The following is a 109,673-nucleotide window of genomic DNA, read 5'->3' on the forward strand; positions in this document are numbered from 1 at the left end:
GGGAACAGTGGCACCCAATTAAAACCTGGAGTGGAGGTGTCAGATGCAGGTTTGGTACCCAGTGTCCAGCCCTGCTCCTCCTCCACTCTGCTGTGTCCATGGGGACACAACTCAGGGCTGCCCATCCTGGTCCATTTCCTCTGGGATTGCCCTCTGGGGGCCCCTGCAGCCCCCCAGGAGCCCCAGACCTCTGAAACCACGAGCCCACCCCACATCCCAACAGCACAAATGAGGGAAGGGACCAACACAGCCACACACAGATTTGCCTCAAAGATGCAATTTTATGGAACACACAGCACCCCAAAGCCATGGAGCAAAACCCCAAACGGTGCCCTCTCCTTGTGCCAGGCTGGATGTTTGGCACTGCGAGCTCAGTCTGGCTTTTTTCCTGCTTAAACTGAGCAGGAGACCTTTGAGTGGAAACTGAGGCTCTTTGTAGCTGCTCCAGGGAGAGCCTGGGATGCTCAGATCCCCCTGGCTAATTTTTTGGAACTTCTTTTGGTTTGGAAATCGTGCTGAAAAGCCAGAAATATTTATCCCAGCTGATTTGCTGGCTCTGCTTTTGATTCAAGGAGAAGGGCAGGATGAGAAAAGTCAGGTTGAGTTGCCCTTCACAAGCCATTCCTGCAGGATATTCCCGTGGCAGCTCGAGCAGTTTGGGATGTTTGGCTGCAGAGAGGCTCATGAGATGTCTCCCTGTCACACAGGGATGGAACTTGAGTCTGACACTGCAGAGTAGGATGCTGATCCTATAAATGCAGCACCCAAAGGCAACCTGTAACCATACAGAGCACAAAATAATGCTGGGGGTTCCCTTACTCCCCCCTCTATTTTTTTCCTCTACTTTTCAGGACATATTCAAGTGTTTGGGGTGTGCTTCTGGGGAGGTCACCTACTGGGCAGACTGATGTAATTAAGGGGAATTTAAGGAGTGACAGCGACTGTTGTTATTTTTAATTAAGAGGCTGCTTTTCCAGCACAGTAACATTAATGGAGCAGGGGAGAGGTGCAATGCACAGGCAGGCAGACTCGTTCCCAAGCTGTAAATCAAACTCCAAACTGACTTACAGCTTGGCCCTGCTCTGTTGCAGTCTCTGAGGATTTGGGCTGCACCCCTGGATGTTGGAGCCGCTGCCGCCTGGAGGGATTTCCCTCTGGAAAAGTCCCGTGGAGTCCCCTGGCACCCCGGCTGCCGCCCGGAGCTTGTGCCCAGCGGGGCGGGGACCGAGGAGAGCGGGGCCGGCCGGGCAGCATCCCCATCCCGCGGCGCCCCGGGCAGGAGCATCCCCGGCCGGGAGGGCTGAGCCTCGCTGTCCCCAGCAAGGGCGGATGGAGAAGGATGCACTGGCTCAGTTTGGGTGCCGGGGGGTGTCGGGGTGAGCAGGAGGGAACTGCTTCTTGTAGAGCAAGCTGCTGTACTGCAGCTCCGGCGTCACCAGCCGCCGGCACGTCCGCTCCAGCTCCTGCTCCAAGCCCTGCTTGAGGTTGTAGCCCAGGATCCTGGCCCCGCCGTGCTGCAGCGGCCGCAGGGAGGAGTCCTTGATGTCCTTGGGGCCCACGCTGCCCGTGCCCTGCAGGCAGGTCCGAGCCAGCTCCGCCCGCCGCTCCCGCAGCGCCCGCAGCTCTCGCCGCAGCCGCGCCCCGCCGATGTCCCGCTCGATCCGCGCCCAAAAAGTCCTGTTAAAATGGCTGTAGATCTCCCAGTCCAGCCTGTTCCAGGCCTTCAGCTTCTCCACGGCCGACTCCGGCAGGGAGGATTTGGTGCTGCTGTCCCTGGAGTTGAGCGGGAAGGAGACGACGCTGTCCAGGTCCCAGCACAGCATCTCCTTCAGCAGCACCATGGACTCGTCGAAGTACTCGGAGATGAGCAGAAAGTCGAAGGACGCCTCGATGGCTCTTAGCATGAGCTGCACCCGCTCAGGGGACACATCTCCGTCGGGGTTGAAGCCGAAATCGAAGGTCATGAGGTTCCTGGCGTAGTGGCGGTCGCCGCGGGTGGGGTCGTAGTAGCGGTGGGGCTGGCGCAGGAACTCCTCCAGGCTGCGCACACGCGAGAAGGCTGATGCTCCCTTGTAGTACACGAAGGAGGACTCCATCAGCTGCACAGGGTTCCTCAGGATGGAGAAGTACACGGCAGAGCTGGGCACCACTTTCTGCACCTGCGGAGGAGAAAAAGGAGAGTTTGAAGGTGGGGTAGGAAGAAGGGACCCACTCGTCCATAATGCTGGTGAGCAGAGGCACCTGCTGGGGTTAGAGGTGAGAGGTGCTGGGGAGGATTTCCGTAGCAATTATGTCGAGACAGACTGGACTGGCATCATCACCAGCGTTTTATTAAAAACGTTTTGTGCCTTCATTCAGTGAACTTCTCTCAGGTAACTCTGACTCCTCATAGGCAGCTCCACACAGTCACTGACTCCTTCTCTCCTCTCTGCAAGTTTCCTTCTTCCTTCTGCATGACTGGCTAACCCAAACCTGTCCCTTACCCGGCTGCCTGACCCTGTCTGTCCCTTACACAACCACATGTCCCTTCCTCAGCCAGCAGACTCCATCCCAAACTCCAGCAGACTCTGGATCTCCAACTACATCTACAATTTACTAGCTAGCCCACTCTTTTATAACCCCCATCCTCAATGGGCAGGCAAGGCTGTCTCCACTCCTCGGTAATCAGTAGAGCCATAATTCACTGGGAAATTTGCCTTCTGCACTATTCTTACAAACTATTCTCCTATACTTACAAATTATTTCACTACAGATTTCAGGGTGCAGTTCATGAAAGGAGCTGTGGGGAGCTCCAGAAGAGTCACACAGGGAGAGCAGTGAGCAAAGCTCCCCACAATGGGCTACCACAGCTGCATGGCCAGGCTGGGATGGGGATACTGCCCATCCCCTTTCCTTTCCCCATGTCCATCTGTCCTCAGGTGACATCCAGAGGGGTGGATGCTGGGCTCTGCTGCCCCGAGCTGATGCACTTTGGATGTTCTCCTCTTGCAGCTGGTCCCCTCTGGGCCTGTCCAAGGAGCAGGACATGTCCCAGGGCCCACCAGACAAGAAAGAGATGGGAGCTGCTGAATGCTACAGATGCCATCTCCCACTTTGCCATGGCTCACAGCACAGGGCTTCATCAAACCTGCTCACAGAAGCTCTCAGGAGATGCCAACAACATGCCAGGTACCCGTGGGCAATCCTGGCTCTCTTTAGATCATCCCTGCAGAGTTTATGTGCTCAGGTGTGAGAAGATAAATTGAAAGGATAGTATAGAAGATAATCTCTCCTGATAAATTACAGCTGTACTGGTTAGGAGTGGAAACAATCTTGTGTGCCCAATGAGGAGGGGTATTATAAAAGAGTGGGTGAGCTAGCTGAGAGTGAGTGGTGGTTGGAATCTGGGATTCAGAGTGTGCTGTAGTTTGGGATGGAGTGTGCTGGTTGAGGAAGGGATATGCAGTTGTGCAAGGGACAGACAAGGTAAGAAGATGCTGTGTGAGGGACAGGTTGGGGTTAGCGAGTCATGCAGAAGGAAGAAGGAAACTTGCAGAGAGGAGAGAAGGAATCAGTGACTGTGTGGAGCTGCCTGTAAGAAAAGGAGTCAGAGTTACCTGAGAGAAGGCATGAGAAGTTTTCTAATAAAGGACGGGTGATGATGCCAGTCCAGTCAGTCCCAACATAATTCCAACAGACCGGCGCCCTCCTTGTGCCCCTGCTGCCCTCTCCCCCCTGCCCGCCCGTACCTCCGGCTGCAGGAACCGCATGTGGTGGCAGAGGATGTTGAAGCGGCGGGGGCTGTGTGGGGAGAAGCCCTGCACAAACCTGGCCAGGAAATGGTATGGGTAATAGAGCTGGAAGCCCCCGCCCCGGGGGAAGGCAAAGGTGAGGTTGTGAGTCTCCCCAAAGCGGAACAGGATGTTCATGACAGTGCTGCTGGCACTCTTGTGGACTTTGAGGAAAACAATGTCAGTCTTGGGCTTGCACGTCTTCCCTTGAGAGGTGACCCCTCTGGCCTGCTGACCTTCTCCAGCTGTTACCTCCTTGACCTTAAAGGCTTCTGTCCAGCTCGGGAAAAATCCTGTCTCCAGGTGTGCTTTGTAAGAATCCTCTGCCGGCAGAGGTTGAGCTGAGTTTGGGATGGGCTGTATAAATGAGGAGCCCCACCCAGGGTGGGGAGAACTCACAGCCAGAGGTTGAGTCTGGCTCTGTCCCTCCACCTGCACCATTCCAGCTGGGGACATTCCCCTCTGCTCCTCCGTGCTCAGCCTGTTTGCAAAGATGAACTTGCTGCTGACGGCTTCTGCCAAAACTGCAGCGACCCTCCTGGGACGGCTTGGAGAAGGACTTTCCGTGGCTGCTTTTCCCAGGCCAGGAAGCTGGGATTTCAGCTCTGGGGGTGACAGATGGCCTTCCACTTTCTCCCTGCTGTCCTCAGGCCGCTGCACCCAGCGCTCCTCTCGGCCCCTTTCCAGAGGGCTCTCCTGGCTGAAGTACAGATGCATCCTGAAAACATCCTCAGGTGAAGCAGGGGCTGGCTCAGCTTCCCTCTGTCCCTGAGGGGAGTCCTGCTCCCACAGCAGGGCAGGGCTGAGCCCGTGGCCCATGGTCTGCTGCAGGTCACGCTCCAGCTCACACCGGCAGCTCCTGTGACAGAGGGGACACAATGCTCAGCTGTGGGGGGGACAGTGCAGAGGTAGCTCCAGTGAACCCCCCCAAAGTCACCCTAAAACACGTTTCCCTCCTTTCTTGGGGTGGGTGGCATTGCTAATGGGTGTAGGGGCTTCACTGCTGCCCTGAGGGGCGAGGGTGGGTGCGAGAACTTGGGCTTGATGCTCTTGTAAAGGATCACCTTTAGAGCCTCAGTGGTTCTGTGGACAAGGACAGGTCAGCAGTGATGTGACAGTGTCTCTGTCTTGCTGGAGCATGACAGGATGGTGGGAGGGGCAGAGCAAGAGGAGGCAAGGAGAGAGAAGAGCTGGTGGTCTGGAGAAGCTGCAGGAATGATTGCAGATAACCCCAGACTGGGCTCAAGGGCTGTAGGGTTTTGTGGGGGGTCAGGACAGAGCCCAAAGCAGCCTCATCTGACCCTGGGCTGGGCTCAGCTCTGGCCAGGGCATAGGGGTGAGTGTGGGACCCCCAGAGGGTTCCCTCACCTGGATTTTCCTGACTAAGGAAAACTCTGCTGGGTGGTTTTCAGGAGGGCAGTTCTGAGCCCACCTCAGTGGCCAGCAAAAGGCTGGAGAACCAGGTGCAGGTTTATAATTCTGCTCAGGACCTACCCAGGAGGCTGCAGCTTCTCCACAACCTGAAGTGTGACCAGGAGGAGGACGAGGAGGCTGAAGGAGATCCAGAGCCGACCTGGCTGGCACCTGTAGATTGCACTCAGCTTCCTGCAAGGAAACAGAAATTTGTCACCGTTCATGGGGAGAAAAAGCCAAGCCCGGTGATGAGTGTGAGGCAGGTGGGAAAGGCACCCTTTTATTTTTTATCTTTATTTAAGGTAAGGTCACGTTTTCAGGGGCGGAAATGATGCAGAGGCAGCGATAACCAAGGAACCTCCAAGGCTGTGCCCCAGCAGTGCAGCCTCATGGAAATTTCCAGATGGGCCACGGATACTGTGCTGAAAAGCAAACAGTGATAACCACAGAGTCCCTTGGCTGCTCAGGGAGCAGCCTGAGCTCCCCCCAGGCAGCAGGAACAGGGCACTGCCTGCCCAAGAAGCATCAGGATCCTGCCTTTAGCAACATGGACAATAAAACTCTTTATAAAATTTTTTTTTTTTTTTTGTTCCCTGCCCTCCCACTCTGTGCTGTTGGACTGCCATCTGTACAGGCTCCAGCTGTGCTTGCAGATGTGATACCACTATGGGGGCTCCAGCAGTGCCTGGATTTTAGCTATGCCTACAACAGCAGCGTGATTTCTGCAGGCCATCAGAACTGTGCTGTCAGGATTTGGGTTGTGCATGGTGATGTTAAGGCCATGGAAATGCTGCCACAGGGATCCTTCTGTTTGTAGGGCTTGCTGCAAACCCTGGTGGAGCTTGGTTGTAGCTCTAATCTTCAGAAGAATGGTGGAAGGGGCTGAATTTCCTGGAAATAAGGATTTGCTTGTATTTTATTTTTTCACAAAAGGTTGTCCAGTCCCAGCAGATGTGACACTTGGAGTCATTAGTGGTGGCCTTGGCAGTGTTGGGGGAAAGATTGCCCTCAATGATCTTGGAGGGCTTTTGAAACCTGAATGATTCCATTATTCTGCTGGTTTTTCCCCATTTTTGCACAACAGGAGATGATTGTACTGAGGATCTGGTTAAACCCTCCAGGACTGGGCTCTGCTGTGGGTGGCTGCTCTCCCCTCTCAGGGAGGGAGGGCCACAGGCAGCAAGGATCTAAATGGGAGGAATTAATGAAAGCAGAAATTTGGGCAGAGCCTGCTTGGAAGCTGCATTCCAACAGCCAACCTGGGTTCATTGACATTCCTGGCTTCCTGTAGTGTCAGCTGTGGACCAAGACAGTGGGACTGGGACTCACAGACCTGCTTGTCCCAGAGCTTCTTCATCTCCATGGATCTTTATCTCCTGCTCTGGGCAGTCCTGTGACACTTGGGAGCAGAACTGGTGAGGCAGCAATGACACAAACGTGGGCTGTCCAAAGGGGTCGTGTGCATCCCACTGGCACGGGCCAGGGATTCAGGTTTGCTGTTGAGAAACTGGGTTTGTTCAAGGAAAATCATCATCTGTCATGATTAAGTAAGAGTTTGATAATGACAGCACAGCTTGCTGTCACTCCTGGACACAGATTCTGCCCAGCAATGTCCCTTCACTGAGCTGAGACTCTCAGCAGGACTCCCAGGAGGGGAATTTAAATCCTGGGAGAATTTTAGTGTCTGAAGTACTCAGGACTGGAAAGGCTGAGAGGTCTTAGGCTGTGGCAGTGCTCCTGAGGATTCAGAAGGTGTTATTACTGCCCGAAATGACTGCCCACCAGCCTCACAGCACCCCCAGTCCCAATGGAGGAATCCACACTCTGCCACTTGAGGAGCAAACTGCCAAGCTGGGATGAGACAGGAGGTGGCAAATGCACCTGTGAGTCACAGCCTGGCTGTGCCAGTAGCACAGGGGGACCCTGGTGAGGTCAGAGATAAACAGATGTGACAAATAACAGAGCAGAAAATGCCAAGAGGTGCTAAAGAGGGAGGGCTGAAGCAGAGACCAGAGGCTGCCCCAGAGCTGGTGTGAGGAAAGGTTTGTTGAAATAACTCCATGTGGAAGATCAGAGACACCACAGAGGGAGAAGGGAGCGAGGGAGGAGCTGCTCCAGAATGAAGCGATTCCTCTGGATCTGCTTGGAGACTCCATCCAGCTCTCCCATCCCTCCAGGCAAGGCTGGTCATCCTTTTGTCTGGCTGACCATGGTGAGACAGGCAGCAGGAATGGAATGAAGAGCTGCACCACTGTGCTGTTCAGTCATACACACAAACTTTGGGGGATCTGCAGGAGCACACGGCAATGAAGGAGAATGATGGAACACTTCTCCCCAGGCAGAGATGGGGGCAGCACCCTCTGCCACCCCATATCTGTATTTGGTGCAGGTATAATTCTGGGTTTGCTTCCACAGAGAAGTAAACTTTCAGCCTGTGAGAATCTGTGAAAGATCCAGGTCCTTTGGCTCTTTTGAGGTGGCTGTTGTGTTGGTGGAACACCCAGCTGAGGACACACAACCCGTGTGGTGCTGGCCAGGCTGGCACAAAGCCAGAGCCTTTCCTTCCCTCCTCCAGGCTGGCTCTCATGGGAGACGTGAACATCAAGGACCGTGTGCTGAGAAAGTGGCAGCACCCAAATTTGCACTGAAGATGCCAAGAAGTTGCATTGAAGGCAGCAAACCATCCATTAAATGGCACGTGGTGCATGAGCAGCCCTTGCCTTGGAGGCTGGAGCAGGTTGGCAAAACGTAACTGCACAAAAAAAGCTTGGAAAGGTTCGGGTGCCTCCGTGGGTAACCCCTGCACAGCCTCCTCTCCATTTACACACTGGGATGGGATCAGGGATGGGTGTCTGGGGGCAGAGTTCAACACCTGAGACCCCAGCACCAGGAAGGTGTCCAGACTGCACTTGGAGCCCTGCAGGGCGGATTGGGCTGCAAGAGCCCAACTCCTGCAGAGTCTTTGGAGTTGCCTCCATCTGCAGGCAGGCTACAGCTGAAGAGACCCCTCGGACCAGAGCCTGGGTGCTGTCACCTCCAGGAGTGACAAACAGGGTGCAGAGCTGGATGCAGCACCCCAAAGATGCCAAGGGCTCAGTGGAAGAGCCAGAGCAGCTGGATCCCCCTGTGCTGGCTCAAGGAATTTAATCCAGGCCTGAACTGATGGTCAAATCTTTGCAAGGGATGGTGCTCCAGCTGTCTCAGTGCCAGCCCCAGCAGGAGAGAGGATGCCACTTGTTCTCAGCAGGACTGCAGATTTCCCCTCTGTTATTCCCCCCTGCTCCAAGCAGAGCTTCCCTCTGACCCGTGCCCCTTCCCTGTCCAACACAGGAACAAAATTCCCAGCCAGGACGGGTCTGTGGCTGGAAGTTTCAGGCTCCCAGCAGCTGTGGGTGCTGTGAAATGTGCAAAGACTGAGCAGGTGAGTGGCAGAAAAAGATTTTACTGTTTGGTTGTGCCCAGGTATTCTCTAGGCAGTGAGTGAAGTTGCCCAAGGAATTAATGTACACAATACACCAGCCACAGACTGCTCCCCCTGCCCAGTCACTGGAGCCTTTTTTGTGGCAGTAAATGAGAAATCGGGCAAAATGGTCAGCAGGATGCTTGGGTAGCACAGCAAGGGCACAGTGGCACTGCCTGTGTTGGTGCCCACCCTACACTTGAAGGCTGGGTTGGGAATAACCCTGAGCCCTCTCACCCTGCAGCTCTCCCCAGCCAAAGGACTCTGCTGCAGCCAAGCCTTGCCCTTCCCTCATTCCTCCTGTCCAAACAGAGGCTGTGGAAGAGGACACCTCACCCTCGGGGTTGCCATGTGAAAAACCTGCACGGAGACATTTCTGCTCCACATCTGGTGATCCTCACCTGGGATGCTGCAGGAGGGACGAGCATCCCATTGTCCTGCCAAGGTCTGTGCCGTTCTCCTTCCCTTGTGGCAGCAGCCTCACAAAAGGTGCTGTTTTCCAGCTGTCCTTGGAGTGTCACCAGAAGGGAAAATCTCCATCACCCCAGACTGCCCTGCACTGATGTGGAGCAAAAACATCTGCCCTGCCCTTTCCCATCACCACTTCAGCTATTTCCCAACACAGAGGGATCAGCAAGGACATCAGGACATCACCTCTGGGTAGGATGGAAAGACAACTTAACTTAAGGAAATAGTATTTTACTTAAATAAATAGGTAAAAACATTCCACTTACGTGATCAAATACCTTCTGAATTTCAGCATGGTGAGCTGGAGCCTTGGCTGGTGGTTATCATCCACCCGGGAGACTGCAGAGCAAACACCTGGAGCCTGGAGTGTGTGCTATGGCCAGAGGCCCCTCCCCGGGGGGGCCAGAGGGACAGAAATCCTTCAGACCTTCCCACCGGAGCCCTGTGCCTGCCCCAGGGAGTGCCCTGAGAGGGCGAGTGGCACCGTCACCCCTGCCACGTCACACGGAGCGTTGGGCAGGCTGTCCACCCGTGCCAGTGTCCCTGCCTCACTCCTTGGTTTCACCCATGGCTGCTGGTGTTCCACTTGGAGCCTTTCTTTCCCTTCCTCACGTCCTGGTTTTGCCTCTTGACAAAGCTGAGGGCAGAGATGGATGTGACTGCTGAGCTCTTGGTGATGCCCACGTCTCCCCCTGCATGGCAGGGACCTTGTCCCCTCCAGCACACCATGGCTCCATCCGTGCTGGGCTGGGGGTGGCAGTGCCCACTCCCTCCTCTGCTGGCTTGGGGGGCCAGTCTGAGCACGGCATTGATGTGATGAGTGGTGAATGTGACGAGGGGAAGCCAAGTCCTCAACCCCCCGTGCTGGGACCGTGCTGTGCCAGGATGGCCAGCAGCAGGACAGGCCAGCCAGGAAGGCAGCTGGCTTCCAGGACCAAGGGGAAACTGGTCACTGGGTCTGCTTCTTGCTGCCTGCTGGGCAATGTAAGCCAGCTCAAAGGAGGACAGGGAGGCCGCCCTCCACAACGTGTCCTGTGGCCACATCCTTCCCCTTCCAGGCTCATCCCAGCATCCTGCACGGCATCAGCCGTGCTGGTGTGACCAGGGGCTGTGTGCTTCTCCTGTTTGGGCACAGACTCTGGGGTGGTGTGGAGGTGGAGAGGGTGGCAGGGACACGGGACACAAGGGCCAGTGTCACACACAGTCTGCAGGACCTCCATGTGCCTCCTGGCCCTGGAGGAGAGGACCCTGGCCACGTGTGCTTTCCCCGAACCCACAGGGCTCAGGAAGTGCATAAAGGGTGAACGAGTCACTTCCAGCCCGGACCTTGGCTCTCTGGAGGGACAGGAGGGCTCAGCTCCCTCCTTTCTGGTGCCAGCAGGGAGGCAGCTGTTCCCCTCACCCTGGCACAGGCAGGCACTGCCTCTCCCCGTCCACCTCATCAAAACCACAAGTTTGCTGTGGGGCTCCCTGTTCTCCACCCATCCTGGGCTGCCTGAGAGCCGTGCAGGAGCTTGCAGGGATCAAATCCTCTCTGCTGCAGGGGCTGAGGGTCAGGGCTTCTCCCCTCTGTGGATAAACCTGCTTGGGGTGGATGGCTGAGGGGTCTGTGAGCATCCCCCATGCAGGATCTCCAGTGGAAATCCTATTGCTGCAGGGCATGGGGCACCTTTTTTTTGGGAGCATCCAGAGGCTCATCAGCATGGGGGTGTCCAGACAGGCTTGATCTTCCTCCTCTTTGGTTGTTTCCTCTTGCTTGAGGGTCACTGGTGGGATTTGCCACTGCTCAGCTCACTTGTTTCTGTAAGGACAAACCTATTAGTCCATGGTGACCCCATGGAGGTCTAGTTTCTATATGTAATTAAGATATCCTCTATTTTTGTCTGCAGCCTCTCCTTGGGCACAACTTGAGGCACCTGTGGAGGAAAAACTCAAAAGGCAAAGTTGTCTGTTCCTGCAGGACTGTGGTGATGGGAAGCATGGCATGTGCTCTCCACTCCTTGTGTGCTTCCTGTGCCAGAGCTGCACCTGAGGGACCTCAGCAGCTCCTTGGGATCCTTCTGCTGCCTCATCCTACAGAGCCTGTGCTGGACTGTGAGCTGGGCAGGACCAGGCTGAGGGCTCTGGTGGGGATGTCATTCCTCTGACACTACACCTGGTGGTCTCTTCCCTCCCACAGAGGGTGGGGTGGGGTTCAGGGCACAGCCAGGTAAATGCATGTTCTGCAATGGTGTCTCTTGAGAAGCAAAGCAGCCCTTGTAGGAAGAACTGGGTCCCTCCTCACTGCTGACCTCAGCAAAAGGCAGCTGAGGGGCCCCAAAGACTCCAGTCCCTTCCTGTGCAAGATGATGAGCAAGGACATGGCCTCCAGACCCTCAGGAGCTGCCCCTCTCATGCAATGGCTTTCCTGCTTGGCCTGTCCATGGCCCAGAGGAGCTGCTGCTGGGTTTTTCCCTGGATTTCTGAACAAGCTGCACCTGGAGAGGAGCCATCTCTGGGGCATTGTACCTGGGGTGGAGGAGAAGTGGAACACATGGGAAGGTGCCTCTCTGGTGAAGAGGAGAGGAGAGCTGGGAATTGATTGTCCCTCCAGTGAGGAGGAGAGCAGACGTGTGACCTGGATTTCCAGCCCTGGGCTGGAGCCATGGGTGTTGTGAGGGAGAGCCCTGGGAGCCTTGCTGTAACCCCAGCCAGCCCTCTGCCTCCCTTCATCCTCACCTCATTCCTTTCCCTGCTGGATGTGGAGCACTCCAGCATGAGAGAGCTGTGTGTGGGCATTTGTTTGGGCTTGCTGAAGGCTGATCCTGTTTGCCATCAACAACACTCCCTGCTGAGCCCCAAGGGGTGAACCTGCAGGTGGGTGGCACAACAGGGCTCCTGGCAAAGGTGACAGCCAGCAAGGACCTTCCAGGCAGGAGCAGGGCGGCTTTGCTCTCCTGAGAGAGCTTGGATGGCAGGAAAGAGCTGCAGAAATAAGGAAAAAAGCCACAGTTGCTCTGTGGGACAATTCCTTGGCTAAGGAGGAGTCTGACATCCTTGTGTGTGTTGGCAAAGGGAGGCAGCTGCAGCCTGGAGGGTGCAGCAGCCAGGGAGGGGTCTGGGTTAGGAGCAGAGTCTGGGATCCTGGGGAAGATGAGACTGCTGCAGGGCTTTGCCAACTGGGGCAATATCTGGGAATTTCCTGGGTCTGGAGTGGCCTGCAGAGGTTTCCTTAGCAGAGGGTGGAGAGTGATGGAGTGATGGAAATGGCTCCTTGCTTCTGAAAGTCAAAGCAGAACATCTGCAAAACAAATAAAAACCCCAGAAAGAAAGAGCAATTAGCTGGAGCAGGTAAACTGGAGCGATACAGAAAAGACATATTCAGGGTTAAAATTCTCCTGGGAAGGTCCAGGAGCCAAAGTGCTACTCATGAGCTCATGTTAGAGAGGTCTGGAAGATGTCTTGGCCGTGCTGTGATGGTGGGACAGACTCCAAAGAACCCTGGCTGGCAGGAGGGAGTGCGGAGCCATCCCCCAGGGTGGCACCAGGGTGGCACTGGCTGCATCCACAGCCCGAAGTCTCCTGGCTCCACACCTGTCCCTTTGCCTCCTGCAGGTAGCCAGAGTCTGAGGACGTGGAAAGAGGTTGTTGCCACTGGGATAAGACAGGGAGTTAATGCCTGATGTGGGGCTGGGATCCATTCCTCCCTGTGGATGACCACAAGGACACTGTTCACATTGCTTAGGGATGTTTTCTCCCCATATTTAATTTTTTAAAAAAAATTTATGTAGTGTTTGTGTGTTTGCACGTGCACTTTGCTTAAACAAAGATTTGTCTCCATCATTTTCTGCACGTGGTCATTTTGTCATTTGTACCCTGGCAGCCTGGAGCTTGCTGGTTCTTAGAGGGGGATGAAAAGATGAGGATTGTGTGTGCCTTCCCAGCAGGAGTCAGCTGGCAGTCCCAGATGCAGGGACAGACTGGGGAAGCTGATTTCTGACACACTCCAGTTTCCTGGATCTGCAGTTATTCCCGGAAAACTCCCAATGCAGAGAAACTTGAGAGAGGGACAAGCTGTCCCCTCGCTGCCAGCAAAGCCTTTGTGCAGCTTTTCTGTTTGCTTTTCAGAGCAGGTTCCAGACAGACCTGTTCCTGGACTGCCCCCTGATAATTTCTGGATGGCTCTCTGGGATATCCAGCACTCTGCCTTATCAGCAATGTGCAAGTTTGCTCTCCCAGTCGTTCTCCAATCTATCAGCCCGTGGGGCTCCCCTTCCACTGCTGGGCAGTGATCTTTAGTTAATTTTACACTTAGCAGAGAGAGCAGGGCATGCCCATTTCCCATTAGCTCCAACAACTGAAGTGAACCTGGCCATGCCCATTGATACCAGCTCTCTGAAAGGATGCTCAGGGAGAAAACGCATCCAGCTGGGAATTTGGGAGCTAAGTGTGGTGGGAGCTGAGTGCAGGACCAGTGCTGTGGCTGCTGGGCTGTGTGGGACCTCACTGGCCTGGGGACTTTGTCCCAGAGACAAGGCAGAGCCTGTGCCAGCACCAGAGAGCTCCTCTTGGCTGGGAAGGCTGAGGATCAGCTGGGTAAGTGTGGCTTTAGGCAAGGAGTGCATTGCTGCTCTGGCTGTATGGTTTTGGCTGGAGCTGGGACTTTGGCCCTAATCGTACTTTTATTTGTTCTTTAATCTCAATCACCTTATCAGGAGCCTTTGAACGACCAAACACATCTCTGCTCACCTGGAGAACAGGCCTTGCTGTTTCTTTTCAGTTGGTTTTGTTTGCTTGCCAGAGACCTCCAGGAGATTATGTGATCCCTCACAAACCTGGGCTTTGCCTTGAAGCCTCTGGAGGCTGCAGCACTGGGGTGCTGAAAGATATCTATATTTTAGGGCGGCTGACATTGGACCAGATCCCTCAGGGCTTTGTAGGATCCAGGATCTGAACCATTCCTGAGACAATCCATGTTGTCTGCACCAAAGACATCAGGTTACACATTACTGGGAGGACTTGCTGGTCTGTCTGCAGAGGAAGAAACAAAGGTGGGCATCCCACCACTTCTGCTTCAGCAGAAATGGGACAAGCCTCCCCTTGTCATTATGTTTTGTCCAGTTTTGGGCTGTTCAGAACAAGAGAGACCTGGAGCACCCAAAATGGGTCCAATGGAAGATGACAAAAATGCTGAAGGACCTGGAGCATCTCCGTGCCCAGGAAAGGCTGAGGGAGCTGGGGCTGTTCAGCCTCGAGAGGAGCCCCAGCTGAGAGGAGCCCTCAGCCCTGGGTGTCCCTGTCTGTCCCTGGGTGTCCCTGTCTGACCCTGGGTGTCCCTGTCTGTGTGTCCCTCTGTCCCTGGGTGTCCCTGGGACTGAGCCCAGGAAGCTCCACCTGGACATGAGGCAGAACTTTCCTGAGCCCTGAACAGATCCCAGAGAGGCTGTGGAGTCTCCCTCACTGGAGATATTCCAGAGCTGGCTGGACACAATCTGTGCCGTGGGCTCTGGGATGGAGCAGGGAGGTGGCACCAGGTGACCACTGTGGTCCCTTCCAGCCTCACCCACTCTGGGAATCTGTGGGGCAGCTCCCATGGGTGAATTTCATGCAGTTTAGTTTGCTCCTGTTGCCTCCTGTCCTGCCACAGGGCACTGTTGAGAACAACCTGGTTTCCTGCCATCATTCCCTCCCATCAGATGTTTATACACATCTACAAAGTCCCTCCAAGACTACTCTGCTCTGGGATGAGCTGCTCCTCACACGAAGGATGCTTCAGACCCTCCCCACCTTCACAGCCTTGCACGGGACTGGCTCCAGTCCCTGCACATCTCTTGTCCTGGGGAGCTCAGAGCTGGACCCAGCAGGGCAGGTGTGGCCTCACAGGTGCTGAGCAGAGTGGGGAAGGAGCCAGGGAAGCTGGGCTTGACCTAGGGATGGCCAAGGATGTCTTTAGGACTCTCCATGGCCGGTGGGAACCATGTGCTGCGTCTGACCCTGAGGAGTGGGAAGTGCTGGGTCTGGCCCCAGCTTTGCCTCAGTTTGGTGCCCAGAGAAAAATAGTGGAAATGGTTTCCAGGTGAAGCCTGGAGATAAAAGCTGTATTTATCGAGGGAAACTGGGTGGAGCAGGTGTTTACAGAGCAAATGCCTTTTGAAACGTATCAGCAGGCAAACAGGGTGGGGACTCTGATGGCTGATGCCACCTCCTATATATGGAAAGCTTGACAGGATGTCCAGATAAATGTGATGCCTCACCTGGCGGAAAAAAACAACAAAACAGTGAAATCTAGGAGAGATTTTATGGTTTCTAGGAAAGTTCCATATCTCTATGTGTGTACTGAACAGTCTGCAAGACAGTGAGGGCTGGAGTGTGTCCAGGGATGGAAATGGAGCTGGGGAAGGGCTGGAGCAGCAGGAGAGGCTGAGGGAGCTGGGAAAGGGGCTCAGCCTGGAGAAAAGGAGGCTCAGGGGGAACCTTCTGGCTCTGCACAACTCCCTGACAGGAGGGGACAGCCAGGTGGGGGTCAGGCTCTGCTCTTAAGGAAAAAGGCACAGGATGAGAGGAAACAGCTTCAAGTTGTGCTAGGGGAGGTTCAGGTTGGATATGAGGGAAAAATTCTTCACAGAAAAGGTTGTGTAGCACTGGCACAGCCTGCCAGAGGCAGTGGTGGAGTTCCCATCCCTGGAGGGATTGAAAAGCCCTGTGGATGTGGCACCTGGGGATATGGGTTAAGAGTGGCCTTGGCAGTGCTGGGGGAATGGGTGGACTCGATCCTAGAGGGTTTTTCCAACCTTAATGATTCCTTGATTCTATGTGTGAGTTACCCCAGCCTCATCTCACACTGAGGGTGTTCCTGGGCCATGGAGGGAAGCTGAGGGTCCTCACCTGAAGAGGTGCTGCCCTGCAGGGTCTCCAAGGGGAGCATCCCTTGCACACCTGCCCTGCTGACCGAGAGGGCTTTGCAGGGTCATGCCACAAAGTTTGCTCTCCTCTCTCTGAGTCCCATCTCTGCACAAGTGAGTGAGTCCCTGTTCAGTCAGAGGAAGGACACTGGAGCCTCCTCCTCATCTACCAAGAGCCTTAGAACTCTCCTGAGGTTGTGTCAGATCTGGGAATTTGTCCATGGAGTCCCATCAACAAGTGGAATGAGTAGTGCTGGTGTATGTGAAGGACACAGAGATGGAACAGCACCCACCAGGGAAAGGAAAAAAAACCAGTGCCTGGAAAACCACTACCCAGAGATCTGGGAGTTTTGGTGGGATGGAAGACCTGTGTACATCAAAGGAAAAATGGAAAACATCAGGACAAACCAGCAGGGCATAAGCAATCCAGGATATTCCTGGAATGTGTTGATGAAAACGTCCTTCTCCAAGGAACAGAGAGATGCTGTGCTGGATCTTGTTCTCACCAACAAAGAGGAGCTGATTGGGAATGTGAAGCTCCAGGGCAGCCTGGGTGCCATGACCATGAAAGATTCAAAATCCTTAGGGCAGTGTCTTGGTTTGAAAGAGGTGTCTGCTAAGAAAGGCAGAAGCCTCTTTTTTTTTTTTTTGACATGGAGAATGGAAACCCCCTCCCTCCACATTATTATAATTTTGAAATTGAGGAGCTCTCAGGCAAAGATATGGGAATAGGAATAACAGTTCTTTACCAGGAAAAATTAAAATAGAAATACAGTATTACAGAGAACAAACCCAAAGCACTGCCAGAGTCAGAATCCAACCTGACACCCCATCAGTCACTCAGGGTGTTGGTGCAGTCCCATTCAGTGGTGGCTGCATCCTCCTGCAGTGACAGATGTGGTTCTGGTGGAGCAGGGCTCCTGGAGAAGGTGCAGATTTCCTCCAAAGCTCCAGTCATGATGAGGAAGGGTCTGGTTTTCCTCTGGGATCCAGTGGGAAAAGGCTGCTCTGATGTTCCAAATCTCAGATTTTATCGAGGTAGAAATGCTTGGCTCCTCCCCCTGGGTGGAGCATCTCCCAATGGGATGATGGAATTTTATCAGTCATGCTCTGGGATCAATGGCCATTAACAGGAGAGATCTCCTGGAGGAAGGATGGGTTGGGGAAAAGATAAAGAACACTGCAACACCTGGTTTAACAGCTGGTGACAGAATACACAGCCCTGGTCGCATCCTGCATTGCAACCCAAGACAGGCAGCAAGGAGGGCACTGAGCGAGCTTCCAGCCCTGGGCTTCAGGAGAGCAGATTTTGGTCTCTCCAGGGAGTTGCTTGTTAAAGAACCACGGGATAATGTCCTGCTGGTAAGAGGGGCCCAAGGAAGCTGGTTGATATTCAAGGATCATCTCCTTCAAGCTCAGAAGCAATAAATCCCAAAAAAGAAGAATCTCAGAATCCCAGAATGGTTTGGGTGGGAAGGGACCTTAAAGCTCATCTTGTTTTGCCTCCTGACGTGGACAGGGACACTTTTCATGAGACCAGCTTGCTCCCAGGCAGAAAATCCTGGAGGTCTCTGTGGATGAACAAGGAGGTGCTGGATTTCAAACACAATGAGGAAGCCTAAAGAGGGAGGAAGCAAAGACAAATAGCTGGGGAGGAATACAGAGAAGGTACAGTTTCTTTTATCTCTCAGTGCTAGTCTTATCTATTTGTAAGGATAAATCTGTCATTCCTCTCAGAACAGACTCCTCCTTTCAAGCACAGCAAGGCAGTGCCCATGACCACACCACACACTTCCAGGTAAGGAAGGAATTAAAACTCAAACCATTATTGCTTGTCCCTGCAGGGGTCATCAAAGCAGTGTGGAAATCCAGGTATCTGCCCAGGGAACAGGCACAATAAAGTATTTCCTGCTCAGAGTTACTTTTTGTAGGAAAAAAAACAACCCTGAGATTTGTGTTTTCTATCCTCAGATGCAGTGGAGGAAACTTGACATGTTTTAAGGGCAAGAAAATTAATCTCTGGGCCTCGGAAACCTGTGAAAGGGATAAAGTTCATAGCCAGCCTCTCTTTACACCTTTGCTTTTCCAGGTCTTTTGTGGCCTGGCTCCTTCATCACCACCACCTTCATCCCAAGAAGGAAAGAATTTTAAGTCAAATCCCCACAGATCTGAGATGTGCTTCATGGTCTGGTCCCTGGAGCTCTCACAAATGAGTGTGTGACACTTTTGACTATGAATGAAAAGCTGATGCTCTGTTCCTACAACTGCTCCATTGCACACACAACAAACCCAAAAAGGTAAGGGTGGCCAATCCTTTCTCCAGCAGCACTGGATTTGAAGCTCTCCCACAAGGGGAGTCGGTCCTTTGTTGACCTGCTGATGGATCAATTAATGAATTTGTTTAATTACTTGTTAATTTTTGAGGCTTTCTCATGCAATGGTGCTGCTTTAGGGGAGTCCATGGCTCAAGGTGTCAGTGGGGAGTGTTTGCTCAAGCAGGAGCTGCAGGTCAGGCTCCTGCTGAGGCTCCCAGGCTCCCTGCTTGGTTCTCCTGGCATCAAGGAGATAAATTACATTATAAACCACATTCCCATTGATAAACCCTTCCCTGTTGATAAACCACATTCCCATCCCTTCCTGCCTTCAGGACAACGTTGACACAGAGGGGATCCAGGGCTTGGACATTGGCCAAGTCACTGTCATCTTTTCCAAGACCAACCGAGCCCCACTGTATGATATTGTTAATGGTTAATTAAACCATTAGCCATACGGTTAATTAATTAACTATAAACCATTGTTTATGGCTGATTACCGTATCCAGCTCCAGTAATTGACCTAACTGGGGTGTGAGTGCCCAGTGAGCCAGTGTGGCTCAGCTGGGCAGTGATGGGGTGGCCCCGTGGCCACAAGCTCCCACGGTGGAGGTGCCACAATGCCCCACTGTGGTCCTGCCATGGGCTGGGGGGGCTGGTGGCACTGCTGGGGGGGCTGCAGAGCCAGCTCTGGCCATTGTGTTTGAGCAAGGGCTGTGCAAACAGCACTACGTGCTGGGCCAAGGCTGCCGCTGCCATTTCTTGTTGGCAGCAGAAGGTCGGAGGTTCAGAGGGACAGATTTGGGTCCAGAGTCTATGTGTGAGGAGAGCTGTGACTCTCTGTGACTCACACTGGGGCACAGACAGGGGTGGCCTCTGGGGCAGGGTGGGTGCACCCTGGAGGGCTCTAGGGCAGGAGGGGAGGAGCAGGTTGAGGGGGATGTTGTGAAGAAGAGGAGCACAATCCGTTCATTCCCTTCCTGCATGCTTGCCCGCACACTCTGCCCCTGCGCCAGCTCTGTGACTGCCTCCATTCCTTCCCCCTGCCCTGTCTCCTCTAATGTCCCTTCTCATCTGGCTCTTTGGCCTCTTTCCATGTGGTCTGAGGGCACCTTTGTCCCACAGGAACCAAGGAGCTGAAGAAGGTGGGGATGGAGTCCCTGATTTGTGGATTGAGGGGGATGGGGTGCACTGGGGCTGTGTGTGAAGGTACATCCCCCACCCTGCACCCCACGGTTGCATAAGTGGTCCAAATACCAGTTCTTTGCAGATATTCAAACATCTCCTTCTCCAAAAATGCTGTTAAGGCTGTGGCAGCAGCAGCAAGGCTGGGCTGGGAGTGTTTGCTGAGCAAGCAGCTGCTGATTGCACAGATGGGACTCAGTAGGCTCCAGGCTGAACTTTGTTCCAGGAATCACCTATTACAACTTGTGCTCCCCTCACCTCTGCCGCCTTGGCTTTGGATTCTTTTCTCTGCCATGGGCCAGGGATCATTTATCCCGGAATCACAGAATGGTTTGTATTGGAAGAGACCTTAAAGCTCATCCTGTTCACCCCCTGCCATGGGCAGGAGCACCTTGCACTATCCCAGGGTGCTCCAAGCCCCATCCAACCTTGGACACTTCCAGGGATGGGGCAGCCACAGCTTCCCTGGGATAAGTTCTATTTCTATCTTTGCTGCCTTATGGGTCTTCCTCAGAGTTGTCTTCTGTATCTTCTGCAATATTTGACCCAGGACTGCTCAGAAGGGCTTCTGTCCCACCAGACATGGAATTGGGTAAAGTTGATGCATTTTTTGGTGCCTGTCCCTGGGATGCTGTAAGGAGGCAAGAGCTGGTATTTAGGAAAACATCTAATTCCCTGCAAAACTAGGCTGGGGGAGTGCAGATGGCACAGATGTGGATCAAAGCAAGAGGTGTGTGCAGACACGGGGGGAATGTTGCCACCACTGGCACCAGTCATGAGACATCTTGCCCCTGTCAGATCCATGCTGAAGATACTCACCCAGCAAAGCTTGGCTGGGAAGCAGGGAAGAATGGGATACAAACTATTGCAAACAAGCAGCTGGGACACCACATCCCAAAAGAAGCTGTCTCCTCTTCCCATTGGTCCATCCCATCTTTGAAAAGGCAATTTCTGAGTAAGGAGAATGCAGGTCTAGGCTGGGGAAAAGTGAGGAGATAACTCTGAACTAAGTAAGGGATGAGTTAAAGAAAAAAGAAAGAAAAGGGAATAGTTCCTCAAACTGAGAACCCAAACTGGGAATCCTGCAGTGTGTTAGAGCTCCAAGTGCAGCCTTGGGTCCAGTTGTATGTGCTGTTCCTGGGACAGGGCTTGTGCCCAAGAGCTGGAGTTCCCTTCCTGCCTCAGCCAAGAAGTTTGCAGATGCAGGAAAATGACTTAAGCAGACCCAGCACCCCACTGAAATCCTTTAGGAGATGATGATGATGTCCAAGGTTTGGGTTGGGATACTGTTCCCTGGTTTGTCCCCTCAAGCCAAGACCTTGAGTGCTGCCAGAAGCTGGAACAGGAGCTGGAACAGGAGCTGGAACAGGAGCTGGCCACAGCCCCAAACCCCAGGTGCCCCAGCTGGAGACAATGTCCCTGCCACAGGACTCTGGCCATGGCACATCCTCTGTGCTCCCCAGTGCTCTTTCTGCTTACACCTCTTTTATTTTTGCTTGGTCACCTGTGACCAGGAGAAACTGCACCGTGGCTGCTGGACAATTGAGCAGCCTGTACTTTGGTATTTGTGAGCACAGCAGAGGTAACCCTGAACTGCTCCAGGTGCCCAGGTCTCTGCTTGAAACCAGGACAGCTCAACTTGCAGTGAATCCTTTAATTCAGCTTGGATTGCTGAAGGTGGGAATAACCTCTGAGCCACCTCCTGTGCCCTTTAACATGAGATACTCCATGCTACCTGTATTGTAATTACCTTCTGAAGGTGTCAATACCCTGGAATGAGAGAGGCAGCTCAGATTTATCTTTTAGCCAGCACAACCTGCTCCCTTCTTTTGTCTTCTCTTGTTTAGTAAATCCTCTGTCACAGCCAGAGCCTGTAAGAATTGCTAATGGAAATATTATGCTAATGAGGAAAAAGCTGATAGCTCATTTGGTGTAAAGCTCTCCCCTGGGAAGCTGTTTGCTGCTGGGCTCTGAAAATCTGTGCTGACATCCCTCGTGGTAGACAAGGAAGGAGGCACAGGTTGGTGGCTCTAACTTCCCTGGAGCCTGCTGTCATTACACAACTCTGATGACCTTGACTAAAGGCCCAGTCTTTTTAAGGGGATTTCCCACCTCAGGGAGTGCGCAAAAGGAACAAAAATCTTGTTTGTAACAGGATCTCTACAAAGCTTTTCCTGCTGTTTGTTCATTCTCCATGGCATGTTTATGAGGATGGTGTCGATGTCAGCACGGGGCTGTGGGACTCCTGGGAGAGCCAGGGCTCAGGAGAAACGTTTGGTTTGATGGAAAAATCCTCCTGCTGCATACAAGAAACCATTGCCCAGGATAAAGTGGGGTGGAAATGGATTGAGGTATGGGATCAAAGCCCTACAAAGAGAGTCGTGTTTCCCATTCCTCGGTCTAACCAGGGGAGAGCTTTGTGTTCTGGTCTGCATGCCAGAGTACCCCAAGGGCTGATTGCTCCCTGAGGAATGGGGACCCCAGCGTGACCCTTGTCCCCCACAGTCTCCATTCAAAATTATCAGGATGGGCCCTGGATAACAGCTGGGCTCAGCCCAGAGTCCAGATCTCCTGGGATCTGTTGGTGACAAGGAAGGTCTGAGGCTGGGATCAGATCTGGGGACAGTAGCAGGGTTGGAGACATCCTGGGGACCACCAGGTAGGTCCCAGGTCTGGCAGAGGAGTCTGGCTGTGGGTTGGGGTCAGGACCAGGAGGGCCATGGCCAGGCAGGGGCAGAGCTGTGGTGGAGCTGGGGACCAGAGCTCAGCATTGCTCAGGCAGGGAATGATGGGCTGAGCATGAGCAGACCCCTGGAAGATTTCAGTGGAGGGCCCCAGCGAGATGAGGAACGATGGGGTTGTAGGAGCAGGTGATGTCTCTTGGTAAGGGATGTCTCTTGCACAGCTGAGCAGTGTTTCTCCAAGGCTTGTTCCCTCTCTCTGCCCTGGCACTCTGCGGCTGTGCTGTCCATCCAGGCTGCACCTGGCAGAGGTGTGGCAGGACCTGCAGTGGGTGACAGCAGCAGGATGTTGGTGGTCAGAGGGGTGGCGGTGCAGGTGGAAGGGGGGAACAACAGATGTCAGATCGGGTCCTGCAAGGCTGAGACCCTCAGTCCCTGGCAGTGAACAGACTCTCCAAAAGGAGTTCATTTTCCTTTCCCACTGCAACTACAAGGGAGTTGCAGTGCAGTGAAGTAATTTCTCCCCATACCTTGCCTAGAACATAATCGATCTTTACTGATTAATCACCACAACATTGGTCATTGCTGCCCAGAGAGGTTCTGGACTCCCCCTCCCTGGAAGTGCCCAAGGCAAGGCTGGACAGGGCTTGGAGCACCCTGGGATACTGGAGGAGGTCCCTGTCAATGGCAGGAGGGCTGGAATAGATGAGCCTTGAGCTCCCTTCCAGCCCCAACCATTCTGGGATTTTATGATTACACCTACACAGTGCAGCCATGTCCCTCCACCTTATGCAACTTTTAACAAAGCTTCTGAAGCAAGAATTTTTCTGGTTCCTTCCTTATTCTTGCAACAGTTTTCAGGAGCTGTTAGAGCCATGCCACACTGTTTCTGGGCTTTGCCATCACATTCCCCAGTGCCACAGCACCCACATGAGCAGAAGGTGGGGACAAGGACCCAGTGGATGATGCTGGGGGCTCTGGGGGGACATTGCTGCATCTCAGTGTCCACCCCAGCCCAGAGCTGCCTCACTGGGACCAGCCCCAGCCAGACCTGTGTCCTTGAAGCCCCCCATCTCTGCCTATGTTTTCTGCTCCTTTATCCCTGCAGCTGGAAATGCAACGAGGATTAAAATGCCACAGCCCTCAGGAGGGGGTTTGAAATCTGCTCAGCTGGGTCTTTTTGCTCCCCCCTCTCTTCTCCTCCCAGAGCTCTTAACAGTCCCAAAACTTTTATTATTTTCCACATTGCAAAACAGTAATTACTGGAAAGGACGAGGTTGTTCGAGAGCCAGGGTCCAGCGGTGCCTCAAGGCTGTGCCAGCCCCGGGTGGCTCGGGAGTGAGCACGGGAGGAGCCATTCCCCTGGGATTTTATCTTGATGAAAACATCTTGACCAGCAGGAAACAAATTCCTCTGTCACTCCGGAGTGAGAGGAGGCACTAGAAGGTCAAGCCTGCCCGTGGGCTCCTCAGCAATCCCTGGGCAGGGCAGGTGTTTCTCTGGTGGTCACCAGGGCTGGGCTGGCAGGGAGGAGATGCCCTCCCAGGTTCTGGGGCCAATATTTGCTCACAGGTGTCATGCTCAGCTCTTGACCTCTAAAGGGTGAGATGTTTGCACAGCTCGTGACAGATGTGTCTTGGAAAATCTCAAGAGCAGAAGGGAAATTAATTTAACTAGAGTTCAAAGGGTCTCCAATAAAGACTAAGCCTTGCTGTTATTCTAAAGTGTTATTTCCATTAATTCCTTTTTAATGCTGCCTTAAAATTACAGAGTGGAAGGGAATGTTGGCCAACAGATTTTTTGGTGGTTTCAAAACAACCACTATTAATCAGCAGGGAATTATATTGGCTGTAAGAGTGTTTAAATGGGAGGGTGCCTTCAAGCAGGACACATGTAGCAGCATGTAGTTGTGGTGACAGATTAAAAATTAGCTATTGTGAAGCTTCCCGCATGGACAGGGGCTTGGAATTAATGATTACCATAAATTAACTAACTGGAAAGGGGTTGAACAGGCAGTGGTAGAGTTCAGCTTGACCCACTGGTGAGCTGACCCTTTCCCCATTCTTTTCATGCCCAAATCTCATTTCTGGCCAGAGCAGCCCTCCAGCAGCTCCAATGCTTGGGCACAGCAGTGGGTGGCTGTGCCAGCCCACCTGGGCTACCTGGGGACTGTGGAGGACAAGAAGAGGTTCAGTCCCTGCTCTCTGGGTGAGATCTAGCAGAGAGAGCTGCTCCAGCAGATGGACAGTGCTCCAGCCCCAGGCCTGGTACTGCTGGCACTGCCCTGGGAAGCTGGTTCCCATGTTCCTTGGTGTCTCCCCTTGCCTTTTCCTTTGTGTCCTTTTGGCTGCTGGCCTTTGCTGCCTGCTCCCCCTGTAGCTCCATGCCCACAGCAAACGCAATTGCAAAGTGACCCTTGGTCTAGCAAGATTCCCAGCATCACTCTGCAGCAGGCTCAGAGCTGCTCCCCCGGCTGCATCTGCCAGGACCTGCTTCAGTGATGTCCCCCTGCTCCCTTATGGTGGTGGAGTAGCAGTGGCTCACCCACAGGTTCACCCTGTGCTCCTCCACTCTTCCTCCCCTCTCACTACAGGGTCTTCTTGACCATCTCTGCCACAGTCGTGCCTCTGTCTCCATCCCAGTGTCCCGGGCTCTGCCACTGCAGGAGAGCATCCCTGGATGTGTGCATGGTATTCCACCAGAGCCACAGCTCCCTCCTTCTGGAAATAAGCCACTTTTTCTCCTGTTCTCAGCCAGCCACATCTCTGGGATGGTCCAGCATCTCGTTGTGGGGACGTGTCCCCGTGGAAACCGCCTGGCATGTGCCAGGGAGCTGGGCACAGCCACTTTGTGGACACAAGGGTTGTGCAATTGCCTCATGTGTGCCCTGGCGTGTGGCACCTGGGGTCCTGCAGGACAGGAGCAGAGGGTGCTGTGGCCACACAGGGCAGCTGGCACTCCTGCCATTTCTTTCTCACACAGCAGTATTTACCTGTCTGTTCCCACAGATCTTTGGAAAATACACAGGAGGAAGGGCTGAGTGTTATCAGGCTCCTGCCGCTCTCTTTGCAAGGGTGTCTTCAGCAGGAATTCACCACCTTCCCTTCCAAAATCCTTTCAGGAATATCACAGCTCCTGGTGTTGCACAGAGTTGCTGGTAATCCTGTTAACCTTTGGGTTAATTAAGCAAACAGAGATCCTTCATTAGGAGGAATGGCACTAATTGCATGTCTGAGAGGGTGAGTTTTGCATGGGCTGCTGACTGGTGGAGCAGAAAGAAGCCACTGCTGACTTCAGCAAGGGGGCTGGGGAGTTGATGGGGGCCTGCTTGGGATAGGAGGTCAGGAAAATCTGTTTCTTCAGCACTGCTGGGCCAGCTGGTGTTTGCTGGAGAGGGGGATGTGCACAGGGAGGATATGGGGCAGTGGCTGCAGAGCTGCCATGCAAGGCACAGAGGGTCGAGCTGCTGGCACCTGGCTGTTGAGCTGCCATTAGTTTCCAACCTAAAAATGCAAATCTGTCGTGGTATGACCTGGTAAGCAGCTCTGGACAAGAGGCTTCAGTCTGCAGCTGGGCTTAGCACTCCAAGCTGGGAAGAGCAGCTTAAAATGGACAGAGAGCTCTTTGTTTGCTGTGTGCGGTTTAGAAATTAGGCAATACTTAGAAGCAATACTTAGAAGCAAATATTGGTTCAAACAACATCAACTCCAACTCTCCAGTGGCCAGTTTGGCTCATCCCAGGTAGAAAACAGCATTTTGCAACACAGTCAAAACCTGACACGGAATATTTCTCCTAACCGGCGGGGAAACAGGTTTGTGGCATTTCCTGAAAAATAAACTAAGCACAATGACTCTGCAGTTGGAGCATGGCCCCAAAATTGACCCACAGGTCCAAACACGGCCTGCAAGCTTGTTTCTGGAAAGCCAGCCACAGCTCTCCAGGTATCTGTCAGGCCTTGGGAGCCACGGGGAATGCCAAGCTGGTCCCAGTCCATCATCAGCCAAGGCTGTGCTCCCAGAGCTGGCACTCCCACAGTGCTGCAAGCCCCATGCTGACCTGGGCTCCAGAGCACCAGTGACTCCCTCTTCCAGGAGAGGCTTGGCATCAGGCAAGAAGGCTGGGATTTCCCCCAGGTTCTTACACAGGTGAGGTAAACCAATTCTGCAGAATCCCCCTGACTTCTCCCTGCCCTTCCTGTGTACCTGAACATTGCGTCCCAGAATGGTTTGGGTTTTAAATGACTGATAAAGACCATCCCCTTCCACCCACTGCCACGGGTAGGGACACCTCTCACTACACCAGTTTGCTCCAAGCCCCTTCCAACTTGGCCTTGAACACTTCAGGGATCCAGGGGCAGCCACAGCTTCTCTGGGCACCTGTGCCAGGGCCTGACCACCCTCACAGGGCAGAATTTCCTTCCCAAAATCCCATCTAACCCTGCCCTCTGGCAGTGGGAAGCCATTCTACCTTGCCTTGTCACTTCATGCCTTTGTCCTAAGTCTCTCTCCAGTTTTCTTAGAGTCCCTTAAGGCACTGGAAGGAGCTCTAAGGTCTCCCCAGAGCCTTCTCTAGTCCTGCTGCTCACACTGCTTTGGATGTGGTCCAGCAGACACTTGGTTGCCATTGCACAGTGCCAGCTCATGTCCAATTTATCACCCATCAGTTCCCCAAATCCTCCTCCACAGGGATGCTCCCCATCCATTCACGACCCAGGGTCACCAACTCCCATCTCTTGAGACAGGCAGCAGTCTCAGCTGGTGTGAGTGCCACTCTCAGCTTCTGGCCCACCCTGGCTATTGACAGAAGATGATCTGGGAAAATGTGTTCCCATCAGGCTGCTCTTCCTGCCTCCACCTGCGGGCCCAGGACAGGACAAGAACTTGAGCCCAGCTTTGGTGGTTGACTGTGCTGACATCCTTGTCATGGAGACGCTCCAGCCTTCTCCAAGCCACTGGGAATTCCTATTTCTAGAGGTAAACAAGTTAACTCTGGAGAGCTGACACTCCTGGTGGGTGTATATTTTGCCCTCTTCCTTCAGCCCACACCACTTGGAGGCTCAATAGAGTCCCCTTTGTTTTTTTCTTCCATTTTCAAGAAGGTGATGCCAAGCTCACTCAAGGTGAGCTGGGTTTTCATCACAGCTGCTGACCCCTGGGAACACCAACATTAGCTCCAAAGGCTTCCACAGCTGCCTAGGAGCACCTCTATGGAAATAACTGCTCCAAAGAGTTGGGTGAGATACCTGTGATGGTGTGGTGCCTTGATCTCAGCTTCCCCTATTTCCCTCTTTTATTTGGTGTTTTGCACAGGCCCACACACAACCAGAGCTCAGTTCAGCTGCACTGGCTCCAGGATGAGCTGAGCCGTGGGCAGCAGCCAGCCCTGTGGTAAAGCCAAGCCTTTCCCACACAGCCATGCCAGCTCTAACTTTATCCCAGCTGCAACAAACTGGGACAAACCTTTCTTAGGACACAACCAGAACTCCAGCTCAGCCTCATCTCAACCACAAACCGCAAGGCACACACACATGGCCTTGCAGTAATGAAGGAGATGTGGAAATAAACAGTATTATTTTACCTTCTCTTTCACTTGGCATTGTTCTTTCCCCAGGGTTCAGCTGTGTTTATGCATCACCAATGACCCGTGGTTGGGCAGAGGGTGTGTTAATTTGTATTTCTTCATCGTTCATGTAATTTTTAGCAGCAGCATCCTCTTTTGGAAAACACAACGGCCGGGATGTGCAGTGTTGCAATGCAACGGACTTGGGATGTGTGACAATAATTCAGGTCGTTCCATGAAGGTCTGCACTACAGAAAGGTTGATGTTTCTGGATAAATGGGAGAAAGTCTGAGGGGCACTGACTTGGCTCTGGCCTTTCTGGTAAAGCTGCTCCTGCTCTCATGAGCCAGAGCATGGAGCTCTTGCCTTGAAAGGCAGCAAGAATTTCCAGTGTTACTAAAAATTGGCCTTTGCTGTTCAATCTCAGCTTAGTCAGCCAGACACAGGCATTTGGGAATGAGACCAACCATGCACCCAGGCAGCAGGGTATGGGTCTGACCAGAACCTGCAGAGGGAGGTGTGTGTACTTAGTGAGAGGCAGGATTCACCATGTGACTAAACGTGCATCTTCCAACTCAAAATTTGACAAAACAGGTGTCTGATGGATGTTCAGGGCAGAAAATTGACTGCATCATGCAGTTCATCCCTTCTGGACTCCAAAAAGAATGGCATTTTGCTTCTGGAAGCCACCCAGGACACTTTTCCTTCCAAGGCTTCCCATGGTGGGCTGTACTCCTCAGAAAGAACCACCTTGGAGACCAGTTGGGATCAAGGTCTGAGCCCTCAGCCCGGGTGGCCCAGAGGACACAGCCCTGGCCTGCTGAGCTTCTACCATGGGGTACATCCAAGGAAAGCTGTGTGCTGGAACAGTTTCTTCTCTGCAGACCTGGCCACAGGAGTCAAAGCTGTCAAAGGAGCATCCACAGGAAGGATGCACGCCAGGAGGAGAGTGGAATCCATCATGGAGGAAGGCAGGATTTGCTACCACCAAAAGGAGGTGTAGAAGCACCTCTGCATGTGGCTGGTGATGTTCCAGGTGACTTGTGGCTGGTGATGCAGGAGGTTGCTGGAGTACAAGAGGTATTGCAATCCAAGCCTCTTCCTTCTCCCCTGGATTTGCCCTGATGCCATCTGGGAGAGCAAGGGAAAGAGATGTGAAGTGAGCACCACCCATGCCATCAGCACATCACAGCCATCCCCTTGGCAGGTCGAGAAGACATTGAGATGCCAGGATAATGAGAGAAGGGAGAGAGGAGCAGTGAGTTGTCCATGGAAAAAAGGTCTGGGAACCACGTACAGAAGGCAAAGATAGTTTGGGCTCTTCCAGCAACTGCTCTTCTGTTGAGTGGATCTTTTATGTTTTCCAAGCTCTCTTCTGCATCTTTCTCCTTCATCTGTCATGTGGTAGAAGTATCTTTATCTGGGTAGCACTGTAACTATTTGTGAAGTCAATACGTCCAAGCATTTCCACCAATATTTATGTGCTCAGGTGTCTTTGTTGTTTCAGCTGCAACTACAGTTTCTCAATATGTCTGCTAGAAGAGGGACTTTGGAATAAATCAGCAAAAGGCTTTGGAAGAACCACATGGGACAGTCCCCTGCAAGCCCTTGTGCCTCTTCTTCCCATGGATGGGGATGTTGCTAAGGCTGCATGAGTGATGCAGGGATCAGTGAGACCTGCAGAAAACTGAGGGTGGCTTTCTATTTATCTTGGTGGGAAAAGATCTTGGAAGGCCACAGTTTGGCTGAATAAATATGGATGGGAGATCTTTCAAAAGGAGAGGCTTGAGGTGGGAGAAAGTCAGTCCTCCTCCAGCTGCAGTGTGTTTGGAAACACTGAACAGGAGAAATTCTGCTCTTCTGGGAAAGCAGGGGATGAAGGGATGAGAAATAGGAACCAGCCATGCTGAAGGAAGTGCTAGGGATGGCACTCCAGGAGTGCCTCTCACTCAGTCACAGGCAGGGTGGGCTCCTGGTGTCAGGGTGGAGGTGATCATTGCCCGAGGGCCTCCACCCTCTCCGGGTCACTCTGTAGAGCCAAATCCTTGGCCTGGCACTGGGCTCCCACCTGTACTGACCACCACCACCTGCAGGTCACTTTGCCCTGAGCCTGCTGGGAGAAGGGACAAGAGCCAACCCAGGTGCTTCCAGTCAACCTCCAGCTGTGTAGAGTGAAGGCTGTAGGAGAGGAAGGACCTGTGCAGGGGATCCAGGATCCTCCAGGAGAGATTCGTGCTCTTGAAAGCAAACCTGGGAGCTGGACCTCTTGGCTGGGCTTCCACCAGCAAACCTGTAGCTTCTGTGGGGTGAACATGGTGAGTGGACCAGCCCTAGCAGTGGTCTAGGGATGCTGTTTGGGCTCAAGGGCTGGCTGATGTGGTCCAGGGAATTCTCAGTTTGTATGCATGTGCCAAAGGCTGAAGCTGGTCCTGTACCTGGCAGCAAAGGTGAGGACATGAAGGCTGGGACAGCATCACAAAGGCTGCCCTTCATAAACCAAGCCATGACCACCGACCCCAGGGAGACAGGCCAGGAGTGAAACAATTAGATGGAGAAGCTTTGCAAGGGAAGTGGGAGGAGGCTGACTGCTCATCTCAGCATTTCTTCCCAGCATCATCCCCAAAATTCACCCAAAGTGCAGGGTGGTGCTTCCTTCTGTCTGCAGGGCGCTTATGGAGCTGTCTGGTCACTGCTGTTGGCTTTTTTGGCCGGATCGTGTGTAAGAATCATTTACTGCCTTTGAAGCCCTCTGCCATTGCCCGGAGCCCGCAAGGGAGCGGGCAGGCACTCGGTGCTGCGAGCCAAGGAGCGAGGGGCGCCTCGGCAACACTTACTGGCAAACACCCAAAGCTCGGCTCTGGATCCAGCAGGGACTTTCTGAGATTAGTTCTGGGCAAGGCAGGGGGTGGGCAGCACAAAGAAAATCATCCCTCCTGCGGTGTTTCAGCCCGCAGGGGAATTCAAATGTCACAACTTGGGAATTTTCCATCTGAAGCCCCTTGTAAAATGCAAAGCGCTTTGTCCCGTTCTCGCTCCTGCCTGCGGAAGGGTTCAGTGCCAAAGTGAAAGGCTTCCTAAAAATGGGCTGATCCAGGGAGGGGGGGCGATTTTGGAGCTATTGAGAAACAAGGAAGGACAAACAGCGTTAGGTCATTGCTTCTGCAAACACAGCCAAGGCTGTTCCTCTATAAAAGGGGCCGAAAGCGGTCCCAGAGCATCACAGACTTGGAGGGGACGGTCTGTGACCAAAGGCTGCTGCACCCCTCCCCCGGCACCCGACCCCTGCTCAAGCATGAAACTCGCACTCTTCACTGCGCTGTCCTTCGGGATAGTGGGTAAGTGTCTGCTGACAGCAGCCTTTGGGGAAGGAAGCCAAAACCTCCGTGGACCCCAGGCTTGCCCCAGGCAAGGCTGCTCTGGGGCTGCGGCGCACGCCGGACCCAGGCAGCTGTTTCGGAAAAGCCGGGACAAGAAGCGGTGCTGGCTTTGGCAGCCGTGGATCTGTCAAGGAGGAGAGGACGGTGTTCTGAGTGTTACCGACGGCAGCCCGTGGGATGCAGGGAGGGTGGCAGCTCCCACGCTTGCCCATGGCCACCTTGCAAGGAGGAGGGATGCTCCGCTCCCAGCGCCACCGAGGAGAATGCCTGGGACAGGCTCCGCACTCCTGCTGTCACGGGGTGAAGGGGACAGTCGTCCCCCAGCCAGCTGGGAGAGGAGCACGGGCTCAGCCAGGGGGGAGAAATCATTGCAAGACCTGCCTGCCAAGCTTGTACATGTCTTCGGTTAAACCTGAGGGCAGTGACAATAAAATAGAGCTTAAATATAGAAAGATGCGGCGTGTTTCCCACTCTGCCCCTGCGCTGCTCTGTCCTGCTGCTGCAGCCGCACTTTGCTCAGGCTCCTGCCTATTTTATACCAAATTTGTGCTGCTTGGAGGGATTCTTTCCTCTTTCTCTGCTCACAGCTCTGGCAGGCAATGGGCAGGTAGCCATGGCAAGGAGACTGCTGGCTGCACCTGGCCTGGGGACTGCTACCAGGACAGGGACATAGGGATCTCCTTCCTGGAGTAGGCAACAGGTCTCCTCTGATCCCCCCTAAGGTGTGGTGGTGATTAATGTCCTCTGGGAAGAAGTACTCCCTGTGCCTCTGGCATGAGGAAGTCCTTTCAGCACCTCTGCTGAATATTAGCATGCAAAAGACGTTTTTTCAATAGTTCTTCTTCTGCTGCACAGAAAGAGACAAGAGGTCACCCAAAAGGTCTGTGACAGTGGCCGGGGCACTCAGGCTGCCATTACCTTCCCAGTGTCACCTGTGCTACTGGGTTGACTCCCTCCACGGGTCCCCACCCAGCCTCTGCCCCAGGCAGGATGCTTGCCAGCATTAGGTTAAGGTGACCATGGCTTTGTGCAGACAACACTTGAAAAATGTACGATGAACTTGAAAAACATATGAAAAAAGAGGTGGTGGCCAGAGGAACTGAGGCTAAAGATTCTCCCTGTGGCCAAATTCAGCACCTCCAGTGGGAGGCTCAGAAGAGAGACTATTTCTGAGATGAAAGAGAAGATGGAAACAACACAGGTTAATCTGGAGGTGTTTGGATGAAATGTGCCATCAGTGGTTTGGAGGGAGCGAGGGGTGCAAGTGGCCTCTTGGTCTGCACAGCCCTGCCTGGAAGGGACAGAGGGAAGGTGAAATGTCAGCACAGGCTGCTTTTACTGGCTCGGGGACTCATGGAAGGACTGTGGTGGTGCTATGGCTTCTCTCGTGGGGTGCAGTGGAGCAGGTGAGACATAGAGACAGTTCAATGTATCAGAGCATTCAGGTGCCAAGGAGGTGAGAGTGCAGTGCACTGCACCCAGCCTGGCCAGGTCAGAGCTGCTCCCCCTCTGGGGTTATTGGCACAGGCACTGCTTCAGTGCTCCAACTGTTCTCTCTGTTTTTGCAAAGTTCAAGCAAAGGCTTGAACTTGATTTCTATTGAAGTGTGTGGATTTGTTCTCCTAATCCTGTGGATGTTGCTGTGAGTCCAGGCTGCTTGAATCACAATAGTCCAGGGACAGGAATGGTTATCCCAGGTGTTCCTGATGGTGCACACATCAGGCAAGAAAGAAAGACAGACAGACAGACAGACAGGCCCTTCCTGCATGGCTTGGGAGATCCTGCACATGGCCATCACCCAAGGCTGTGACCACAGGGAAGCAGTGACCTTGTGCTCACAGGGAACCATTGACCCTGTGCTCACAATGCCTTTCTACCTCTCTGAGACTGTTTATTTCTGGTTCTTTCTACAGCTCTGTGTTTTGCTGCTCCCCAAAAGCCAAGTGTCAGGTGGTGCACAATATCCTCAGCAGAAGAGAAAAAATGCAACAGCCTGAGGGACCACATGCAACAGGAGAACTTTGCTTTCAGCTGCCTGCAGAAAGCATCATACCTCGACTGCATTAAAGCCATTTCGGTGAGTGGGCAGGGAATTCCTCTGCTGGAATGTTTCAGCAGCCTGTTACATCTGGAGATAGTTTCCTTTCAGTCCCTGGTTGCTACCTGTGATTCCCCTGCTATACACAAGGATCCAGGAGAGACTCTGGGAAGTATTTTTCCTGCTCTTTGTTAATTGATGAAATCTCTTTGTTGCTCAGAACAGCGAAGCAGATGCCATTAGCTTGGATGGAGGTCAAGTTTTTGAGGCAGGCCTTGCTCCCTACAAGCTGAAGCCCGTTGCTGCTGAGGTCTATGAACACAGTGAAGGTACATTTCCATGCAATATTTTTATGCCAAGTGATGGGAACAAACTGAGAGTGCAAAGGCCATCCTTTCCATGCAGAGTTCCTACATATTTTGGTTGGGGGTCCAAGATATTGTCCATGGTTTTAAAGTCCCAGAGTAGAAGGTGTGGGGGACAGTTCACCAAAATCTGAATTATCACCCATGGTCACAGGATCCAGTGCCCCATTTCTTGTCATTTGCTGCAGTGAAGGAAGGTCTCTGATCCCATGAGCAGAAATCATGGCATGAAACATGGCACAAAAATTGTGCTGGTCCCAGAGATCTGCTTTCAGTGACCTTGAACTCTGTGGGGGAAACATGGAGCTGGGAGGCACAGATAAGTTCTGTGATTTCCTGTGCAGTCATCAAGAAAAAAAAAATTATTGGAGAGGCAACAGCGTTACTAGTGGTTGGGAAGAACATCCAGTTGAGATCACTGAGGCAAGAAATGCAGGCAATCCCCAGGAAAAAAGGAGAAGCATAAAAAGGGCTCTGCAACAATCCCTTCTGATCAGAGTGAGATCCATGGCTCCATCCCTATTCACTCATTGCACCATCCTTCATCTCTCCCATCTATTTCCTGGGAGCCAAACAGATGCTATTTCCTTGCCACATCCAAAATTCCCAATCTTTTTTTGACCTCTTCCCTGGAGTTCAGCCTCTTTGTACACAATATTCAGATCAAAGCAACACTGCAGAGTCATTCCCAACGTGGTAGATAAGAAAAAGATCTTAAACCTAAAAAGGTCTTCCAAAACTCATTGTATCCATACAATTGTATCCATACAATACATTATCCAAGACATTCTATCCATATGCAGCATGTGACAGACTGGGTGAAATTCTAAAGACTAAATATGGAGTTTCAGTCTCACAAGGTATCCATGGGCAATGGCATTTGAGAAGAGACTTGCCACTGGAGCCTTGCAATAGGATTAGTTGAAGTTCCTTACAAAACTATGGCACCTTGAATGTGATGGCATTTTCAGGTCACTTACTGTAAGTTGTAGGGTGCAGCATTAGTTCAATACGGGCAGCACTAGCTCAATGAAAAGAGAACCCCAAGAAAATGAGAAAACCACAAGTGTTCAACCAAATTCATTGATTGTCTGAAAGTGCAGCACTTTATTCCCTGAAACTGGAGATTTAGCAGGATTTGAAATGTCCCTAAGTCCTCTTTTCTCATTGCTCTGTTCCTTTTTCCTGCACTGCAGGCTCCACCACCAGCTACTACGCCGTGGCTGTTGTAAAGAAAGGAACAGGCTTCTCAATAGATGAGTTGCAGGGCAAGACCTCCTGCCACACGGGGCTGGGCAGGTCTGCTGGCTGGGTCATCCCCATTGGGACACTCATCCACCGTGGGGACATCGAGTGGGACGGCAAGGACTCGGGCTCCATCGAGCAAGGTGAGGTGGGACAGTGACATTGGCAGGGCTGGTGGCACGGTCAAAGGGGTGTTTCCCAATCTTCTGTGGAGGTAGCTGGCAGGGCACTGATATTTGTTGTGGATCCCCTGCCTTCCCAGTCTTCCTAAAAGTGAATTTTGGACCAACTATTGCTTCCTTCTCATCCGCAGCCGTGGCCAATTTCTTCTCTGCCAGTTGTGTTCCCGGTGTCACCAATGAACCCAAACTCTACCGGCAGTGCAAGGGGGATGCCAAGACCAAGATGTCCCGCACAGGACCTTATTCTGGATATTCTGGAGCTTTTCAGTGAGTAAAAGTTATTTTTCCTTTGGGGAAACATCCTAGCCCCGACACATGCAAGTTTTTGTCATACCAAGGAGGGCTGTGTTGGAATCAAGGGTCCTGAGGAGACTGAATTACTTCTCTGCCATTACAATTTCTCTCCTCCCAGCATAACTTTTTTGGGGAAGACCATTGCTCTATGGCTGCAGTTTATGCCAAAAATAATTTGTTGAAATGGGAGACAGGGAGTCACAATGTCTGTTTTCCTAACTTCTCTTCTGTTCCTCCCACCTGCAGCTGTCTGAAAGATGGGAAAGGAGATGTGGCTTTTGTGAAACACACAACTGTTCAAGGTACACCTGCAAGATCCCTCATTTCTCCTCTTCCTGGTCCCACCTCACACTGCCAATCCATCCTGAAATTTGTCTACACTGTGCAGCTTTCATTCCTGTCCAGGTCCAAATGCTTCTTTCATCTCTTGAAAAAAGTTTTGCACATTTTGAACTGACTCATCCTTGTTATTGAGAAATGGGATTATGGTGGATCCCCTTTTTCTTCTCTGAGGTTCTCCTTTGTAGTTGGAAAACCTCCTTGGTGCCATATCTCAGAGCCAGCTGTGATGTGAGCAATTGAGCAGGTCACCCATCCCTCTGGAAGGGATTTTAGAGGGAATTCAGTCCACAGCAAGAGCTCACTATGATGCCCTGAAAGGCTCCCTAGAACAGAGGCTGGACAGAGTTAAAGGAATAAAGCAGGGATTTATTAAAATGCCTTCAAAGGATTCACCTTGGGCAGTGAAAGAGCCCAGCCAAGGCTACAGCCAAGATGGACCCTGGGTCAGGAGTTTTCACATTTTTACAAGTTTTGCTCCATTTCCATATTGGGGTTCATTGTCCAATTCCAGCTCCAGATTCTGCAGTCCCATCCTCCCAGATTCTCTCCTCAATTCCCTGCTCTTTGCACTTTTTGGGCCTGAGGCTGTAGCGGTATCCTTGGTTTTTGGGCTGGAAAAGGATTGTTTTGTGTGACTGAGCTGTGAGGAGAACTTGTAACACTTTATAAGTTCAGAGTTATTTACTAATGCAGTACAGAATCTGGAAAATATGAAAGCTAAACCTTAAGGCATCATTCCCTCCTTTAGAGGCTTGACAAGGCCTCTACCTTGTTGAGTTTCTGGTCTAAATATCTACTAATAATAGGTATTTATTAGTTATTTTATTTATTTATTTATTTATTTATTTATTTATTTATTTATTTATTTATTTATTTATTACTCTGTGGAGACCAAGGATGGCCTGGCACACCCAGGACCTGCAGTGAGCTCAGTAGAGGGTCACCAAGGTGGTCATGGGGCAGGAATAACTGTCCTGCAAGGAAGTGCTCTGTGGGATGGGCTTGATCAGCCTGAGGACCAGACACAAGGGGAATTTTGTTCCCCTTGAGGACAGTGAGGAAGTGTGGGACAGGTTGTCCAGGACAGCTGTGCACTCTCCATCCTTGAAGGGTTTCAAGATCTACCTGGAACATCCTGTTCCATTCCTGCAGGGAACACCCTGCCTTGACCAGGGATCTTCAAAAGTCCCTTCACACTTGAATTCTCCTGTAACTTTGTGATATCAGTCCTGGGCTTTTCTTCAGCCTTGACATTAGTCACCTACTGGCCCTCACAGACCACGTGCAGCTCCTGACCTGCTCAACCCATTTGTATGGGATTTGTGAACCTGTTTGTATCCCTTTGTGTATAAACACTGTTGGGTTAGTTAGGGCAGAGGCTGAGGTGATCTCTCTTCCAAGGGCATTGCCTTCCTATGCCCAAGATAACCCCACTGCAAGGGGCATGCCTGCAACCCGGCTTCTGCAAAGAATTCCCCCTGGAGCTTCAGCAGAAATTAATGAATTACAATTCATTTATTTAATTCTGTCTATTTTCATGGTCTTGCATCTCATGGTTGCTCCCTCCCTTCAGAAAATGCCCCAGCTGAGAAGGATGAGTACGAGCTCCTGTGTCTGGATGGCACCCGCCAGCCCGTGGACAACTACAAGGCTTGTCACTGGGCCAGGGTTCCTGCTCATGCTGTTGTGGCTCGAGATGACAGCAAGGTCAATGACATCTGGAACTTCCTCTCCAAAGCACAGGTATCACCAAGCCCTCCTGTCCTTCCTCTAATATCCCCTCTCCTCTGGTTTTGGTTGCTGTCTCCAGCTTTCCAAGTGCTTTGGTGTGGTTATTCACTGACTGGTTTTCCCCTGTGGCAGGAAAAATATGGTGTGGGCACAACCAGCAGCTTACACCTCTTTGGGCCACCTGGCAAGAAGGACCCAGGCCTCAAAGACCTGCTTTTCAAAGACTCTGCAGTACAGCTGAAGCAAATCCCCTCACTGATGGATTCTCAGCTCTACCTGGGCTATGAGTATTACAGTGCTGTCCAGAGCCTCCAGAAAGGTAGGCAGGACATCAAACACCACTGTCATGTCAGCATGGGCTGTGTGGAAGACTTGGCATTGGCAAACACAGCCAGGCAAAAGGAACATGGCTTTTTACAGGCACAGACTGTATCATCTGCAAAATATTTCCTGTGAAATCACAGAACCTTCACAAACTTCACTTGCATCAACAAAGAAATTCGTTGTAACCAAACCCAAAGCACCACACTGACAAATATGGAAAATCTGCACAGACTCCACAGCAGTTATTCAGCTGGTGGTAGAGATTGGGCATGGTCAAAACTGCTGCTTGGAAAAGCCATTTCTGGGATGTAAAAAGAAGGAACATGCCAGGACACCAGGTTCAGACACTTGAGGGAAACAATGTCCTTGATTTCCATTGAGACTCATCGGGCATTTTCTGATAGCTTTCTGAGAGTCAAACACCCCACAAATGATCTCTGAAATCACTTAGAATTACTTCAGTACAATTGAAAGTACTTAACTTCTGTTAAGTGGCATTTATGAAAGGGGGTGAATGGACTTCACATAACATCAAAGCAGGTAATTCAAGCACTGTTTTACAGAAACATAACTAGGTTGTAACTTTCGAGCTCAGTCTGGTCTTAGCCTCATGGCTGTCTGGGCTGTGAGGAGTGCAGAAATGTGGGACAAATTACAGGCAGCAATTCCAAGTACTGTTATCACAGGGGTGTTTAGTGGTTGTGCTGTTTTAGTAGCAGAAATCTGCCTGAATGGCTCGTGTTATGCAGCAATTCACCTTTCTGACCTGTCAGTTGATTTTTGAGCCTACTTCAGCTCCAGAACCACCTTTTCTATTCTTGCCAGCTCAGGGCTTAATTAACAAGAACTCCTTGCCCTGAGCAACAACAGGTTGGTGTGTACAGGTGGTTTGTGGCTGAGTCCCTGGCAGCCAGGACGTGTCTCTGCAGAGCTCATTCCTGTTTTCCCTGTGCTCCCTTTGCAGATAGCCTGACCCCCAACCGCAGAGTCAGCAAGATCCAGTGGTGTGCCATTGGCAGGGATGAGAAGAAGAAATGTGATGTCTGGAGTGTGATGAGCAATGGAGATGTGGAGTGTGTTGTGGCAGAGGACACCAAGGAATGCATCACAAAGATCATGGTACAGCTTTTTTCCCCTTTTCTTCTCCCTGTGAACTTCTCAGGTGCTTCTTTTGCTATCTGAGCTCTGCAAAGCACTGGCCTGGGGACGTGCAGCGTTTCATTTCTGCACCTTTCCCTTGCAGAAAGGTGAAGCAGATGCCATCAGCTTAGATGGAGGCTTTGTCTACACTGCTGGCATGTGTGGCTTGGTGCCAGTGATGGCAGAGAGCTATGAGGGTAAGCACAGCTCTGTCTCAGGGTCCAGGTGGTGGGGAATGGGCTGGTGCCAAAGTGCCCGTTTCATTCTGGAATTCTACAAAGCAGCTGCAGTGCTGCTTCCTGCAGAAATCACAGAATATCCTGGGTTGGAAAAGACCCACCAGGATCATCAGCCCAATTCATGGCCCTGAACAGAAACCCCAGCAATCCCACCCTGTGCCTGGGAGCATTGTCCAAATGCTCCTGGAACTCTGGCAACCCTGGGGCTGTGCCCATTCCCTGGGGAGCCTGCTCAGTGCCCCAGCACCCTCTGGGGAAAGAAGCTTCTCCTGATATCCAAACTAATACACGGTGCTCTGAGGCAACTCTGCTCACCATTGCACTCCTTGTCTTTCTATGGAAGCAGAAAGCAGGCATGGATAGTCAGGAACTCTTCTTTGTTTTAATTAGGATGCCCTGGTCCTTTAGCACCAGCCTTGGTAAAACGCCTTGTTTTAGCTCAGAGGAGCAGCTGGAGGCTGTGCTTTGTTCTGCTGATGCTCAAGGTGTTAACTGAAATGGTCACTTCTACAACAGAGTTGCTCCAGAAATTAGTGAGCTAGATTCTTCTTTGGATTTGAGATGTCTTTAACTTAACATTTTCTTCTTCTCTCTTCCCACAGATAATCACTGTGAATCAGATGAAGAACCAGGTAATTACTGCCAACAGAGAGACAGAAAACAGTCCAGAGGGATATAAGTAGAAAAGTAGAGATGAGTCATGAGTGGAGAATAAATGGCCAGTTTCCACCCAAAGAGTGTCCAGTGTAGAAATTAGAATTTTAGGAGATAGGTTTAGCAGCTGGAGCTGCAATAAGATCAAGGTGAAGCATTTGGTAGTGGCAGAGATTGGTGTGGTCACACCATAACAGTGTCAGGGCTGTGAACAGAGAAAGAGGGTCTGGGCTGCAGCATTAGGAAATTGTTCTTTCTGAAAATGGAGAGGGGAAGAGGAGGGGAGGGTTTTGTCCTTTGCTAAGGAGAGAATAAGAAATCAGGAGTGGATAAGAAATCCTCACATGTGTCTTGCCTTCTCATAGCCTTCTCATAAAACCCAGGTGTCAGAGCTTTGGAGGGCAGGGAAATCTCAGGGATAATAATTTCCCAGGAGTGTGGTGGAAGTAGATGTATCACATCTACAAACTCTTCCATTGCTGCTGCCTGGCCAAGTATTTACAAGCACAATCTGTGCTGTTCATAGGTCCCCTTTCCCAAGTGAAGCCAGTGCTCTCTCCTAAGGGATCCATGGGTCAGGCCTCAATTCTTCTCTATTTTATCTTCTGAAAGCAACCTACTTTGCTGTGGCTGTTGTGAAGAAGTCTGACAAGGATATCAGCTGGAACAACCTGCAGGGTAAGAAGTCGTGCCACACCGCCGTGGGGAGAACTGCTGGCTGGAATGTCCCCATGGGCCTGATCCACAACAGGACAGGCAACTGCAACTTTGGTGAGTCCAGTTTGGCATCCATTTCTTTGAGCTGGGAATATGCTCACAAAAAATTTTTTGCCATCGTTCATTGGGTTTTCAAAGTTTCTTGTGCCTCAAAAGTTCTGTCCTGGAGGGAGGAAATGGAGAAGACTCTGTTATTTAAGGTTTCACTGAGCAAATTTTTAGGCTTTTGGTGTCTGCTTCAGAGTAACATATGGCACATCAGCTGCTTTGAGGGGCTTTGCTTTCTTTCCACATCTCTCCCCTTCCTTCTGCAGCAGCCCAAGAGGTATTCCCCAAAAGGGAATATGGGCTGCCCCACATGGGCCTAGTGCTTGTGCAGGGTGTGGAGTGGGGATAAAGGATGAAACTCAAAGGGAGGGGGAGGGCTGAGAACAGGGGACAGAGGCTGATCTTCAAGAAACTTAAAGGGTTTGATCTGACTGCCTGAGAATTCACTGGGAGTTATGGTTCAAGAAAAATAATTTGGAAACGTTATCAATGTTATCAGCCAAGACAAAATAAGCTTAAAAGGAAATATCTAACCACATGAAGACACTAGTGTTAGCAAGTTTTATTCTTGGATTTTCTATGCCCCTGCCTTCCTTTCCCAGTGTCCCTTCTACCTCAAGAGCTCTGACACTGCTGCCAAATGCACCTCTGCTGACCCATAAAGGCTGTGGAGGCTTGGGCTGGCACTGTGTGAGCTGGGAATGGTTTGCAGGGAAAACATTCCTCTTTTTATGCTAAGACAGTGCCTATTGCACTTGAGCCTTAAGCCTGCTTCATCACTGAGTCAGAGAGTCAGAGAATCTGGGAATCTGGGAATCACAGAATCAGAGAGTCACAGAATCATGGAATGGTTTGGGTGGAAAGGGACTTTAAAGCCCATCCCATTCCACCCCCTGCCATGGGCAGGGACACCTTCCACTATCCCAGGTTGCTCCAAGCCCTGTCCAACCTGACCTTGGACACTTCCAGGGATCCAGGGGCAACCACAGCTTCTCTGGGCAGCAATAACAATAATTATCAATAATAACAAGACCCAAGTTCCATGGTCAAAGCCGGATGCACAAGATTTGCTGCCCACTAAGTCGTGCTCCTTCCCCCAGCCCGTTTCCTGCTCCCCAGCGAGCGCTGATGCAAACTCAGAGCAAGAAAGTGCTGCTGAAACCAAACCTTCTCAGGGCAGGAAAAGTGAATTTCTCCTCTTCCTCCTCCAGATGAATACTTCAGCCAGGGCTGTGCTCCTGGGTCTCCTCCCACCTCCCGCCTGTGCCAGCTGTGCAAGGGCTCAGGAGGGGTCCCTCCGGAGAACTGCGTCGCCAGCAGCCACGAGCAGTACTATGGATACACCGGAGCTTTAAGGTACGTGCTGGGACACCCAGGCTGCCCCAGTGTCCCGGGGCTGCTCACAGAGGGCAGGTCACAGCTCAAGGACAGCCCCATGTTGACACTTATTTGCTGATTGTCCCGGTTTAGGGCAAATTTAGAGAGAAAACCACTGAATGGGGTTCCCTTTAGGAAACAGATTCAAGCAGTTCCTTTCTCAACTGGTATGGGGAAATATTTCCTCGGAGAGAAGTGGGAAAAAACCTGTTTATTTAACAGGCAAAGCACTCCCCAGCACAAAAATGAACAATACTAAACAGCAAAACCTCTCACCGTTCCAAAGAGATGACAAATCCAGCAGAGTCCCTTCCGTGGGTTGTAGCCTGGCTCTCTCAGGCTGTTCTCAGTCCCTCCAGAGCTGGGAAATGCCTGGTGGGACACAGGTGTGAGCTCCTGGTGCTCTTCTGGGTTTTCAGTCCAGAGCAGGTTCAAACAATTCCAAGCAAAAAGGGGGAAAAAAACCACAGTCCAGGGAGCTTCTCTGCCTCAGCTAGCCAGAAAAATTAACCAAGAGCAAAGGAGAGCTCTCTCCTGCTATCCACTGCAGACAGCACAGTCAGTGTGAAGGATGTGGGGGAGCCAGTGCAGTCTCTGATAACAAATTCTGCACGTCTTCTTTCCCCTTCTTCACTCCTGGAACCAGTCTTAAAGCTGCAGAGCTCAATATTCAACACCAACAGAACAGATGATTGAGGATACAAGCATCACAAAGTCACCCCTACAGTGACCTACTCTTTTTCTCCATTACACCACTGGAAGTACATATCTCTGTAATACTATATATATGCCACATGATTTTTCTTTGCTTCCTGAAAATTGATGTGAAATATCCCCTTTCAGTAAAACTCATGTCCTGGTGCCTCCAGGCAAACCTGGAGAGGCACAAGCTTCCCACAATAGCAGAAGTGCTCCTCTTTCAACATTAATAAGGAGTGTGTTTAAAAAAGACTGTTTTTCAGACATATTTAGAATATTTGTGGCAGGGCTCCTAGATCTGGATGTCCTTGGAGATTAATTGTATATCATAAGACTCAAATCTAAATCAAATCTGTGGGAAAGGGACAGGATTCAAGCACTTACATCACTGGGCTCTTTTCCTACTTCCCAGGTGTCTGGTTGAGAAGGGGGATGTGGCCTTTATCAAGCATTCCATCGTTGAGGAGAACACTGATGGTAAGTGTTCAGGGCTGCCTTCCCCATGATTGCTTAGCTGATGTTGTCCTGTTACACAAGATCTCTGAATCTCCAAACCCATTCTCTTTAAAGGCAAAAATACAGAAAGCTGGGCCAAAAATCTGAGAATGGACCAATTTGAGTTGCTGTGCACTGATGGGCAGCGGGCAAATGTGATGGATTACAGGAGATGCAACCTGGCCAAAGTCCCTACCCACGCTGTGATGGCACGTCCTGAGAAAGCACAACAAGTCCGTGAGATGCTGGAGAGCCAAGAGGTTTGTAGTGCTGAGAGTAGAAGAAATATCGTGGGGTTGATCTGGTTTTCCCCAAGTCAGTGTAAGGTGGAAGCTTTTGCCTCACTGCTATGGGGTGACAGCCTTGGCTTCCCCCTTCATCCATCCCTTCCCAAGTGCTCTTTCTCCTCTGTCCCTTGGCAATACAGGCAGAAGATGCAATCCTAAATTTCTGGAGCCTGGCTTGGGGTTCTCCAGCTGATGGTGAAGAACCAGGAACAAGAAGTAAGCCAGCTTTCTACTTCTCTCCTCTTTGTGCTTTCTTTTTTTTCAGAGGCTGTTTGGAGCAAAAGGAAGCAGGAATAAAGATTTCAACATGTTTGCATATGAATCCAAGGACCTTCTGTTTAAGGACCGGACAAAGTGCCTGATCAAGCTCCGTGATGGAATGTCGTACAAGGAATTCCTTGGAGATAAATACTATGCTTCACTTGCCAGCCTCAACACCTGCAATCCATCAGGTAACTGGAACAGCACCAGAGGAAGTCCTGAATTGCAATTTTTACCTTGCAGGCATGAGCAGTTTCTTCTGGAGCTGTCCATTCAATGCCCTTAAAGGAAGAAAATGCAACTGTTATTTTCTCAAAGTTCCTTGGGTGAACTGAGAACAGACTTAAAATCTGCTGCTCTGGCAGCAATGTGGATAAAAGACTTTTCCTCACCTTTAGAAAATATAGACTTTGAGAAATGGCACAGAGAATCCCCCGTGGACCCATCAGTGTGGGATTTGTGGTTAAAGCTCTTTTTTTGTGGCACACTGTGGATTTTCCATGGTGTGACATTGTTGGCCTGGCTGGGTGTGTGCTGGTGGGATGGAAGTGTTTAAAAACAGGATCTGAACTTCTCCCTGTCCTTTCCAGATCTTCTCCAGGTGTGCACCTTCCTTGAGGACAAGCAGTGAGATGGGAAGGATCCTCGAAGTGGGGGAGAAAACCTCAAGCCATGACTCCTCTCGTGCCCTCAGCACCAAACACTGACCCGCGGGGGGCCTCTGCCTTCACTGCTTTCTCTGCCCTCCCTCATCACTCTGAAAGTAGCTCTTTGACACTTTACAATTCTCTGCTGCCAGCACAGCAAAAAATAAAATCTCAAATCTAAACACGTGTCCTGACATTTTTCCAAATGGTTCTTAAGCCCATTCCTTCCTCAGTGCCTCTTGCCTAGGACAGTGACAGATACCAGCATGGCTGTTGTCACTTACTGCTGCCCCTTAGGGAAATTTCTTGCACCGTTTGCCAAAGCAAAATGGATTTAATATACCCTGGAGCCTAATTAACAGATGCTTTGTACTCTTCTGTGCTTTTGCTTTGCCCAGATTCTCCCATTGTCTCCCCGGCAGGTGATGGTTCTCCAGTGTGGTTGGAACACAGGAAGAGGGGGAGTGTTTGTGTCAGGGAAGCTGAAGAAGGAACAAAAACCACTCCAAAACAAAATAATACAGTGGGAGTAAGATGGGAGGTGTGAACAGAAACTGCTGTGTCTCACCAGGCAGGACTCATTGAGCACATACATATATTGATGGGGAGACTCCAGGCTGAGGTTTCCTTTCTGGAAAAATCTAGGATTTGCTCAGAGACATGTTTGTTTTGGTATTCTGCCTTATTTTGTGCTGCTGACATGAAAACAAACATGTGGTTAGTTGTGCCACAGTGAAACTACGAAGGTGAAACAGAAAGGGCTGCTGAAGCTCTCTGCTCCAGAGAAACAGCCTGGGCTTGTCCAGGGTGTCCCAATCCTGCTGTCAAGGCAGGCATGGAGGAGCTGCTGAGAGCACAAAGTTCCTGGCTTTGAGGGAATTAATATTTTAAAGATTTTTGGAAGCATAAGGTAAGTGTGAGAAGTCCACCAGCCTGACTGAAAATCCCCCTGGATGGCAGAAATGCAGAGTGTGGCAGGAAAGGATGAAATGCAGTCCCTCAGTTTATGTGGTTTTATGTGTCCTGCTCCTGGCAGCCCCCAAAGGAGAACATTGCTCTCATACCAGTTTCAATATATTCCTGCACCACTGTGGGAAGCCTGGCTCTGCTTCCTGATGCCTGGTACAAACAGCCATATCTTCCTGGGACAAAACAGCTCCGTGGAATGCTCGAGTGGCTGGAAAGCTGGGAAAGGCCCTGGAGGTGCTGGTGACAGCAGCTGGACACGAGCCCAGGTGTGCCCAGGTGGGCAAGAGGCCGATGGCCCCTGGGCTGTCCCAGCCATGGTGTGTCCAGCAGGCCCAGGGCAGGGACTGTCCCTCTGTGCTGGGACCTGTGAGGCTCCTCCAGCCCTGGGGACAGCTCTGGGCCCTCACAGCAAGAGAGACATCGAGGGGCTGGAGTGTGTCTGGAGAAGGGAACAGAGCTGGGGAAGGGGCTGGAGCACCAGGAGAGGCTGAGGGAGCTGGGAAAGGGGCTGAGCCTGGAGAAAAGGAGGCTCAGGGGGAACCTTCTGGCTCTGCACAACTCCCTGACAGGAGGGGACAGCTCGGGAGGATCGGGCTCTGCTCCCAGGGAATAGGGACAGGATGAGAGGGAACGGCCTCAAGCTGTGCCAAGGGAGGGTCAGGTTGGACATTGGGAAAACTTCTTTCCAGAATGAGCTGTCCAGCCCTGCCACATTTGCCTGGAATTTAAAAGCTCTGTGTATGTGGCACTTCGGGACACGGTTTAGTGGTGGCCTTGGCAGCGCTGCGGTCAGAGAGCTTTGCCAGCCTAAACAATTCCATGTTTCCCCAGGCTTCCCCGGGGAGTCCCTGCCACCCCAGAACTACCGCTCCCATGAGCCCCCGCGCCCCGCCCTTCCCGGCGTGCCGCGGGGCCGGAAGCGGAAGTGTGGCGTGGCCACGTGTGCGCACCATGGCGGGCGGGCTGGAGCCGCATCTGGAGGCGCTGCGGCGGGAGCTGCGCGGCCCTGCCGTGCTCTCCGTGCTCGTCGCGCTCATCGCCGTCGTCATCACCTTCCGTGAGTTGCGGGAACCTCCCTTTCCCCTCGCCCCGCGGCCTGCCAGCAGCCAGCGCTCGCTGAGGTGGCGCCGGTGCTGCCAGCTACTGGCTCAGGTGTCCCTCTCTCATCCTCATCCTCATCCTCCTGTCTCCCGCAGTGATCTGGCGGTTCCTGCAGGGCAGGAGGAGCAGCAGGAAGGCCGTGCTGCTGCTGGGCCTCTGCGACGCGGGCAAGACGCTGCTTTTCGCGCGGGTGAGCGGGGAGCGGCGCGGGGGCCTCTTGTACGGAAGTGAAGGAGTTCCCTTTAGTTCGGTTTTTAATCTTTTAATGGAACTTGAAAGTTGGTGGTTTTAGATGTAAAGAGGGATGGAGATCGACTTTTGTCTACCACGGAGTGTCAGCAGAAATTCTGTTTTGGTTTGAATTTGTCATAGTAAAAGGCTTAGGGATACTTGACCTCACCGCAGTGTGCAGCTCCTCCCCAGGGGTAGCGGAGGGGCAGCTCCAATCTCAGCTCTCTGGCACCAGGGACAGCACCCGAGGGAACGGCTGGAGCTGTGCCAAGGGAGTTTAGGTTGGATATCAGGGAAAGATTCTTCCTCCAGACGGTGGTGAAGCAGTGGACAGGTTCCCCAGGGAATGGGCACGGCCCCAAGGCTGCCACAGCTCCAAGAGTCTTTGGACAGCGCTCCCAGGGATGCACAGGGTGGGATTGATGGGGTGCCTGTGCAGAGCCATGAGTTGGGCTGGTGATCCTTGTGGGTCCCTTCCAACCCAGGGTATTTTGTTACTGTTAAGTCTGAAAATGAAAAGGGCACAGGCCATGCTTACCGTGGTCCCAGCTGGAAAACGGAAGGATTTGCAGGCACATTCTCTTCCTTCTTATTTTAGTGGAGATTCACAAGATAAATATATATTTATTTTCTTAATGACCATTTTTTAATTAATTGGGGAATGTGACCCAGTAGTTTCCTGCAGGAAATTGAGATCAGATCCCCAATGCCCATCACGCCTGGCAGACCATTTCAGTTTCTGGGTGGATGGGACGTGATGCTGGTGCTGGTTTAGGGGTGTGGAGCCCCTCAGGGCGTTTGTTCTGAAGCTGTGCCTGTTCCCCCAGCTGCTGTCAGGGCGGTACCGTGACACCCAGACCTCGATCACCGACAGCTCTGCCGTGTACAGGGTCAGCCAGGACAAGGTGAGTGCACACACTCTGCTCTGGGTGCTGCCTTTTCCTGTGCTAAACCTGTGAACTTCTTGTGCTGCTCAGCCACAGTTTGGTCCGAGTGTAGGACAGGATTTTTCCAGGCAATGCACACTGAGAAGGTCGGGAAATACTGGGGTTTATTAAATGCTGCTGGGCTCCACATGTTCCTTTTCCTTTGCCTGGAAAATAATGAAACCTTCCTGACTGAAAACCACATCTGTGAGTTGGAGCAGGAGGCAGATTTGGGAGAATTCACTGTTTCTCTTGCATTGGTTTATTTTCTCAGCAGTAATTTCTGTTTCTCCCAAGAAAACCTGAAATTAAAAGCTTTATCAGGTTTAAGCAGAGGCTCCAGCTGCACTTTATGTGGTGTCAGGAAGGATTTTATTATTTTCAGGTCCTGGGCTGCCACACACCTGGTTATTTTCAGTTTTTGGCAATTCTTTCATTCTGGAAATCTCTTGTGCTGAATGCACACGTGGCAGGGAGAGCAGAGTGCTGGTGAATTGTGAAGGTAGAGGGTGTTTTTCACCTTCTCAGTAATTTTTTTTTTAATCATAGCCAAGGTTTCCAATAGAATCCAAGAGCAGTGGGCAGGAAGGGGCTCCTGCAGCCTTATCTTGAGAGCAGTGACGTGGCCCTGCTCAACCATGTGTCCTCTCCCACGTCCTGCCTTTGGCTGTTTCCTTTCCTGGGAAGGGAAACCTTTGCAGTTTTCAATTAAAAGGCTCTTGCAAAGGCATTTTTGTGTTTTTCCCAGCAAGGTTTGGTGTATTTAGGGAGACTTGGTATGTGTGAATAAGCGAGGCTGTAGATTTATGTTCTGTGTCAGGGGTGGATGGGCTTGTGCCTTCAAATCCAGGGTCAGACTGGTTTTCCCCAGTCTGTGATCACAGGAACTCTGGATTAGGTGTTGTTAATTCCTTCTTGCCTGTGTTCCAGAGCACTAATGTGACCTTGATCGACCTTCCAGGCCACGAGAGTCTGAGACTGCAGTTCTTGGAGAGGTTCAAGGCTGCAGCCAGGTAACATGGAGGGGATCAGCAGGGGATGAGGGGGTGGATGATCCTTTGGAAAGAGATAAACCAAATGATGGTGCTGGGAGTGCTGTGAGCTGGGCTGCTGGTGCCCTGAGAGTCACAGCTCTGCTGTGGGGTGGTTGCTTTACCTTCAAAGAACATCCTGAGTGGGAAGGGGTCCAAAAGGATCATCGAGTCCAACTCCTGACTCTGCACAGAACAATCCCAAAAATCACACCATTAATTTCCTACTTACCTGTGCTTGTACTGCAGCAGGGAGGTCTGGGTTATCTGGGGATATCCTGGGGCAGACAGGGCAGGAATTCCTGCTGGAGTCCTGCCCATGGGGTGTATTTCAGCCAGTGAACCTGTGCTTGGGCTGGGTGAGACCAGATGTGGAAATCTCAGCCCAGACTGGAATACTTGCAGTACTAGATAACTGCAGAACTTCATCCCCAGCACTTGTCCTTCCCTCTTGCCCCAGAGCCATCGTGTTTGTGGTGGACAGCGTTGCCTTCCAGCGGGAGGTGAAGGACGTGGCAGAATTCCTGTACCAGGTGCTGGTGGACAGCACCGTGCTCAGGAACGCGCCCGCGCTGCTCATCGCCTGCAACAAGCAAGGTACCCTGCCTGCCCTGCAGCCCAGGGCGTCCTGCCACAGCTGCTCTCAACTTGGGAGTTGGGATTTCAGCAAAAGGAAGGCTGGGATTTAGGTTTAAACTTGGACTGCTCAGCAGGAGTGTTTAGAGGACTGCTTGGGAGAGCTGCAGCTTTGTGGGTGGGTGTAAGTAAGGCAGGTGACTTTTGTGTGGCTTTTTGTTTTGTGCAGAGCTGTTCCTCAGTCTCCAGGCAGCAGGAAATAGGATTAGCTGGAGCATAATAAACTATCCCTACACACACAGCAGCTTCAAAGTTAAAACGAGTTGTTCAGCTGCCAGGGTTCCATGTTTTCTCTGGAGTAGCCTGAATCCAGCTACTGGAAAAGACTCAATTTTCAGATCCCTACAAGTTCTACAGTGAAAATGTGGGTGTCTCTGTAACAGTTGGATGTTTTGGGGCAGTATCAGATCTGGGTTTTGTAATTATTTCCTGCACTAACTCAGGAGCTGCCTGAGGGGCCTTCATGGCTCTGCGTGCCATGGGTGGAGAGCACAGGACAGGAGGGAGTGCTGGTGCATCAAACCCATCCTCTGAAGTATCTTCCTGCCCAGCAAAAAGAAATTAATTCCCTGCATTGTGTCAGACTGTTGGGTTGTTCCCATTCATGCCTGTGATCCCAGGGCTCCAGCATCCCTCATCCTACTGCAGGCACAGTGTCCTTGTCCTGGTAACTCCAGTGACTGCACAGTATGAACTGCCCTTGCTTTAGGGGGAGGAACCTGGTTCTGAATTCTGACAACCAAAGAGCTGATTTCCTTATTTTTCTCTCCAGATGTCACAATGGCAAAATCGGCAAAACTCATCCAGCAACAGCTGGAGAAAGAGCTGTAAGTATGGAATGGGATCTCAATCCCTCTGAGTTTTTCCTCTTGTCCTTTCTCTCTTAGCTCAGTGCTCAGTGAGCTCACTCCCTTGAGCCGTGTCTGAGTTCCTTGTGGAACTGGGAACAGTTTGTTCAGTCTGGGGGTTGGTGGTGGTGGGTTTACAGTTGTGCTCCATGGTCTTTTCCAAGCTAAATGATTCCCTGGATCTATAATCCCTTTGGCCAGCAGACGGCAGCAGGGGTGTTTGTGTTGTGCCTCTTCCAGGCTGAATACCCAACCTTCTGCTTTGTAGCAGAGGAGTTAGTTGCCACAAATTCACATTCTCCAGGAAAATAAGGATAAGCATTTGCCAACTACCTGTGTGTAGGTGTTGGGTTTCTAGGTAGTTACTGTGCCCTGTTAGGCACCATTATTCCAGTCTGTACCATGGGCAAATTGGGATAAGGACATCATCATCATCATCATCGTCATCATCTGACTTCTGCTGGCCTTTATTACAAAACCAAACACCAGAAGAGGTGTTGGAACACCTCTCCTTGGGTGCCCTGCTACTCCCTTGAGCTTCTGCACTTGTGCCTTCCAATAGTGGCCAAAGGCCATGGCTGTAGCCTGGCCTGTGTCCTTGGTGTAGCTGGCCTGCTGCTGGCAGAGCTGCATCCCAAACATCCCAGAGCCGTGGTGCAGGTGATATTCCCCTGCTCCTCAGCTCCTGACCCTTTCCCTTCTCTCCCTGCAGCAATACCCTGAGGGTGACACGCTCTGCAGCCCCCACCAGCCTGGATGGCTCAGCCACAGGGGGCCCTGCCCAGCTGGGGAAGAAGGGCAAGGATTTCGAGTTCTCCCAGCTGCCCATGAAGGTGGAATTTGTGGAGTGCAGTGCTCGAGGCTGCAAGGGAGAGGAGGGAGAGGCTGACTTGGAGGCCCTGGAGAAGTGGCTGGTGAAGGTGGCCTGAACAGAGATGGACAGGGCTGGGGGGCTGAAGGGAAAAAGGTGATCTGGAGCACTCAAATCTCATCTTGATGTAAAAAGAAGGAACTTCAGCTGGAAGTCAGCACTGTGGTGTCTTCCTCTGCTGCTCGTGGGCTTGGGAGCGACATGACAATTGCTGGTGTGATTCCTCTGAGTGTCCTTTCATGCTGCAATGTTTTATCCTCTCCCCTCTTCCCTTGCCCTCCTCTGGGCTGCTGAACCTCTGAGCTTTTCTTTTTCCTTAATCTTCAGGCTTTTCATTTGGTAGTTGCCAGGCAAATTAGGAAGGAGTGCAGTGGCAGGTGAGTTTTAGAGACTGGAGTGTGCCTGCCATGGTTTAGACCCCTGTTGTCTCTCTGAGCCACTGACCACTTTATGGTTGGGGCTGTTCGGCAGCGCTGCACAAGCTCCCTAATTTGGACAGGCATTGAGAGAGTATAAAAAGCTGGTTTCCTCTTTGTGTCTGCCTTCCCATTATTCCAAACTGGTGCAGCCCCATTTCTGTGGGGCTGGAAGAGTGTGCAGTGCCCAAACCAGACTGCCTGCCCTGCTTTACTCTCAGCTCTGTGCCCGTGCCTGGTGATTTCCTCTCTTGATCAGCTCCTGGGAGTTTTTTTTTCAGCTGTGGGCTGTGTCCTGAAAGCTTCACTCTCCTTCTCCTTCCAGGCTCTCCTCCCACAGCCAGGAACACTCTAAAAGTGGCAGAGCTACAGGGGGTCATGGCATGAAATTGAGATGGGCACAATTTCAGATCCATGCCTGCATCTGAGACCTGTTGTGCCAGGCATTAGATGTGCAGTCTCCTGCTGCCTCCTGCTCCAGTGGCTGCAGGAACGTCTTGCTTTGTGCATAATTAATTAATCAGCACTTGTGGCAAAATGAGAGGGAAGGTCAAGGAGCTGCCAGCATGTGGGTGTGCTTCCTCCTCCTGACAGAAATACTCGAGGAAGAGGGGAAAAAAATGGGAGATTTTCCCAGTTTGTGTCTCACTGCACATTGCAGAGTCCTGGTGCAATGACATTTTCCCTTTGTTTGTGGATTCCCCTGTTGTCTTAGGGTTGGGGGGGTGGCTGGCTCCTGGCAGATGCTTTTTGTAGTTTGTAGCCCCCTTTCCCCTGTGGTTTGATGCCTCCTTCATCACTTAACTCATCTGTTGTGTTCTGGGGTTTTTCCTGCCTCCCTGCAGCATTGCCAAGTGCTGGGAAGAGCAGGACCAGCCTCCAGCCAAGCTCCGTGCCTGGAATGAAGCTGGTCCTTGCATTTCCAGCCTGGGGAACCATCCGTGCTGGAGGTGGGGGGAGGGTTATATTTACCAAACATGTTACATTCTTCTGTTTCCTGCAGGCAGAGTCCTGTTGGAACATGTTTGTCATGCTTTGAACTCCTTTAGCTGGAGGTCTTGGGCTGCCTGCTTCGAATCCATAATGCTGAAGTGATTTTGGGCAAGAATTGCTGGTTTTTTGGGTGATTGTTCCTGGAAAGATGCAGAGGCCAAGCACCAGCCTCAGCTTAAGGGGGGGAAAGTACCATGAGGCCATGGTGGGTTTTAAGTTATTCTTTTTAAAGGTATTCCTTAAGTAAATTCTTTTTTGCTTAAATGTTTGTTCTCAAGTCTGGTTTCAGTCTGTGTGTTTGCCTTGGCTCTTCCCAGCAATGTCACATCCACATGGATGGGGCTCTGCTCCTGCTCAGCACAGTGTTGGGGATCAACCTTCCTGCTCTGTGGCCAGGTCTGTGTTGTCAAAAAACATTTTTTCTGCACACAGAGGGCTTTGGGGTTGGTTTTTTTGGGCTTTGTCTTATTAATCGAGGAATTGATAAGCACATACCAAAAAAACGCCCACAAATCATAACTGAAAGGCACTTTGGTGATGTGCACAGGAATGCTCCAGCCAGCTGTGGTGGCTGTGGTGACAGAGCAGCACTGCTCTGCCCTGGAGGTGGCTGTGACACCCTGTGGCTTTGCTGGATGGAGATGAGATGTCTCAGCTTTCCCAGGTTGGGGAGTGGCTGCATGACCACAGCTGAGCTGGGGCTGTGCTCAGAGCTGCTCGTGCTGGAGCACAGAACAGAACTCCAGGAGTTCTTTGGGCCTCACTCCATGACTTTTAAAATATTTAAATACTCAGAGCTGTTTTTCCCCAGTGGAACAGGGAAAAGAGCAGAACTGGCAACTCTGTGTTGTTTTCTTGTTTTTCTTTATTCCCCAGTCAGCTCTGTGCTTTGTTCTTTGCTCTTCTGACCTTGTTCCCAGCCCGTGGCTCTGCTGCAGCTTGGCAGGGCTGTGTTGGGATGGCTTTGGCTGGACAGTGGGATGTGTCAAACTCAAGCCCTTCTTGCTCCAGCTGCCTGAGCCTGAGTCAGGAGCCTGCTGTGTCCACACATCCCCAGGGCCTGAGGCCTTCACTGTGCTAATGCTCTTCTGGTCAGTGTTTTTTCCTATGGATTGTACTCTGAATTGTTCTCCTGGAAAAGACACAGGTTTTTGGAGGAGAATGACGAGCACAGTGATAACCAGGGTAGCAAAAAACCTGAAAGAGGAAGAGGGATTGCTGAAAGGCAAAGAAAAGCAAAAATAATAATGCCTGGACATCAGCATCCCCAGGGGTGGTTTCCAAGGCTCCCTGAAGCAGATGTTCCAGCTGTGACCTTCCCTGTGCACTCTGCCACCTTTGGGGCCAGGAGCTTCTGTTGGCCCCATTTGGGCCACCTTGTGCATTTTGTGACCAGCCCCTGCTGGGGCTTGTCCTGCTGAGTGTCACCCCTGGTGCAAAAGAAGTGGAGAAATAGAAGGTCAGGTGTGTGTTCAGGGAAAATCTGCCAGGTGGAGGTGGAACAGGAATAGAGATAACGTGGAGGGGGCTTTTTCATGAAGACTTTGGTGATCCAGGGCAAATCCAAGGCAGGTTCCCTCCTGTCCTCTCCTTTCCCTTGGCTCCCTCCATGAACATGGATGCATCAGGGCCAAGAGCACAGGGAAAAGCCATGGGGCCTGAATACATTCAACCCATAAAAGCCCTGAAAGAAAGCCCCAAACCCACTGTACCCTGCCCAGAGCTTGCTGCATTGAAAAAATTACAGGATTTTAAAGTAGCTCAGTGCTGGAGTGAATCGTAAGGTTGTGCTGGATCAGAAGGAAACATGGAGCTGACAGTCTGATTAATTAATAATTGTAAAGATCATTAATGATAGAATAGGCAAAGCTGAAGTTAAAATACTGTTTTAAAATGCTGGAGCAGACTGTGGTCTGTGTACTGGAACAATCCCATCACAGTGAGGACTAACAGAACCCTCCAAAACCCACCTGAGAGGTGTGAAACAACCAAAAACAGCGACCCAGTGAAGGGTGAGAAGGACCCCAGACCTTTGGGACTGTGGTGTGAGGGAAGGGGAATGACACTTTTTAATGGCCAGGCATTTCTTTGTTCGTTGTCCCTTGTCTGAGGCACCAGCTCGACCCAACCAAATCCCAGAATTGATCTGTGCCAATAAACCTATCAAGGATAAGAACCTCAGGACAAAACCTTCTTCTGGCCCTGCCTGCTTCCCCCTACCCCTCCCCATCAGGGAGATGCAGGCAGGGCTGGGCAGGTTTGAGAACTGCAGGCAGGACCCCGAGCTCTGTGTAGCCCTTACCAGCCCTCTCCCATCACCCATAGAGCTGCAGGAGAAGAATGTCCCCCTCTGCCACCATTTCTTCCTCTTTCCAGCTGGAATGTGCCAGACTGTGACCTGCAGCCTCCCCAGGGCTTGTCTTGCTGGTGGGGGGAGACCCAAGAAAGCACCACAGTTGGAAAAGTGACCTTTATTTAAAAAATAAAAAGAGCAACAAACCCCAGATGTTCTGCAATAAACCCCTTGTGTTGACTTGTTCCAACATGTGCGTGGTGTCCCTGCTCACCTCTGTGGAAGCTGTGGGGACACCAGGGCTGGCAGCCACCTCCCCTGCTCCTGTGCCAGCCGGGAATGTCACGCTGGAGCAGGACCGTGTCCCACAGCAGGCACTTCTCCTCTGCCTCCTGCTTCAGCTGGCTGGGGGCTGCTCCTCCCCAGGGTGCTGGAGAGCCTGGGGGATGCCCTTCCCAGGAGATGCCATTCCCAGGAGGTTCCATTCCCAGGATGGGGCTGGCCCCCTCGCTGGGAGCACCTGGGCTGTGGGAGAGGAGCTCGGCGTCGCTCCCGTGGGAAGTGAAACAAACCCAAACAAGACAAAGTAGTGGCAGTGGGTGATGGGGTGTGAGTTCAGTCCTCGGGGGCTACACCAGCCCCGCTGCCTTCTCCTGCACGTTGTACTCCTTGCTCCTCTTCACCTTCCAGCTGATGAGGGCCAGCAGCACGGTGCCCACCACCTTGTAGCCCACCTGCAGCCCCAGGTATCTGCCAGGAGAAGAGCAGGGACATGCCATGTCTGGAGCTGGCCCTTCCAGGCAGCCCCAGGCTGGGCTGGGCTGGGCTCAGGGTACCTGTTTCGGAGGAAATCGTTGTTGTAGTAGGCGCAGAAGCGGCGCTGGGTGCACTGCTGCTGCCAGTGGATGCAGGATGAGTCGATGAGGGCTCCAAACATGGCAGGGGCCGGCAGCCAGGCTGGAGGGAGGAGAGGATGGAATCAGGGGCTGATCCCGAGGAGGTTCAGTGCCTCCCACAGCTCCAGCAAAGCCCAGCCTCGTTCAGAGATGAGCACTCACCCAGCAGTCTCATCAGTAAGAACTGCACTCCGATGGCGAACGACTTCTCATCCTGGTTCACCACCCTGCAGGGGAGAAGCCAGGGGAGGTCAGAGCTGCTGGATTTGACCAAGACTTGGGCTGGGTTATGGCATCCCATTGATCCCAGCATGGGGACCCATCATATTGACACCCCCCCTTGCTCACCGTAACACCATCATGTAGAGGGGGTTGTGGGACAGGCAGGCGACCAGGGCAGCAAAGGAGATGAGGAATATGGCAGGAAGGAGCATATGGGAGCAGCTGACTGGACAAGAGCCCGTGGAGGTGGAGAACAGCTCATTCCCATTGAGGGAACAGTTGTGGTAGATCTGTTGGAACAAAACAGACGTCAGAGTCCCAGCCCCAGGAGCAGGTTTCTCGTGATCCATCATCCCACATCCCTGTGCAGGACACTGACAAGAGCACCAGCTCCAGTTTAAAGGCACAGCCATGGCATCCTGTAATGGGATTTGCCACCATCCCTGTTCCTCAAGCAGGTTCCCAGGGCATTCCAGCAGTTCCCCAGGGCTCAGCACACTGTGTGAAAAAGGTTCCACCTCCTTATTGCATTTGTGGGTTCCTGCAGCATCACTGCACTATTCCCAGCAAGGCTGCTTTGCTAACCACCTGCTTTACTCACCAGCTGTCTGGGATTGGAGGGGTTGGTGGTGCTGTTGGTGCAGCCAGCGAAGCAGGGTGAGATGTATTCCGTGGTGTTTTTCCAGCACACGGGGTTGAAGATCTGCTTAGAGCATTGGCATCCAACCCGTGCCTTAACCTGCTGCTGGGAATTGGGTGTACTGCCAGAAAGAAGAGGGGGGAAAAATTGGTAAAAAATTAAGAAATAGGAGAGGAGGAATTAAAAAAAAAATTTAAAATTCCCTTTTACTAGTTGAGCAGTTTTCCAGTTCCTGTTTGGGCTGGGACACTGCCAGCAGCTGCCTGGCCTTCTGCCAGCCCCTGATCCCTGCAGGTACCTCTGGAAGTGTGCAGTGAATGTCACAGGAATTATGTTATGTCTACAAACAAGTACTCACACGCTTCTTTTCTCGTTTTTCTTTTTTTTTTTTTTTTTTTTTTTTTTTTTTTTTTTTTTTTTAAACTGAAAATTAATCAGCCAAAAGCCTGGAGAAATGGATCTGGGCTCCATCCAAAGCTGCACAAACAGATGTGTGAACAGCCACAGCTGGAAGCACCACACGAACACAAACTGAAAGTGGGCATGTTCCCAAACAAGCCTCGTGACTGTGGAAGTGAAGAGGACAAACTCAAATGTGCCCTGTCTTCCCTCACTCCTCCTAGGAGTGCATCTGCTGGAGTCACAGCCTGAATCCCGCAGGAATGTGGCACTGGGCAGGGTGGGATGGGGCTGCTCCACCTCCTGCGGGAAGATGGCATCAGAAATCCCTTCCTTGCTGGCAGTGCGCTGGGAAATGAGCTCAATGCACTTGACATCAAGCCTTGGTTGTATATAAATGTCATTTTTATCTCAAGAAGTCATGGTAAGAGCCAAAAATATCCACTGAGGTGAGGAGAAATGTGATGTCCACCTGGAACGCTGGGAGCGTGTGAAGCGATGTGGACACAATATTACTATTTTTCCCCTAAAAATTCAGAGTGAAAAATTACACCCTGCTTGTTTGGCCCAGAAAATCATGGATAAACGCCCTCTTGAGCTCTCTGGGCTGTGAAGCACCCAGATCTCCTCCATGCAGTGGGGATCAAGGAGCAAGAAGCAGCACGGTGATGCCTTCTTCCTCTCCACCTGAGTCTATCCCTCCTCACGGCTGAGAGCTGGAGAAACAAGGAGCTGTGAGCAGCTCCTGCATTACCTGGGGTGGTAGATGCCCTCGATGTGGCCTGTGGAGCAGCCCATGAAGAAAATGGGCAGGCAGATGAGGATGGAGAAGACGAGCACCACCACGGCGAAGCGCGGGATGGCCCGCAGGGAGAAGCAGAAACGTTTCATGATGATCCCTCCCAGCAGCATCCCCAGGGCTGCTGCTGGCAGATTCACAGCTCCTGCGGAGGAATGGAGCCATCAGGGGGGTCCTGCCTGCCCAGAACCCCTCCCTGGGCAGGGGGCAGCTCTCTGGACCTCACAGGAGTTGGGAGAACCCACAGATCCAAATGTTGTCCAAGGCAGCCCAAACTACAGGTCAGGAAAGTCACCAACTACCCCAAGGTGAACCCCAGGTCTCATCTAAAAATGAGCTTTCAGTGATTTTTAAACCCTCTCCAGGATTTAAAAAGCTTGGGGAATGTGGGCAGTTGGCTCCATCCGTGCTCACCTATGAGGAAGTTGGCCTGGGAAGGGGAGGCACCGTACTGCTTCTCCAGGAATTTGTTGAGGAAAGTGGCCAGACCCGCAATGACAGAGGAGAAGCTGCACTGAGCCAGCACCAGGAGGATGAAGAGGGGGTTGAGCAGCAGCCTGAAGAAGATCTTTGGGAATCCTACAGGGAAACCACAGGAAAAATATCTTTTAGCCATGTGATCCTCAGGCCAGCGATTTGTACTGGGAAGAAACCCCCACCCTTAGCCTGCTCCCAGTAAGGATGTCTGTGAGATGATGATGATGATGATCTGCTGGGGATGTCTGTGGGCATGGGAAAGCAGGAGGGGAAACATCCTAATGTGTCCCAGCAGCTGGCAGGACCATGGATGTGTTTTCCTGGTGGGACATTGTGTCCTCTGGCGCTGTCAACAGAGGCAGATGGACCCTGGGAGCAGCTCTGTTTGTTTGGTCTCTTATGAGTTTTCTAATTAGCAAAGAGAGCAGTGAAGAGCCAGCATCCATTAAAGCCCAAAGAGGGGAGAAGAGGGAACTGACAGCTCCAGGATATGACTGCAGTGGGGGAAGAGGCAAGGAGGGAGGGGTTTGATGTGGGAAGAAATCGTCCTGGAGCTAAAAGAGTCATTAATCTGGTCCCTCAGCAGTGACATCCCTCTCGAGCCTGTTTTGGCTCCACATAAACAGTGTCAGCTGCAGTGGGGTGACTTCGTCGAGGAGCTGCTGGCGCCAGCAGCCCCATGCCCTGGAGCTGGGGTTAAACCTGGTTTAACTCCTGGAGCTGGGGTTAAACCTCCCAGTGACCCTTTTCCAGCACACTCCTACCACTTTAAGGTCCTCAATGCAAAATTCAGGCCCCACAGAAGAGGTCTGTATGCAGAGGGAGGCTGTGCCCACCTTCCCGTGGTCCTTAAGCCCTTGTGGTGCTGGAGCTGGTCCACACACGGTGCTGAGCTCCCAGGAACTCCCAGCAATCCCCCTGGGTATGAATCTCAGGTGTGGTGGTCCCCACCCACCCAGCACAGCCCAGCACAGCCCAGCATCCCCATTCACCCTCCAGGAGTTTACTTTTTATGAACTCCAGCAGGGAGGTCTCCTCAGCAGCTCCTGTCTCCATCTTCCTGAGCATCCCGGCCTCCTTGTTCCGCTCCTGGGAGGGGAGAGATGAGCCTGTGGTGAGAGGGGCTGGCACTGGCCTGGCACAGGGAGGCTCAGCAGGGGCAGGGTCTGTCCCAGGGGCCTTTGACCACCCCCCCAGCCAAGGCTGACAGTTACAGCAAACCCCCATCCCATGTGCCCTGAGCATTTCTCCAGGCTGGGAGAGCTGGGAGTGTTCACCTGGAGAAGAAAAGGCTCTGGGGAGAGCCCCTTCCAGTGCCTAAAAGGAGTTCCAAGAGAACCAGAGAGGGACTTTGGACAAGGGTCTGGGGTGCCAGGACAATGGGGAATGGCTTCCCACTGCCATTAGGGTTAGATGGGATCTTGGGGACAAATTCTTGAGGTGGTGAGGTCCTGGCACAGGGTGCCCAGAGAAGCTGTGGCTGCCCCATCCCTGGAAGTGTCCAAGGCCAGGCTGGACAGGGCTTGGAGCAACCTGGGCTAGTGGGAGGTGTCCCTGCCATGGCAGGGGATGGAATAGGATGAGCTTTAAGGTCTTTCCAACCCAAACCATTCTGGGATTCTGTGATTAAAGGGGTGAATTATCTTAAACATCACTGCAGCCCCTGAGCAGAGCAGCAAGACAGCAACTTGTTGTTGGGAGGTTTCAAGAACTTAGAAATCTTTCCTCCCCTGAAGCCTGACAAAACACCTCCCTTTTGACTCTGCAAAAAGTCTGAAAATGAAAGTTAGAGATAGTTCGGCTCAAGTCTGGGAAGTCCTTTAGCCATAACTGCGAAATATTTTGGGTTGGATTTTACCTTTAAAGAATCATTGAGTAAACAATTTAAAAAGAGAACTGAAGTATTTTTGTATCAAAACCAGTGGGGTTTGGCTTTGAAAACACCAAAATTATATTTTCCATCTTTTAAAATTTGTTTTAATGGGAAAGAGTTGCTGGACTGCCTTCCTCCCTCCCACCCCCTCTCCTCTGGGGACAGGTATTCCCTCCCTGAGCACATCCCTGGCTCCAGGACGTTCCAGCCTCTGGAGATGAGATCTCACCTCTCCTTTCAGCATGTACCGAGGGAAGAAGAAGTAAGGGATGGAAGTGAGCACCAAGCAGCCCGAGGAGATGAGCAGCCCCAGCCACCAGGCTCCGATCCACCGCTGGTCACTCGGCGTCAGGTCCACTGCCATTGCAAGACACAAGGACAGGCTGTAAGAGCTCCAGGGGTGACAGGGACCAATCTCCATGGAAACATGGACTGGTGGAGTGTGAAGAGTCCCAGGAGGCACAGCCCAAGGGTCTCTCCACTGGCATGTAAGAGCAAATGGAGGTGGGAGCTCCCAGCAGTGTTGGCAGCAAGACTGGCCCTGGTAGTGTTTGACCTGTGTTTGCCCTGGACAAGGCCCTGCACCACTGCTCATCCCAGCTGTACTGAGCCTCCCAGGTGACTGCAGGATGGATTTGGTTCAAGTTCAGCTCTAACCCCTGAGCCAACCAGCGAGGCAGAGATTACGGGGTCTGACTCCCTGCTCTGCCCGGAGAACACGGTGGGTTGGACCACGCTGCCTGACAGGGATGCTGAGCCAAGACAGGGACTGGGAAAGGACACACTGATTTCCTGGAAAAAGCTGCTCTCCCATTGTTCCAGGCTTGGTCACCTTATGCTTGCAGGGACCCTGTGCTGGCAGAAGCTCCTGGTTTCCGAGTGGACCAAACTCCGGGCGCCTTCTCCGGAAAAAGGAGGAGAAGGTGAGAGCCGCTCTGTCTCCAGCACACACATCCTTTGGCTGGGCCAAGGGATGCTCACGGGACATTTGACAGATTGCTGGCTTGGCCTGGGGACCCGGCTGCCCACGGCTGGGAAGGAACCAGCAGCCAGCTCCAGGTGGGAGCTCCGTGCCAGGCTGGGACAGGAGAGGAGCCCACACCCCCCTGAACAATCATCCCACTTCCCCAAACAGGAGCACTCCACTCTGGAGCTTGGACGTCATCATGGAGCGACCAGGCAGAGGCTGCTAAATCCGTCTGCCGCCGCGGGGAGTGGGCCAAGGCTCTTTGGCGTTTCCTGCCCACGTTCATTTATTATTCTTATCAGGCACCGGACAAAAATGTCAGGCAGGCTCTGATCTCTCTAAGGAAACACAGGAAAAGCCATGTTAATGATGGAGCTGGGGAGAATTCTTTAGTGATTAAGTTACCAGAAATAATGAGCACACGCTGTGGATAAAGCAAATTATCCCTGTGGTGGCGTCAGCTCAGCCCCTCTCTCTGCAGGTGCTGGTGCTGGGGAGGAGGATGAGTAGACTCAAGTTCTCTGTGTATGCACAGAGCAGTGTTTGCTCTGTGGTTGTCTTCTCCAGCCCTGCATTCCTCAGATTTCCCTGCTCCTCTCCCCCACCATGCTGGGGTTGTGGTGTGCTCAGTGTGGTGGCAGTGGGCAGACCCCAGCCATGGCCTCCAGTGCAGAACCATGAGTTGGGCATTGGAATGTCCCTACCCCAGGGCTCTGCTTCAGTGGTGGTGTCAGGACCACCTCTCTCTGTCCTTATGGGGTGATGGAGTGGAGAAGTATGCTGGGGGTGCTTTTTCAGATTGGGCAGCATGTTTTATGGGTCACAGTGTTACCGTATGGACTAGAAATCCTGAATATTGGAATATAAAGTGTATAAACCATAATAGTAGTAGTAATGCTAAGGCTTGGAGACTGCAGTTCCCAGAGTAGGCCCTGGGAAACTAACTTAGGAATGTGCTGTGCTGAGGAAACAATGTTCAAAAGATTTAGCAGAGCATGCAGAACTGTTAGTGATAAGGTTAAAGTATAATCATAAATAAAGTACTGGTGGTGGGCAGTGGCATAAGAGAGAGATTGAGGAGGAGAACACTATAGTCCTAGGATAAGCAACCATGTAAGATTTATGACGTAAAATGCTATCTACAAGGTGAATGTATCTATATTACTTAGAAGAATGTGTACTTCTGCACATAAACCATTTGTAAAAAGGGTATAAAAACCCTCTAAAAAAGGGAACCGGTGGGATCCTGACTTTGGACGCGAGTCCGCAGGTCCCCGGGCCCCGAATAAAGCACCGCATAAACTGACACTCTGTTAGTTTGTGTTTTGGTTTGAGGTATCAGGTAACAACAGGACTGGTGGCTTCTGTCACCTTTCATCTCAGAGTGACCTTCTGACCCACAGAGGGTCTTTAGGACCACTGCTACCCGAGCAATACTCACCACTGTCAACCCTTCCAATATCCACGAAGAGCCGCAGCACCACGGACCCCAGCAGGTATCCAAAGGCAGGGCCAAACACAGCAATGGCAAAGAGGATGGCTGGGAAAGGGAGCAGAGAGAGCCCCTGTGAGCAGGGAATGGTGGTTTCCATGCAGATATGGATTCTGTCTTCCCAGGAGAAGCAGGAATGGTGGCACAACACACAGAGGGGAGAAACCACCCTTCACCACAATTCAGATGGTGAGAAGGTCCCCACTGCCCCAACACTGTTTATCTGACAGGAGCAGGAGGGGGAAGGCAGCTGCCTGTGGGAAAAGTGCCTCTGCTCTGCTGCCATCAAGGCTTTGCTGACACAGTACAAGTTGTCAGCTACACCTTGAATATCTATGATATTCACGAACCCCAGGGAGCAGCAGGGCAGTGACATCCTGGGCTCATACAGGTGACTGAGACCTTCATTTCCTCTGGAAAGCCAAGGAAACAAACACATCCTAATCCTCAGCCCAAGGAAAAACATTTGATACAAACGTCAGGAGAGGTGAAAGATTCTGAGGGCAAAAACAACCCTGGGTCAGCTGAACCCTCCCACTCTGAAATAGATAACCCATAAGATCAGAACATTTTCTTTTGACTCGTTTGCAACGACAGGATCCAAGTTCCCTCCTTGAGAGAAACTCTACACAACCTTCTCAAGATTTTTAAAAGGAGACAGTGGGTTGAGCTGCATCAGACATAAAATGGAACGAGACTTGGGGAGATGGAATTTCTGCTGTATCGAGGCAACCTGGATCACCCAGAGCCATTCACCCTGACAGACATTCCCACGGCCCTAAAGGGAGCACCTGTTTTATAAACAACACACCAGTCCCACTTTCCTTCCTCTTCAGAACCTTTCAGGTTCCTTCAGTCCTCTTTCATTCATTTTCCTTGCAGATTTGGGAATTCTAAGGGATCAATTCATTGGATCCTTAATTGCAAAGGGAAGACAAGGATGCTGGAGCTTGGAGAACTTGGTCTAGTGGAAAGTGTCCCTGGATGAGCTTTCAGGTCCCTTCCAACCCAAACCATCCTGGGATTCTGTGAAACAAAACAATGTACAGCAATGGTCCCACTTACCAACATACAGTGGGGAATTGTTGGCATCTGCAAAGTCGTCCACGTAGGATATCCCAAAGGGCTGGATGGGCACAGTGCCAATCCCAGCCAGCAGCTGGGCAATCACCATCATGGCCCACACACTGCTGGCCTCCTTCTGGGGGTCTCGGGTGGTGTTTGGGCACACAAATCTACTCTCTGCATAGCACAGCTCAACCTGCCCCTGGCTTTTGTTACCTGGAGGAGAAAGAAAAAAATGAGCATTTCAACACTGGGTACATCCACTGCCTCCTCCCACACTAAATCCCCAAAGAGCAGGAATCTCCCAAACTTGCTGAGTAAGCACAAACTGCTGGATTTTGGATGGATTGCTCATTTTATTCAGTAGTTCTCATCACCCTGCCCTTCCTTTGGAGTATTGCACTGAGGTCAGGGTAGCAAACAACCAGGCTGTGATTTCAATCAAACTTTTAAAGAGTTCATGCCATTGAGTGAAGGTTTAATGAGGGCAGACCTAACCCATGGCTGGTTTTTGCTGTCTGTGGTCTCTGCTCCCTTGTGGTACCTGGGCAGGAACAGGGAGTGATGCCCACTGGGGTCAGCTGGCTGTCCTAAGCAGGACACCCTGCCCTGAATCTCTGCTGCCCTCATGGCTCAGGAGGAGCCCAGCTCCTTCCAAAACATGGCCCTCGCTTCTTCACACAGCCCAGACACGGGGTCTTCACCCTGCTCAAGACTGCCATGGACACTCCAACCAGGACTGAAGTATCTTCAGGGGCTGTTCACACACCGAATGTGTTCTTTTCCATCATCAGACAGTCCTCATAATCTCAATATCTCTGCCCTGTCCATCTGATTTTGCAGTCCATCCTCCAATCCTGTTCAGTTTAGCAAAGGAGTTCTGCAAGAATCATGCTCTGCACAGAACTTTTGGGTCAAACACAGTTCTTGGTACTTTCTTTCAACCTTTTCACTGATTTCTGGTTATACTTCCATGGTTGCACACAAGTCCAACACTAATCAATTGGGGCATCAGAATTACTTGACCAATGCATAATTCCTGTCCAGTTCCCTTATTGTTGTACCTATTCCCCCCCACAGGGAGCCCAGCTCTGGGCAGGGACCAGGGTGACACCTGCTCCTTCCTCATTTCCTTTGCAGTAAGACCAGCCCCTGCCCCAAATCCTGTCCTGTCCATAGCCTGATGCATGACTTTAAGCTGCTGGAAAACTTGGTGTCTGATGCCTGATTTACTCTCCAAACTCAAAAATCATCAGATGGGGACGAGCAGAGGTCTGGATTTCCAAGGTGGCACTCCCCACAGAGCCTGAGGCTCGTCAGCATTCTGAGGATTTAGGGACCAAAACCACTTTGGAGAGACAAAGCCAGTCTTGTGGCAAGTGATGCTGGTTCTCCTGCTTATTCCATTCTGTGTAGAAAACAGAGCTGCCATCATATGCACGAGCTTGTTCCCAAAGCCTTCCCAGTTAAAGCAGGAGCCTTCCTTGGACTGGATCCTAAGGATCCTGGCCAGAGCAGAACAGGCTCTGGTGGCAGGGGAGCTTTGCTTTATCACAGAATCCCAGAATGGTTTGGGTTGGAAGGGACCTTAAAGCCCATCTCATTCCTACCCCTGCCACAGGCAGGGACACCTTCCACTGTCCTAGGTTCCTCCAAGCCCTGTCCAGCCTGGCCTGGGACACTTCCAGGGATTCAGGGGCAGCCACAGCTTCTCTGGGCACCCTGTGCCAGGGCCTCACCTCCCTCACAGAGAAGAATTTCTCCCTAATATTTAATCTAAACCTCCTCTCTCTCAGAGAAACAGTGGCTGCTCCATTCCTGGAAGTGTTCAAGGATAGACTTGGAGCAACCTGGGATAGTGGAAGGTGTCCCTGCCCATGGCACGGGGTGGAATGAGATGGGCTTTAAAGTCCCTTCAAACTCAAACCATTCCATGATCCTGTAAAAACAGCTGGAATATCGTGCAGGAGAGACAGAAGAAATCCCACATGCGATTTTTGCATTCAGAGGGGGTTCCAAAGCTATAACCATGTCAGGCTTAATCAGCCACTGCCCACCTGAAGGCTCTGTGCTCAACCACTGTTTGAATCACGTGTACCCTAAAACCACCCTCTTTTTTTGGGCAGCCGCACGTCACCCATCCTGGCACAGCTGGATCTGGGTTTGTGGGGCACATGTGGTGGCACTCACCGGTGCTGAGTGCAGTGAACTCGTAGGGGCCGGACAGGAAGTGTGGCAGGGTGACCAGGAAAGCCCCCAGGGCCAGCAGCAGCCCCCCGGCCCCGATCACGCGCGGGCGGTGCACTCGGCTGCCGAAGTAGCTGACAAAGATGATGAGCACCACGTTGCCGATCTGGAAAAGGCACAGAGAAGAGGGAGGAACGTCAGAAGAGGTCACAGGGGACATCCAGGCCCTGTGTCTGGGTGGGTGGACGGGTCTCTCATCAGGAGCTGTTTCATCCCCTTGCCCTGCGTGTTCACAGCACCCAGTGCTCCCTTCTCATCTCCAGACAGAGCATCACTCCTCGGCCACCTCTGGGCATCCATCCCTTGTTGGCAGGAACAACATCACAGCCTCCCTGTGATCTGGGGCTTATTCAGCACCCACACCTGTCCCCCATCCCACAGGCACCACAGAATCCTTTAGGCTGGAAAAGCCCTCCAAGAACATCAAGTCCAAGCATACCCCCAGCACTGCCAAGGCCACCGCTGCCCCATGTCCCCAAGTGCCACATCCACACGTCTGTTAAACCCCTCCAGGGATGGGGACTCCACCACTGCCCTGGGCAGATGTGCTGGGCTGGACAACCCTTTCAATGAAGACATTTTCTCTCATACACAAACTAAACCTCCCCTGGCACAGCTTGAGGCCATTTCCTCTTGTCTTGTCCCTTGTTCCCTGGGAGAAGAGATCGACCAATGTGGCATAAACTGACAATTCCTCCAAAACCAGCAAGGAATGAAACATTGCCTCCATCCCTGTGACTCAAACAGACATGAGCCCTGCTACAAAGTCCAGTTCACTGCAAATATTTATGGCCCTGGACATTTACAACTGCAGACAGCATCAGCTAGAGAGCCATGAAACCACACAGCTCACTCAGGAGAGTGGGTGAACACCACAAAATTCCCATTACATGGGCTCTGACAACTCCAGACAAGCTAAACATCCTTCTAACTTTGGCATGTTGAAGCTGTCCCTGCTCATTGCAGGAGGTTAGGCAAGATGGCCTTTAAAGGTCCCTTCCAACCCAAACCATCCTGAGATTCTATGTATGGCTAAGAAAACTTTGTATTTATGTTTGCGTGGGCTCCCTTGTTTGCCTCTTTGTGGGTTTTGTTCTTGGAATTGCTGTAGGCACCAACGCAATAAGATTGTTGTCTTGGACAGGCAGGGCACCTCACACAGTCACAGGCACCAGGAAGTCTCAGTGGGCCCTGAGACATCTTTTTAATCCCAAAATGTTCATGCTGGTTGAGGTAAGACTTGGGCACCCACTTCCCCAAGGATCCAGGAAGATTCCCGGTTACCAGCTTCTTGATAGACCATCCCATGTGCTCACCAGGGAGCTCACGAATAAGTGTGCTGCCACTTAGTGCCAGCAAAAAGAGTCTCTGCCAGCAGACCATTTCCTGGCCTTTGCCAGGCCTTGAAGAGCTGCTAGGAAGGACAGAATTCCTGAAAACGTGAACGAGAACTTATTCCAAGGGATTTCTTGATAAGAAAGTGTTTGTGAGAAAATCCTCAGCCAGCTCAGCAATATGCCTTAAACTGCCAGAGGGCAGGCTTAGATGGGCTATTGGGAAGGAATTCTGCCCTGTGAGGGAGGTGAGACCCTGGCACAGGGTGCCCAGAGAAGCTGTGGCTGTCCCTGGATCCCTGGAAGTGTCCCAGGCCAGGCTTGGAGCAACCTTGGCTAGTGGAAGGTGTCTCTGCCCATGGCAGGGGATGGAATGAGATGGGATGAACTTTAAGGTCCCTTCCAACCCAAACCATTCTGGAATCCCACCCAGTGGAAGTCTGCTCTTGTCCAAGGGCCACCACCACAGGACCCTCTGTTCCCCCCTGGATGTGGCAGAGCAGAACAAGGCGTGTCCCAGAGCACAGCACGGCTGCTCCTCCCAGCACACGGAGGCTGAGGAAGCCCTGGGTGTGAACAGCCCTGAGACCCGGTTGGGAAGGTGCCCCCCAGGCCCTGGCCACCCTTTGGGTGTTTCTCTCCCACTTACCTCGTGCAAGCTGGAGATGAAACCTGAGGAGAGGCTGGAGAGCCCAAAGCGCTTCTCGATGGTGGTGAGGCTGCTCTTGAAGTTGGCGCTGTAGAGGAGCTGGGAGAGCTGGAGGAGCCCATGGCACAGCACAAACACCTGTGGGCAAACAAAGAGTGCCACCCCAGTGAGGATCCAGCTGGAATCACAGACTCATTGAGGCTGGAACAGACCTCCAAGGTCACCAGGTCCAACCTTTGACCGAGTACCGCCATGCCCACCAAACCATATTGAGAAGTGCCACATCTACTTGCTGTTTGAAACTTCCAGGGATGGTTTGAAACTTCCCAGCACTTCCCTGGGCAGCCTATTCCTATGATTATCCACTCTTTCAGTGGAGAATTTCCCCTGATATCCCATGTGAGCCTTTCCATGCACCCTTTGAGGCCATAAGAGACCACAGTGCCCTGCTGCTGTGTAACTGCTGGCAACCACATCCTGCAGGAGTGTATTCCAGCTGGCCACGGACACTGGCTGCACCTCTGGCATGGATTCACTCAGCTGGAAAGTCAATTAACCAGACCTGCTCCAAGGGGTGTTGCTCGAAAAAGTCGAAAAAGAGTGTTAAAAGCCCCAGAGGGAGAGGATGAAATATGCACAGCGTGGTCTCACTACTGGAAGACTCCAAAGGAATATTCCAAACCCAGCAGCTTCCCTTGAGCCAGGCAGTGAGCTGAGCCAGGAGCCAAGCTGAGCAGAGGCAGAGGAAGGAATACAGAGAGCTTAGGGACAAATCTGGTTGAAAGAGCCCGGGTGGGCTACGAGAGGAGAGCGCTCTCAGCCAGGGATGCAAGAGGCAGCTCACAAGTGTCTTTTGATCTATATTTAGTCAGAACAGCTTTCCTTTATTTTACTTGGAATGGAATGCATCCACACGGTGCCAAAAGTATTTTAAAATCAATTAAAAGAAAAGCCAAGACAATCAAACAACAATAACAACAAAAGAAACAAACGGGGGAAAGTATTTTAATTTATATTCACAGGAAATCAAATATTTGCTGAATACCGGAAGAGTGTCCCTCAATGATAACGTTGGGAAGTGAGGGATGATGGATGGGGGATCAAAGGTACTGCAGGACTGACAAATCTCTCATGTCCCTGGCCAGGAGAGCAGCAATAGTCCTTATGAGTATTTACTTGGGAGGGTGGTAGCACCCAGTAGCCCTGACTCACTAAATGATAAAAAAAAAAAATCAAAGAAGACCAGAATTATCCACCCAGCTTGGAGGATGCAAATTCCATAAGTGGGTGGAGTTGTGTTTTGGGAGCAGAGGATGATGCAGGGCCAAGTCCAGCAATTGTAGCAGAATTTGGGTAGAAGATAGGCAAGAAAATGTTTTCTTAGGGGTCTTTTCCTGTGAGAGTGGAGAGATCCAGCCAAAAGACCTGGCTGGGAATCTAAAAGCATAAGGGATGGGAGAGATGCTGACAGATAGCAGAAGAGAAGAAGATGGAGATGAAGGAGAAGGAGAAAATGGAGCCTTGGCAATGTGAGGGCAGGCTTGGAAAAGCCTGGAGACCACGGGGAAGACAAAGGAGAGAGGCACACACCCAAAAAATTAGGAAAGAAGGATCACAGGCCCAAGCTGCCATCATGGAGTCACCAGCCATATCTAGGAGGGGTGAGATCAGGCAGGCTGGCATCAGGCTGGTATTGCCATTGCAATAACCAGGAGAGGACAAAGTCCCAAGCTGGGACTTTGCCCCGACAAAAAGCTGCAGAACAGGAATTTGGGGTGTAACGTGGGAAATCCTCCCAGACAGGGCCAAAGTGGAAGTGGAATGTCTGCCAGTAAACTCTTGAAGCTGAATGACCTCTCTCCCCCTCCCACTATCAGCTCCCACACTCGAAATCCCATCCCAGGATAAAATCCTGCGGGTGGAAGCTGCATCCACCACCTTCCCCAGGCATGACCTGGAATCATTGCAGAGTGACTCCTGCCAGGATGGGAACAGGAGAGGGGATCTCGTTGCCAGAGTTTTTGTTCATGTGGCTCTGGCCAGACTCTGCTGAAGCCACTGGAGCAAGGAAGCTCGGGGACTGAGCTTGGAGCAGCTGGACATGGAGCTCTCCCGGAGCCAGGCGTCAGCCGGGGAGGCAAAGCTGTTTACCAACAGGGAGGGAAGAGGGTGGATCACCAGGACTGAATTTAGTGCGGCAAATGTCAGCCCAATCCCAGGGCAGATGGAGAATCGAGGGCAGAGAGGATGCTGGCACAGAGGGAAGGTGAGGAGGAGAGGCAGCCTGGCTCCCTGGAATGCTGGGGTGGGCAGGAGATGGGGTGGGGGCATGGAGGGACCATGGGAACCGCAGCAGGAGAGGAGAGGAGAGGAGAGGAGAGGAGAGGAGAGGAGAGGAGAGGAGAGGAGAGGAGAGGAGAGGAGAGGAGAGGAGAGGAGAGGAGAGGAGAGGAGAGGAGAGGAGAGGAGAGGAGAGGAGAGGAGAGGAGAGGAGAGGAGAGGAGAGGAGAGGAGAGGAGAGGAGAGGAGAGGAGAGGAGAGGAGAGGAGAGGAGAGGAGAGGAGAGGAGAGGGACAAGCTGTGGGTAGAGAGGGCAGGGAGAAAAAAGCAGAACTGCCAGGAGAGGACCCGAGATGTGTTTATGCCTTGATGATAACCTGGGATGGCCAAAACCCCTGGATCCAGAGATGCCTGGGAACAGGCTGGGGCTGCCTGCCAGGAGGCAAAAATGAGGTGGGAGAAATGCAGCTGGAGAGCACCAGCAAAGGGAGAGGAAAACCTTGGGGTGTGACTGCTTCCCCCTGCCCATGGGTCCTTCTAATCCAGCTCTTGTCTGTGGGATTAACCGGAAAGGCAGCAAAGCTCCTGGATCCTGGATGCTCCAGGGATGTGATCCCACCCTGAGACCACACAGCAGCCTCAGCCCTCAGATGTGCAGAGCCCAGAGAATGGGAGGGGAAGGGCGGGGTGATTTTTTTTTTTTTTTTTAATCTTGGGAAGAACCTGCTCCCCAAAACAGCCAGAGAAAGGGAAAACAACCTTTGCTCCAGGACAGGAGTGTGGCTTTTCCAGACACACTCCGAGTGTCTGGAGGCGAGATGAGACCCGATTCAAGATTTCCCCTGCATTCAGAGACTCTGTTTTAATTAAAATAAAGACATCCCGAACCTTGAAGGCTCTGAGTACAAAAATCTGGGAGAGGGCCTTACTTGGAGGGCTCCCCAGAAGGAGTCCATGCACTGCCTGAGGCTGGTGGACATGAGGGGCACCACTCTCCTGTGTCCCCTCACGGGTCCTCACGGGTCTCTCCCATCCCTGTCTCTCTTCCCACACGTTCCCATCCCCACACGTTCACGTTGACCACCCACAACCCGCTGGTGCATGGAAACCAGCCCTTCCAGCTGCACCAGATGTGTTCTGCTGCCCCAATCCATCCTCCCTGGTGACAAGAAGGGGCTCTCAAGGAAGAGCCAGGTCACTCTCAAGCAGGGAGGTTTGGCTGACGCAGAGCCGACGCGAGGCCGAAGGCACGGTGGGAGGTTGAGGAGCTGGGGGCACTCCCAAGTGCTGACCCTCCACAGCAGAGGCTCCCACGGGAGCCTGGTGTATTTTTGGAGCTGCAGGACAGGCAGGGAGCAGCACGGGAAGGCCAAAGGCGTGCACCCACACGGACCCCCCCAAACTGTGCTCGTAATCATCCCTGCACTTCTGTCGGAGCAATGCTGGCTCCAGGCTGTTTATACAAGGCACTTGACTCCTTTCCAAAAGGAGCTGCATTTAGAAGGGAAGCAAACTCCTGGGGGACACAGGCTGCTGCCCCCACCCAGCTCGTGGGGACCAGCACCTCCCAGGGCAGTGCTTTTTCCAAAGGAAGAGAAACCCACCCCATTCCAGGGAAGGGGGAGCGCTGGTCCTGCCATGCTCCGGACAACGGGAGCTGGCAAGCATTCAATCAATCCCAGCCTAAACTTCTGTCTGAGATGTCTCCAACAAATACTCAGGTTTCATCCCATAGAGTGAACCATCTCTGTGGAGCCTCCAGGGATCTCCAGGAGTCAGGATAAGACTCTTCCAGGTGGGAGCCTAACTCTGCTCTGCAGGGACCACTGGTTTGGTAGGATCCTGCTACGTGTGGCATGGCCATTGCTCCACCTGGAGGAGTGAGTTAAGGGTTAATTCTTTGCTCTGCCTCCACAGCTCATGTCCAAAGCCATCCCTCACCTCATTTTTCAGTGTCTTCCCCTTGGCAGCCTTGGTTGGAGATAAAGAGGGTGGAAATGTTGACGGCACTTGTGCTAATCTCCGTGCCCCCCGGCATCTTTCCCATGGCACTGGGGATGGGAAGAGCCAGGGCTTTGTTCACTAGATGGACACAAGGAGTGCCTGGAGAGCTGGACACCCTCACAGAACTTATCCAAGTTCTCCTTCTCCCAGGTGAGCGATGACACCAAAGCAGGACGTGGCCAAGAGCAAAATTAATCTGGCTGGATGGAGTGAACCTTTGGGAAGGACTAGGAGTAAGGATGCTCCATTAGTTCTTTGCCTAAGCAGGGTACAATTGGAGTTGAGTCCAAAGCAAAATTGTTCGACCTGAGTGGAAAGTCAGAAGACTTTTCTCCCAAAATCAGGGAACATTCCTCCAAAAGCAGCAGACTGCAAGCTACCCACCTCTGGAGACTCCCTCCACTTTAATCTCCTGAGCTTGCAAGAGAGAAAAAAGGAGAGTGAGGGATGAATTGTAGGAATTACAAAATTTTAATAGGGAGAAGACAGAGTGTTTATTTTAGAGTTTGCATAGAGTTTGCACTGGGAGATCCTCCTGCAGTAGGACAGCTGAGTTCACTCAGTCTAAAAGAAATATATCAGCTGGATATGGAAAGTGTAGGGAGGTGTGGGGGAATACATCCCTCCTTGGCATCACTTTCCTATGGGCAGCTGCCTGGATTTGTGGATCAAAAAGTACCATGAAAGATGAAAAAAAGCACAGCATTTCCCCAAAAGAACCAAATACCCTGCACAGAACCCATCCTTTAGCACAGAACCTCTGATCCTGCTCTGATAGCAGAAGCTGGCTTCTAAGTGGGACTTCTACTGCAAATAATAAAATAATATAAAAATTGACCTGATTAGGGATTGCTGGAAGAGTGCTGGAATGACAACTGTCTACTGCCAAGCTAGGCACGTTTTACACCCCACAACTGTCACGTGCAAAGACAATATTTGCTCTTTTTGCAACACAAGACACGAGATTTCCTGGCACTGTATCCTGATGACTTTGCAAGGCCCATGTGAGCCCAGCTTTGCCCAGAATGGAGGTTTTTTGGCTGTGGAGGATTGCTCAGACAGACCCTCAGTGTGGGAATGCTTCCCAAGAAATAGGATGCCGGGCATCCTCCGGCAGGTTGGGTGCTTGGTCTTCCTTCGTTCTTTCCTGAAGGTGTCTCTTCATGCTGGGGCATCAGGATCCGAGCAGGGTTTCCCTGAGGGCAGGTCCAGGCTGGCTGGCTTTGCCTGCCCCAGCAGTGTGTGCAAACACTCGTCCCTCCCCGTGCCTCGTGCTCCCTATCAGCGTCACTCCTCTCCCGTCCCGCTCCCCATAATCTTATCTACGCTGACCACTCCTTGCTTGTGTTTGGGCACCCAACCACCTCGCCCCTCATAAAATTCCCTTGTCTCAGGTCTCCTAGACCTTGATCCCACTTAACTTTCCAAGCCATCTCTTTCCTTACCCCACTGCTGGTGGTGTTGGTGAAGACCGGGTGGTCCTTCCCTTCTGGAGCCTGATCCCACCAAAAGCAGACGTGACCACAGTGCTGGACCATCCAAACCCAACCTGTCTGGTGCCAGCACCATCACCACAAATGCTGGAAGGCCCTGGTCACTGCAGGTCCTTCTCCCCGTGTCACTAAGGACCCTCTTTGTGTCTTTGCCACAAACACTCACCCAACCCGCCGTGCCTGCCTGCACAGTGCCCAGGGTTGAAATATTGCTTTGATTTTCTTGCTCAAATCAATGGCTCTAATCAGTCAAGACTTTCTCCTTTCTGGGTTTCCCTCTCCAAACCTCCAGATCTGTGACTTGATGAATCTCCTGTTGTGGCTAAACAAAGCAATTCATAATCTTTTCCAACAGGATGTAAGAGCACAACTGGTACATCTCCAGGCTTCTGGAATACTCTCCTCAGCAAATTCCTTTAGTCCCTTGGAAGGAAGGGACAAAAAACTTGCTCTGCTGCTGTTGGGACCTCAGAGCCCAAGGCCAGACTCCATTTCCTCTGCAGGAGACATCCAGACTCCCCAGGGAGGTGGGAGCTCCCTGCTCCTGTTCACTGCTCCCAACACCTTCATCCCGGGATGCTCTCAAGCCTCGTCACACTCTGAGAGGCCACCGTCTCCTCCTGACCTTGTTGTCCCCTCTCCTACCCTCTTCCATCCCCTCCCTGCCCCTGCCCCAGTACAACACCCAATTTAAACCTCCCCTAAGGCTTTTAAATCTCTCTCTCTGGATCACCTCCGGCTGGCATAAGCGAGAATTATTCTCTGTCGTCCTCCTGTTTCCTTTTCCATGCCATGCAGTTTACAGGCATGGAAAAAAAAGCCTCCTCCTGCCTGCACTCACAACACTTTCACACTGCTCCTCTGTGCTCTCCAGCTTCCAGCTGAAACTACTCCAGCTCCTCTAAATCAAAAGATATTTATAAAGCTCTCCTCCTTCTCATCTTTCTGGGGATCCCAAAATCAATTAAAATAGTTCAAAACCACGAATGAGACAGTAAAGGAGAAGAAGCCAAAAAATCTGAGGCTCTGTAAACAGAGAATTCCTGTGAAATAATCCTTTTCCAGTGGTTGTCTGAGAACAGAAAATGGACATAGAATCGTAGCATCATTAAGGTTGGAAAAGACCTCCAAGATCATCAAGCCCAACATGAGTTTAAATCACATGGTTGGGGCTCTGGACTGGGGGATGCTGGTGAGGTCCCTGGCCATATGTGGGTATCAAAAGGACCAACCACCTTCTCCACCTTTTAAACCTGTTTTAATCCTTTAGGCTGGGAGGTTCTCGGTGTCCCCAGTGCCCCCAGGTGCTGGCATCCACCTGAAGGTTGGGTTCATCCTGCATTTGGCGAGCAGCAGAGCTGCAAATCCCCCGAGCCCCAGTGCCAGGCAGCACAACCCTGGCAGCTCTGGGGGATGCCCAAGCAGGGGGACGTCCCTGCTCAGCAGAGAAATCACAGAACCATGGAATGTTTTGGGTGGGAAGGGAGCTTAAAGCCCATCCTGTTCCACCCCTGCCATGGGCAGGGACACCTTCCACTAGCCCGGGTGGAAGCTTGGGTGCTCCAAGCCTCATCCAACCTGGCTTTGTTCCCTACCAAGGATGGGGCAGCCACAGCTTCTCTGGAAAACCTGTGCCAGGGCCTCAGCACCCTCACAGGGAACAATTTCTACCCAATATCCCATTGAAATGCCTCATCATCACCCCCATCTGCACCAATACTATGGGATTATGGGGATGCTCCAGGTTTCTGGCCGAGGTCAGAGCCCAGCAGCCCCAAAACCTCCCAGCCCCAGAACCCGAAGGCTTTAGATGTTGTGCTCGTGATCTTCCAGGGGGATCAGGGTGGGAGCAGTGTGCAGAGGGCTCGGCAGCCCTGCACTCACACCAGAGCAGTGGCTGTGCTCATTGCGGCAATCACACTCCGGCCGGGCCAGGCGGAGCCCGGCTGTATCAGCACGGACCGAGCCCGTTCAGTGTCCCTGCACAGCCATTAAATACCCACGTGTGACCGGGAGTGACCCCACAGCACCCCATGGAAATGTCCCAGCCGGGCTCCAGAGGCAGCGGGGAGCAGCTGGAAGCACACAGATCCCAGCCCACATCCACAGGGAATTCCTTCCTGAAGCGCAGCTGCACCGTTCCTGCATCCCGAGCAGCGTCCCCACGACTCCAGCACCATCCCACTCTTCAGACCCCCACAGAATCCCTCAAACTGCCCCTTTCCACCAGACTTCTCCCTCCCTGACGCCCATCCCTGGCACCACTGTGTTCCCACTCCTCCAAACGCCAGTGGCAATGGGCTCAGCTCTGGAAAACACCCTGAGAGAGATGGGGGTCAGTGCAGGGGGTGGTGGTCTCTGTCACAGGGATCATGGAGGGGCAAGATGGTTTCCATGGAAAAATAATTTGTTATTTTGGCCCCAACCCTGCAAAAGACACCCTGAATGTGATCCCATCACGTGGGCTTTGGGGATTGAATATGAGCTTCGTGGTTAAATCTTCCAAGTCTTAATCACGTCCTTCCAAGCCTGTTAAAAGCAGGGAATTTTGTTGCGTTGGAAACATTGTCCCCATCAGAAACTGCCAATGCCTGTATGAGGATGTTGTGTCTGATGGCTCTGGGGAGGGTGATGCCCACAGCTTCCCATAAAATTTTGGGCTGGAGGCTTTTTTATAATCCATCATTCATAGCACCAGTGGCTTCTTGTACAAATAAAAGCTACAAACCCTTTCAAATCCAGATGTTCACCACACCTTGCCCTCTGATGACCATTCACTCCAAAACTCCCCAAACCTGGAAATTCCACTGCGACACTTTGATATCCTCCTCATTTTTGGGGGCTGAGAGGACTGACACTGCACACTAATGCTAATGCTTTCTGACCCTGAAGCAGTTCTTTTGTTAATGTATATGTTTTTCATGCAAATGTCTCAGGACAGGAAGAGTGAATAGCCAGGAAAGGGTGGGGGATCTTATTGCCTGTCAATTTATACATTTGCTCTTAAAAGCAAGAATATTTCTCTGAGGGATGGGTGTCCTGACTGCCCACCATCCCAGATGGAGCACATCATCCCTCTGATGCCAAGGAGCATGTTTGGGCAGAGCTCAAACTGTTCCTTCACGCTCTTGAACAGTGGCACTGCCAAACTGTTGACTTTTTAAACCAGAAATGATTTTAATCTAGAAGCTTTTAAAGCTTTTCTTCAGGCAATGTTTTTCCTGCCACTAGCAAAGTGACACCCCCAAATCATCTGCCCTTGGCCAGATGCCCCTAAAAGGTCCCAGGGAAATGCCTTGGGGCATGTGGGGTGCCGAGCACCCAGCCTGACTCTGGGGCACCCACATCCCACACCCTGCAGCTGCCTATGGGCTATACAAATGGAGTAGCATTTATTTGTTGGGGCTTTTGTTTTTTAATCCGAAATTTGACATCCTGCAAGAGGGTTTGGCAATGTTTTTTCGCTCCAGGATATTTTTGCTTGCTGCCAGTTTCCAGGAAAGACCATGAACTGCAAGAAGGGCTCTGGTTTTGGGTGACTTTACTCACCCCAAGTCAGGGTCATTACTGCAGCAGCCTGGAAGGGGGCTGGGGGCACATTTTGCACCTCCAGCAGAGCAGGGGACAGAGGAACATCAGTGTAGCCCACAGGCAGCCCCAAATCGCACAGGGTAATCTCAAGATCTTTCTCCTGGAGCTCACGGACAAAAAGTGTCATCAAGTCACCTGCTGGAATAGCCCAGCCCGGGCAGTGGGGACCTTCAGGGGTATGGGAGTGGGAGACATCACCTGGGATCATGCCTCCAGCCCTGGGAGCTCTCAGGAGGAGGAGCAGCAGCTTGGGAACAGCTCCGTGGTACCCTACAGCATTCCCACAGAATCCAGCACAGTCCGGGGAGGAGAGGGCAGCACCGTCCTTCATGTGTGAGTTAAGCTTGATGGCAAACCGAGCCCAAACCCATCCCGACCACGACACCTTACCCACGGCCACACATCCTTGAAAAGCCCGGGCTGGGAAGTGCTGGCACACCACAGCACACACAGAGATCCAGGAACACGGGTGGGAAAACACAGCCCGGCCCGGGCAGCACCGGCACCAGGGGTTCAACATCCCCGGAGCCTTCCCAAAAACCGCACCCGGCTGCTCCAGGTGCCGATGTGTGCAGGTGCTGCCAAGTGAGGCGTGGAAATCCCCCGGTTCCAAGGACATCCAGGCGAATGTCCCCAGGACAGGAACCAGCACGTGCAGCAGCCCCGGTGCACATCCAAAACCAGGGAAAAGCCAGGTGAGGGGCGGTGTGAGGCCGGGATGGTGGCAGGGTGTGACACACGGCCAGGTGAGCGGTGTGCTGTCACGCAGGCACTGAGCTCAGGCAGGGGCGGCTCTCAGGTGAGGAACTGGGCAGCCAGCACGGGAAAACTCACCTCAACCCACCGAGCTTTGGTTTCTGTCACTCAAAAACTCCGCTCACCCAAGTTTTTTAAAGCAAGCCCGTGTTATTGTAGGGCAGTGCTTTCTTTTCACACCAGGATGTGGTTAATCATTCCCCAGGCAGCCGCACACCGTGTCCCAGACGCCGTGGGGAAGCTCACGGAGAGCTGCTCCATGGGGTGGGTGCATCACTCCGAACCCACAGAGCCCCCCGGTAGGGCAGGATTCCCCAGGAGCTCCTGCATCACCAAAACCCTTCGTTCCACCCGCGGTGCGGGACACGGGGATGCGTGCGGTGAGCTGGGGGTCCCTCTCCAGGCAGGAATCCCCTCCCTCCCCGCCAGCATCCCTGCCCCATCCTCACCTTGATGTTGCAGAAGATACTCCTGGAGCAGGTGCTGGAGCTCTTGGGGATGTCAACTGGGGATTTGCCAACTTCGGGGTGGACTCCCATGGCGAGAGCTTCCCGGGGATCCCGGGATCGTGGGGCTGTGCGTGCGCTCCCGGCGCTCTCCGGCCCGTCCCGCCGCCCGCAGCCCGCACGGACCGTGCCGAAATCCCTCCAAGGCTGCGAGTGAGCCGGGCAGCGGGAGCGTCAACTTTTTATAAGTCGGCTCCCGGGAGCGATGATGAAACGCTTTCTCCTCCCTCTTTTGCTTTGCGCACCGAGGGAACTTTAAAGTCGCAGGAAGCAAAGGCAGCGCGCACCGGGCAGGTGGGGGAGAGGGCTCGGACACTTCGGGAGCGGGGGCTGTGCTGGTGGGACAATGCTCTACCCACCCGTGGGGACACCCGAGCCGCCTCTGTGCTCAGGTGCCAGGCTGCAGGACGTGGCAGCACAAGGAACCAGCACAGGCAGCGGAGCCTTCCCGCAGGGAAAACGCGCTGGGATTTTGATTCAAAGGCCCCCTGAAGGGGCGAGAGGAAGGGGAGGCACCTTTCAGCAGCTGAGATTTGGCTCCCAGGTGGTGGGAGGGGGAAACTGTATGGCCAGATGGAGAAATCATTCCCTGAGCCGAGGGGTTTTGGAGGGAAAACTTCTGTGTTCGCTTTCATAGAAAAAGCTGCATTTGTGAAGCTGCCGAGAGCTGTTTTTTTCACCGACACCTCTCGGGGCTTTGTTTATGCAAAGCACTGATTTATTTTGCAAGATCCTCTCAGGGGGAAACGCGTCAGAAGGAGCAGGGCAGGTTGATCCAGCCGGAGGAGAAACCAGCTTCAAGTGTTTTGTCCACATTATCGCTTTCCCTGCAGGTGGGGAGAGCAGGGGGACCCTGCACCGAACAGTGGGACCCACCCTGCGCTGTCCTGAGGCTGCAGAAATAAATCCCAGCTGCCAGCATGGATTCCCTGGGAGGGCTGGCGGGTCCCCCTGTGCGGTGCCAAGGACCGAGCCCCTCTCGGTGTCACCCCCGGCCCCACATCCCGCCGTGGGCGCTCACCACGAGAGGGTGCCTGGAACCCGTGGGAAGCCGCTCCCAGGCTCTGCCATCCTCCCTCCCGCCCCACGACCCCCAGGTGAGGACCCTGACCCTGCCTAGGGCACAGTGACAATCAGCACTGCTAACATAAAATGAGCTCGTTTTGGCTGCCAGCTTCCCAGTTTCTGAGCCCTGTCCCAGGACGGGTGGGTATCACTGACTTTGGGGTGACAAAAGAAAAATCCTTGTTTTTCAGCTTTCATTTTCCGCTCCCATCCCTGAATTTGCTACATCTTGAGGCAGGACGTGGTGTGGAGAGACCCTTTATTCCCTGTCAGAGTTAGCCAAGCCCTTTCACCCAACATTCGATGGTCAGACGTGGAAGTTTCAGCCTTACCAAGAGAAAAGCTCAAGCAAACCAACATCTCTGCTCCTCTCCCATCCTCCCCGGCGCCCAGCGTGCCACTGACCTAATTTTTCAGGCAGTGCCTGACCTGCTCCCCACTCCGTTTATTTTGCAGCAACCGTGACGCTCACTTTGTCATAACAACCCCCTCGAGCAGCAGCTGTTCTGGCCACTGACTCCAGCTTTTCCCTACAGATTTGTCTCCGTACAGCAGAACACAGCAGGGAAAATGCCTGATGAGCCTGAGCCCGGTCTGGCAGCAGGGAAACATCCCTGCCCTGATGCCCCGTTCCGTGGAAGGGGTTGGACACCCCGAGGCGGGGGGGTTGGTGACCCCCACAAGGGAAGGAAAAAGGCTCTGGTGGGTCAAAAGGGAATTGGGACCCTCTGCATCTGCCCCTGGTGAACATCTCTGGGGGCTGGATGTTGCCATGGAGTCCAACTGTTCCCCCAGCACTAACCCATGTCCCCAAGTGCCACATCCGCATCTCTGTTAAATCCCTGCAGGAATGGGGACTCCACCACTGCCCTGAGCTGCCCCTTCCAATGCCTGGACACCCCTTCTGGGAAGGAGTTTTCCCAAAATCCAGTCTAAACCTGCCCTGGCACAGCTTGAGGCTGTTCCCTCTCATCTTGTCCCTGTTCCCTGGGAGCAGAGCCCGACCCTCCCCAGCTGTCCCCTCCTGTCAGGGAGTTGTGCAGAGCCAGAAGGTTCCCCCTGAGCCTCCTTTTCTCCAGGCTGAGCCCCTTTCCCAGCTCCCTCAGCCTCTCCTGGTGCCCCAGACCCTTCATGGATGCAGGTCCCTGGTGGGAACTGACCACACACCTCACTCAGAGGCTGGAGCAGCCTCAGATGTACTCAGCAGCTCAGGACCTGTCCCCCCAGGCACCACTGTCCTCCCTGGGTCTGGCCACCCCCAGCAAGCCCCTGCTGGATCCCAGACATGGAGAGGTGCCCCAGTGGGGCCGATTTGCTGGAGGGCAGGGAGAAACGATGCTGGCAAACCACGCTGCTGTTGTATTTCTCAATGTGCAGCTCTTGCAATAGGTAAGGCAAGAAAACAGCTGGTTCGTGCTCAGCCATGAGCCATGGGCTGCACTGGGAAGCCCGGGGGCTGCAGACCCTGCTGACCTCACCCCACTCCACATCCTGGTCTGTGCTCCAGGAAGAGCTCCCAGTGAACATTTTTCCTGAGCAGGGAGCCTTGGCAGCTTAAATAGCCATAGTAACACAAAAAAAGCTGACAATCTGAATTTAAAGTCCAGTCATCTCTGACCATCAGAGAATACTGCTGACATCTCTCAAGCTTTTATCCTGCTGAAAGAGAAACTCCAGCCCTTGGACACATGTTCAACTCCAGCTTTCTTACACCAACACTTCTTTTAAATCACGGGTTTCAGATTGTGAAACAGGAGCTAACAAAATGAGCTGCATGTGAGAAAATGGGGGTCTCTTGCCTCTTTTTGAGGATTCTCTACTGCATTTCACCTTTCTGGCAAGGAGTGGCTCATTCTGAAGATGAGTGCACAGGAAGGAAGTGATTTATGGTGGTCCTGACAACGGGAGGAGAGCTGGGTTCCACATTCTCCTCATCATGCTTGGGCGAGAGGGTTGATGTGCCTGGCAGGAGAGATCCCACTTTGGCAGGGTTTGATTCATTTCAGTGTTCCCAGGCTGTGCTTCATCCTCAGCCTTTGAAAGGAGCTCCTCCTCCAGCAGACTCCCCTGGCCCAGGATTCAGGGAAGGAGAACCCCCCATGCCACTGACGGAGAGGGAATCAGCTACTCCAGCCGGCAGGGCTGAGTCAGACCACGGCTCTCCACGTACCCAGCAGCTCATCCTCTGAGCCAGCCCTTTCCCTCATCCAGAACAAGCCATCACTGGAATGTTTTGTCTCCATGCCCACCTTGCACGTTTCCAATGGCCAGAGCCAACTTTGACCAGTGCAGGAGCAAAGACAAGCCCCTCTCTGGGGTGCTCACCTCATTCACAGAACATCAGAACCCTCTGAAACCACTTTCCTTCTGCTGGGGAGGAGATTGGGTCAAACTGCTTCAACGTGACCACGAGTAAAGAGAGGACTCTTTCCCCACACCCCACTCCCCAATTCCCATTGAGTGGTGGTGGCTGATGCTGTCCTGGGCTGAGGACAAGGCTCACTCTGCTTCACCACCCAGCTTCAATCTGGCAGGGACTGAAGCACCTCATTTTTCCTCCATGGTATCTCCAACCCATTCTGCTCAATTATTTGTTGCTTTAAAAACTCAGAAATCATGGAAAGTTTTGGGTTGGAAGGACCTTAAAACTCATCCAGTTTCACCCCTGCCATGGGCAGGGACACCTTCCACTATCCCAGGCTGCTCCAAGCCCTGTCCAGCCTGGCCTGGAACATTTCCAGGGATAGGGCAGCCACAGCTTCTCTGAACTTTAAACTGGAAGTGATTTTCTTTAGCTCTTCTGCCACCTCTAGAAGACCTCAGAGTGCTCTGACAGCCACCATTGAATGGAAATTAATTTGCTGGGGAAGCAAACACAAAGCCCCTGGGCTCCCAGGAGGTTTCAGGATTGCAAGTACAAACATTAGAACCCTCTCCATGTTACCAGAGCCAGTCCCTGGGGGTGCAGAGCAGCACACAACCCCACCCCTGGAGCCCCCATTTATTCTGCAGGGCTGGTGGGGTGGCACAGGGGGGAACAAGGACCAGAATGGCATCAGTGGTTGCTGCCAGTGCCTGTGGTTGGGAATTACAGAGCTGGGGTTGATCTGGCAGCACTATTTGGAGCAGGAATAGTGCTCAGGGGAAGTGCACAGCTGTACCTGAAGAACAGGCTTGGCTGGCTCACATGTCCTGGACATGGGGCAGGTGATTCCTCAGCACCCCTGGGGAGGGGACACTGCTATCCCCAAGGTGGAGAGGCCCATAGGGGATTTGCTTCAGGGACAAGTGACAGCTGAGCCCCAGAGCAGGAGGTGACACTGCCTGTCCTCCATGTGAGGCCACCACCAGCCCTGCAGGGCAGCCAGAGCTACTCCCAGGATTAGGAGCGAGGTCAAGGTGGGGTGGAGGGCAGGGAGCTCCTCTGGGCGATGGCAGAGCTGCATGTCAGGCTTAGACCTTGCCTCCCGTGATGCTGACTAATAAATACGTCAAGCAGCTCCATCCCATATCCAAAGCCAGGCAATCAAACCTCTGGCAGGGCAGCAGCAGAGGGAAGGTGCATTCTGGGGGAAGAAATGGGAAGGCAGTTTGGCCAGGCTGTGACTGCAGGGTGACTGTGGAGGCCGTGATTTTGGCAGGCTGAGACTTCAGGAAGAGAAGAGAGGAACGCAGAAGCTCCTCCACTTTTAAGAGCTAACAGGGGAATGAAGGAAATGCTTTTAAATGAGCCCTGGTAGTGCTTTGTGTCCCTTAAAACAGCCACTTTCTTTTCCTCTGCCTTTTCTGTTTCCAGTAAATCTTGTTTATTCTGAGGCCACTTGAGTTTCACCATCAGTGAAGGCAATGCCATGGTACACCAGAGGCTCTTCAGTGAAACTGGAGATGGCCTGAGGGGCCGATTATTTTGGTGGGAGAGCCAACTCTCCATTCTCCATGACATCTTTCCCACCTCTCCTTTTTCCCCAAAAAAATTTTTGGAGATGACAGCCCCCAAGGTGTCACGTGTGAGGCCTTTAGCTCAGGACATTCCAGAGGAGAAACTCTTCTGGCTGGTTAAAGGAGGAGGTGGGAGATTGGAATTAAGATTATTAATTCCACACCCTGCCCATCTGTGTTGTGCCATGCACAAGGGCAGTTGGAAGGAGGGATGATGACGTGCATCCCTCACTGGAATGTGGGTGCTGTGGATTCCAGCTGTGTGGTCACCCAGCACCCAAAGGACCCCCCCCAGCCCTCACACCCTCCTGGAACTCTCCCAGCACAGAATTTCAAAGAGCCAGATGTTTGTAGCCAAGCCAGAGCCCCGGCCTTCACTGCACACCAGAACAAAGGGAGAGTCTTTGCCTCGGAGGATTTGCAATCTAAAGCATCAGTATCCTGTAGGAAAAGCAATTAAAGGAGGCAGACAAGGATCTGACAGAGCCATTCAAAGCAGGATTGTATTTCCTTGAAATTGTTTCAAGTGATCACGATGAGGCAATCTAAATTACTCTGCCCACTGCCAATAAACTGCACAGTTGGTAAACATTTCAGGAACAGTGCCCCTAAGCAACGATTCTGCTGCCTGAAAAGTTATAGTCAAATATTTATGTAAAATTCCCTAACCTCCACACCTCCACGGACTCACACCCTGGAGAGACAGACAAACTTTTCCAGGCTCTCCTCTGCCTCAAAATGGGTTGCAGGGCAAAGCCGGTGCATCCAGCAGCACCAAAACCTGTAGGAGTGCCCTAAATCCCTGCAGGTCTGCAGAGCTGCGAGGGGTGAGACGTGGCACTGCACCAGACCCTGAGCAGCTCAAGGAGGGTCCTGTCCAGAGGGACACCCCAGGGCCAGGGAAGAAGGTGGTGACATCTCAGCATCACCTGTCCCAGCAGCTGCTCCCAGCTGGGTGTGATCCAGCTGCACTGGACATCCCAGGAAAAGATGGAGAGCTCAGGGGTCACCTCCTGCTCCACTGTGGGTGAGGAGTCTCTGCTCTCTGACACACAAGGGACTGAGGTGAGCACAGAGTCCCCACAGACACCCCAGGAAGGGCCAGGAGGGGTGGGATGGTCTCTGTGGTTTTGGGACACCCGAGTGCCCACATTGGTCACATCCCACTGGAAACCTTCACTTCCTTCAGGAGCTGATCCTTGTTGAGTACATCATGGAATCACAGAATGGTTTGGGTTGGGAGGGACCTTAAAGCCCATCCAGTGCCACCCCTTGTCAGGGGCAGGGACATCTTCCATTAGCCCAGGTGCTCCAAGCCCTGTCCAACCTGGCCTTGCAGGGATGGGGTGGCCACAGCTTCTATGACACTTAAACTTAGAAATTATTTTCTATAGCTGTTTTGCCTCCTTTAAAAGACCTCAGAGTGCTCTGGCAGCCACCACTGAATGGAAATTAAACTAAAAAAAGCAAAACAGCCAAAAGCTTTAATGGCTCTTACCCCATTACATGACAGGAGCTGGTCCAAGCACTGTGCAAAAATCACAGCTCTGATCTGATCCCTCCTGAAGCCGTTCTAAGGGCAGTAAAACCACAAACTTTGGATGCTTGTAGGCTTCCCTCTGGAAAAAAAGGTTAAATTCAATAAAAAGAGGATAAGTAAGAGTGAATTCAGCACATCTCATTCCTAATATCTCTGGCTCTGACTGCACTCACACTGCTGCGAGTCCTGAAGCTCTGGGCATTGTTAAATACGGAATGAGAGTTATGTGTTTGCAAGGAAAATGCTTCAGTCTCCACTAATAGGCAGAAAAATATTTTTATTATACTATATATTGACTTATTAAACGATGATGGCAGCAAGAGTGCCAACAAAGTTGTGTAATCATCTCTTTTTTTTTTTTTTTCATTTTGTTTTTCAGCTGCTCAGAGGTTTCATAAAAACTCCTTGTTTGGTTGGAAATCTTGCAGATCTCTCTGATGCTGTGGGGTATCACTGCAAGGTTTGGCTGCCTCTGAGGAAGGGTCAACCCCTCCATAATCCAGCCTGGATTTCAGGCAGCAAACTCCCCAGCACAGCCCAGGACAAAGCCATGACAGCTCTGCTCTGCTCAGGCTGGGCGCGAGGCGCCGAGGTTTGGCAGCCACCAAGCCCTGCTGACACGAGTTTTGTAGAGCCCTGATTTGGGAATCAGGGCTGACAGACCCATCTCTGGATGCTCAAAGCACCCAAAGCTGGATCTCCCCATTCCTCCCCCGAGGTTTTCCAAGGAGACGCCGCCGCTGGGAGCTCTTTACGTGCCCACACTAAACGCCTTTGGGGGGTGTCTCTTCCCATGGGGTTCCCTCCAGCGCTCAGCTTTAGCAGCTCAAACCCCAAAATTAAGGTGAAGGTTTGGCCATACCCTGGCACTGGCAGCCTTGGCTCCATCCTGGGCGTCGTTCCAAGAGGAGAATGTGGGCGTCGCCCAGGGCAGGATGGAAAACTGCAATGTCCGTCCTACAAAAAGTGTTGGAAACTTTCTGTTTGGAGAAGCTGGAAACAAAACAGTGGAAAGGTTTTGGATCACAAGAGCCTCTCCAAACTCTGAGTGTGGGCAGGGAAGAGCTGATTTCGAGCTGCTATCGGCGTGAGCCGTTGCAAGTGAAATTTGTTTTCCTTGGAACAGGCAAGTCCAACTGGAACAATGGCTGGAATGGACATTTTGCAAGGGAAGATTTTGTTTCATCTTGAAAGGCTGCAACACCTTGAAATATTTTCCAATGGAAATGACATTTTGTTTCTGCTGATAAACACAGGAGTCGTTCCCATCACAGTTTCCATCCTTCTCTGGCCCTTCCCACTTCAGCAGGAGGGATCCATGGAACCACATGCAAGATGAGTGGAGATCCATCCAACCATGGCATCCAGGGGGATGGAGAGCCATCCTAGCAAGTCCCCATGGGCACAGCTCATGGAAACACCCATTTGAATGTGGAAAATGGAGGGCAAGACATCCAGTGGGATGTGTTTTGGACTGTGTTAAGACCTTGAGGGAAGGCCAAAAAATTAGGAGAAAAACAGTACTGAAATGTGACCTATCACAGAATACATCAACAGGAGATCTGGGGATGGTTTCAAAGCTCTTGGTTTCTACCTGACAGGAGGAGGAGCCTTTGTGCATCTCCCCCATGGACTGGGTGGGAGCAAGTCCCTGTGGACCCACATCCAGGGCACTGGAGGAGCACTGTCCTGTTAGTTTTCCATAAAAACCCCTGTCAGTTTTCCATAAAGGAATGGAAGGAGAACTGGTAACAATTGAGAAATCTGAGCCCTGCTTTGTTGTAGTCTCAGCTTTCTCATATCTGGAGAACTCAATGAACTTCCAATCTCTCCCATCTCCAATCCAGACAAAAACTCTGTTCTTGGAAAGCTTTATCAGCAGAAGAAAGCTGCAGTCTCAGGTTGGTTGCAGCATTATCCTTTCACTATTTCAAAACATTTCCTTTAGATCACGGATTTTTTAGCACTATGTGACTAGCTCACATTCCTAAACAATCATTTCTGAACAAAATAATCTGCTGCTGTTTCCTTTCAAAAATGGGCTGAGGACTCTGAAACATCTTCCTCCCCTCATCTTCCCCACCCACATTCTAAATGATTGTGAAAAGGTTTGAAACAAAATGCGCCCTTTTTTCTTTCCTTTTAATTTTTTTTCTAACAGAAATGGGAAAAAAAAAATCTCAGTATTCCAGTCAAACATGTTGGAAAGAAGATCCTTTCTTTCCTCTTCTCTTTTACGAGATAGGACAAGGGGGGACAGCTTGGAACTGAGAGAGGGCAGGGGTAGATGAGATATTGAGGAGAAATCCTTCCCTGTGAGAGTGCTCAGGCCCTGGCACAGGGTGCCCAGAGCAGCTGTGGCTGCCCCTGGATCCCTGAAAGTGTCCAAGGCCAGGTTGGACAGGGCTTGGAGCAGCCTGGGACAGTGGAAGGTGTCCCTGCCCATGGCAGGGGTGGGACTGGATGAGCTTTAATGTCCCTTCCACCCAAACCATTCTGTGATTCCATGATCCTTTAAGAACAACCTGATGGAGATGATGCTGCAGCTCACAGCCCACCCCACACCTCGTGTCCCCATGACTGTGCTGGGGATGGGATGGTGGGGATGGGATGGTGGGGATGGGATGCTGGGGATGGGATGCTGGGGATGAAGGAGCGACTCAGCACCACATCCTTGGACCAGGACCAGCCCACACAGTCCCTGCCTTGTGGGATCAGCACTGCAGTGTCAGCAGGGGAACCTGACTGTCCCCAGCTGCTCCAAGGACAGCAAGGACCGAGTCACACAAGCAGGGAGTGATCTTGGAGCCAGGAGCAGGTGTGGTGAGGAGCTGCCAGCTCCTGTGACACACAATTTACCTTCACACTCCACCTGAGCCACTTCAGAGCCACCCCGCCAGGTGACAGAGAGTGACTGCCTGACTTCTCAGCCTCTGCCACGGCTGCCCAGCCTCACCCTAAAAACTGAGACAGGCGTTTATTTTTACAGGGAAATCAGTAAATTGTTCTGACAGCCCTGATGGAGCATTCCCACCCAGGAGAACTCCTTTGACCAACCATCTTCCTGATGGGCTTGACTTTACTTACCTTAGAAATTACTTGTTTCGAATCAGGAACATTGTGTTCCTCGTCTGATCTGACAGCTGACAGTCAGATAGAGGATCTGTCATAGAGTTTGAATTCCAGAGCAAAGGCATGGTGAGGTCCCACCACCTGGATCCATATTGGCTGCACAGAGACCCCACTCCAGCTCTCCTTGACATGCCAGCACAGAGCTGTAAGGGGAGATACATTCCAGTGTAAAAAGGATGTGGTCAGTGGTGGTCCCATGAAGCTCTCTCAAAATCAATCATTTCAAGAGTGAGCTGCCAGCTCGTGGAATAAGCTGCCCGTTTTCCCTTGGAAGTGGCATTTTAAAGTTTCCCTGCACCCCGAGCAAAAGGAGAGGGACAGGAGTTGCTGTTCTTTAGAGAAGAAACTCCCCTGAGCTACTCACCTGAAGGGAGCCCACACTGCTGCTGTAGGCGTGGGAGGGCAGAGCCATGGGGGAGTTTGGTCAGCATCCTTCAGCTCCCTCCCTTCTTCAGATCTCCTGTGAGCTGGAGTTAAGGAGAATTGGCCTCACCTGGCAGGGGTAGGCTCCTCCTAGCCAGAACAATGGGAAGCTGCCTGGACACCACCACGCTTTTTGGGGCCAGCTGAGCTCTTCACAAGCAGCCAGTGGGGTGATTTCAGTAGGGGGCTGCCCAGCCATCCCATCCCATCCCATCCCATCCCATCCCATCCCATCCCATCCCAACCCAACCCAAGAGCTGCCCTTCTTTTGGTGAGGAGACACCGAAGTGCTCACCTCATTCAGGGCAGACTCCAGCATCCATGGCAGCCCAGGGACACCGGGAACCCCACACCCCAGTGCTCCCCTCAGCACTGTGAAGGGAAAAGCTCTGACTCACACCCAAAGATATATTATCCACATGAGTTCAGTAATTTCAGCAAGGGGTCATTTCCTCAATGTCTGTTCCTGTTGTTTGACCTCTGGCTTTGCTTTTCCTTCTTTTGCAAGGTCACCCCTCACCCAGGTCACACCAGGGAGAATTGTCAAGCCACTTCTGGGAACTGCTTCCCGAAACAAGCCCACCTCTGTTATCTCTGTGTGGACAGAGCCGAAGGAGCCTCTTGACTGGAAATACTCAACTGGGAACAAAAATGGGACATCCCATCCCGCTCCTGCCTCCTCCCTGCTCCTTTGGGGAATGCCTGGTGTCCTGGTTTCAGCTCAAAACCGGGCAGGAACACCAATTTAGTGTTGTGGTTTTGATTTACCAATTTCAATATAATCATTTCCTGCTGTGAGATAGGATTAGGAGCAAAGGTAAGGCAGGCTTAAAACTTAATGGGTGTAAAGAAAAACCTTTATTAACAACCGAAAAGAACAATAGGATTCAGAATAAAACTTTCACTCCACATCCCTGTCCCTCGCAGTCAGGACACTCATGGTGAGATTGGGCTGAGCCAGCCCGAGGTCTTCATCACCAAGGCACCAAACATCAGACAACAGCTTTCCTCATGTGACCTCTTTATTCCAAATTTAAAACACAATGTGCCTTGAAGGACAAAAATAGTGGTTTAAATTTAGGTAAAATAGACTGAGAGGCACCGTGGACACTTCCCCTTCCAGCGACAGCAGTCTGCAGCCAGGAGGAAGCAAACAAAACCGGAGGAGAAGCTGCCAGGCCAGCTGTAGGATGCAGTTGTTGAGGAGATGGCCAAGGAAAGATGATAGCATGATGTTTGTCCCTTGGAGACTCTCTGGACAATGCCTGACTCATCGTTTGTTGCCTGCTCCCCTGCTAGAGCGAGCGAGGCAGGGGATGGAACATAACTGGAATAGGTGGAGCACAGCAGCAGTTCCTCCCTCGCATGACTCAGGCTGTACCTCCTCCCATCCCCAGAGGCCCTGGCATTTGGGGTCTTCCAGGGACCCAAGCTGCCCTCTCTGTGGGCTCCTGATGTCAACAGCAGGCCGTAGGCACCCGGAAACTCATCTCCTTTTCCAGTCCCACCAGGAGGTTTGTTCTCAGATGAACAATGTCAACTCAAACCCAGCCTGAGCACAAACAGAGCAGCAGCAGAGGGAGGGGAAGGTGCCACGAGGAATTAAGATTCAGCCAGTTCCCTTCTGCTGCCACAAACATCAGTGCAGATCTTGCCTGGTCCATCCGTGCATCATGAAGCAGGTTCCTAACTCACCCAAATTAAGGAAAATTAACCCCTGCAAAGGTTGTTGGCATTGGCAGCAGCTGCTGCCCCTCCAAAATGCTGGGGAAGACCCAAAGACAGGCACATCGACCTGTCCTGTCAGCCAGGAAAACTCCCAGAAGAGATGCCAAGAATATGATGCAAACCTGGGGCTAAGTGGAAGCTAGAGAGGAAAGCCTGGTGTGGACAGTAGCCATCAGACAGGTGGGTACAGGCAGCAACTCTCTGGCACTTGAATGCAGCTGGTGCCATCCAGATGGACATCCCAGTGCTCTCATGGAGCAGCGCTGTGCCATGGTCTAGGGACAGATCCTTGGGAAAACAACTATTGGTGTAAGACACAGGGCATCCTCCTCACAGGTCGTGGGCACAGAGGGGTTGAAAGGGCAGGATTTGGCACTGTCCTTGGCCCCCAGGCAACCAGCCTTTCCCTGCCTCCTGCAGCCCTGATCCGTGATGCAGCCAGGAGGTTTCACAAGAGAACACGGCAGCACCGAACCGGGAGGGATTGTTCTGTGAACAGCCTGTGCAGAGCTGCTGGCATCCCCAGCTGGATGCTGGCCCGGGACTCCTTGTTCTGCAGCACAGCCCTCCATCACCAGAGATAAGAGGGAGAGCCACTCACAGAGCGCCGAGGGACAGCCAACATCTCTCCTGGAGGGACAGCCTTGGGAACGTCACCTTCAGCACCCAAATTCCTGGGGGAGGGCAGCAGGTTGTGCCCCTCGTGGTGAGGAGGGCACAAAGTGGGGGCTGCACGTCTCCCACCAGCACCCACGGGGGTGGTTCTCCTCCCAGAGCCCTGGACACATCCCAGTGCTCTCTCACGGGGAAGGGACAACCTTGCTGGGGACACAGTACTGGCTTGGGGTCTCACTGGAGCGTGGGGTGTTCCTGCTACCTTTGGGACACTCCAAAGAAGCTCCATATGGAGAGTTTGGGACAGCTGCAGTTCCCTGGAGCTGCAGGCAGATCACAGAACCACTGAATTCACAGATCATAGAACCACAGAATCTCAGGATGGAAGGGACCTTAAAGACCATCTCATTCCAAAGCCCTGCCAAGGACAGGGACACCTTCCACTAGACCAGGCTGCTGCAAGCCCCATCCACATGGATTGTGCAGGGTGCTGTGCTTTGACTGCCAGCTTGGTTTTGGAAGCATTTCTGGGAATCACAGAGGAATGGTGAGGACATAAGACCCGGACTGTGATGTGGGATTGATTTAACACACTCAAAATGTTTATATGGTGAGATCCTTTAAGAAACAATTTCTCATTCTTTGCACAACAAGGTACCCAGGGAAATCCAGCCCCTGTCCTGCTCCCACCATCCTGTCCAGGAGCACAGGGTGTCTCTGATGGGTTCCCAGGCCAACATTTCCCTCTGTAGCACCCAGTCCCCTTCTACTCGCTGGACACAATTCACAGAAGCAGAATCTTATGGCACAGAGCAAACCCAACAGGTATGGGATGCAAAGAGGGAAAGCAGACCTGTAGCTCCTTAGGGCACAGCCATGAGTGGTACTGCCAAGTCTCAAATGTTTTTTAGCCTCTTTTGCAATCCCCATCCCAGGAATTCTCACCTGGGCTGCTGGCACCTCTTCAACTCAGAGAAGTGCCAGGACAGGGGATTTTTCAAACCTTCATGGATAATTCCCATTTCTTGGGTCAGGTGATACCGGGACATTCTCCTGCAGCGTCCAAGAAGAAAGGTAAACAGGACACTCCATGATCTCCGACAGAGGGTGTGTGCTCTTCCTCAGCAAGTATTTTGAAAAGGCTGACTGGAATGCTGGTATGGCTTCCTCTGGACAGGGAATTTCCCCTGCCACTGCTGGGGCTTGGATCAGGACCAGATGGAGAGGCAGCTGCGTTGGTAACACAGCTGGACAGCTGGGTGGTGGGCTTTGCTTCCTCCCACCATTACACTGTGTACAAGAAACTCCTGTAGGAAGGGTTCTCCTCGGGAAGGGGTCAGGAAGAAAATCAGTGATTTCAGCAGAGAAAAGTCCAAAGCAAGTGTGCATCCAGGTAAAAGCAGATCCAAAGAGGTATTGTTCCCAAATTCAATTCCTTAATTAATTGGGTATGTGTTGCACTCGAGCTCAATGGAAAACAGCAGAAATTAGACCAATAAGAGGCAGAACTCGAGGAAACCATTTTTTGATCAAACACTATAGATTCAAGCAGAGGAAGGAATAGGTTTCTAAAGAAGCTGGGCAGCCACATCCCTGGAAGTGTCCAAGGCCAGGCTGGACAGGGCTTGGAGCAACCTGGGATAGTGGAAGGTGTCCCTGCCCATGGCAGGTGAATGGAATGGACAGGTCCCTTCCCACCCAAACCATTCTGTGATTGTAGGGTTTAATCCTCCAGATGGAATGATGATTCTATGAAATGGAAACCAGGGACTCAGTCGTGTGCCAAGGATCCACTGCCACAGCTGGTTTAGTGCCAGCTGGTTTTGTGCAGACAATGTAACACAGGTGCCAGAGGGGAAACCCCTGTGTCCCCCAGCAGGACATTCCATGGCTTCCCACGATTAGATGGACATCTAATGTGCAGTCTGTTGGCCCCTTTCCCCAAGCATTTTGGGAGTGTGGTGGTCCTTTTCCATGACAAATGGAAATGAGTGAGGTACAGGTACAATATTTCCCCTGCTTCATTGTTTTCAAGCCCTTTCAGAAGCTGAGTTTCCAAAGAGAAGGGTGGGTTGGCATCACCTTAATGAAAACTAATTAAACATAATTATTTAGCCCTTGGAAAATATTCTGGCTCCACCAGGAACACCCTGCAGTTGGCTTTTAAAAGGCAGGAAGAAAGTACTTTTCCAGAAGCAGATTTTCATATGGGCTGATGTGATGGGGAGAGCTTCTCAATGAGGTCTTTCATGTTCATAGAAACCAGCTTGGCCAAGAGTCTGGCACAACCAACCTGAGCCTGGCATTTTTGAGAGTAAGGAACGGCCTCCTCCACCCAGTTTCATGGACTCAGGAAATCTGTAGGGAAGTGGGTAAAGTGACGGGGGACATTTCACCCACATCCCATTTTTCTCTGAAAGCTGCTGGGTTTGGGGCTGAAGACGAGGTTTTATAGAGTAAGATAATTCCTCCTAGCAAGAACTCCCAAACCACACAACCAGCCACAGATCAGTGTGTTTTGTCTGATGACCTCAGTGAACAGGAAAGGGCATTTCTCAGAAGTGAACGGTCAGGGAAGTGTCAGCCCCTGGTTTGGAGAAATGGATGAACACTGAGCTAAGTTGGAATTACTAGAAAGGTTAAGAAGCCTGGATTCTAAGGGTCTGGTGTTTATATATGTTTCTTTTCTCCTTTAGTATCCCACAGCTCTGCCTGTTTCCCTGTGGCCCCCATCTCAGCACCAAGGACACACAACACTCAGTCCAGGCAGCAAAGGATGGGAAAATCCTTCTGACCTCTCCCTCCCTGGGATGCTTCTTGGTTTTTTCCCTCCATTTCTTGGGAGCTGAATTATCCCAGACCCTTTACAATTAAGTCAAGGGGGTCTCTCCATAAACATATCTCAGGGTGCCCAGAGCAGCAGTGGCTGCCCCATCCCTGGAATGTCCAAGGCCAGGTTGGACGAGCTTGGAGCAACCTGGGATAGTGAGAGGTGTCCCTGCCCATGGCATGGAATGGGATGAGCTTTAAGGTTCTGTCCAACCTAAATCAGTCTAGGATGCTGTGTTCCACATCTGGGATTCTGTGTTCCACATCTGGAACCTTACCATCACAAGGGCGAGTGTGGCAGGGCAGGCTGGGATCAGTGCTGGCAGCTCAGGCACAGGAGGGGACACTGCCTACGTGTGCTTTGGAGCTGAAATGGAGAAAGCCATGAAAGGAAAGGCTGGGCTGAGTTCTCAGCACCAGCTGTGCTCTTCCCAGAGCTGAAAGAACAAGAAAAAGGAATTGTGTGTTGCAAAACCATTGGAGTCTGCAAGGACATGGCAGAGACTGACCCAGCCTGGCCAGGCTTTGCCCAGAGGGAGCCCCATGGCCAAGGTGGGCGGCAGCAGAACCAAAACCTTGGATTCTCAGATGTCAGCTTTTCACAACCTTTCTTCCATGGAAAACATGAGATTTTTGATTGAGAAGAGCCCAAAGGAACCAGCTCTCAGGCAGACAATCCCTGGCTCCTGGGCCAGTGAAACAATGGGAGCTCTTTAGGAGGCAGAGCCGAGCCTGGGCTGATGTTTTTGGTGTTTCAAAGAGGGGCTTGGGACCGCTGGTCCTTGACCACCTGGAAGGTGGCATCTGCCACTGTGGCTCAGAGAGAAAGCCAGATCCTGATGAGATGCTGCTATTCAGCACTGGAAGTGATGAGGTGACTCTCCCTGCTGTGCAATGATCCAGCCAAGGCTGGCAGCCACACCTGGGGAAGGTGTAGGCTCAGCCCAAGGCCAGGCTGGGAGTGCTTTGGAGAGGGAACAGTCCAGGATCCCCTCAGCCTCTGCAAACCCAGCTGCACCAGCAGCAACTTGACCCTCACACCACTCACAAGGGTTACAAAGATGACCCCAAAATAAAACTTGAAGCACAGATCCCACTTTTTAATGGACAAGGGGGCCCAGGAATTCCAGAGAAGACCATGCCCCACTCTGACCCCTCACCCTTGTGCCACCAGGCTGCATCTTTTCCTTGAGATCACTCAGTTCCTGTCTCATCTTCCCTGATACTTCAAGTGAGCACAAATTTTGTAAGTCATGGCTAAAATCACAGCATGAGCCAACACCGGGGTCATTGGAGCAGTAGGTCGGGTCTGTAGGAGAAAGCAACACCTTTTATTAATATTTCTAACCACAACATCACATCTCCTCCTCAGCTTCATCTTGCTAAAGGCGTGCACAAAACTTCTCCTAAGTCTTCCCAGCTGAGTTGCTAGGGAAGATTCTGGCACACTTAGAGTAATTTCCTCTGATTTGTTAATTATTTTGATATTCAAACTGCCTTTGGCATAGTCAGAACTGATTGTGGGTCTTCAAAGTTTGGGCTGGGCTGCAGAGCATGCCCTCCACCCCGAGCTACAGAAACGTGCACATGTGAAGTCTTGGCTGGATATCAGACAGAAAATATTGTTGGAATATCAGCTAAAAAATCGTGGGGTTTGCCACTGCACCCTGGGGTTAGGTGGACAAGAAGATAAAGTCATACACAGAGGATGCTCATCTACGAAAAGTTATCAAAGCAGGATTTTTGGGTAATCAAGTGCAATTTTTATCTCTACGAAGGAAAATTTGAGTTATACAGCCCACATGGAGCAGAGTTTCAAGGAAGAGAAACTCCCTGCATACTTTTGGATGCCTCATTTACTGAGAGAGGGCTGAATCACAGCATTTGACTAATCACAGCAAGGAATCCAGCTTTCTCCAGAAAAACTCACCATGGCACAGCTTGTGCTACTTCCCGTCCTCTGGATGAAGCCATAGTCGATGTTTCCCCGGAGAGCTGAAAACTGAGACACTTTCCTAAAACCCTTGCCTGGTGGATATCATCCAAGTTTCAGTTTCCAAGGCCTCAAAATTATGTGCTCAGGAAGCAACACAGCCCCATGCCAGTGGTGCAAACATAACCAAAGGCAACCTAAGGCAAGATGTCGAGTAATTCCCCAGGTTCTTTGGTGCTGACAGGGGTGAGGGGCAAAAGAAAACAACTTACATTTGAGAAATGGATTATTTACAGGGTTTTTTCTCCCTCCTGGCTTTCAGCTCAGGACCTGGAATGGCCTTCAGGGCTTTCCACTTCCCAGGAATGACCCAGGTTGAGCTTCAGCACAGTTGCCACCAAGTTGCTTTCTAAGCCAGGAAAAAAACCAATCCCTTCAGAGCTACTTGTGTAACTCCTGATTTCCTCTTCTTTTGTCTCCTCACTCTCTGGGTTGCTGCCTTTTTTTTTCTTTTAATAATATAAAATATTTTTAAGGATGTTAAAGCAGAGCAGCCCAGCCCAGGGAGTGGAGCAGCCTGTGCCAGGAGTGGCTGCCCCGTGCCACAGCACAGGAGTGATTTCCCTGCAGGAAGGGTTGACTGCCTTGGCCAAAGACCTCGAGCTGCTTGGGAAGCAGACAGGATTTCCAGCTCGGAGAACAATTGCCATCAGGATGTGTTGCTAAGGTCACATGTGGAAGCAGCAGAGATTTCCATGCCAAGACTCTCCAGAGAGCTTTATCCAGGCTCCAAAGATAAATGAGGCTTTGCAAGACAGACACAAGGAAGCTGGACCTGGACCATTCCTGCAAACAGAAACAATGGATGCTCAGAATTCCCTAGACCAGTGAGTACCACATGGATCACCCTGGATACCTGTGGATTTGTGGAGGAAGGGTCAGTCCATAGGAGACACAGGGTGTTATTCCCATGACCTATTCACAGGATCTATTTCCTTCGTGAGGAGAGCAGCAGAGCTGAGTTGACCAAAGCCAAAAGTGACGTGGGCATGGCTTCCAAGGAGCGTCCTGAAATGTTCCCTTGAGGCAGGACAATAAAGTCCAAAGCTGGCACAATCCAGACAGGGGTGAGCAGCTTCTTTAATGACATGGACTGAAGGGAGGGACAGATCCACACCTCTTCCCTAGGCCTTGGGACAAGGATGAGAGGAGAGCAGCCATCAATCACCCAGCAGTACAGACAACATCCAGCTTCCCACGGCAGTGGTCCCAGCTGGCCCCGTGGGATTGGGAGGCCAGATGTTTCCAGGGCACATACAGCCCCTCAGCATGGGTGGGGAAGGGAATCCAGCAGCGATTCCCAGCAGGCTGGACACACAGTGTGGCATTTTCCTGCATCAGTGATGGTGCCCAGCCAGGCAGAGGCGGCTGTGAGTCAGCACAGGAGCAGCGTCCCTTGGCACTGCACCCCTTGTCCTTTCTCCAGCTCCTCCTTCTCCCTGCTCTCCTGCTGTGGTTTCAGCCTGATGTTTTCCTGCTAAGCCCACGTGTGTGGAGACTTGCCCGTTCTAACCCAAAAGCCCCCTGAGCCATGGCATTGACGTCAGCAGCGCTCCAGCTGTCAAACAATGGAGATTAAGGCTTGGCAGGCAGTGCCAAGCCATGGAGTGCCTGTGCCTCCCCGGGCAGGTGAGCAACATTCCCTGCCCAGCAGGAACAGGCACATTGCAGCAACCCATCTGCTGCACCTGGACACTGACCCAGCCCTGATCCCTGATCCCTGATCCCTGATCCCTGATCCCTGATCCCTGATCCCTGCCAGGGGCTGGGCCATGCCCCAGGATGGGACCAGCAGGACCCACCATGGCCAGGGTGCAGGGCTGGAGGAGGCACAGCCCTGGCAGGGGGGTTATCCTGCGTGCCAGGAGATGTGCAGTGCTGGGAACAGGCCTGGGGCTCGTCCCTCCCTGTTCTGCCCAGCACAGGGACAGAGGCCACGGCGTGCTGCCTCTTGCAGAGGAGGGCTGCAGCCAAAGCCCTGCTCCCTGCTCGGGAGCTGCAGCCCTGGGGCTTTTCCTGCAGCAGACAAACATCTTCAGGACCCACAGCAAGAGCCTGGGAAACAGGGAATGTCTGGGATGTGGCCAGGCTGGCACCAGCTTGAGGGAGCAGCTGGAAAGACTCCTGGAAAACAGGAAGGGAGCTGCTTCTAGTCATCATGCTTGACCATCCCATCGTCCTGGCTTTGCGTGCCAGCCTTCTCATTCCTGCTGCAGGCACAAGGTGCCCCGCTGCCAGCAGGGCTGTCTTTTGCCAAATTAAAGGCAGGAGAACTGCAAACACCACGGGCACCCAGGACTGCCAATGTAACTCAGCTCCCAGGCTGGGCTCAACGAGCCAGAGGAGAGACAGAAACATCCTTGTGAGCAGAGCAGAACCTGAGCCACCAGCAGGGCACCAGCCTCTCTCCCAGCCTTCCCTCCTCACCAAACAAGCAGAGCCAGGAGGGCACCTGAGGTCAGAGAAACACGATCTACAACACCCCGAGACGGGAACCCACAAGGATGTGACAGCTCCAGCACAAGCCCTGGGGGGCTCGTGCCCTGATTTCTGGGAGACCTCCCAGCTTGGTGTGCCTCCTGCTCCAGCTGCAGGATCCCACTGCAGTTTCTGCAGATCCCACTGGGCCTCCCCAGGTGCAGGAGGGAAGCACGTGGCTCACCCGGGGGGGACAGACAGCACTGCCTGGGGACAAGGGCACAGCACACCCATGGACATGGCCACTGTCCAGGTCCTGCCCACTCCCTCCACAGCAGGCTGGGAACGTCAGACCCCAGGCACCAACACAAGAGCCAGGCCCTGGCATCTCCTTGTGCCAGGGCTCCTGGAACTCACCCTCCCCTGCTGGTGAGGTCCTGCCTCTATCCAGGACACCAGGAGATGCTCCCACTGCCAGGCTTCCCTTCTCCAGCTCCAAAGACCAGGTCAGATCAATCCAAGGACCAGACCAATCCAAGCTGGCTGTGTTTGCTGAAGTCCCTGCTCTACCAGGGACTCCTCCCTGCCCAGCCAGGGTTCAGAGCAGAAGACAGAGGTGCCCAGGGCAGGGGTGCCCAGGGTAGGAGCTGCCCCAGGTGCAGCAGGCTGGCAGGGACAGCCCTTTCTCATGGGCTGTGTTGATTCTCCTCCCGAGTGGTCCCTGGTGTGGTGGGATTGAAGGGCTCCCTGTGTGCTGCCCCCTCTCACGCCCTTCACACCAACCCTCCTGGCCAACCTCACCTTTCAGCCACCCTTACCAAGGGCCTGGCCCAGCGTGGCCGGATGGGAGGGGAGCAGATGGCCTGTTTGAGTCCTTCCCATTTGTTCTCCCTCAAGGCACTCTCAAAGGAAAACCCTGTAAGTCATTGTTCTATTTTGGGCATCCAGCACGGCTCAGTCAGGAGGGGCTGTGCTGGAGGAAATGGAGAAGGGTCTGACCAGAGGGGCCCAGGGGGAACAGACAAGACACTTTAAAACTTTAAACACTTCACATCACCCCCACAAAGAGGTTCCATCCAGGAGCTGGGATGGCAAGAGGGATGAACAGTGCCATGACTCAACGTGAGTCAACATGAGCCAGGCCTTCTCCTCTTTGCAGAAACATCACCAAGGCTGCTGGACACCAGCGACTGGAGAGGACAAGAGCAGAGGAACAGAGCACTGGGAGGAGCAGCAGCTCCCACCAACAGGCTGAGAGAGCCAGGGGTGTTCACCTGGAGAAGTAAAAGTTTGGGGAGATCTTATTGCAGCCTTTTGGTTTTTACAGGGGCTTATAAAAGAGAGAGAATGAATTTTTACACAAGAAAATAGTGATAGGATAAGGGGAAAAGAGGAGAGATTTAGGTTGGATGGTGGGAAAAAATTGTTCCCTGTGAGTGGGTGAAGCCCTGGCAGAGGTTGCCCAGAGAAGCTGTGGCTACCCCATCCCTGGAAGTGTCCCAGGCCAACCTGGGATGGTGGAATGAGGTGAGCTTTAATGTCCCCTCCAAAGCGAACCATTCTGAGATTACACAAAAAGCCCAGGGTGAGATTTTTCCCAGAAAGCTGCAATGAACATCCCACCCTACCAAGGCACCTGCAAATAACACCCACTGTGCCCACAGAGCCACGTGTGACACCCAGCTCTGCCCTTCTGGCTGGGCTCTGGGTCACTCACAAGATCCTCACAGACCATTTTCCAGCACCACCTCTGCTGCTGAGACCATTTTCCTGCCCCATGGCTCCATGGATGGAGATCCCTCACTGTAAGGGCACAGTCCAGGGCAGGACATGCTGACCCATCCTGACACAGCAGCTCAGCAAACTCCTGGCTCCATCCCAGGGTGTGGTGGGGACAGGTGGCAGGCAGCCACTCCACCCTGGCACTGTGTCACTCAGCTCTGACATCTGCTGCTCCTCAGCTCTCCCTGCTTATCCTCAGGGGTATCTGAATTTCTCCCAGGTCCAACTCCCTGCTCACACCAGGAGGATTGGTCTGGATGACCTTTAAAGGTCCCTCAAAACCCAAGATTCCCTCATGTGTTCCCCACTGGCTTTGTGATCTTCAAAATATTAGTATGTTTGGTCTCATCCAAGTTTTCCTCCATTTTCCAGGCTGAAGTTTTCTTCATTAAGTTTTCCTCCACCAAGTTTTCCTCCATCTTCCAGGCTGAAGCTCCTGCTGGCCCCAGGAGATGGCCGTGTTCCAGCCCTGCTCAGGGCATCCCACCACCACCTGCCCTGAGCTCTGAGCCCCAAGTCTTCCCTGGGCACTCCTCCTCTTCCATGGCAGAGCTTTCCAGGAAAAAGCTTAACTGAAAATCGGTGGCAACGTGGACTTGGGCCAGAAAGAAGGCAACAAACAAACATAAAAATACCAACCAGGCCCATCAGCATTTCCACTAAATGCCAGGGGTGGAGGGAAGAGGAAGGACTGGGGTTTGTTTTCATTCTCACGGGGTTGCGCAAGAGCGGCGGCCCCACGTGCCCCGAGCCCACGCCAGCCTTTATCTCTGCCAGCAAACAAAGCACCAGGAGACTCCATGGGGAGGATGTTCCACAGCTTGGCCTTATCCTGGAGCACACAGAGCCACCCTGCTGACGTGAGCCCAGCCTGGAGCCAGGGATGCCAGCAGGGCACGGCCTCTTGAGGTTCTGCGGCACCCGCGGGGTCCCCAGGGGTAACACCTGCCTGCTCTCGCCAGCCCAGGTGTGACTGTCCTTTGTGCTGCCTCTGCCAGGGGCAAGCTGATGACCTCTGCACGATGGGGGAGCATCCTTACTGCCCTGGGATCCTCAAGGTTGGGAAAATCCTTTGAGATGACCAAGTCCAACCATCAAGCAGCACCAGAGAGTTCACCACTAGCCCATGGCCTCAAGTGCCACATCCACATGTTTTGGGAACACTTCCAGGGATGGTGACTCCACCACTTCCCTGAGCAGCCCTTTCTGTGAAGAAATATTTCATAACATCTAGTCGACTATCTTTTATGGAACAGCCCTGGACACAGCAGCAGGGACAGGTGACCCCATGCTGTGCTGGAATCCTGGGGGACGTTCAGGAAGCAAAGCCATTCCTGGGGATCCCACACCTTGCTGGGGTTACAGGGTAATGCAGACATGTCTTGCTCTGGGTTCTGACATTCCTGGGAGCTTAGAAAAGGTGCCTTAGGAACCTGCCAGCCCTCTTGACCCCTTGCTGCCTCCTGCCCGTGTTGGCTCAGGTGCTGCTTTGTTTGCCCAGGGCACATGGAGGAGCTGTCCCATGCTTGTGCCAGCTGCTCCCACCTCTCTCCTGGCTCTGCCCAGGCCTCAGCCTGGCTGTCAACTTCGTTGTTTCTGGAGGCCTCCCCACAAAGGTGCAGCTCCCACCCGTTTGTTTCTTTCAGGATAAGCAGGGAGCATTGCTCCTGCTTCCCTTGCCGAGCCCATCAGCCACCTGCCTTTGTTTGGACAAGCCAAGCAACGAGGCTCTCAAGGCTGGAGTGTGCCAGGCTGGAATGTGCCACCCACAGGGACAGCTTGGCACAAGCTGCCACAGGGAAGCACATTTTGGACAAATCAAGCAAGTTCATGAACCTTTGGTGGCATCAAACCCTCTGCAGTGGAACCAGGATGGAGCCCAGCAGTGCAAAACTACACAAGGACTTGAGCATTCCCTGCCCAAAGCATGGCCAAAGGGCTTGGGAAATTTTGGATCTCTTTGGATCTCCCACAGACACAAATTGGGTTTACAGCTCATGTGACAGCTTTGCATGACTCAATTACAGAGGAATTTACCCAAAAGATCCCTGATGAAGGAAATCCTGGGGTGGGTGGGATGGCCACAGCCACATTTTAGCAGAGAATTCACGGGGGCAAAGGGAAGAGAGGCTGCTTTGCACCACATCCCACCAGGACTCACCCATGGGGGCTGCACATTCCAGGTCCTTCTGTGCCCTGTGCTGGGACAATGGCAGTCTCTTTTTACCAGCCTTTGTACCTTCATTTACCTTTAGGGACCACCTGGAGCAGCCCCTGCCAGCAGTCCCAGGGCATTTGGGCTTTACTCTCCAAGACCATCCCTTCTGCATGGCACGTGCTCACCTCACTGCTGGTAGAGGCAGAACGAGCCTGAAACTTCCCAGGGATGGGATTCCCAAAAGAGTAGCCCCATGTAGGTCCTGACAGCAGCACTCACCTGAAGGGAGAGCCCCAGGACACGCCAGCCCCTCCCAGGACACATTCCCCTTATCCTCACAAGTACCATCCACTGCAAGCAAAGAGGCTCCAGGAAAGATTCTGTGATTTCTGAGCTGCCCTTTGCAGCTCCTGGGAAGGCTGTGGAGGCCTGCAACAAGAGACACAGCAGCTGAGCAAAGTGAGTGACTTGTCTTCATCAGTCATAGAATGGGTTGGGTTTGGGAAGGGACATTAAAGCCCATCCAGTCCCACCTCACCCTTCCACTGTCCCAGATTGCTCCAAGCTCTGTCCAACCTGGACTTGGACATTCCAGGGATGGGGCAGCCACAGCTTCTCTGGGCACCCTGTGCCAGGCCTAACCACCCTCACAAGGAAGGATTTAATTCTAATATTTAATCTAAACCTACTTTCTGCCAGTTTGAAGCCATTCCCCCTTGTCCTGTCACTCCAGGCCATAGGAAATATTCTCTCTCCATCCTTCTTGCACCTTCAGGCACTGGAATGTCACCATTAGGTCACCTGGAGCTTCTCTCCTCCAGGCTGAACAATCCCAGCTCTCCCAGCCTTTCCTCCCAGCAGAGCTGCTCCATCCTCTGCTCATCCTGGTGCCTGCTCTGGACTCTCTCCAGCAGCTCCAGCTCCTTCCTGTGCTGGGCCCCAGGGCTGGGGCAGCTCTGCAGGTGGGATCTCACCTGAGTGGGGCAGAATCCCAATCCCTTTCCTGCTGCCCATGCTGGGGGATCAGCCCCACACAAGGGGATTTCTGGGCTGCACAGGGAAAGAATTAAAACTTGAGATTGGGAAATTAAAAACAAACTCTGAGCAATTAATGGACACTTAGAGCTGCTTCCTCCACCAAATGGCCTCCCAGATTACTGTATTTTTGCAGTCAAACACAAAGAATTTCCTTCTTTCCTGTGCTGGGGGTGTCCAAGCTCTGAGCGATGCTCAAGGGTTGATGTGTTACTGGCATCTGCACCACGCATGAAGGAAAACAGTTTTCCTCCAACATGGAAAAAATCCCCAAACTAATTAAATCTTTTTTTATAAAATGACATTCATGAAGACATTTTCCCTATTAGAGCTCATTTGTTTTCCAGGCTTTGGTTCTTCAAGGCTGGGAACTTGCTGCAGCACCTCAATGAGGTGTTTTACATAAGGACGGGACTTCAGACCCTGACATTTTTAAGGGAGTAAATTAAAGCACTGCTAAAAAAGCCCCATTTGGCATTTTCCTGCTGTTTTCTGTGGCTCTGACATCCAATCTGTGGTGGCTGCCAGAGGCAGCAACAGCAGCTCACCAAACCTGGGCTCTGCAGGCACCTCACCCCACAGGGACAGGAAAACCAGGAAACCCTCAGGTTTTGGATCCCCAAGGACCTGCCCAGTGCCAATGTCAGGTGCAAGAAGCCCAAATGAACTTTGGAAGTGGTACCAGATGTTGCTCCTGGCTGAGGAATGTACCTGAGGGGGCCAACAAGCTCCACACAGGGTCTGACCACCAAGGCTTTCAGAACTGTGACTTTGCTGCCAGCAGCGAAGGGAAGGGAGAGTTTCTGCTCCAGGGAACTGGAGGAAAACACAAACCTGTCACCAATCACTGTCAGATGAACTCTGCCAGGACACAGGAAAGAGATAAAAAGAAGTGGCAGCACTCAAGCTTCCTGCAAATCCAGAGCATCTCATCAACGACCAGCTAGGAGGAAATATATTCGTGGGAGTGGCAGCTGCTTAATGCGCTCTCCCACCCACCTCTCCTTCCTATGGCTCCCAATTTCCCCCCTGGGATTCGGCGTCTATTGAGCAGACATGTGAAGAAATAGGATATTAATTCCCTAAACACCAGAGTTTCAAACTGCTCTGGTCCAAATCAGGCAGATTTTTGGGAGGGGATAATGGTAAGAAATTCCTGTGTTTCAGTGATCATGGATCCAGGCAGTCTGGTCCCACACTCAGAAGCAACGCCTGACAATACATGTAAAAACTGCTTTAATTAACTTAATTTTTTCCTTAAAGCTCATAGATTTCAAGATTAGAGACACACACCCAGCATGGCTCGGGCTACCCAAAGGAACAAAGGAGCTTTGAGAGAATTATGAATTTCTATAGACTCAGAGACAATATCCACAAGTCCCTTCTTGCAGCAAAACCCTGTGTGTACAACTTAGGGCATTAGGCTTTTCATTATTAAAGTCTTTTTTCCTTTGTTTGGGAGTCATGCTGAAGCTTTCCAGTATGGATAATTGTCCATAGTGTGGGGCACTCCTCATTACACCAGTGTTACACAAGGGAAAAGGACAAATCTAACGTCTGGGTCAGGAGCTGTATTAACTTTAATTTACCCCTAAAGACTTACTGTAATTCCAATGCTCCATGAAAACGTCACTCAGTCCTCAGCAAGGAACTGAATGTGAGGTGTTGTGTGGAACAGATCAGAGAGGGGAAAAGAGGACAAATTTCATTGCAGTGATAGGTAAAATCCAGAGTTTACCCATACCAGGAATTGTTTGGGTGTTTGTGGCCCCCCGACCCTTTCTGTGAAGAAATGTTTTCCTAATATCCAACCTAAACATTCCCTAGTACAACCTGAGGCCATTTCCACTTGTCCCCAAACTCCCCCAGACAGAGTGAGAACGTCCCCCCTGAGCTTTCTTTTCTCCAGGCTGAGCCCCTCCAGCTGCTCCTCATCAGACTTTTGCTCCAAAAATTACGTGGACACTAATTTTTAACATCCAAGGGAATGGGATTGTATCTGGTAAATAAAGTCAGAACAAGGAACAGAACAAGGAATTCAATTGACAGACAGGGATTTCTCAAGCTGAGTTACCACAATCTCAAGCACTCAAAACCCACGGGTCATTTGCACATGTGTTGTGCTGAAAAAATACCTGATGTGAGGCACAAAACAACAGCATCTCCTCTGCAGGTCCAGGAACCACACTGGGGTTCAGCAGGAGAAGTGGCTCCAGCCTGGATGACCACAAATCTTCAGACTTGTACCCTGGGTCTGTCCCAGGAAGTCCTCCCGTTTCTTGGAAGCAGCATTCCTGTTGCTCCCAGGTACAACTTTCTGGCTGAGAATCTTTGGAGGCCACATCCCAAAAGCCAGGACTCAGACATTCCTCAGTGCTGGCACCACGGCAGGATTGGGAAGCAGCCAACACCATCCCAGGGCAGCGGCACCGAGGATCCAGCACGGATCCCCCAGGGCACAACAACTCCCTGCAGACACCCAAACCCAGCTCTGACGTGGGATCCTGTTTACCCAAAAGCTGAGCAGAGCTGGAACTCAGAGCTCTTCCCAGAATCCACGTTCTTTGTTATATCCCAACGGTGCCAAAACAAAGTTAGGAATGGCCTCTGCAGGTAGGACCAAGATATCCTGAGGTAACGTGACGTGGGAGAAGGAAGGATTGACACAGCATCACCTGAAACTTCACTTCCATAAGCATTTCTGGGATTTCTGCTGGGCACTGGCACTGAAAACACCTTTTTTATGGAGATGGCCCTTACTCCCACGAGTTGCTTGGCATTTGGAGACCAGCTGGGCCCACGGCTCAGCCAGTGCCATCCTGCTGGAGAAAGGCTTAAATCAGCAAACTTTGCAGTGGGTTTTCACCACCCCTTCATGGTTTTTGTAAGAGCTCAAGGCCAACGGTCTCCTCAGCCCCCAGTAAACCACTCCAGAAGTAAAATTGGGTAGTGAATGTACAATGGCACCCTATGGAAGGGCCCCTTGGAGATGCAGCATAGGTTAAATACTCCCAGAGAAGCTGCCAGCAACTCCCCCATCCCAGGTTTAATTTCCCCTGTGCTATTTCCAGTTAACTGACAACAAACAGGATGGAAAAGCCCTCCAGGATCATCGAGTCCAACCCCACCCAAGCACTGCCAAGGCCACCCCTAACCATGTCCCCAAGTGCCACATCCACACAGCTTTTAAATCCCTCCAGGGTCAGGAATTCCACTACCACCCTGGGTAGCCTGTTCCAACTTCTCACCATCCTTTTGGTGAAGAAATTTTCTCTAATATCCAATCTAAACCTCCCCTGGCCTTGCTTCCCCACCATTTCTTGATGCTCCTATAAATCCTTCAGCACAGCAGCCTCAGCCACCATTGCTTTCAAGACTAAATATTAATTTAGTTGTGGGATTTTTTCTGTGTTTTTTTTTTTTTTTTTTTTTTTTCATTGGGGTTTTTTCCTGTTTTTTCACTCCCTTTGCTCTTTTTCTTTTCCTGCCCAGCAGGACTGCAGACCCAACTCTGGTTTGGTCACTGGTACAGAGCAGCTCTCCACTAATTTCATGCCTGGCCCTGTGTATCAGCCAGGTATTTTTGAGGTGTGTCCCATCCAGCTGCTCCATGAAACACTCTTTATGTACAAAAAGAGATGCTCCAAACACGACATTTACCCAACATAGAGCTTGAAGCCTCCTGCCAAACCAACATAGCTGTAATCCCCTGGTATTTGACCATCTCCCTGCTTGGCTCATGCTTTTGTCATACCTATGGAATCAATCTCCTCGTTTCACAGCAGCTTCCTGTCTCCCCACCTCCTAAGACTTCAACATGTCTGCAAAGACAAGTTTAATTGCTCCTATTTTCACTGTCCTTCAGCATTTCCTAGAGAGCTGTTCCCAACCTCTGTCCTATTTGCATCACTCAGACAGACAATGCATTTATTTTTCCTTGTAGAGCATGAATCACCCCCAGCATGGCCCTCTCCCTGCATGGAATCCCAGAATGTCAAGAGTTGGGTGGGACCTTAAAGCTCATCCCATTCCAGCCCTTGCTATAGGCAGGGTTACCTTCCAACCTTCCAGGTGGCTCCAAGCCCTGTCCAACCTGGCCTTGGACACTTCCAGGGATGGGGCAGCCACAGCTTCTCTGGGCACCCTGTGCCAGGCCTAACCACCCTCACAGGGAGGAATTTCTTCCCAGTATTCCATCTAAACCTAGTCTCAGTTTGAATCAATTCCCTCTTGTCCTGTCACTCCAGTTCCTGATAACAAGTCCCTCTCTGGCTTCCCTGTGGTCCCCTCAGATTCTGGAAGGCTGTTCTAAGATCTCCACACAACCTTCTTTTCTCCATGCTGAAGCCCCAGCCTCCTCAGCCTGACTCCACAGGGGAGGTTTACACAGTGCTGGGCTTCTCCTGGCTCAGACAAGGCTTGCAGGGCAGCTTTATTTACAAGTCCCACCAGCCCTGCTCCATTTGGAAAGGGAAGACTGAGAACATTTGGATCTTCTGTGGGCAAGGGGCTTCAAGAATCAAGATGTGCTCATGGCAGTGTTGACCCAAGGCTGCCTGGAATGAGGTGGGACACAAAGAGCCTGGGCTGAGCAGTCTCAGGATCAGGTAAGCTTGGAAACAGCTTTTCTATGTTGGCTGCAGCACTCGATTTGCATCCTGCACAGGGTATTGCATCTCAGGTACATCCAGAGGATATTCTGACAGGCTTTCATCCCAGTTTTGCAGCAGAAATGCACTCAGCACTCACAGCTTCAGCTTCCAGCTTTCTCCAAGTCTATTCCAGAGGCTGAAGCATCACAAATATATTGGAGCCACCTCCCCTAACTTCTACCCTTAGAGCAACTGGCTTTTACAGGGCAGGCAAGCCTGGTACGTGCACAGAACTGGGATTTCAAACCCATTCCAACAGTGAAAATACCTTGTTTGAAGGTGTTGGACAGCTCCAAGAGCAAGCCTCAAGTGCCAGCCTCTGCTCTGGGACAGGTCCCAGACATCTTGTCATCTCCAGGGTGACGTGAGCAGAACCACACAGATCCTTCTCTTACCAGCTGGTTCCAGATTCCTTGGGCTGGGGGACTCCTTGCAGCCCAGGCAGTGCCAGGGTTTCTGGCTGCTTGCTCTGTGTTTTGGTTCCACAATGGATGCAAGGCAAGGTAAAAGTTCTTGGATCCCAGAGAGTTTCTCCCAGACATAACCCAGCTCACCAGGCCCAAAGCTAAGGGATGTTTCTTTACCATCCTGTTTAAGAAAGCCAGGTGGAAGCTGAGAGTAATGGAGCTGCAGAAGGGGCTGGGGGCAGAAAGGAGGGAGAGGAGGAGACAGGTTGATGATCCAGCCTCTCCAACCCTAGGAATGCACAGAAGCTGGCACATGGATCAGAAACACACCTGGGGATGTTCTTTTGTTTAACTTTGTCTAATTCTTGGATTTCTTAGTGGAAGAATGTTTTCACTGGAAGCTCCTGGAAAGCCACCATCTCTGGCAGCAGGGCATCAAGCTCAGCCATGTGAGAACATGCCAAGCTCTGCTGAGTCCAACACTCAGTGCCAGATCAGGCCAAAAACGGACCCAAAACACTCCCCAAATCTTCCAGCCAAACCTTGCCTCCTGCTCAGAGCTGCTGCACAGCAACACAAGCCCCTTCTCAGCAGCACTTTGGTGTTGCTCCAAGCAAGACCCAGGAGGGTCAGGACAGGCACAGCACACTCCCTGCAGGAACGAGGTGAGCCATCAGGAATAAAGGACATTCCCTCCACCCCAAAACACTCCCTCTCTGCAATGCCACTTCCATCTGATATTTGCAAGGCACTCCCAGAGCAAAGATAGGTTCTCCACATCCTCACCCAGGAGGAAGCAGCAATTACCAGGAGCATCACTGCATGGAGCCCACGGATGGCTGCAGGAATGTCCTTATGTGGCTGGAATTACCTGGATGTGCCATGGTGTTAAGTGCCTCACTCCCCCAGCAGCAGCTCCACAGATTCCAGCTGCCAGATTCTGGCTCCTTATTGGGCACTCTGTGGATCCCTCACAGCAGTTCTCAGAGCCCTTTTTGTGTATTTTAAACACATTTCTTTAATTTCTTCCAATGGCTCCTCACTGAAATTCCTGTGCTGAGATCACACAGCATGCTGTGATAATCCAGTGGCACCAGCAGGAATTAACTGAGACACAGTGATTACTCAAACTGAGTTACCAGAGCCTCGAGCACTCAAAACCCCTGGGTCATTTGCACATGTGTTGTGTTGAAAAAATACCTGATGTGAGGCACAAAACACTCCAAGGGTGTGGCTTCCCAATGGGACTGCATAGACACCTTCCACATGCCAGGCGAGAGTTTTAACACTGGCATTTGGATTGGTGACCTTTTCTCCTTATTGTTTTTCATCTTCCTTTTCTTCAAGATGATTCCCATCCACCAGCTACCACAAAAATGTTTAAACTCAATGCCCTGACAGGAATTCCACCATTTTGGCAGTATTTCCACTTGCCAATGAAGCACCAGCTGATCTTTCCATGCTGTAGTTCAGAGCACACAACACATGGATTTCCAGACAGAACAGCCTAAATCCTTCTCAGATCCCAGCACAAAGGTTGTTGAACACTCTGGAGTGCTGATTCCAAGTGTTAAACTCCAGGGAAGGAAATAATTAAATAAAACAAAGTCACCTCTTAATTCCCACCTTCTTTTGCCATGGCAGCCTCACCCTTTGCTGCAAATCTTGACACAGCTACAGTGGGAAACAAAGGACTTGAGGCTGAACAAGGAAAGTGTTTTGATCCTCCAAGGTGCCTTGAGTTACATGGAAAAGCCTCA

The 109,673-nt window shown here is 52.0% G+C and overlaps 4 protein-coding genes across 5 annotated transcripts; 2 read left to right on the top strand and 2 right to left on the bottom strand.

Annotated features, from left to right (window-relative positions):
• Positions 1–1,349: 1,349 nt before the first annotated feature.
• Positions 1,350–9,406, bottom strand: LOC106849617 (galactose-3-O-sulfotransferase 2-like). The gene is made up of 4 exons (XM_014870328.2): positions 9,378–9,406; positions 5,265–5,375; positions 3,729–4,629; positions 1,350–2,159 (listed from the first exon to the last, which is right to left on the bottom strand). Exons 1-4 carry the CDS (start codon positions 9,404–9,406, stop codon positions 1,350–1,352), a joined length of 1,851 nt encoding a protein of 616 aa, XP_014725814.2.
• A 21,540-nt stretch (positions 9,407–30,946) lies between these two features.
• Positions 30,947–44,374, top strand: TF (transferrin). Its single transcript, XM_014870425.2, has 17 exons — positions 30,947–31,065; positions 33,021–33,184; positions 33,366–33,474; positions 34,707–34,898; positions 35,069–35,204; positions 35,478–35,533; positions 37,147–37,316; positions 37,437–37,623; positions 38,593–38,747; positions 38,872–38,965; positions 39,610–39,639; positions 40,274–40,432; positions 41,638–41,782; positions 42,915–42,979; positions 43,073–43,257; positions 43,550–43,736; positions 44,136–44,374. The coding sequence occupies exons 1-17, from the start codon at positions 31,023–31,025 to the stop codon at positions 44,174–44,176; spliced, it is 2,118 nt and encodes a 705-aa protein (XP_014725911.1). The 5' UTR covers positions 30,947–31,022; the 3' UTR covers positions 44,177–44,374.
• A 1,621-nt stretch (positions 44,375–45,995) lies between these two features.
• SRPRB (SRP receptor subunit beta) lies at positions 45,996–52,478 on the top strand. Its single transcript, XM_014870427.2, has 7 exons — positions 45,996–46,218; positions 46,358–46,452; positions 47,321–47,398; positions 48,350–48,432; positions 48,911–49,047; positions 49,859–49,913; positions 50,647–52,478. The coding sequence occupies exons 1-7, from the start codon at positions 46,035–46,037 to the stop codon at positions 50,861–50,863; spliced, it is 849 nt and encodes a 282-aa protein (XP_014725913.2). The 5' UTR covers positions 45,996–46,034; the 3' UTR covers positions 50,864–52,478.
• Positions 52,479–54,676: 2,198 nt separating this feature from the next.
• On the bottom strand, positions 54,677–78,313 carry SLCO2A1 (solute carrier organic anion transporter family member 2A1). Of its 2 annotated transcripts, XM_014870426.2 has the most exons (14): positions 78,141–78,311; positions 67,568–67,705; positions 65,528–65,690; positions 63,338–63,553; positions 62,222–62,320; positions 60,043–60,170; positions 58,948–59,029; positions 57,878–58,042; positions 57,419–57,608; positions 56,227–56,386; positions 55,752–55,915; positions 55,566–55,630; positions 55,344–55,464; positions 54,677–55,257 (listed from the first exon to the last, which is right to left on the bottom strand). In XM_014870426.2, exons 1-14 carry the CDS (start codon positions 78,228–78,230, stop codon positions 55,137–55,139), a joined length of 1,902 nt encoding a protein of 633 aa, XP_014725912.2. In that variant the 5' UTR covers positions 78,231–78,311; the 3' UTR covers positions 54,677–55,136. The 2 variants fall into 2 exon arrangements, with proteins under 2 accessions (XP_014725912.2, XP_088026513.1); XM_088170387.1 differs by having other exon boundaries at positions 54,677–55,464; positions 78,141–78,313.
• Between the last annotated feature and the right edge of the window lie 31,360 nt (positions 78,314–109,673).

Source organism: Sturnus vulgaris, chromosome 10, assembly GCF_052056855.1.
Source record: "Sturnus vulgaris isolate bStuVul1 chromosome 10, bStuVul1.hap1, whole genome shotgun sequence".
In the NCBI taxonomy this organism is placed as follows: Eukaryota; Metazoa; Chordata; class Aves; order Passeriformes; family Sturnidae; genus Sturnus; species Sturnus vulgaris.

Coding starts and splice junctions, on each gene's coding strand:
- LOC106849617 (XM_014870328.2), bottom strand. CDS start 9,406: ATGCTGAAATTCAGAAGGTATTTGATCAC. Junction 5,376..9,377: donor TTCAGAAGGTATTTGATCAC/GTAAGTGGAATG, acceptor GTTTCCTTGCAG/GAAGCTGAGTGCAATCTACA. Junction 2,160..3,728: donor TGCGGTTCCTGCAGCCGGAG/GTACGGGCGGGC, acceptor TCTCCTCCGCAG/GTGCAGAAAGTGGTGCCCAG.
- SRPRB (XM_014870427.2), top strand. CDS start 46,035: ATGAGCCCCCGCGCCCCGCCCTTCCCGGCGTGCCGCGGGGCCGGAAGC. Junction 46,453..47,320: donor AGACGCTGCTTTTCGCGCGG/GTGAGCGGGGAG, acceptor CTGTTCCCCCAG/CTGCTGTCAGGGCGGTACCG. Junction 48,433..48,910: donor AGGTTCAAGGCTGCAGCCAG/GTAACATGGAGG, acceptor CTCTTGCCCCAG/AGCCATCGTGTTTGTGGTGG.
- SLCO2A1 (XM_088170387.1), bottom strand. CDS start 78,230: ATGGGAGTCCACCCCGAAGTTGGCAAATCCCCAGTTGACATCCCCAAG. Junction 63,554..65,527: donor GTTCACTGCACTCAGCACCG/GTGAGTGCCACC, acceptor TTTCTCCTCCAG/GTAACAAAAGCCAGGGGCAG. Junction 56,387..57,418: donor GAGGGCATCTACCACCCCAG/GTAATGCAGGAG, acceptor TCTTTCTGGCAG/TACACCCAATTCCCAGCAGC.
- TF (XM_014870425.2), top strand. CDS start 31,023: ATGAAACTCGCACTCTTCACTGCGCTGTCCTTCGGGATAGTGG. Junction 33,185..33,365: donor ACTGCATTAAAGCCATTTCG/GTGAGTGGGCAG, acceptor TTTGTTGCTCAG/AACAGCGAAGCAGATGCCAT. Junction 37,317..37,436: donor ACTTCCTCTCCAAAGCACAG/GTATCACCAAGC, acceptor CCCCTGTGGCAG/GAAAAATATGGTGTGGGCAC.